At 34.2% G+C, this 144179-nt stretch overlaps 7 protein-coding genes and 2 long non-coding RNA genes across 19 annotated transcripts in view; 7 read left to right on the top strand and 2 right to left on the bottom strand.

Moving 5' to 3' along the window:
- Positions 1–4507, bottom strand: part of LOC135834848 (uncharacterized) — a 9428-nt gene extending 4921 nt beyond the window's left edge. Inside the window, exon 1 of the mRNA XM_065348822.1 lies at positions 3043–4507. The gene's annotated coding sequence lies outside the window, so the exon portion shown is untranslated. The remainder of the gene's footprint in view (positions 1–3042) is intronic.
- A 279-nt stretch (positions 4508–4786) lies between these two features.
- On the top strand, positions 4787–8836 carry LOC135834847 (uncharacterized). Its single transcript, XM_065348821.1, has 5 exons — positions 4787–4925; positions 5022–5142; positions 7878–8055; positions 8142–8328; positions 8473–8836. Exons 1-5 carry the CDS (start codon positions 4828–4830, stop codon positions 8651–8653), a joined length of 765 nt encoding a protein of 254 aa, XP_065204893.1. The 5' UTR covers positions 4787–4827; the 3' UTR covers positions 8654–8836.
- An 8296-nt stretch (positions 8837–17132) lies between these two features.
- Positions 17133–18603, bottom strand: LOC135833649 (carbonic anhydrase-like). Its single transcript, XM_065347418.1, has 6 exons — positions 18416–18603; positions 18184–18345; positions 17960–18101; positions 17763–17871; positions 17429–17671; positions 17133–17344 (listed from the first exon to the last, which is right to left on the bottom strand). The coding sequence occupies exons 1-6, from the start codon at positions 18495–18497 to the stop codon at positions 17219–17221; spliced, it is 864 nt and encodes a 287-aa protein (XP_065203490.1). The 5' UTR covers positions 18498–18603; the 3' UTR covers positions 17133–17218.
- Positions 18604–24644: 6041 nt separating this feature from the next.
- On the top strand, positions 24645–26692 carry LOC135834846 (carbonic anhydrase 3-like). The gene is made up of 6 exons (XM_065348819.1): positions 24645–24919; positions 25011–25151; positions 25588–25732; positions 25818–25926; positions 26055–26315; positions 26407–26692. Exons 1-6 carry the CDS (start codon positions 24805–24807, stop codon positions 26536–26538), a joined length of 903 nt encoding a protein of 300 aa, XP_065204891.1. The 5' UTR covers positions 24645–24804; the 3' UTR covers positions 26539–26692.
- A 7526-nt stretch (positions 26693–34218) lies between these two features.
- On the top strand, positions 34219–54514 carry wupA (wings up A). 9 transcript variants are annotated; one of them, XM_065348810.1, is made up of 13 exons: positions 34219–34366; positions 36502–36547; positions 38231–38248; positions 38426–38554; positions 40913–41036; positions 46866–46966; positions 50404–50447; positions 50549–50690; positions 51456–51494; positions 53325–53529; positions 53676–53834; positions 53927–54223; positions 54300–54514. In XM_065348810.1, the coding sequence occupies exons 2-13, from the start codon at positions 36533–36535 to the stop codon at positions 54308–54310; spliced, it is 1284 nt and encodes a 427-aa protein (XP_065204882.1). In that variant the 5' UTR covers positions 34219–34366; positions 36502–36532; the 3' UTR covers positions 54311–54514. The 9 variants fall into 9 exon arrangements, with proteins under 9 accessions (XP_065204882.1, XP_065204878.1, XP_065204880.1 ...); XM_065348806.1 differs by lacking the exon at positions 46866–46966 and adding an exon at positions 45970–46070 and having other exon boundaries at positions 34220–34366; XM_065348808.1 differs by lacking the exon at positions 46866–46966 and adding an exon at positions 42151–42251 and having other exon boundaries at positions 34220–34366.
- Positions 54515–57390: 2876 nt separating this feature from the next.
- Positions 57391–62149, top strand: LOC135834843 (uncharacterized). Of its 3 annotated transcripts, none has more exons than XR_010556785.1 (4): positions 57391–57937; positions 58026–59577; positions 59704–59923; positions 60003–62149. It is a non-coding gene; the product is annotated as an uncharacterized LOC135834843 (long non-coding RNA). The 3 variants fall into 3 exon arrangements; XR_010556784.1 differs by having other exon boundaries at positions 59704–61579; positions 61665–62149; XR_010556783.1 differs by having other exon boundaries at positions 59704–62149.
- Positions 62150–64199: 2050 nt separating this feature from the next.
- LOC135834842 (uncharacterized) lies at positions 64200–69094 on the top strand. The gene is made up of 3 exons (XM_065348816.1): positions 64200–64716; positions 68016–68268; positions 68354–69094. Exons 1-3 carry the CDS (start codon positions 64462–64464, stop codon positions 68719–68721), a joined length of 876 nt encoding a protein of 291 aa, XP_065204888.1. The 5' UTR covers positions 64200–64461; the 3' UTR covers positions 68722–69094.
- Positions 69095–71316: 2222 nt separating this feature from the next.
- On the top strand, positions 71317–74338 carry LOC135834840 (uncharacterized). Its single transcript, XR_010556782.1, has 6 exons — positions 71317–71495; positions 71575–71736; positions 71819–71962; positions 72059–72167; positions 72239–72481; positions 72568–74338. It is a non-coding gene; the product is annotated as an uncharacterized LOC135834840 (long non-coding RNA).
- Positions 74339–81215: 6877 nt separating this feature from the next.
- Positions 81216–130271, top strand: Msr-110. The gene is made up of 6 exons (XM_065348818.1): positions 81216–81941; positions 101406–101579; positions 112243–112482; positions 113790–113980; positions 119108–119820; positions 129734–130271. The coding sequence occupies exons 1-6, from the start codon at positions 81810–81812 to the stop codon at positions 129826–129828; spliced, it is 1545 nt and encodes a 514-aa protein (XP_065204890.1). The 5' UTR covers positions 81216–81809; the 3' UTR covers positions 129829–130271.
- Positions 130272–144179: the final 13908 nt, after the last annotated feature.

Genomic DNA, 144179 nt, shown 5'->3' with positions numbered 1-144179 from the left:
AATGTGAATAGGGTGCATCAAAGAATGGTCTTTTACAAAAAAAAAACGAGATATTCACATTTGTTCAAAACTCATTCCCCTCCCCTCCCCTCCAGAATTTTTTGAAAAAGTCACTTTTGTTTGGTCCATGGTACAACGGGTCGTGTACCAAGGACCAAAAGGAAATTTACCCTGGAAAATGCCTAAAAGTTGGCCGTGAAGGCATAAAGTTCACGTATGGATCATAGACATTCATTATACATATTTACTTTTTACAATAAGATCATATGAAATTTTGCAGAATTTTTTTTTTTTAATTTCATAAGTTTGTCATGTTGTACCACGGACCATAGATTTTTCCTCAAATGTCCACCAATTTCAAATAAATTTTGAAACGTTTTCAGATGCTACAATGTAAAAACTGTGTAAAGGGCATCCTGGCATCTGAAAAAGTATCAAAATTCGTGAAAATTAGATGAAAAAATTGCGGTCCGTGGTACACGATGAAATTTGGTCCCAGGTACAAGACCTCCCAAAATTTAGAAAAAAATTTCTACAAAATTTCACACAATATTTTTCCAAAAAGTGAATAAGTATGTTGTATACTTACACTTGGATGGTGTAGCTACGTACACGTTGCACTAATTGCTTTGACAAATTTCAAATAAACAACAGGTCAAAATGAGTTCACAAAACATGGCAAAATGTAACTTTTCGTTTTAAAACCTGATAATCGTGTGCAAAATTTTCAAATGAAAACTTTATCGCCTATAGTTCATTTTGTGGCATACCCTATAGTGATGCTTTAAAACGTAGTGGGGTCCGAATTCCGCAAGTGGCGTTAGTGAGAGAAAGGTCCTTGGTACAACAGGTCCGGGGTACAACAATCTCCCCTACAATATAAATTTAGTAAATCAAATTGAAAAAAATTTTAGTGTTGATTTTTGGACCTCTTTTCCCAAATTTGGGATCCTTAAAAATTGAAATTGGCCCATTGAATTCAAAAAATAATTTATACTCAAGGAAGGGGGTCCAAAAATTTTGAAAAGTTCATAAAATATACTTAGTCACTAAATAAGCGCGTATGTGGAATTTTTTCAAAATAATTTTCATATTTAGAGTTTATTTTCGGTTGTTTGGGGGGGGGGGGTTTAAGAAATATCAATTTTATAGAAAAAAAACAGGGAGGGTCATCTCAGCGAAATTTTACAGAAATTTTTTAGTTACACCCTGAGGGATAACATGAGTATATATTTTACGAAAAGATCGAAAATTGGTGCAACATGCACAAAAAATCAAATTCTTGCAAAAAAACAAGCTTTTCCATATTATTTTTCAGGGTTTGGACTTCAAAGTCACCAATTTTTCAGAAAAAATGAAATTTCAAGCAACGTACTCCTGAAAAGACACGAAATCGACAAATTTCCACTTTTGAGCCTCAAAACGAAGGTAAAAACAAATACTCAGATAACAAAATATTGAAAAATTTTTGATCCCTCGCCCACCTACGGGGTTTGGCGAATGTCTCTTGTGCCAGAAAATTTTGTTTTGAGGTCTTTGTGCATCGAGCAAAATATCATGCTTCTACTATCATGAAATACAGTTTACTTTCTGTTTGGCACTGCTCTATTGAGGCTGAAAAATGGAAAATTGTCATTATCTTGCATTTTTAAGTACGCTACGCTGCTTCAAATTTCATTTCCTCAAAAATGTTGACCTTGAAAGTCCGATCGCCGCAAAAAATGACCCAAACGCACGTTTTTGCAAGATTTTGATTTTTTGAGCTTGCTGCACCGATTTTTGAGCTCCACAAAAAATATATTTCAAAGCTTGGGGTGTAACTAAATTATGTACCAATTTCGTAAAGGTGACCCTGTCCGTTTTTTTCTACAAAAATTTCAAAATTTTTGGACCACCCCTTCCGGAGAATGAGAAGTTTAAATTATTGTGAGCTCGTATGTGCACATTTCTCGAGTTGTGGAGGAAGGGGGGGGGGGGGTTCACTCAAAATTTTTTGGGGATTGTTTTACAACAAAACTAACATTTTGGGTGAGTTTTGTCAAAGTTGAAACAAATACCGATTTCACTATCTTATCCCGAAAGGCTCTTTTAAGCATTTTGGGCAATGCGCCTTCAAACGAAATAAACAAGCCAATGTATTTGCTGATTGCAAGATAGTTTTTGCATTTGCTTTCACCATATTGGTTGATGGTTGCATTGGTTGCCAAGTTAACTATTTATCAACTTTTCATTTCTTGGTCTTTTTTATAATTTATCAATTATTTTCATTAAAATGAAGTCGAATAAATCTTTCATAAATTAGAACATTTTGAATTAAATAAAATCATTCGTACATGAATAAAAAAAAAACAGTTGAATTGAACACATACTTATTTAAATTTGAAACCATTTAAAAGAAAATTCAATTTTTATCAAATTTGGGGCAGCTGGGCCCAAAAAACATGATTCTTAATACTATGGTGTAAAAGTCATGACAAGTCATAGCTCCAAGTGCATAAAAAAGTTGCCTTCCTCTGCCCTTTTCAGCACGTAAAATTGTCATTTTTTCTATGAGAACTTGTGTGAGTTTCAAAAAAAATGAGCACCACTGGAAAGAGGATACAAAGTCTCTTATACATATGTAATTTAGGTCCATTAAATAATATGGTCGTCGAGGTAATTCAAAAATTATCAAGTGTCAAAGTAAAAAAGCACCTAAAATTTTGAATGATTCAAATACCCGTATGAAATTAACACCCACTATTGCAGGAATAATTCTCAAAAATAGGCTCAATTTTCTTGATTAACCTTCAAATGTAGTGAAAAACACTGTTTAAATGAATATTCACCCGAATAAAGATAATAATAATGATGGTTCATTACTCAATCATAATCATACTTGAAATGAAACTGAACAGCAGATTTAAACAACTACAAAAATCCACCACTGAAGTACCACTTCACTGAGTAAACGGAGTCTAAAATTGTAGCATTCCACGGTCTCTGTTTTGTAGTCTTTTTAGAGATTGCAGTCATAAGATTCCGACAGACTCTAGCACTGACCTCTCATCGAAATTATTTTCAGTCGTATCTTCGTTATCACAATAAACATAATTTAAGCAAAGCAATATCACAATCACAGACAAGTACAAGTACATTTTGAATTTCAACACCAAAAAAAATCCAAAAAAAATCACAGTTCGCGTAAAAAAATCACAACGAAAACAATTATCAACTAAAGCGAAAAAAACAAACCGTAGTATTCCATTCTCTGAAAAATAACTCACTACAGATGTAATTTTAACTATATTTTTATACGATTGGAAAAAAATAACGCGAATTTCCTCATATTGTTCATTTCCTTTTTTTTCTTGCATTATAATTTTTCTCTTTATTCTTTATTGTTTCGAAGCTGTGTGATTAACACTTGTGGATTTTTTCTGTCGAAAATAAACAATGCGATGCAACGTCACAGTGCATGATTATAGGCGTTTACCAACTTATTCCGAATAAAAAAAATGTCAGTTGATTGATACTCGAGTGGAGAATTTTTTTGTTTTAAAATTTTTAATGATAGGTTGCCATGTTGAAGTGGATTTCTAACAAATTTCTCTCTTTTTCGAAGCGAAATATATTTCGAAGAAATAATGCAGTTGGATTATAATGCAACTGACGAGAACACGTAGTTGTTTGGTTGAGGATTCATTTTTATCATGATTTTTTCCAACTAGGTATCTACCAAGTCGAATATTTTTTTGTAGAATTACAAATGCCTGGGTCAATCCAAATAATATTTTCTGAATTTTTCGTTAAGTGATAAAATTACGAAAATGATTACTAAAACCTGTAGATAGGTATATATGGGTTGAGTTTTTTTTTTTTTTTTTTTTTTTTTTGAAAATCATGTCACGAATAAATTTGGTGCCCTTTTTTTTGCAGAATCACAAATGCCTGGGTCAATCCAAAACGAGTTTTTCGTTTGAATGATGTTGATTGTTAATACTTGTAAAATGTATGGGTTGAGTTGTTGTTGTTTTTTTTTTTTTTTTTTGAAAATCCTGTTACGAATAAAGTTAGTGCTCCTCTTTTTGTCACATAATAAAGAACTGTAAAAATGATCTGGAAAGAAATGATGGACCTAGGTACAAAATAGGTAAGTTCGAGATCTTGAAAACAATACCTAACTCATCGAAAACATTTCCTCTTTGACGCAATATAATGTTCCAAGGTATTTAAATCGTTTTATAACCGTGATACTAGATATATTTTTAAGATGAGCAAGATTTCGTTAAATGCTCAGCAATGCAGAACTCATGCATCCAATAAACAACTCGGCATATATGGAATCTTTATCATACGTACATATAAACAACTGTTTATTTCTCATACTCGTATTACGATGATCATTGAAAAATGCGTGTTAAAATCGCAACATCTTGTCAATGCTTTAGCGCCCTATGAGCGGACAATTAAACTGTTTCATTTTATGACCAAAGACAATATGCAGGAAGAATAGTTTACCGAAAACGAAAGTACTGAATTTTGAACTATACGCGGAAGGATGCGCTGCTTACACTTTTACTATTGTTCGATGTAATCTGTGTTGACAATAATTCTTACGTGAATTCGTTATATTTCGTATTTCATAATTATTATTACATATTTAAATATAAAAACCTGAGATTTCGATGACATTCTTATTATTACTTTGGTGTTCTTGGTGTCAACATCTTAACATATCTGCATAAAGTTTTTAAAATCTCAGTGCTGAATAGTCGTGTTTGTTGTTGTTGTTGTTGTGATATATCAAATATCGAATATCTACTTATTTTTTGCTAGTATTTCAAAATGAATTCGTCTTTTTATAAAGTATCTTTATTGTGCGTGATTTATTTCGCGATTGGTTGTCTGGCAGAAATATCTAATGATATTGAATATCCAAACAGGTATTTTTTTCAATGGTTTATTTTTTTTATTTTCTAAAAATTATCGTGAGTCGTTTTTTGAGTTTTTTGGTTTTAAAAATACGAATATTTTTATAGGAATAATTTACCTAAACCTGTGAATTATTTCAATTACCCTTCGAATGAAGAATCACCGGTTCAGAATTCTGAAAAACATCCTGGTGCCAGGTTCACGTACCCGACTGGTGCCACTTTAGAGGTAATACCTTCTTACATTACTCAATTAATTCAAATAATTCCAAGTATAGGGTTTTTACACGAATCTGTCATTTTTTATGAGATATCGAATACACTTGATGATGAAATTATAAATAATCATAGCGAATCGAATTAAAATCATTCAAGAAAATGACAGGGACGAAACCAAAGGGGGCAGGGGGCAGCAAAGTTTTCATTTTACATTTACATGGTACTTAAACTTATCTAACGAAATTTTTTATTTGAAAAAATCACTACTTCTTTACTACCTACATATCTTTTTTCAACCAAATTTTCAGAAAGCTCAGCGTTCGACCCCCCTTCCCCCTCCCACAATCCAGAAATTGAACGAAATTGAAAGAAAATTTGTACACGAGTACATATTTTTTAATTTCAATAAAAATTATTTTTAAAAGTTGTCGATTATTTCATTTAAAAAAATTTTCTTTTCAATAATTTGAAGGTTTTTACTGCACGTTTGAATTTTTAATTTTTTTTCACTACTTTATTGGCTAAATTCACTACTTTCACTACTTGTTAGATACTCTGTTTTATCAACTTCTGGATAGAGAATAAAAACCAACCAAGTAAATTAACACAATAAATCACTAAAGTCTGATGAAAATGAACTGCAGTTTGAAAATGCCAATCGACAACCTGAGTGAAATTTATCAAAAAAATCGAAAAATTGGCTACAAAAAACAGCTATGTAGGTAATTTTAAAATTTTTACACCCTGGATGAAATTTTTCCAAAAAAAATTGGAACATTGAAAATCAAAATTGGCAAATATTATGATTTTAACGCGTTACTTACCTACCTGAAATTACGGAAAAAAATTGAAAAATTGACTTAAAGTTGATAAATTATACGATTCTGACAAAAATCATAAAAACTGTGCAAAAGCTTTGAAAATAAATCCAAAAAATTGACTTCAAAAAATTTGTCAAATGTTGGAGCAGAAAAATTCATATGAATTTCGAAGTTTTAAAAATTCCAAGGGTGGAAAAATTCACCTTTTTCTCGTTCCGAATTCAAACTAAAAAACTGCAAGTAGATTCAAAAAATATTCAACGCAATTATAAACTTGCATAAGAAGTATCGGTTCTCGTTACTTTTCGATATAGGAATTTTCTAAAGCTGATTGCAAAAGAGTTTTTGCGTTGTCGTTCATCATATTGGTTGATTATTTCACTATATTATTATATTATCACGCACTTCTGATAATTAATTTAAATCTATAATTTTTTTTTGATCAAAAATTGGTCTCAAGTCTTGGTTTATTGTATTCAAAAATTAGCAGACTTTGATAAATTCAGAAAAAACTGAATTTAAAAAAATTGTCATTAATTTCCTTCTTTTTTTTTCGAAAAATTTCAAGAAGTTTTACACATTACCTACCAAAAATTATCCAAAATTTGCTTCAGTCGAGAATTGTCAAAAATTCTAGCTTGTAAAAAATTGAGATTGCCAGAAATAACCGAGAACGTCGTCTTATTTCTAAACTGAAAAATCTATGAAAGTAACTCGCCAAAGTTATATCTCAGATTTCGCTAAATTTTTTTAAAAAATGTTCCTTATGACGTGTAGATGTGCCATCATCATTAAACATTTAAAATTCAAAATTTTTTAGTTCGAGCCCAAAAAATTAAAAATGCATTATTCTATAATTTTTAGCTTTGATTTCTATATAGTTTTTCAACTTGTTAAAATTGGAATTAGGTATATTCAAGTTTCTGCCCTCGCATTCATTTGAGCGAATTTGTTTGTCTTTTCTAAAATGTGGAAACTTAAAATTAGAAATATTTTACCTCGTCTTTGAGCTCATAAATTGGGCAAACCGATGTATTTTTTAGATTTTTTTCTTTTGGGAGGAGGGGGGATTCCAATTGCAAATGTAACAAAATCATTTTACGTTTCAAAAAATAATGTCCTTTCAAATAAGTAAGGTCAACTCCATTTCAAATACTAGTATTTTGCCTTAAAATGTATATTTTCACATAATTCGATTGCTATTTGAACACGTATTATCATCCAAAGGTGTCACATATTTCACAGTTAATCAATATGCACATTCTTAAATAGCCTTTTTTCGAATATTTTGAGAATTCTTGCAAAATTTTGATTCATTTTGTTTTTCAAAACGATTGATGATTTCTGAGATCATAAAATACATTTTTTTTGTGAATAATGTACAAATTTCAGAAAATATAACTCGATGATATAGTAAGTAAGTAAGTTTTGTGTATTGCTGGTCAGGACGAGTAAAACGATCCCATATTGAATTCGCATTTTCAAATATTTTTAGAGTAGGTACTTATTCAGATATTTGGGCAATACTTCATTTCAAATACTCAAATTAAATATTCAATATTTCACCTCAAACAAGAGTATATTTTGGATTGCCCTTCTCATGAAGCAAAAAAAAAAAAAACAAGTAGAATTTTAGTTAGTGAAGTTGAAATGTAGTTACAAGAGTTGACATTTTTAGCGACCCCCCCCCCCCCACCTACCCACTGTTGAGAAACCACTTCGGTTCGTTACTGGAAAATGATTACCATTATCGTATTATAACTTTGTTTTTGACTTCGTTGCTCAAAAACTGTGTAAATAAAATCGATCATCCTATACCAACATGTCTCTAGAGTTGAATTATTCATTCATATGATATAAGTACTTACTTAGTAATTTTTCATTATTATTCTACTGACTGAATTTTTAAATTCGTTGTTTCAAGGGATACGGACCTCACGTCTTAGGCCACGGATTATACCCACTGAAATTCGACATCGGCGGTTTACTTCTAGGAGCCATGTTCGGACTCGGCGCATTGCTCTTCATTCCAAAACTAATACATATTTTAATTCCAGAATTAGCAGCCTACGGTCATTACGCAGCTACACCTTTCGGAAGAAGTTGGCAATTTTTTCGTTCACCTATTCGATGAAATTTCTTGAAAATGACAAAAAAAATTGATCAAACTTGACGTTTTTCATTTCAGACGTCGACGATTTACCTCAAGGTGCAAGCCAAATCGTATCTCAGTTCGATAAAATAATGTCAGATTATAACATTAATTCTTCGGAGTGCATGCAGAAGGCAATCTGTTCTTATATTCAATCATCTCGCAGTCGAAATAGCCGAGCTGAGAATCTCGATAATAATAATGTGGCTGATAATACGATAAGGTGATTTACTCGGTTCTATTGTTACCTATACGAGTAATTACACAGTGAAATTTGTTTCATCAGCATATCGGAGAAAATTTTGCAGCTCCCGTACTTAGACACCATCCCGTTTGATCATGGTGAATTTTTTTATTTTTTTTTCAGTGACAGTTTAATCGGTTTCTTAATCGATGGTTCGAAATTCAAATCAGCTATCGATAATGGTAAACAAGATGTCAGTTGTAGTGCACTGTATCCGAAATGCCCGTTCAATCAGAACAGTATCAGCAATGGAATCAAAGAACTTTTGCTTCACAATAATACATCTGCAGGAAGTCATCGATAGTTGAATGAAAGTGATTCGTTTTCTTTCTTATGAGTTATGTTAGTTTTCAGGCTTGTGTGAATATTCTATTAGGTATTTTATTTATACTGTAATTTTAGATGCTTTTAATGTAACTGCGGAATCATTACGAAAAGTGTACATTTGAAAAGAAATTGCGGTTGTTATACAAACGCAGCATTTAATTTTTTGATACTTTTTTTTTCTAATAAAAATTTTCAATTGTATTACCCATTATTTTTCATTTAGGTAATTAATAAACAGGAAAAAACCAAAGCCCAGACACAAAAAAAGACATAGGCCTAATTATAAATGTAGGGGAACCCATCAGTACTCGCTGATTGCAATAGAGTATTTGCTTACTGTCTTCGCCTACTATTGGTTGCAAAGTCATTTTAGAATAAATTCTGACATTGCTTTTTTTTCGATTTGAAAAAGTTTCGAAAATAAAAGAAAATATTTACCTAAAAATTTATGATTCCAATTACCTATTTGAATTTGAAATGTTTCTGATTTCTTTGAATTCGTTCTCATGAAGTGTACCCCAGGGATTTGGATGAAAAGTGGCCTCAGTGGTAGCCCTTGGCTCAAGTACTTCATCACCACTTACTTAAAAGTTGGCTGCTAGTTTCGAGTTTAGCTTTCTCAGTAAAATTTTGAATTTTCATATTTTCAAAAATCACTATACCCCGATACTCGGAGGTTTATTTCAACGGTGTTGTAGTGGGAAAATTCTGACCCACGGGCTCACACAAGGGATTTTCTTTCATGTTCCCATTCAACTGAATTTTTCATATCAAGTATAATTATCTTTTTAGAGGATTATTCAAATTTTCATCAAAAACAAAAAGTTTAAATAATCTTCGAAAAATATAATACGATAAATTTAGTTGAAAGGGAAAATGAAACATGCCCCTTAGTCAACTGCGTATAATTCAAAATTTTCCCACGACCCCTAACCTCAAAATGAACCCTCATTGGGGAGAGGGGGTGGTAAAAAATCGAATTAAGAAGCAAAATCCGTAAAATTTCGCATAAATGGTGGTTTTTTAGGTCGCAGAAGTCAATTTCAGCATTCATATTCTCACAATGATATTCAGCCTGAAAATAGTACAAAAACAAGCTATCAGCTATTCACTGATTGCAGGATAGTTTTTGCATTTGCCTTCACCATATTGGTTGATTGATGGTTGCATTAGTTGATGTTAGGTTTGCTTTAAATATCAACTTGAAGCATGAAGCTGATTTTCAGGTCTTGACCTTTTTTAGTAGAATGTACCTCAAAATGGGGCAAGTTGGTCAGAAAATTTTTGTGGATGGTTTTTGTGAGCGAGTCTGAAAGAAGGTGGGAAAAACTTGGTTCAATTCAAATAATTGTCTCTCGATTTAGGAGTGAGAATTTGCATGTGAATGGTAGATAAATATGAGCTATGCTTTGCGTTCCGGCCGTGAGTTGAAAAAAACAAAAATTTCGCTCGTACATGCCATACCCAGTATCCCTGCAAGAATGTCATATTTTCAGCTAGTCTATAGCTTGTTTTTTTTTTTTTTTTAATAAGAACTTTTACTTATCTCAAAAATAGCAAGAAAAATGAGTTTCTTTGTAATGAGCCGGGTAGGAACCAAAATATTTTTGAAAAAACTGAATCAACAATTTTTATACTAAAAAATGCCCCTTTTTCGACATAAAGTTTTGAAAAAAAATTAAAATTGACACGTTCTACAGCATTTTGAACTTGGAACTTTTTTTTTGACTAATTTGAGGTACCTCAATAATACAATCATTTCTGTAGGCGAGCAAAATAATGGAAAAGTGCTTAAAATTACAGAAAGGGACGTGGTATATAATGTAGAAAATCTCTACATATTCGTATCCAACTTTTGAAACTTTTATAATCTGAGGATTTTTTCAACTTTGGCCGCTGCTTCTTCGCTGTATAGGAAAAACTTGAGCGTCAGGGTAGTAGAGCGGGCAAATAGCGGTTTTAAAAAGGAAAAAATTGGCACATCAATTTTTTCTTCGGGAATGTGTTCGGATGGACCCTCTGAACCACCAAAAAAAAGCCGACTCTCCTATCCCTGGAGGAAAATTTTTTAGGGGGCTGAAACCGGTTCCGATTCACGTTTTTTGCGTTTTACTCCGTAAATATTAGGTTTTTGAGAAAAACTACCATGACGAAAAATGTTCCCCTTTCAATTCTCGACAATTTGATGCTACGCTCGATATCCATTGCTCAAGGGGGGTGTCCAAAAAAAGGGGTGGAAAGAGTAGGTGTTTCAAAAAAGGTCAGTCCAATAAATTAATCAAAATTACCACTTAAAATCATTCGTTTTGGCTCAAATTTTTTTTACAAAGTCTACTCACCCAACTACTAATCAAACTATCGTTGGTTTGTCTTCAACCCTCCTCGGGGGTTCGTGAGGGTTGCTTGATTTTTCAAGTAACACACTACTGAATCATATATTTGAAAAACAAATCTGGACGTGCGATATATCGAATAGTATGTTTTCGAGGTCGCTGAATACGAATATGAACTCATTTTTTGCATACAACCCCTCAAAGCCCCTCTGTGCCCCAAAATGGGGGTCAAAATTTTGAAAAATCGTGAAAAGTCGAGTGATATATCGAATGGTACGTTTTCGAGGTCGCCGAGTGCGAATATGAACTTATTTTTAGGGTCCCACCCCCCAATGTCCCTCTGTGCCCCAAAATGAGGGTGAAAATTTTGAAAAATCGTGAAAAGTCGAGTAATATATCGAATTGCATGTTTTAAAAGTCGCTGAGCACGAATATGACCTTATTTTTTGGGCCCAACCCCGCACAGCTCCCAACTGCTCCCAAAAAATACCAAAATTTTGAAAAAATGTGAAAAGTCGAGTGACATATTGAATGGTGTGTTTTCGAAATCACTTTTTTCCTGCTCTACTTACGATCCCTCAAAATCCCCTTACGCCCACTAAATAGGATAAAATTTCGAAAAGTCACCAAAACGCCCCCCAAATAGGATAAAATTTCGAAACGTCACCAAAAAACGTGTAATACGTCGAATAGTATGTTTTCAAGATCGCTGAATACGACTACAGACTCATTTTTATTATTTCACTCATTTTACTATTCGAACGTCTTATACTAACGCCACAAAATTATCCTCAATGTCTTTAGTAGGTAAAATGTCAATCTTCTTGTCTATCTCAGTGTTTTCATTTCGATTGTTTTCCTGTAAAGTTTTCGATTTCATTTTTTACAGTAGACTCCCAATTATCCGACTTTCAGGTTATCCGACTCACTTTTCGCATTATCCGACCCACCAAGGTCGGATAATCCAAAAAACATCTAATTTTTGATTTTGGAGTGTAAATAATGATGCAGGATTCAGCATTTTGTATTCTAACAGTGTTATTTTCCTTGAAATCGATCCAACTTATCTCAAAAAATTATAATTTGAGTCAGTATTTCATTGTCTTATGTACAAAAGTACGTTATTTTTGTTTATTAGATATTTTTTCGATTCTTTGTTCCTGTTTTGAGCCAAAACTTGATTTTCTGAATGAAAGCTTGTCGTCACAAGCTTATGCACTTCATTTTTACGCTTAAAACATCAATTTTGGATTATCCGACTTTTTTGATATCCGACCCACCTTACACCCCCGATTAGGTCGGATAATCGGGAGTCTACTGTATTGGCTACCAATCGAAAACAAAATGAAATCATTTTTTTTTTATGTAAGAAAACATCGAAAATTAGTAGTTCGTAGTTCGTGTTTTTTAAAAAAAAACATGCCATTCGATATATCAGTCGACTTTTCACGAGTTATCAAAATTTTGACCTTAATTTTGAGGCACAGAGGGGCTTTGCGGGGCTGTAGGCAAAAAATAAGTTCATATTCGTACTCAGCGATTTCGAAAACATACCATTCAATATGTCACTCGACTTTTCACATTTTTTCAAAATTTTGGTATTTTTTGGGGGCAGTTGGGAGCTGTGCGGGGTTGGGCCCAAAAAATAAGGTCATATTCGTGCTCAGCGACTTTTAAAACATGCAATTCGATATATTACTCGACTTTTCACGATTTTTCAAAATTTTCACCCTCATTTTGGGGCACAGAGGGACATTGGGGGGTGGGACCCTAAAAATAAGTTCATATTCGCACTCGGCGACCTCGAAAACGTACCATTCGATATATCACTCGACTTTTCACGATTTTTCAAAATTTTGACCCCCATTTTGGGGCACAGAGGGGCTTTGAGGGGTTGTATGCAAAAAATGAGTTCATATTCGTATTCAGCGACCTCGAAAACATACTATTCGATATATCGCACGTCCAGATTTGTTTTTCAAATATATGATTCAGTAGTGTGTTACTTGAAAAATCAAGCAACCCTCACGAACCCCCGAGGAGGGTTGAAGACAAACCAACGATAGTTTGATTAGTAGTTGGGTGAGTAGACTTTGTAAAAAAAATTTGAGCCAAAACGAATGATTTTAAGTGGTAATTTTGATTAATTTATTGGACTGACCTTTTTTGAAACACCTACTCTTTCCACCCCTTTTTTTGGACACCCCCCTTGAGCAATGGATATCGAGCGTAGCATCAAATTGTCGAGAATTGAAAGGGGAACATTTTTCGTCATGGTAGTTTTTCTCAAAAACCTAATATTTACGGAGTAAAACGCAAAAAACGTGAATCGGAACCGGTTTCAGCCCCCTAAAAAATTTTCCTCCAGGGATAGGAGAGTCGGCTTTTTTTTGGTGGTTCAGAGGGTCCATCCGAACACATTCCCGAAGAAAAAATTGATGTGCCAATTTTTTCCTTTTTGCCGCTGCTTTTTTACGTTATTTTCCCGCTCTATAGCGATTTTTGAAAATTTCTACCTTCAAAATTTTATTGTTGAGGTTCAACTCACTACTAAAAAAAATTGAAACCCTGCTGTTATGTTTCGAAACCCGAGAAGAAATTGTAGGTAGATATTTACATATATTCAAGGATTATAAAACATCATAAGGAAAATTGAGAAAAATTTGTTGACCATAAGTCGAATATAATTGGTCAATTTCTGGATGCTGCGATAAAACAGCATTTGAATTTGGTTCAATTGGCTCGCTCTTTCCCAGTCGAAGCGTTGCTATCTCAATAGATCTGATAAATTATTAGTTATTTTTGGTGAATTACTGGTAATTTTTGGTAAAATTGGTCTGTCAGGGAAAAGTTGGTTGATTTTTTTATTTTGTTTTGTTCCAGGAGTTCACAATACATGTGTTATATGAAGGCCTACTAGTCAAGTTTGGACTACTAAACGAAGTAAAACCCGAGAAAAAATTGTATGTAGGTAGATATTTATATTCATGGTTAATAAGACATCATAAGGAAAGTGAGAAAAATTTGTTGACCAAAAGTAGAATATAATTGGTCAATTTATGGATTCGAATTTGGTTCATTTGGCTCACTCTTTCCCAGTTGAAGCGTTACTATCTCAATAAATTAAGGGTTGCCAGATGGTTGGGGAAAAAATCCATGCAGACTAAGATTTTTAACGCCAAAAATCCGTTTAAAAAACTTTTTTTTTTGTTAGAAACCAACGGAAAATGCAATGATTTGGGTAAAAATACAAGAAACTTGGCAAAAAATTTGAACATTGAAGTCTTAAACACGTTCAAATTTCATACTTCAAACTTCGAAAAAAAATCAAACATTTGAGTAACAATATTAATTTTTTTAATTGTTGATTTTTTCAGATTTCACAGTACGCATTTGAACTGGATTCATTTGAAAAACCGCCATTTTCAACATTTTCGCCTGGAAAATGGAAGGAAAAACAATTGAAAGAAATGTTTTTTTTGCATTATTTCTGAACATTGGCCGAATTTGATGAACAATCAGCAATCTCAAAATCAAATTTCCACCACCCAATTCAGTGAGGGGTTAAACGGAAAAGGGGGGGGGGGCCTCTGTAAATTTTTTTCTCCTGTTTTTTACAGTTCTCATTAGACTTGAAACTTTTTTCCATGAACAAACATTTTTCAGTTTTTTTTTTTTTTTTTTTCATAAGAAGGTAAATTTTGAATCTATTCAAAATTGAAAAAATCAGGAAAACAAAAGAATTGACAAAGGCCCTTTTTTCAGTCCACCTCTCAATCGAAATGAACCCCTCAATTTCATTCTAAGTTTAACTCGAGGGTTGGGCAGATAAAATTGTATTAGGTATAATGAATTTCTAACATTTTAACCATACAAAGGATTTTTGAGAAATCGCTCCCATTTTACATCCCATGAACAAGCCATTAGCAGTTCGCTGATTGAAAGAGAGTTTTTGCACTGGTTTTCGCCAATTATTGGTTGATTGGTTGCTTTAATTTTTTTGATTTCAAGTTCCACTACTTGATGACAGAAAGATGTCTAATGTTTATAAAATTGAATTCAAAAAATAATAATTCATTGTACGATTTGAAAATTACTTGAGAGTTTTTCATAAATCCCACCACAAAATTTCAAATCATCATTGACGAAAACAACAGCAGGTAAATTTCTCGAATTTGACGCCAAAATATTATTGCTCAGAATTATAAAAATACTACTCATTAAGCAATTACAATAGAGTTTTTCGCGCTAAAATTGCTGACAAAATTTTAGTACATATTTCAAGCGAAAAAACTTGAAATTACGGTATTTCTAGGAAACCGGAGAGAAATCATCTGTTTTTAATTTGAAAAACTTCAAATTTCCGTACAAATACGGATTTTTCCTAACATCTGGCAACCCTGCCAATAATAAGTTGAACTGACGTAATTTGTACATACCTTTGAGAGGACAATCAACAACGGCTGCAACATTTTCTTCTTTGGTTGTTATACTCTTGACTACAAAATAGCATCAGAATATCAGACTGTGTGTGCATGGTTTGGGTGAGTGGGGGGAGGGGTGTTCGATTCATATTGATCCATTTGCATTATAGGGTAGTCCTTATTTTCGAAGTGAGGATTTTCCTCTCTCCCAACCCCCGAGGTGGTGGCCTCTGGTGAGAAAATAATTCCGTATTTTCTATTTTTTTCATCTCAATTTCTGAAAAACTCAGTCGGCGGCGGACCTCTCAATTCTCAAAAATTTTATCAAATACAAACTCACTGCAAAATTTAAAAATTGCAAGTTCTGTTATCTCTAAAAAGTCTCTTTTGAGTAAAATAAACTCTCACGAAAATTTTACTCCCCTTCATCGAAAACTAAGCTGACCATCCTAAAATAGCTGAAATTTAATATAAAATTCGAATTTCAGCTATTCTAGGGGACCGACTTGGTTTTTCAGGGATGGGGTTAATACCCTCATGAGAGTTCATTTTACTCAAAAGAGACTTTTTAAATTAAGTGAATTAAGTGTTAGAACTTAAAATTTTTAAATTTTTAAAATTTTGCTTCGAATTGGATTGTTTTAAATTTTGGGAAATTGAGAGACCGACCGTAGCCCGAGTTTTTCAAAAAATGAAAAAAAAAAACGAAAAATATGGAATTATTTTCTCACCAGAGGTCACCACTTTGAGGGCTGGGAGCAGAAGAAATCGCGATTTTTTTTGTCATGTATTTAAGGACCATTTTGGAGGGAAGTGGGGTGGGGAAGTCTCGAGTCATATTTATCAAATATAATATGCATTCATGATATATTCACCTGATCGTCCAGTATTGATCAGATTATTCGGAGCAGCGAATAATGCTGACAGATGTATCTAGTGGAGCTGATGTGGAGCATAACTCGGTACTTTTTGCATCGACTATGATTATGAACTGAACTGAACGGATTGGTATCGCATATTGAGAAGAATCCCCATTGAAACTCACCAACGTAGGAACCTGAAAAATGTATCCCACTTCGATAATTTTTGGGATTCTGCATTGGCTGAATGCAAAGCAATCTCGAAGAGTGGGCCAAATGAACCAAACCAAACAATTAATCCGAAGGTACGAGTATTTTTTGCAAAAACCATACTCAGGATTTTCTTCAGTGACGAAAACACGGTTTTCCTTCGATATCTATACTTGCTGAGCTGGCTCACTTACGTCAACACCTATCTACTTATAATAAATGTATAATTTTAAATTCTCATTTTAAGGTTTCTGGTGGAATATGTTATCAATATCTTAATTGGTTCGAGTACTGATAAAGTTATATTTCTGAGTAAAGAAATGTGACAATTTATGAAACTTCGTTAATGGCTTTTCCAACCATTTGAATGGAATTTGCCACAAAAAAAATCGACTTCAAGCATCGACAAAACAAAATAGAAGCTCAAAAGACTCCAGCAAAGTTTTCAAATTAGCAAATGAAGTACTTACATTATTGTAAAATGGACGATGGACGATTTACAGACAAAATAAATGCAATCCTGTGACACTGTGGCAATCTGGCGAATGTCTAACAAAAAACTGTCCAGAAGGGGGGGGGTGCACTTACTTCGATTTTCCACTCAATTATAGGTTTTCTTCAATCATGAATAGGGTTTTTGAAGAAATTATATTTCATAAATAGAAATAATATTCACAATTTAATTACTGCTAAATTCGTAAAAGCTGATATTTAATTATCCAATTATTTTTGAAGTGGCACCAGTACATACTGCAGTTTTCACCTCAGTCGAATCATGAGTCAATATATTAGCCAATGGTCTTCCCTTTTTATCAGTCAAATGGCTGAATGTTTGATTAAACTGCATTTGAAAAAAGAAAAAAAATCCCAAATGAAGGAGAGAATTGCCAACAGAGTGTAACATCGGTAGGTAGTTTGAATTTACCTGGTGTTGAGTAATACAAAATTTGGAATCGGGTTTAAAAAGCACAACTGTCGAACTTGGGTATTTCTTGCCCGTCCTGGTATTTTCAAAATTCCCTGTGTATGTGTAATATTGTATTTTAGAGTCCACCAAGTTCACAGCTTCAGCGTGTACACCGAGCGGTACAGGTGTCGTCATCCCAGCTTTTGGTATTTTTTGAAATGCTTGGCTCACTTTGCCGAATGCCTTATTCGTTTCTGAGCACTATATACAATCAAACAGATGTACAAATACATATTTGAAGTTTGAACACTGGAAAACTAAATTATTTGACGCAAAAGACTGTGAAACTCACAATGTTGTAGAGATATACGAGATCAGCGAAGCCATCTTCCTTCAGCAAAGCTTTTTTGAAAGTTTTATATTTCCGATTTATGTAGAATACCCTGACTCCGTAGGGGAAACTGAGAAAATTGTGTATATTAATCGTTGCTGCATACTCAGAACGGGTCAAATTTAAACTCAAGTACGTACTTGAGACTTTTAGCTTACCCTTGTTTATTAATCGTGGTTCCTGTTACTCCAGTCGTAGTGTTACTAGCCCAATAATACGTGAAACTCAGATAATTGTAAATACCTTTGAGGGGACCACCAGTAACGGTTGCAAAATTTTTTCTTTGGTCGTTGGTTTGCACTGCGAAATGCAGCAGTTGGCGTAAAATATGTTTCAAATCTTGCATTCTCATATTTTGTACTCGAATAGATGGTTTATTCACCTGACTCTCCGGTATTTTTTAGAATAGTCCGTGCACTAGAGACTGTTTTCAATCGTAATAGACTCGATCCAGGACATTTTTCCGTATTTTTAGGATCGGCGTTGATGGTAACAGGCTTGTATAGTGTATTGAATTTACGCCCAGTGAAACTCTTTTTAGTGCCTGAAAAATATTGCTCACATCGCAAAAGTATTCTGGAATAAGTAAGGGATTCGTGCGAAATTTTACGTACCTAATTTTCGAGATTCCACGTTACCCCAAAATACACCGATGGTCAGAAAGATGCCCAAAAAACACAACAAGTTGAAGCGCATTTTAGAAGAGATTTCACTCGATGTTTTGTGCAGACAGAAATGAACTCAAAAACTGAATTGTTTCCGGACTTGTTCTCTCGATTAAGTTAACCCTCGCAAAACGAAGTTACGTGGAATAATCGCAGGATTTTTTATTTCGTGGTTCGTGTTTCGGATATTTTTTATCGTTCTTAATGGGTTTCGGTGAGTTTTGATAAAAATGGTTATTATTTCCTAGTAAATTCACAAGGTGAAGGTTTATCGAACTTGTGGTATTCATGTTGTATGTAATTTGGTCGCTGGTACAATGTAAGTACTAAGTATAGATAGGTATAAACTTATCTTTTAATTTTTTATCAGACGTCGAAAAATTAGTCCGTCTTCTTCGATAGGAAGGTATTTTGTTCTTTGAAAAAAAAAAGAACTTGTAAGTGACCACATTTCGTCAGGAATTACAAAGCTTGAATTTCAAAGTTGTACTTTTCAAAAAAAAAAAAAAAAATCAAGATACGTACAAGTTTCTTTAATATCTTAAGGCATGTCTGACGAATACATAGATTAGTTTTTTCATTTTCAGAAAGGTTTGGTTTTTGGGATCCTTTGACCCAAAATTGAAAAGCTCGACTTTTGAGCCAGCCTATTTTATGAAAGTGCATATTCGCAGACTATGCTTTCCAACAGGGGGGTGGCACGAGATTTTTTGAACTGGACGAGCTAGATCGATAGAGCTTGCAAAAATTCATCACCAGATAAAATTTCAAGTGCTAATGGTGCATTTCTTGATTTTTGGTTAATTTTAGAAAAAAAATCAAATTTGAGCCAAAAATGAGTAAAAAAATAAAAATGTTACCAAATTGACCCAGAAAGCAGAAATTTGGCATGTATTCTATTTCCGACGGGCCAAATCGTTTAGAAACGGTATCAAACCGTTTTTAGCAATTGTGGAGCCTCCAGCAGATTTTTGAAACTTGAAATATCCACAAAATGGCATCTAATGAAGTTGGAAATTCTAAATTCAAGCTGCACTCCAACTTGAACACGCTATGAAGTCGATTTCTGGCGAGTTCCAAGTCAAATTAGGAGCCTCCAGCGACCATTTGGAAATTACTGGAGCCCCCAGCAGATTTTTTAATCCTCGAAATGTCCATAAAATTTTACGAAACAGCTAGAGCAGGAAATCTAAAATTCACTACAGGCTCCAATTTTAACACGCTATCAAGTCGACTGAAGCGTAAATTTCGGATTTCTAACTTCATTTGAGGAAATTTTATGGAAATTTCAAGTTTCAAGAATCTGCCGGAGGCTCCAGAACTGCTCAAAACGGCACGAAACCGTTCTCAATCGATGAAAATAGGATATATATGCAAACTTTTAGCTATCCAGATCAATTTGGTAAAATTTTGATTTTTTAAAATCATTTTTGGCTCAAATTCGATTTTCAAAAATTTACAAAAATTCGAAAAATATACTTCAGCATTCAAAATTTTGGCTGGTGATGAATTTTTGCACGCTCTTTCGATCTAGGGTTGTGCAGTTCAAAAAAATTCGTGTGAGTCTTATATTAAAAAGCAAAATCTGCGATTTCGACTGAACTGTCAATCAAAGTGGACGCCATTTTGTTGGTAGAGGTAATTTTTTTTGGGAAGGTTGTTTTGAAATGTTCCTTAGGATGTCCCCTTCAAGAAAAAATTTGTCCCAGAGGATCGGGAATGGGGTACAAATACTCCATTAGACCATAATATGCCGGACTAAATAGCCTCTTCTTTCAAAAAAAAATTCTTAATGAGAAATTTCATCGACGAAAGTCAATTCGACCCGTATTAAGGGGAAATATTAATGCTAAAAGATGTTGTAGTTGGATTTCATTTTTTTTTTTCAAAAATTAGGGCCTCAAACCCTCAATGTTGGGTCACATTAAAGATATGTGCAGTCTAAAAAGTGAAAAGTACTTTTCTTTCAATGAAAATTTCAAGAGAAAAGTTCCTCCTTTTACTTTTTACTTTGAAAAAAAACGAGTGACCTATCAATTTACTCAACAGAAAGCACTGATACGTTGATGAAGTTAAATATCAAGTTTTACTTCACTCTCTTCAGCAGTTCTATTCGTCGTAGTGCCTAATCCAATACGCACTTCACGAAACAATTGAAGTCGACAGCTGATTGCAAGAGAGTTTTTGCAATTTTGCATTAGCTTTTTGCTTATTGGCTGCTCTAATGCTTTAGGTACCCATTATATTCTAAAATAGCAAAATTCTTGTTCAAGCTTACGCATTCCAATACTCCATGAAACAATAGAAATCGATACTGATTGCAAGAGAGTTTTTGCATTATTTTTGCTTATTGGCTGCTCTGCATCAGGTATCGTGAAATAACAAAATTCCTGTTTGAGCTTATTCCAATACTCCATGAAACAATAGAAATCGATCGAAAAGGTCACTAACACTGGAAATCCCAGTTTATGGTGACTGAACTGAATTTTGATGTTTTTCCTGACTTTTTTTTTCAAAACTGAAAAATCCAAAAATCCATTGGAGGCCTAGAAAGGCTCAGAACTACCACAATTACATTAAGTAGGTCACAAAATATGATGATTTTAATTTTTCGTGTGTTTTAGATGGACAAAAAATACCTACATGAATTTAAATACCTAATTGGAAAGATTTCTGCACACTTTTCTCTAGTTTACGTATTTCCAATCTTGTAGAGGTTAGAGGCCTTAAAAAAATATAGGGCGGGGAAAATGAAAAAAAAAGTTCTCCCCACATGTTCATCAACTTTTTCATTCATAATTCATTCTTAGAACAAGTTTTCGAGGTACTCGTATTTATAAAAATTCTTCGAGTGTGAGAATCACGTGGAGTGCTTTGAAAATTTCAAGAATTTGATTTTTGGTGCATTCCTTCAACTGTATATGGGGCCAAATTGATTCAAATTTTGGATTTGAGGCTAAAATACAATGAATTTAGACAAAACACTTTTTAAATTTCAATGTTGATTTTTGAACCGCTTTGAAAATTCCAGAAGTATGGTTTATGGAGCATTTCTCCGATTCTATATGGAGCCAAATTGGTTTCAATTTTGAATTCAAAGTGACAATTTTAAAAACAAAATTCAAAATGAAAAAATATTTTTGATGTTGATTTTTGGACAACTTTTACGCAAATTTGGGATCCTTAAAATAAAAATTGGCCCTTAACTATATTTTTCATTACAAAAAAGGTACCGGATTAGAAGTTTCGTTTCAACAAAACCCAGCTTTCTAGCTTCGATGGGGGCTGAATGAAAATTCGGAGAACTTTTTCGCCTCCACATACCCACCATTTATGAAAGAAAACATTTCTTCAATTTTTTTTCAGCCATTAATTTGAAAATCTTGTAACTTTGTTTATTGATGACACATATACGGGCAAAAGAAACATTTGAACAGAAAGAAAAACCATCAAGATTGTGTTCAAATTCCAAATTCTGGTCATTTCTCTGGCAGTTTTAAAATCTGTTATAAAATCATGGTATTACAATGGGAATTATCAAGTGAAATTCTGAAACCGGGGTATAGGAATGATTTCGGTCCATCGTGTTCGTTAATGGTCCTCCTTGGAAATTTTTCAATGGACTGAACGCGGCTGTAAACTGAATTTCGAAAAGCATTCATCATTCAAGGAGAGCTGATTGGAAATACGATGAATTATGATTAGGGCTAGGATCTTCATTTTCGTTGCGATTCATTACAATCTGAGGCAAATGTTGAAAGTTGATAGTGCTGCTTTTTTCAGATTTATTCGGGTGAAAATGCTCCATTATTGGCCAAAAATGATGAAAAAATGTTACTCATTTTGTACTTCTTCTCGTTTTTGGCGCTTTTTCGAGTAAAAGTTGGCAAAACTGTAGCAATAAGTTCAAAAAATTCCAAAACACATTTTTGAAAAAAAAAACAATTAAAAAAAACAAGGGTGGAAAAACTGAAAAATAAAAGTTTCAGTTTTCAGTTTTTTTTTCAGTTTTCAAGTTTCCGTTTCAGTGTTATTTTCATTATTCAATTTTTTTTTCTAGTTTCAATTTTTTTTTTCTAGTTTCAATTTTTTTTTCTAGTCTCAATTTTTTCCACTTTTCTTCTTTTAGTTCATTTTGGTTCAAGTTGCACATAAAATTGAAGGGAGGTGTCCTTCTGGGTTCGAAAAGACATCTATTTTGATATGAAACACGTTAGGATTTCATATCCCTTTTTTTTGCTTTTTTATACCGCTTAAAAATCCTAACCCTAATAATCATAATGTAATCCAGAGTTTACCTGGTCTTTAGTAAGACAATAATCAGCATCAGGATTCAAAACAATGACTGTCGAACATTGATACGTTCGATTCGTGTATTGGTCGACAAATGCTCCCGAATACGAGTAGTAAGTGGTGATCAAATGCACTTTACTCACAGCTGCTTTGATTTGAGTACCTATCAGTACAAATGTGAAAGTTCCAGCTTTTGATATTTGATTGAATTTCTTACTGAGTATGTTGAACGGTACAAGTTCAGTTGAGCACTGAAATGAGACCAATTACTAAGTATAATGGATGTCAGAATTCTTTTTTGATTCTGAAGATAGATACATCGAGAATCAAGCTTACAATACGATAAAGATAAACCGTCTCAACCAAACCATCGTGATGCTTGACAGCCTCGTCGATTGTTTCATATTTGATATTTCTATAAAGAATCCTGATTTCGTAAGGGAAACTGAAAAAAATTTCATTAAATGCTGAAATAAATTTCAAAATCCACATAGGGTATTTTTAGACAATTTCAAGATTAAAATGTTTCAAATTAGTCAGCCAACTCACCCTTCATGATCAATGGTAGTTCCAGTAACTCCAGTTGTATCTTTAGTCCAATAATAATAACCAGCAACGTATTGGTATTCACTTTCTAGGGGGCCCCCAACGAGACTTGCTACATTAAATATTGCATTGGTATTTTGAACTGCGAATTAAAAAATCTTCATTTAGAAGGTACCTACTTATTGCAGAGGTACACGTAATTTCATACTTGATTGTCCCGTATTGACTAGAATTGCTCGAAACCCTCCAATATTTTTGGTGTATAAAGGAATCTTTTCAGTTCCTAATGTGGCTTTTTTGGTGTCAATGTTGACTGCGATCGGTTTGAACCTCACATTCAGAAAATTTTCTACAAATTGTAAGTAGGTACGTAAGTTTAATTTTTAAATTCAGTATAGAAATTAGAAATGAAAAATAATTTCACTCACCAAATTTTATAGATCCTACTTGACCCGAAAATGAAATAACGATCGCAAAACTGACGCAAAGTACACATGACAATGGCCAATTCATGAACATTTTCGCTTCTTTACTCGATATTTTTTCACAATGAAGAGTACCTATTCCTTCAAATCATTTGTACTTAGTGACACATTCGCTGATTCATGCGAACTCGAAAGTGTCATTTTTAGAATCCTAGTGATTTTCAAGAACATTCAGTTGGTAATATTCCATTTCTTAATGAGTTGAAAAGTTCATAAAAAACGTTGTTTCTCGAGACTTTCATGAAGAAAACGCTTATCCTAAGTCGTTATGATACCAAATTAAAGAAAACATGTAAATTTAACAATAAAAAAAAAAAAAAAATGTTGAAAATGATTATTGTGCTCTGAGCAATAAAAAAAAGAAAGGAGGAATTCCCTGCTACTCGAATTTCATCACCAGAGCCCTCGTCTTTTTGAGGCAATAAGGTGAATTCTTCAGTAAAATATACCAAAAAATCATCATTACCCCCTCCCTTTGTTCTCTTCACCTTGATGAAAAGAAAATTTTGTTATTTTCCATGTGTTTGTAACCCATAAAATTCAAGGTCATCAGTATCGAGCTACACTTTCAAAGTGAAGAAGAACTTTGACCATTTCAAGTAGGTATGTATACCTTACTGTTACCACCTTTCTGAAGATGATGCGAAAAAACGCAATCACCAATCAGTTTACTCCATTTTACACATTTACCTCGCGTCGCAAAATGACTCATTGATTTTTCACCCAATTTATCAATGAAACGTCATCGTCAGCGACATTATACCATACACAATACAAGTATTAAAACTTGGTTACATTTTCTCGAAGAAGGACGTAACCGTGCACGTAATAAGGCACGGTGTTATCACTTCTACAAAAGATAGCACCTACCTACCTAACCCACTGAACACGAAAATTGAAAAATATTACGACATTCAGTAATATTTTCAATCCGGACGAAGAAAGTTTTTCAACTATAAAGTAATACATTTCCCTATAACTGCATAAAAGAATCGAGCGTCCGTAGAAGCAAAAATGTTCATTTTAGGACGCATGTTTTGCGTATTTTTGATCGTATCCGGTCTATGCGTATTCGGTGTATTCGTTATAATATTCCTTACTTCGATTTTTGCCATAACTGAAATCACGAGTGAGTACAATATTTTCCCTTCATATGTATTTAGGTATCATTTTTTCAAATATTTTTATAAAAAAATCATCGAATAATTTCCCCTCTGCAGCCACATACAATCAAAATCTTCGGTACAAACCACTCGCAGTCGACATCATCACTAGTAATATTTCCACAGTCGCCTCAGACCCATTGAATTTCATAGAAGAAGCAATAGCTCAAACAATTTTAATCAATACAGGACAATCAGGTATAGATATTTTATCACTTTACGCAGGAATCCAGAATGGAAATCGCAGAGGGGGTTTATATTTTTATTTCACTGTGGGGGGGGGGGAGTGGGACATAATTTTGTTCAAACTATAGCAATTTTTTTTCTTTTTTAAACATTTTTTTAGACAGAAAAAATCAAAATTTGGGGTAATTTTCCGAAACCCCTTTCTCAATGTATGATTTTCTTTTAATCTAAATAAAGGTAAAAATAATCTCGAGGGAGAAAATTTCTCAAAAAAATTGTTCAAAATACGAAAAAACGACCATTTTTGTACGTTTTATTTTACATTTTCACCCGCAATTTGAGGTGGGGGGAGGGGGGATGTGATTGGAACCCGAAAACCCCTTATCTAAATATGCCACTGACTTCTCGATCGATTAAAGTAGCCTCTATTGATCCCAAATTCTTACAGTTCAAACTAGCATTCAATCAAACAATGTTGCCAACATGACCGGAGGTGTCTTAGGCAACAATACTTTCATATACCAAAGTTTCACGTATTATTGGGCCGACAACAGTACAAATGGAGTAACTGGAACTAAAATTGATGGCGTATGGTAAGTCGTACCAACAAAATCCCCTCCTATTCCCCCCTCCTAAAGCTTCAAAAACTCGATTTCAACGCCCATTTGCAATTTTCAGGGCTCCTGTTGAAGTAAGAGTGCTCTTCATGAACAGTAAATACAATACGATTTCAAAAGCTGTGAATAATCCGGATGGATTGGCCGAAATAGTTTTCCTTCTGAATATTGTAAGTCTATTATCTTCAAATCATCAAATTGCAGGCCTCACCAAAAGGAGCCCCCCCCCCCTAGAACAAAAACCAAATGAAAAATTTGATATTATTACGTTTTTCATCTCAACTTTGTGTGATTTCAGTGCTCAACTTTCAATCAGGCATTCGACCAGCTGAGTCAATCTATTCAGAACTTGACCACAGTCTTATCTTCTACACCGGTATCTCTCGGTACGCAATTTTCAGCTGTCGACATAACATCGACACCTTTTTCGCAGCCTGCTGTTCCATACTACTCGTATCAAGGATCATTTGTCGATACAGTTACGAGTCAGACGCATAGTTGCTCGACAGTCATCGTACCTAAACTTGAAGCTCAAAATTCTTGTATCACTTCAGACCAGGTAAGCTCTCTACCCGAACTCACAATATGTCAAATTTACCTATTCCTCCCCCTTTTTTTTACAAATATGTACGATTGTTTTGAATGTACAGTTCACTGCGACATTTACACCGGTGAAGAATGCTTTTGGACAACCATTCACCAACACGTTAAGCCCGGATTCTTCGACAATACAATTTTCAATGTATCCAAGTGGCTTCATCTCGACGATATATTATTATTAGATATCGAACTAAGTGACTGTATAGCTATACTCAGAATCGACCAGAATTTGCACAAAATCGCATGAAGCTTTTATTTTATCAAAATGTACAACTAAATTAAGGTTATTTTTTTTCAAGTTCACATGTATTCTGAATAAAATTTAGATAAATTTTACGTACTTATAGCTACAAATTTCTGTATTTAAACTCGAATAAGATCATGAGAGAAAGTAGGTACCCTTTTTTTTTCTCAAAAGCAATACACATCTGATTAAAAATTTAATAACTTTCAATGTCAAAGTGATTCTGAACACACTTGTTCGACGCCAACATTTTTTTTTATCGCTTCAGCACAAACGAATGTTGGCACAAAACAGGTAAAATTTTACGTATTCCAAAAAAAAATGAAAATAAAACGTTCGAATGTTTTTTAAGGATAAGCTATCAACAGGTAATACTCTTACTCGTAGGTATACCTTACTGATTAGAAATACAATAATATGATAGCTGAACTCTTTGAAGTTGAAGGTGACGTAAATGTCAATGGCGTATCGGTGTATTTTTTCGCTCATTTGAAAAGTTGATAAATTATCGATGAGGAAATCGTAAAAAAGTAAAAAAAATATACTCGGTGCCATCCTTGATATATCATAACAGTGGTTAAAAACGTAATGAACGCCGTGTCATTGAAATAATTCATTATTTCAGCAATGAAAAAAAAAATACTTGTGTACCTTAAAACACTAAAACAAATGATTTCCTAACGATTTCAAAATACTCTATCAGCTATTCGCTGATTGCAAGAGAGTTTTTGCATTTGATTTCACTATTAGTTGATGGATGCATTGGTTGCTAAGTTAGCTGTTAAATATCAGCTCGAAGCTGATTTCTCATTTCTTCATCTTTTTTATAATTTATGAAGTACCTACATAGAATTTCCTACTACTTTTTTTTTCCAGTTCCACTTCTTGTTGATAGAAAGATGTCTGATTTTTATAAAATTGAATTCAGAAAATAATTTATTACCATTTAAAAATTGGTTGGAAATTTTTTAATGAATCCCACCTCAAAATTTAAAATTATCGTATTGACGAAAACAACTGCAGGTAACTTTTTCGAATTTGGCGCCAAAATATTATTGCTCAGAATTATAAAAATACTACTCGTTAATTGGCTATCTTCAAATACAACTCGGTGATTGGCCAACGTGTTGACAATGATGAAAAAAAAAACAAAGAAGAAAAAAAATCGAAAATAAAATGATTCGAAAATATCACAACTTCTTCTCGTCTTCTCAATCAATTTTAAAAATCGCAAAAAGGCAGACATTCTGAAGAAAGTTTCAAAAATAGCCAAACAGGACGACGAAAAAACCTTTTCTTTGAAAAAAATTCATTATCAAAAAGTGAGTTCAAGCACAAAAGTGAAACTAGGTCAAATTTACTTGATTGTCTATGTTGAAAAAATAATCGTATTAACAAAGCAAAAAATTCAAGATCAAAAACTTTGCTATTTTATATTCAAAAATATTGCTGTAAAATAGGGAAAAGTTAGGTAAAAGATTAAAGTGAACCCAAAATTGAAAAATCGATTACAAACCAATCAAACAAGCTGACGTAGGGATTGGAAAAATTGATCATTTTTTTTTATTATTATTTATTTTCATTTATTTATTATTTATCATCATTTACACAGGATAGTGTCTCGTTTATTCATCAAGAATTAGTCGATAAACGATCGATTATTTATTTATCACCACATGAAAATTATTTATTTGTCTTTATTATGCATTTATTTACTTATGTTTGTTGTCGTAATGATTATTGATAGGTCGAAAATTTTTATTATCATTTTCTTTTTTATTGACAAATGTCAAGTAAGTAATTAATTTATTCATTTCTTTATCATCCATTAAATAATCGCCAGAAAAAATCATCTTACTGTCTAATGAATACGATCGTCAGCATTAGGTAGGTACTCTAACACTTTGAGAAAAAAGAGGCTTCAAAAACTGCCAAAGATAGGGAACAGTGTTCACTATAAATTGCTGTCTGCTAGAATTTTGAGAATTAGAGGGATTTTTTATCCAAAATCAGCAATACAATGAAGAGAATTTTGACCAAACTCTTCATTTTTTGGCAATTTCCAAAAAACCAGCCTAAAAAATCAACCAATAGCTAATACTATAGGTATCAATCTCATTATCAAGTATTTATTTTCACACATTATATTCATGTATTTTTTGCATCCCTTATGCATAATGAATTATCATCGTTTTTAAATCATGCCATGTGCCCATAAGGCGATTGTAACATTTTTTCAAACAACGAAAACCATAAAAAGTCGACGAAGTCCAAAGATATATGATTCAATCGACGATAAATGGTGATTCAATGACGATAAATGGTGATTCAACGACGATAAATGGTGATTCAGCGATGATAAATGGTTATTACGACGACGAGAAATGGTTGATTCGACGACGAGCTTTCGACAAAGATTACTATTTTCGACGACTATTGTAAAAAACAAAAAAATCGGATTTGACTTGTAAATATTGTAAAATTGTCATATTTTTATCACAATTATTGTGAAACGTTTTTTCTACAACCCTATGTAATGAAAAGACGTAAAAAAAATTATGTAGCCTCAATTTAAATTCATATTATGTGATGTTCCTATTTATATTTTTTCTATGTGAATTTTTGATTATTGTTAATTTTTCTACAATGTGCATAACATGTATTTATATTATGTGCTGACAAATTGTTCGAACTTAGCATATTTTTCCGATGTTTCAAAATATGTAATCGCAAATAAGTTACCATTGTCTAATTATTTCGATCCAGTGGGATTCCAAAAACAACAGGAAACTTCATTACATCCAGTAATGGAAAATTTTATGTCAGTGGGCAAAAATTTATAAGGATTTTTTAATTCCTAAGATCAAAAGACCCAAAAACAGAAGGGGCAGGGTAGTAGGAGTGTGGCCTATGTTCCGGTCTATGGCTGTGTCTTGTTCTGTTCTTGTCTCCAGTGCTCTTCGGAGTGCTGGTGACAGGATTAGAAGGGGCATATGTTATAGGCAGGAATATGGCCACACTGCTAGAGTAACTAGCTGTGTTTTCTCCCTCTTTTCCCCTCGGGTGGAAGAACGATGTACTTGTGTACAGAGTTCCTACAATTACTTCATTACTTTATCGTCTTGTGAAGCGTTTACACCGTAACTTGCGACAAGTGATCGTCGGAAAATATGTTAAAGTTTGTTTAATTTGCTTTATATTCGTTCAATTAAATTGGTTTAGCACGTACGCGTAGTGTTTCAATTATTACTTCGGTGAGTCTGGGAATGACGACTTTGGGTAGCTAAATTTACTCTGACCTTAGGTAAATAGCAATGGGTAAGGTCTTTTGATCTTCTAACTTGGTATAATTCGGTATCATATTATCATCTCTTCCCATCCAGTCATTTTACTAACTATTCCCTCCTCTCACAAATTACAATAGTTTTTTTTTGCGCAAAAACTCTAAAAATTATGTTGTAATATTTTTAAAAAAATATTTTCGTATTGGAGAGTGAGTGATTGAAATTGAATCATTTTGATGAAAAAAATGCATTCGTAATATTATGCTGAGTGGAAAAAAAAAGTTGAAAAATCGCAACAAAACTAGCTTTTTCAATTTATCAAAAATTCACCAAACAATTAAAATACGAACATTATTACCACCTAGGTAATAAATTTAGACTGTACCTGGGGTTTATAGGACACTCTATTTCGATACAGTTTACAAGGGAAGTATCCCAACAGACACAAACATTTTGCAACTGGACGGCGAGTCGAAAAAGGACCTCAAAATACACCATCAACCAAAATTTTAAGTGCTCGAATTCATTTTTCAATTTTTGGTAAATTTTAAAAAAATTCAAATTTGGGAAAAAATAAAAAATTTCAGCAACTTGGCCTTGGCCCAGAAAACTGAAATTCGGTTAACCTGTATCCTATTTTCGACACCCCTCCCCCCCAGTCGATTGGTGACGGTTTTCGAACGGTTCTGCAGCCTCTAGTGGATTTTTGGTTTCTCCTGCCCTGCCCCCCTCCCTAAAAAAACGCTGCGAATAAGGTGAAAATGAAATTTCAGCGCCTGCAGACTCGGATCTACTAAATTTTCGACTCTTTCGATCGTTTTAGGCACGTATTATCAAGATCTGTTCGTGGAGTTCAAATCCTACATTTTTTTCAGCGCAAAGATTAAGTATTTTCAAAAAAAAAAAAAATTATCGCGTGTGAACGAAAAAAGCTGAAATTTGATAATACATATTTGAATCTGATCAGAAGGGAATCGAAAAAATACCTCAAAACATACCATCAACCAAAATTTCAAGAGCTGAAATACATTTATAGGTATCGATTTTTTGTGAATTTAAGTAGATAGGTACGTATAAAAATTCAAATTTGGTCAAAAATCAAAATTTCAGAAAATTTGTCACGAAACCTGAAATTCGGTTTACACCCTATTTTCGACCTGCCAAGTCGATTGGTGATGGTTTCAAACGGTTCTGGGGCCTCCATCAAATTCTGATTTTTTTTCATCTCCTCAAAAATTATCGCCGGAGAAAATTTCGGATTTGGAGGCTCCAGAACGGCTCGAAACCGTCACTCATCCACTCAAGAGGTTGGAAATAGAGTATTAAGCCAAATTTCAGCTTTCCAGGTCAATTTGATATGGTGAGATATGGCCCAACTACGTAAGTAGTTATTCGAAGCATAACTATAGGTAGCGTGAACGTAAGTGGTGGGAACGTGTTAACTCCGCAAAGGTCGTGACGTAGGCAACGCATCGAGCAACGCATCGAGCGCGATGCATATATAATGCATCACGAACGCACCAAAATTACTTAGCATAGGTATCTCGAGCTCGCCGGTGCTTCGTCGTAACGCGCATTTCCTCAGATATGAAACTTAGTAGATGTGACAGGCAGGTAAGGTATCCCGTAAGGGTACCTATCCCCTATTTATCCAGGCATTGCCCACTACATATAGTGGTTAAAATGAAATTAAGTCGTGATTCGAATAAGTTAACTATCCGATCGCGATATTATTGGGTATGGAGTAGATCTTCCCGGGCATCACTCCTACTGCTAGTAGAATAGGTACCTCGTGTAATACATTGCTGTCGCCTGGCCTAGTATGAGTGAGCCACCTTGAAAGAGACAGTAGAAGCGGACATTATGTGGACCTTGGTGAGTAACCTCATCATTTATTTAATAAGGTAATTTTTCCCATACTTACGAGTATTGAGAAGTAATCTCTTTCTTCGTAAGTATGTAAAATTAGGGTTTATTATCATCCCTGCTTAATTCATCACCTTCGATTACAATAATACTTTAGCGTATTATAACTTAATTCATTAGCGCGAGACGCATAATATGGACCGGTGTCCATATTAATGATGTAAAATTATGTAAATTCTTTTATATCTTGATTCACCTGACATGATCGAATTATAATAATAAATCAATTAGACACGTTGTATCGTATTGGTGTTATTGTTATTACATCGGATCATAAATGCATATAGTATTTCTGCATGATTTCTGAGCTCTCCGACACCCATAGACTAGCCAGGTATAGGGAAATATTAACTACTTACGTAGTAATATTTAGCCTTCTCCCCTCAGTAATATTTCTAATAATATTCTCTTCCATAGTCATTCACGAATTAACTATATCAAATTTACTAAAATTTCATTTCATTTGTTTTCATTTTGGTCAAAATTTGAATTTTTAAAAATTCGTCAAAAATCGAAAAATGAATTCTAGCACCTGAAATTTTGGCTAGTTGTACATTTTGAGATCCTCTTTCGACTCTCGCCTGTCTAGCTAGTAAATTTTTGCGTCAGTTGATTCACTTCCTTCATTAGTTTCGTTCAAATTGAAGGAGTGACAATTTGAAATATTTCCTCGTCAACTGCAAGGGAGAGGAAATTTAAACTTCAATGATGGTGATTGGGCGAGAACTCGAATTGCACAGAATTAAATGATTCATTCGAAAATTGATAAAACAGCGTTGAACTGCCAGAAATCGATACGAAATCATTACATACACAAATGACTTCAAAACAACGAGAAGAGCACAAGGAATACCGTTTATATTAACAAGCCATCAGCTATTCGCTGATTGCAAAAGGGTTTTTGCTTCTTGTTACATAGTTGCTTTTTACTTGTTATTTTTTTTTTTTTGTAAATTTGATTACAGTCAAAAGCAATTAGCAGGAATAATTATCGATGCAAAAATATCATTAAAATAAATAATAAAAACATGGGCTAATATTATTAATTTAATTCCAAATTATTATAAATCTCTCATCTGGCAATGATAAACACAAATCTCAGATTGGTACATATCTCAAAAATACCGTTCACTGATTGTCTACAAATTGAAAAAAAAACAACTGGTTTTTAGCTGCTAGCAGCAAAAACCCTACAAATCGAAAAGTAGATACCCAAAAAATGATTCGAAAGTGAAAATACAAAAATATATTTGCGAAAAGATTGAAAATCATTGTGTGATGAAGGGGGCGAGAAGGGGCTGCAAAGCTTACAACCCTCAAAATACACATTTGGATACCCCCCCCCCCCCTACACGTGTCAAATTTCAGGCACTGAACAAGTGAAGAAAGTATTCCAAACGTTGGAAATTTTTTTGAACCGGACCGAGGCGAGTCAAAGGAGGATTTTAAAATACAGTTCGAGCAAAAATTTCAGGTGCTGGATTTTTTTTCGATTTTTAAACAAATTTTTAAAATTCAAATCTGGTCTATTTCTCAAGAAAAAAATAAATAAAATTTGACCAGTTCAACTTGGAAGGTTGAAATTTAGTATGCATCTTATTTTCAACCTCTCGAGGCAACTGAAGATGGTTTCGAACTGTTCCGAAGCCTCCAGCTGATTTCCAGATTCTTCTGTTCTTGAAAAAAAAAACCCTCTAGGAAATTCAACACTTGAAAACCTCAAATATACCATTATTATGACCCTTAATCGATCGATTCAGGATGTATGTAGTTTCAAAATCATTTTGTACTGGTTCCAATTTTAAAAAATAATAATAATCGCTGGAGATAATTAGGAATTTGAACTGGTACAAAATAATTGTGCTATAAATCAATAAAGTCACAATTTTGAAAATTTCAACACATACAGAATCAAACAAATCGTATGAAATTTTTTTCAAGACCCATAAAATTATTCAAACCTTGAATTTTTTCTCACTTTGAACTCTTAAGGTCTCTTATGATGCAATTTTTCGAAGCAAGCTAAAAAAATTATATTGTGAAATTGTCAATCTTTGAAATTGAAGGAGCTAGAATAAATTTGAAAACTTGATTGATGTTCACACTGTCTTTAATTTCAAAGAAACTTGATTCATTTTGTAAAAAAAAAAAATTGATCGCTTTGAAAAATTGTGACTGATAAGATTATTCAACCTTGAAAAAAAAATTCTCAAACTCCTCACCACGAAACCAATCCCATCTGTGATAAATAGCCACAGTCACAAAATCCCCACACCGAAATCAGGAACAATTTCGGTGAAAAATAACTCCCAATATAATTCTGTATACTCGAACGCTGCTCCTATAGACGGGGCAAGGAGATCTTCAAAAATAGATCGGTAAGCTCTCAATTTTCTATTTTTATCACGTGATCTTTCTTCGCTAACTATGCTACGGTTAAAGTAACAGTTCGGGATTGTCTTTTCGCCTCAGTCCGTTTCACCGAGTGGAAATAAATAGTGCGTGTGTTACTGTTCGCGCGTATTCGCAAATTGAGTTTAAATTTTATTCTTATAGGTATGTGATTTAATGCATTATAATTTTTTTTTTACGAATTATCGATATTCATGTTCATGTGATGGTGATCGATTTGGATAAAAAAAATCGAGTTTTGATATCGATATTGAATTCTGTGAGCCGGATTTGGATCCTGACGAGATTGGTAATATTTGAGAATTTAACTAGTGTGTCCTTTGAAATAAAAAAAGGTCAGGGATCAAAAGTGAATCATTAGCGATGAAAAATTGTACGTATGAAAAAGTCATTCATCATGTGCTAGTAACATATTTCACGTCAATTATTGGATGATCTAAGTGTGTGAAGAATTTGGACAATATTTTTTCGTATACTGTGCTTTCTTGGCAGCGGATGTCGGTCTCAGTAAATTTCTAGTGTTTATATTTGGTTATTGTTTAACCTACTGTCGAAGAAATTCCAACGAGGAGGGAGGGGGGTGGATTGTGCAATTTTTCAGATATTGGAATTTAATGAAGAGATCTTCAGCGAACTGGATTTTCTAATTTTATCCCTTGCTGTGGTTTTTTTTTTTTTGGAATTTTATCATTGATTGATTACGAAATCACTGGAGTCATCAGACGACATAGATCAGTAGGGCGAGAGTGTCATATTTTATCGAAATCGTATCCACCAAAATTGATGATTTTGAAGATGAATTTAAATTATGTAGAATCACAGTCCTTCGAGGTGGATTTTTTACAAAATTAAAATTCGTAAGGAAGAAATCAGCTGTTATTCCCCTCCCTGGCTCCCTTCTTACATCTCAGAAAGAATCGAATGTCCTAAATACATCAAAGGTTTGCAAAATAATGATCAAGTTGAAATTAACTCGACTCTACGCCAGTAGAGGTTTTGATGTTTGAAAAATTGCCACCCTCAAAAGGTACAAATGTAGAAAAAAAATAGACAATTCTCTCCCTTCATCATTCAAGATCATCTTGAACAGCTGCTTGCGAAAACCTCCGCCCAAAACCAGCTCCCGAGTGAGTCATTCATTCATAAAAATTCGAAACAATATTCCCAACTTTGGAAGTTTACGAAATTAGTCCAATTTACGAGCGTTTACACAGTGTTCTCATTATTTAGACGAATAAAATGTATATACTTGGCATGAATATGGCACTAGTAATTGGATAGGAACACCGTAGTTGGCAGCGTAAGTGATCTTGGTGCTGTGTAGTTTCTCTACAGACGATTGAATCTATTTTAAGACGGCCCCTTTACCTTCTTGTACATACGTATTGTAAAAATTTTAATAACGTCCTGTTTTTATTTTCGATTTTTTCATAGATCGAAAATAGATTTAGAAAAAAAAATATTGATTGATGGTTTGTCACATTAATTGATGTTTTTTTCTTCGAAGGTGGTGTGGGATCAGGTTGGGTGACCTTGGAATTTTTTTCTAGAGGAAAATTCATTTCTCCTCACTTCATCCTTCTGTGTCCTCGACACTGGAAATTTTGGCGACTAATCGATGCCTTTCATGTTAACTTTCTGATCAAGAACTCGATCTCTGATACTTTTACGCTCAATTTGCTTCGTAGAAGTTTCAAATACGTCATCAGTTTTTTTTCCAAAGTTAGGAAAGTAAGTGAATGTTTTCAATTATTGATTTTTCTATGTTTGAAAACTTTCATCAAATTGTATCTTTGAAAATTTCAATTTCCAAAGGATTTTTCTCCCCCCCCCTCCATCTCACTCGAATACATGTATTTTTTTTAAATATCATTTTGTATTGATTTATTAATTGACTTCAGATAAGCTGCTTCTCATAAGGCCAATTTGAGTATCTGGCTTGTTAAATTCTCAAAACCATCTTCTGTGCAATAAAATGACAATTGCATCAATCATCATCTTTTCAAAGGATACAAATACGGCTCAGTATAGTACTCAATACGTGCGAAAATTCGTATTAAACCAAAATAGCTCATTGATATGGCGTTAAACTTCGAACACCACGAACGAGAACGAGCTATATCGCTTCGTTCTGCGAATATCAACTGGCTGTTTTCCAAAATGAAATCAGATTTTATCGCATTATTCATTTCGAAAACCATAATATAGCTTGTAAATCGTTCCATATTGATCTTCTTTTTTCTTTTTTTTTTTTTTGATTTTTTCAAATTTGTTTATAGGTATTTTCGTTCAAAAACTTGAACCATCAAAATGGCAGATGATGAGGTAAGGTGAGTATCGTCCTTTTTTGGGACACCTGTAGCTTAATTTAGAGTCAAAATTTCAGCAAAATTGTAAGTACGTATTTTGAAAATTTCAAAGTCAATTTTAGAATGGTTGTTGAGGTTTTGCTGTTGTTGATGTAATTCTTATATACTGTAGTAACATAAATTGTGGTTTGATTTCTTTTTCATGTTCTTCGAATTGCCCACCTGAATTTTCATTGGATTTGGTTCAACTTACGATTTGAAACTCGATACGATTTGATCGTTTGGCAAAATAGTTGACAGAATGGAATTTATTTTAATTATGAGGTATGTTTGAATTTTGCTTCAGCTTTTGCATGTCTTTGTACATAAATACGATAGAGACAGGTATTGAAGTAGTACATTTGATGTAAATATAATGATTTTAGCGAATTTCTAGATTTAAAAAATTTTAAATGAGGAATCACACATTTTAGGATTTGATGTAAAAATGATTTCATCACAAAATATACACACCACACAAAACACACGTTACCATATATTAAAAGTAGTTAGCTATAGGCCTAACATTGTTTTTTTTTTTCAATTTCACATTTTTTAAAAAATTTTTTCTTTTTTTATCGATTAGCTAATAGTAATAATAATTATGTAAAGGCTAAGAAAAGATTTGAATTCACTAAAAGAAATATTAAGGTTCATGTGAATATTGGCGCTGAACATACGAGGACTTATTGACTGATCCTCGTACACGTAGTACAAAATGTAGTAAGATGTAAATTTTTTAGTAGTATATTCTCAGCTTTGCTAAATCTGTTTTTTAATGTCTTCATACTGCTCGCTTTTTTGAGCTGTGTGACTTACGCTTTGAGCTGGTTGTGTTGAGTAATCATAGTTTTTTCAAAAAAAAAAGAAAAAGAAAAAAGAATTCGAAACAAAAAATATTTTGGTGTGAGTGGATTTTTGTGGAGGGGGGGATCAGAAAATGGAATATGCAAGCAAATCAGAAAAATAAATTCGGAAAATAAATCTTTCAAAAGTTTTCTTTCCTCACAGAAATGAATCAACCATCAAAGTGAAAGAAATCAGGAAGAAATTTAGAGTGTTTTTGAAGAGGACAGGAGAAAATATTTTTCGATTTTTTTTTTTTTTTGATCCAATCAAGAAGTCCAAATGGAAACATTTTGATAGCTTTGAGTTCTTGAAGGCAAAACTTCGCTTTATGCAATTTTTAAAAATGCCCAAACTAACCTAATTTACGTACTTATGTCTGTTCGTGTGAACTTCTCGTACTGTCTTCTGTTTTCTGTTTCTTCTTTTTGTCATCTACTGGTATCAATGAGTCTGTCTCTGTACCAGTGATCTATAAACTCGTACACCATATTTTAAAGACAGACACCATTTTTTACCCTAAATAAACAATCATTTTCATGTTTTAACACACTGTACCAACCTACAATACTCTTATTTTCAAATATCTCTTTTCTACATACTGCATAAATGTCTCTAAAAATCGTATATTAATATCTTCAATGTTCACTATCTATCATTTCATTTAAAATGTCATCTCTATTTTATTTTCAATTTCTATGTTCTTTTTTTCTTAAAAAAATTATCTATGTTTAACCAATCGCTATCTATTAATGTGTAGGTTTTTAAAAATTACTATCACCTAATCGTATTCGTATTCTTTTTTTTTTTACAGAGGAAAAGGATCGAAGAGGCACGTAAGATGGCAAAAAAGTCACTACTTTCTGTTTCTCAATCGGTCAAAAAAATACTCAAGATTAATTTGGAGTTGGATTTTGATACTTGAGAAATTCGATAATCGAATATGAGTCGATATAGGTAAATATTTGGCAAAGAGTGGAGAAATCATGGAGTTTTTGACTGATTTCAGGCAAAGAAGGCCAAACAGGCCGAAATCGACAGGAAGAGGGCCGAAGTCAGGAAACGTATGGAAGAAGCTTCCAAAGCCAAAAAGGCCAAGAAAGGTTTCATGACCCCTGACAGAAAGAAGAAATTACGTGTAAGTGTTGTTACTTCGATGATAATTAATACTGTTGAAATTCAAATTAGGTATTTATTTGTAGAGAGGAGAAAGGGGGGAAATGGTTCAGATGAAACAACCGGAAAAAATATTAATAAAGAGTCGAATAATCGTAAATCTACATTTTTCAACAAAAACTGCCATTTTCCAGTTTAAAAAATCAGAACATTTCTAAATTATGTTTTCCTACCAGAAAAGGTGCAGTTTCCCTTTTCACTTCTACAGGAAAAAATTCCATCGCTTTTTAAAATTTTTCAGCGATATACTTTTATGAGCAATTTTTCCATTGATGGCTGGGTTCGGATCATATTAAACTTGATAATTGTGTATTCAAAATCCAAGTCAACCCTGAAAAACTTTGAATCTGTAGGTACTTCAAATTTTCGCCCTTCAGTCAGATGTCAATAAATTTCTGGTAGATGAGTTTCCCCCTCTCTTTTCTGCCAGATTTTGAAACTGAGTAGGTATCCCAGAACTACCGTTTTGAATTCTGAAAAGTTCAAGGTTGATGGACTGCAATTTTTGAGATCGCATAAAATTTTGGGTACTTCTGAGGAAGGAGAAGAAGATGGAGGGATGGTCACTTTTTCCCGATATTTCTAATCTGAAAAAAAATTTGAAGGTTTGCAAAGTCATAAGAAATCAAAAACGAACAAAATCTATTTCCTTTTTTGGCATTATTTCGCCAAAAATTCATTGAAAGTCCAGTTCTTTGGTAGAAAAAAAACGATAAAATCGCAAAATTAATCCACGACCGGTTCAGATTTAAAATGTGTTGGTATCTGAAAAAAAAAAACGATAAATTACCTAAGTCGATATTTCAGCAATGACCTTTCCTTGCAGATTTTTTTGAACAAGACTCGATTTCCAAAAATATTCTCAAAATTCGAGCACTAAAAACACGAAATTTCGTAATTTTTCCAAAGCAGATAATATTCAAAAAAGTTCTATATGATTCGAGATGGAATAAATAAATTCGCGATTTAATAGAACAATTCTAAAAATCTATTCTTCAATGAATAATGAAAAAAATTCGACGAAAACAAAATATACCTAATGAAAATTGAAAAATAAAATTTCAAGTTGAAAATATCAATTAGGTATAATCAATTAATATTTTTTACCCATTAATTTAAAAAGCCATCAGCTAGGTAGTCACTGATTGCAAGAGAGTTTTTGCATTTGCGTTCACCATATTGGTTGATTCTTTCACTTAAATTCATCAGAAATATGTGGCTATGTTTGTATGTATTGGTCAATAAGAAATATCAAATTATTTTCAATTTCTGATTATTCTGAGTATGTATTTTTCGAAATGATTTATATAATGTCAAAATTACTACTTTTACTGAAATGAAATGAAATCAAACCAATAATAAAGAATTAAAAATTCAGTTCTAAATCAGTCTCGGATTTGGTATTGAAAATACATACTAATCGCTGATTGATCAAAAGTTGACATTTCATGTACATTCGACAGAAATATGTACCTATTTGGCTATACATGTTCATATTCGTCTCCAAAATTTTCCAAATTAATTTTAATTTTTGATTATACATATTTTTTTGGGATCTTATTGATCATTTTTCTAAAGAAGAGTAGGTATACTAATTTTATTAAAATGAAGTTGGATCAATTTCTTATAAAAAACATTCAAATTTATAAAAGCATTACCTAATATACGAACACAAACAATTAAAAATCAAATTTTAAAACAGTCTCGGATTTGACATTGATAAAATGATAAAGACTAATCGCTGATTGGCTTGGCTGAAATACCACTCGCTGGATAAACTCTAAAAAACCTGGGCAATGAAAAATGTAGCCATCGAATAAAAAAGTTCAAAAACCTGTTCATTCGCAAAATGACAGAAAAATATGAGAAAAACTCGTTTTATGGCAAAACAAAAATTTCTCTATCACGAAAAAAATTACTCGAAAGCAAATAACAATGAACTAAAAAAAAATCACACAAGGGCAAGATTAAACATTTTTGATCTGAGTTGAAAATTGAAAGATCAAATTTCTTTACCTATTAATTTCATATATTTCTTCAAAGGAAAACATAGATTGACAATTTCGGCCATAAAAACACTTCAAAATACGATATTGATGAGAAATTTAGCTCGAGACGTGTTCAAAATCGATTCGTTGATGAAAATAATTTGATTCCCTCCCCCCCTCTCATTTTGAAAAGAAATTATGGCACAATTTTTTATTTCAAGACAAATCTGAGCACCACCTTCATCGAAAAGGTTTCCCCTCTCCCTTTATCAGTAAATCTATCGAAACACCTCTAAATGAAATTTCATTCAATTTTATCCAACTTTTTACAGTTACTATTGAGAAAAAAAGCGGCCGAAGAATTGAAAAAAGAACAGGAAAGGAAAGCAGCTGAAAGAAGAAGAATTATCGAAGAACGTTGTGGAACGCCAAAAGATGTCGATAACGCGAGCGAAGGTAGGCTTATTCGATTCTTTTCACAATCAATAACTTGAACAGCTTTTTCAGTCCTCATTTCAAAAAAAAAATCTTTCTCCAATCTCCATACTCTGCATTTTTACACAATTTATTATACTATTTTCATTATTGCGTAAGATGATTGTTCGCCTTTCGAAAAGCAAATCAAAAATCTGCATACCTACTCTTATTGATAATGATTTGTGAATTTACACCAGACCTGATAAAAAGGATTATTAATGACTACTACCAACGGATAAATAAGCTAGAAGAAGATAAATTTGACCTCGAATATGTTGTTAAAAGGAAAGACGCAGAGGTTAGCGCGGTGCTAAATGTTAAATTAACGTGACTGTATGTTTTGCACTTCGCTAAAAATTCAGGAATAAAATAAATATTTATCACTGTGGTGAATCTCGAGAAGAAATCAGCCCAGTGATAGTTTATCGAGGTAAATTCCTCTGTACCCCATAAAGGCTGTGGCTGTTTTCTTCGACGATTTTCATTCAAACGTTAACATTGGTGTCACTTGTTCGTCCGATATAATATCACTATTAAACATGAACTTGTCGAATTGTAATAATAATCGTCCCTATGGTCAGTTTTTAGATACAGAACGCGCTTATACCTCAAAAAGCGAGCTCACATCATTAAAAATTAAGTTGACTATTGAGTTGTTCAAATGTGGACATTTTCCATTAATTTTGAATAAAATTACGAGAACTTTACAATTAAATTATTTTTTGAACACCTTATTCGAGGTATCAGCGCGTTCTATAGGTTTCACAACTGAATTCCACAGCTTTTTAGTGTTTTTTTTTTGTGTTTCACAGTTTGAAATTTTTAAAACTGAAATTTAGCTTACACGTTCACCACGGGTTATGTTATTTACTCTTAAGATTCTTACATCGAGGCTTTATACTTATACACCCCGAAGTGACTACACAATTAGACACAATATGTTTTCAAGGTGTACCTCTGGCTGCCTTAGGTTACCTACTTACTCCCTCCTGCGTTACGTATTATGTACCATAATGTGTAGGTAAAAATATAAGAGGATAATCTTGTCATACCTAATGATTTTACACCGAGAATTTCTAATACTTTTCTATAGAAAAGTTGAAGCAAATCTGCCAAGAATATCACAAACGCATCTCTCAATTGGAAGCGACAAAAATTGATGTCGAGTTCGAGGTTCAAAAAAAGGAATTTGAGGTGCGAAGTGAAAATACATTGACATCTTAAGCTTTTGACGACAAAATGTTGTCGATCCTTATCATTTTGGTATTACGTAGCCTTTACGACTAAACAAAGTTGAACTTTCGCTAACCCAAGCAGAAAAAAAAACCACGAAAATACCAAGTTAAGAACTAACTACTATATTCGCTGTGTTGAAATGTACAAATCCTTTGAACAGCTTTATTAATAATTCGATATACGCATATAAGATTATATAAGTTTTCACGATTTTTAGGATATTATCGATACGTGCAAAAAGGTCCAAATCACTGATTAAACAAAATATACTTATTTACTACACACATACTCGTATAAGCGGTATACTGATAATCAACCACTTTTAACTTAGCTTTAATACTTTTTTTTTCAATTTTATTCACGAGTAGAAAAGGAATATTGATGGTTGGATGCACTGTGGTGTTTTTGTGTACATATTTGGCGATTAATTGTGATTGCTTGAAAGCTTTAGCTGAATAATTCCTTCGGTATAGTGTTCTTTATGGTGAATTTTTTCGTAAAGCGAGAAATATTGGCGATTAGAAATAGATGGGGGTAAGGAGGGCAATTATCTGTAGTAAGTAATTCTTTTCACCAGATTTCTGTTTAGGATTCTTTTTTGCGACATGAAAAACTGCAAAATCATCAGCTATGGGAGTTGAAGGGATACTGCCCTCAAACTTTGTGTGCAACTTTCGCCCCCTTCCCTCCGCACTGTTCAAAAAGTTGAATTTACCTATAAGGAATTCAAGTTTGTCGCCAAGTTGACAAAAATATTGAAATTTCATTCATGTACTTAAGTTAGGAAAAATAGAAATCGATTTTCAATTGTTTCTGATGCTAAATTTTATCCCCCTGCCTCTGAAAAAAATCACTCTACTACAACTCCAGACTCAAAAAAGGTTGCAGACACTTTTTTTCGCTGAAATGTCGAGCTCAAACTATTTGTTTTCAGTACGTGAAAACAGAAAAAATTACAATGAGTAGAAATCAAAAATTTAGAAAAACATTCACATTACGAGAGATCGTTTACATGTTTATGTTTCAATTTACCAGAAAATAATTTCACTATTTTCAAATACATGATGCAAACTTTTCACATAGGTAATAGGAACCAAGCTCCTTAGATTAGAGTTAGGGGAATCAGACTGAAAAACTACGTTGGTATTCGAATTTGGCATCCCAATAATCCCCACAAACGAAACGTTCAAGGTGCCTGTGGTAGAGGTTAGAGGGGTCAGATCAAAAAAATGAGTTCATATTTGGACTTGGCACCCCAAAAACCCAAACAAACGATATGTCACATGGTATCATTTTCTACATATTCAGACCAAATAGAGGTGCCTGTGGTAGGGGTTTCAGGGAACGTCAGATCAAAACCTTTTTTGTTGGGGGTTCCAGGGGTTAAATAAAAAAGCCAAGTAGATATTCGACTTGCCAGCACCCTCAAGACCTAAACAAACCCCGTATCACATGACATAATTTTTCTCATCTTCAGTCACTGTCCTAATTGGAATTCCTATGGGGGGGGGGGGGTAAATCCAAAAACTAAATAGATATTCGGACTTGGCACCCTCAAGACCCAAGTAAACCATATGTCACATGACATAATTTTTTTAATCTTCAGTTTTGAGGTTTCTATGGTGGGGGGGGGGGGCAATGGTCAAATCAAAAAACTAAACAAATATTCGGACTCAGCACCCTCAAAATCCAAACAAACCTTATGTAACATGACATTATTTTTTTTCATTCTCAGTCTCAATTTGGGTTCCTATGATGGGGGGGGGGGGTGCGGGTGGTTATATCATAAAACCGAGTTAACATTCGGACTCGGCACATTCAAGACTCAAACAAACCATATGTCACATGACATCATAATTTTTTTCATCTCCAGTCCAAATTGGGGTTACTACTCGGAGAGGAGGGGTTGCGAAGGGTTAAATCGAGAAACCAAGTTGATATTCGGACTCAGTACCCTCAAGACCCAAACAAACCATATGGCACATGACATCATAACTTTTTTACAATCTTTAGTCCAAATTGGGGTTCCTAATTGGGAGGGGGGTGCGAATGGTTGGATCAAAAAACCCTGTTGATATTTATTTGGACTCAGCACTCTCAAGACCCAAACAAACCATATGTCACATGACATCATAATTTATTTCATCTCGCTAGTCCAAATTGAGGTTACTACTCAGGGAGGAGGGGCTGCGAAGGGTTAAATCGAGAAACCAAGTTGATATTCGGACTCCGCACCCTCAAGACCCAAACAAACCATATGGCACATGACCTTCATAACTTTTTTACAATATTTGGTCCAAATTGTGGTTCCTAATTGGGGGGGGGGGGTGCGAATGGTTGAATCAAAAAACCAACTTGATATTCGGACTCAGCACCCTCAAGACCCAAACAAACCATATGTCACATAACATTATTTTTTTCATTTTCAGTCTCAATTTGGGTTCCTATGATGGGGGGGGGGGGTGCGGGTGGTTATATCATAAAACCGAGTTAACATTCGGACTCGGCACATTCAAGACTCAAACAAACCATATGTCACATGACATCATAATTTTTTTCATCTCCAGTCCAAATTGGGGTTACTACTCGGAGAGGAGGGGTTGCGAAGGGTTAAATCGAGAAACCAAGTTGATATTCGGACTCAGTACCCTCAAGACCCAAACAAACCATATGGCACATGACATCATAACTTTTTTACAATCTTTAGTCCAAATTGGGGTTCCTAATTGGGAGGGGGGTGCGAATGGTTGGATCAAAAAACCCTGTTGATATTTATTTGGACTCAGCACTCTCAAGACCCAAACAAACCATATGTCACATGACATCATAATTTATTTCATCTCGCTAGTCCAAATTGAGGTTACTACTCAGGGAGGAGGGGCTGCGAAGGGTTAAATCGAGAAACCAAGTTGATATTCGGACTCCGCACCCTCAAGACCCAAACAAACCATATGGCACATGACCTTCATAACTTTTTTACAATATTTGGTCCAAATTGTGGTTCCTAATTGGGGGGGGGGTGCGAATGGTTGAATCAAAAAACCAACTTGATATTCGGACTCAGCACCCTCAAGACCCAAACAAACCATATGTCACATAACATCATATTTTTTTTCAATCTTTAGTCCAAATTGTGGTTCCTAATTGGGGGGGGGGGGTGCGAATGGTTGAATCAAAAAATCAAGTTGATATTCGGACTCAGCACCCTCAAGACCCAAACAAACCATATGTCACATGCCATATTTTTTTTCATCTGTAGTCCTAATTGAGGTTCTTATTAAAGGGGAGGGGATGCGAAGGGTTCAATCGCAAAACCAAGTTGATATTCGGGCTTAGCACCCCTAAAACCTCAACAAACGATATGTCACACGGTAGATCTTTTTTTTCATCTTCATAGGAAATTGAGGTGCCTACAATAGGGGTTGAAAGAGTGAGATTGAAAAATTATTCAGATATTCGGGCCCTCAGGACTGCCAAATCCTTGCCTAACACGAGCTATACTTGCTTACTGCTGCTAAATGTACTTTTCCAAGTCTCATCACGCATTCGCTGCGCTGATTTATTAATCCTCTTGTACAGTACAACTCGACTCAGAGAAACTTCATAGCTGAACTGATTTCCAGCAGACATGGCTTCAATTTTACTAACGCTTATGTATTGGCTTTAAATTTTATAGACGACTTGGCGGAAATTGTAACCGAATTATGGAACAAGGTGTTCAAATTAGAAGGAGAGAAATTCGATTTAGAACGTGAATTTCGTATGAAAGCTTATGAGGTAATTGCTTGAAATAAATACACAATCTTTTACCTCAACATTACCCCCACAGTCCTCCTCTCCTTTACCCTTCATACTCAACCCACTACGCTTGAGCTTTTCACTAACTGAAAATACTCGTACATATAAAAATAACCGAAGTATGCTTCTTATTGACTTGACTGATGTTATGATAGAATACTGTACCTACACAGCACACACACCAGGGTGTGGATAAATGGGAGGGGGAGTCAAAGGGGAGGAAAAAAGTATTATATCATGCATTGGTCAACTCAGGATAATATTTCAATACGCGATGTAGATGTTTATAAGAATAATTCGTAGGTGAAAAATTGTGTAATTTTCTCTCCATGATTGAGATTATAATAATTGTAATCTACCTTGTAAAATGCTCGCATGCGGTAGATGATTTGGCAAGTACGAGTAAAATTGCTACCTCCTGAGATCACTCTGTTGTTTGGCGTAGACTATTTCTCCGACATTTTTTCCCTTTTAATACACAATTTACACGTAGAGAACTACATAGAGACACACGAGTATTTTTAATCATGAATTATGACTATTCTTCTTTTTCCCTTTTTTCTTTTGCATGATTTCATTTTCGTCGTAGGTAATCGTAGTTTGAATTACTATTTTAATTACTCGTAGTCTATTTAGTAGTACGTATTGTACCTACATCTTTAATTTCTTTTTTTTGCAAAATGGCTGCGCTAAAATATGTTACAACATAGTGGTTTTTGTGTATTTTGAACACACCGAGAAATTATTAGCATATTGCTATTTGTTCTGTGCTAGAGCAACTCAAGTCAATCATCAAGCAGTATTATGATCGCATGTATAAGTGTGAGAGTCAGAAATGGGACCTGGAATATGAGGTCAAAAATCTTGATAAGGAGGTAAATCACTACTTGCTTTCAAAATTAAGGAATTACATATTTTTGTCTAACGCCGAAGTTGTTTTCTTTTTCTTTATTAATAACAAAAGGCGAATCGTAGTTGTAATTTAATATGGCGTAGATGTGCCCCAGACTATATCGATGGTTTTAATGTTCAAAAAGGACTTATTTGTGCAGGCTAAGAAATTAATTGAACTGGAAAAGTGGGTAGGCATCACAATTGAAAGGTAAATTTTGGGATCATACTATGAAAAAGTTGAAGAGCATCTAAAAAAAAAAACTCTAGGCCACATCTCAATCCCTGAATGTTACGTTTCGATACTTGGCAACTTTTGGAGATTCAAAAATTAAATTCTCATAAGAAAAATCGATATCGGATTGAATTGGGTTAGTAAATTATCATTTTCAGCCTACAAAATCGATTGAGAGTAGTTTCAAGCTGTTTTGGAGTTCCCAACCAATTATTGGATTCTTTAGTGTTGTCAAAAGAAATGCCAAAAAAAGCCCCAAATAAAACTCGGTATCCATAAATTCTAATCAACTGAGCAGGTAACCTGCTTCGATCAATTTGGATGCAAATTTTTCAAAATTGAATTCTGCATAGTAAAATTTTCCTCCGGAAAATATTTTTAAAAAGAAGGCACGACGAATTTATCATTCAAAAGCGAACTATTGAAAAATCTTCAATTCGATCCGAAGTATTGTTTTACATCTCTCAAATCGATTGGGGGAAGATAAATTTAGAGTTTTCAGTGAATTTCAAATTTTTTAGATTTTAAACACACAATGAAAAACTAAGCAAAATTTTTAAAACTCCATAAAAAATAAGTATGGATGAACTCTCAAAAACCTGATTTTGAAAAATCATGCCTAAATCGACAGAAATGACTATAAATGACCATGAAAGAGTTGAGTTCGGATTTGTAGATCATGCATATTTCATTTGGGCACTTTTGATATTAAGACCCAAAACATTTTAAAATCTGCTGAACGCCTCAGAATGGCTGAAAATGATTGTCAATCGATTTGCAAAGTCGAAAGTAGAACATGTATTGGTAAAAAAACAGCTTTCTATCCCAATTTGATCAAATTCGATTGTTCCAAAAAAATTATTAAAATTTGAATCTTCAAAAATTCGATAAAAATAGAAAAATTGAATTCTGTACTCGAAATTCAGTCCGGTGGCTTATTTTTAACCACTCTTCTAATTTTTTCAAACATTTGCTTGCGAAATTAGGATTCCTTCCGTGTTCAGGGCTCAAAGAGCTTACTTTATTTTTCAATAAGAAAAAAAATGGTTACTTATTGGGCGAATTAATGCAATTTCTGATAAGAGATTAATAATTCTGAAGTTCTCAATTTGAATTTGGCTTCCAAAAGAAAAAATAATCATGTCATTCTCAGATTTTTTTTACAAATCAATTCTTTTCTATGAAAATTCTCCAACCTCTGCGGAACATATTTGGACTTTTGAATGGAAAATGTTTCTACAAAACAACTTTCGCATCTTATAAAATGTCTGATTAGATCCCTTTCTCACAGTAAACTTTACAAGTAGCACCTCAAAATCACAATTTTTAAACTATGCATTTTTGAATGGAATGAAACTTTTCCCTGAATTTCATTTTTTTTTATTTTTTATTTTTATACCAAAAACTTCAAATACTTTCGTCAGAATTGAGGTTCAAAATATTTTCAAGTTCTAATTTCGAGCTCATTTGAAACAATTTCTCAAAATTGTCCAAAAACTATAACGAGAATTTGAAAAACTATAAATTCATTCAAACGAACAGCATTTTTACTCGTTTTTCAACCTTCCCTCTCAGTTGGGGAGTTGATGGTGAAATTGGCAAAAATTTCTAGGTTACCCAAACAGATTGTTTTGTTGTAATTTCATGGCAGATTGATTCCAGTGATGAATTACTGAAACGAATGCTCTACTTCAAAACTTTCTGTAGGTACTGATTTCCCAAATTCTTCTCACTCTCCTTCAATTCAAATCTTTGCTCGCAAAAATATTTTCTCTTTTCTTTGCAAAATAGCTTCGATTTCAAGAAGGAATTTTCATTCGTCCTCTGCCCCTCTTTTTGAACGATCCTTTTGAATGGAAATTTTTTCGAATTGTTCATTCGTTTGAATGTTTCAAGGAGTGAATAATTTTGTATTAGTTTACAAAAAATATTACAATTACCAGATTCCAATCTATGATTCTGTAGTTGTATTTCCTTTCCATATGAGTAGGAATCTAAGAGTAAGATGAATTTCAAGTTAGGCGGTTACTTCATTATAAAGCTTCAATAATACGTTTTTTGGTCCTTCTCCTTTTACGCTATAATAGGAATAATTGAAGCTTAAATTACTGTAGATTTAACGCTATACTCATTGTGAACATATCTAGCAAACGAATCGATTAAAAACTGTGATACCAGCAGTCGTACGTTTCGCAAATAACAAACAATTGTACAAAGCTTGAAAAATATCCTGCAACTTTTGCAGCTTTGGTACAAGAAATAAAGCTGCGAAAATGGAATACTTTCATAGTAGTTAGTGACTAGAAGTCCTGCGCTTGTGAACGCTTGGTAGATATTTCGTTAAAAGTGGTTGCATATCTGGTCAGGTTATTTATCTTTGCTCGACATATTCATTTATCATACCAGCAAAAGGAGGCTGTAAAATGGACAGGGGTGGGTGAAAACCTCACTTTTAGGTGCACTGAATATTGTACAGTGTGATAAGTTGTAGGCTACTTAATGATATACAGCTTGGTAGGAATCATGAAGGATTCCAACCTTCGATTCTCTCATTTTCTAATAAAATTTTCAACATGTTGGAAGAGTGAGCTGGTTGGCTCCTCGTATGGAATGGAGGGATCTCTAGCAGAAAATTCACGATGTCGAGTAAAATCGATTTCAAGCACTATATTTTATGAAAACGTGATCGTTTTTCGAAGTAATCTACATATTACTATTTCGTGTATTTAGTACTCGATGTTATTACCTATACTCGTAGATATGAATTAATTACACCTTTTATTTCATTTATAAATAGTAATACTGTCTAAATTGACTGTAGATATACCTTTTTCTGTATCGATCATCGCGTATTACCTTCTCGAATCATATTAATCTAATCGTAAATATTAAAAATCCATTGTGTTATACCTTTCTCCATCAGTGCACCTCTTCAGTCAGTCACTTTGGTTGATAGTCTTTTGAAAAAAATTCTATATTCCAATTTTAAAATTATTCTTCAGTTTATAACATCACCCACTAACTTCTAACATGTTCTTTGTCGCTTCTGCGATCGCATTTCATCCCCACCTGCTTCTAAGCTTTCAGCCATATTCGTCGTTTGAGTTTTTTTTGACAATTTCCTCAGTAAAGCCAAATTGGCCAAATTTCATTTTATGCCCTAATATGTAATTTTTGTTTCAATAGATCGCCGACTTGAACAGCCAAGTTAATGACTTAAGGGGAAAATTGTAAGTATTTCTATTTTGATGAGCTTTGTGAATTCTTCAATCGATAAGCCACATTTCATGTATTTTAATTGGGTTCGATTTTTTTAATTTTTTTTTTACAGCGTAAAACCAACCTTGAAAAAAGTTTCCAAATACGAAAATAAATTCGCAAAGTTACAGAAAAAGGCCGCGGAATTTAATTTCAGAAACCAACTGAAAGTGGTGAAGAAAAAAGAATTCACTCTTGAAGAGGAAGACAAAGAAGTAAATTTCACAACACTATTTTGACTTATGGGCCCGATGTCTGATCAAATTTCAAAACGAAAAAGCAGAAATTATAGCAGGACATTTTTCAAACATTTTACAACTGCAGCTTTATTAGAGGGAGGGGGGGATCAACAATTTACACGTTAATTTTTCTCTTTTTCAATGTCTGTGAATATTTCAAGATTTTTTTTGGATGGAGAGGGGGGAGGGATACAAGAAAAATATCTACTAATCCCATTTTTCATCGACGAGACATTCTGCAAACACTTCACAACTTTTTTGGGGGGAAGGGGGAGGAGGGAGTAAGAGTGAGGTCAAAATTTCCCAGTTACTATTTTACGTTATGAGTGCATTCCAATATTTTTTCAGATGGGGGGGGGGACAAAAGTTGGCAGAATTTTTACCATTTCAATTTTTTCGTTTTTCAACCTTTTCCATCAGCTAAAAACTATTTCCTACACACAATTACTTCATCAGTTTGGTGAGAAGAACCATCTACATTTTTTCGAAGTTCCTCCAGGAAGAGGCAATAAATAAAAAAAACTAAAGTTTGATGTAAAAAAAAGAGAAGACATTTTGACAAAAAAAAAACAAGCCAAATGCAGGATTAGCAAAACATGTCAGCAAATGGCAGGATTGGCAGAATGATCAGAATTTTTAGACACCCTGATAAGTGAATTTATAGGAGTTTGAGGGGGGATATCGTTAATTTCTGGTATATCGAATCAACATGTATTAATTTTTCATTGTGTTATTTTGCAGAAAAAACCAGATTGGTCGAAGAAAGGAGACGAAAAGAAGGTAAAAGAAGAAGTGGAAGTCGATGCATGATCGATTAATTTTATATAACCACAAGTGCATGGGGTTCATTTTGACTCGTGTACGATGTTTTCCTCTCTTTTCATGTACAGAATATTGAAACCATTATTTATGAAATATTTGTCTTATTTTGGTACACCTATGATTCCATTTTTCAATGGGAAAATTTAATATTGTCTCGTATTTATTCCATCATTTATAATTTAAGAACCAGACATTTCACCAAGTAACAGTAAAATATAGGTAAATTAAATCGTAAGTGTGTTATAATAAACATTTTTTTTTCAAAATGTGTGTAAAACAATTCATGTTTGCATGACCTTCATATCTCATCTTGTGTACGTCGATTGATTTTCTTCTTCATTGATGTAATATGGAATGAAACTAGACCTATAACTACACCTACTCACTTTCCTTACCTCACCTTTACTCTGATTTTAATTCTTAGTATCTTGGGTTGTAATTTCTTTGAATTATCATTCTAGAAGCGTTTGATGAATTGAGTTATATGTTGAGCAGATCATTACGTAATCATTGAAATATTCATCAGTTATTATTCAATCAAATTTAATGAAACCTTTTCATTTTTTCAATTTTTTTTTTTTTTTCAAGAAATTACAGAACAAAGAATTGAGTGGTAATCAAAATATAGAGGAATAAACGTACAAACAAACAGATTCAATTTCAAAGACGTTGAACGCAAATAACAGAACAAGAAATAGAAACACTAGAACAATATTTTTCTGTTCCATTTTAAATGAGCGAAAAAGAACATGCATGTGGTCTCTCTGATGATGTTATTCTATTCGTTATGTGAACAAAAGATCAATTTTACTTGGGTACTTCAAATCCAAAATGAAAAAATGCATTCATTACGCGAACGATGAACAAATTATACGATTAATAAAACCTACTTCATGTTCAGCTTAAATTTTGTTCAAAATGTCTTAACAAGGGAACCACTTTGAGATGTTGAGCTACAATTTTAGAAAAAATCAAAATGTCAGATCTAGAAAAGAAATTTTTAACGAAATTGTTCGGCTACTTTTAACCCAAAAAAGTAAGTTGTCTTTTATTTTTCTACAATTGGTAGGTATTGGCCACCCAAAAAGAATTGTCTAGGTTCAAGGCCAGTAAAATTTCTATTCTTTTTCATGAATTTTGAAAACCCTGCTAAAATCTTGACAATAATTTGAATAAAAAGAATTCAGCACTTTTTTGCCCACTTTCAAATCTGTATTATTCACGTTTTCAACTTTTTAAACTCAGTTATTAAATTCCGAAAATAAATAATAACGAGACATTATAGGAATAGCCAGTTGAACCAGTTTCAGTAAGTAATTTTTTTCAAAAGAAATTTGCTTGAAAGTCTCGATTGATTCAAATTGAGTACCTACCTCGAGAAAAGGTAGAAATTAAGACCTCACTGGTTGGCCATAGTCAAGATTAGGAAGGCGAGGGGCATCTATATTACTTCAGAGGGGCAAAACCTTCCATTTTAAAACCTCGTCACACTACAAAAGTGATATTTTTGCCAAACCATGATAATTTGGCACACAAAAACTCGAATCTACCACTCTAAAATCTCTCGTAACTCGATCAGAACTAGTCCTACCCAGATTGTATGTACATAAAATCTCCAAATCCAGTACCCATACCTGATACCTTTCAATCAAGCATGTACCTCGAGTTTGGAACGAAACTATAAAAAACCGGGTAATTCAATCAGCGAATTGGTAAGCTCATTGTTGAAGCACCATATTCAAATATGGGTAAACACGATACTGAATCAGTTTACAAAAAATCACACAGGGCGAAGGAGAAAGCGAAGATGAAAGCTGTGCCACCCACGACGATACAGCCACCATTGGTGATAGTGACCATACTGATCTTGATGGTAAATCCGATGCTGGAATTTCCGAAGGGTCACTATGTGCTACACCTGAACCCATTCTAGAAGAACCTGTTATAGAGGAACCGGAACCTGAGCCAGAACCTCCTTCTCCTGCACCAGAAGGTATACTCAAAAAAATAACAATAATAATGGCAACCCTGATTAATAATTTATGATACCAAATGTCTCATTTCGCGTTGATTTTCACCCTGATTAATAATTTATGATACCAAATGTCTCATTTCGCGTTGATTTTCTCTCCTACGTAGAATTATGGACATATTTGAAAGAAGTTGTCACCCACGATACCGTCTCGTCTGTGGATGACCTCTTGGAGAAACTAGTCACCACTGTTAGTGCTATTCCTGAACCGTATTTGAAATCAGTCGTCAAAGAAAGTATCAAGAAACAAAAATCCATCGAGGAAGGTAATAAAATAACCAACATTCTTTCTACTCTTTTCCTCATCTTTCTACCATCCATCAAGTAAGTAATTTCCTTAATTGTTTATTTGTCGTAGACGATTTTCATATCGAGGGAGCTGAAGGAGCTCCCGCAGAAAACGGCGACCCATCAGCTGCACCTGCAGAAGGAGCCCCCGCTGAAGGCGCTGGAGAAGCACCTGCTGAAGGAGCTGGGGAAGCACCGGCCGAAGGTGCTCCACCAACTGATGCACCTCCAGCTGCAGAAAATGCTCCAGCTGCAGAAGGCGCTGAAAGTGTGCCGGCTGCTGAGCCAGCTCCAGCAGAAAGTACACCGGAGCCAGCTCCAGGAGAACCTGCACCTGCTGTGGAGGCTCAACCTCCGATGGTAGAAGGTTTGTTCACAGAATAACTTGACCTCAATATTCTATGTGTGTTGATCGGTGGTTTTAATTCAATATTATTTTTCAGCTGCTGCTTAAACATGAAGATACTTGCTGAAATCAGTAAAAAAAAAAATCTTAAAAATAGAATCACAGATCAGTCGAAATCATCACGTGTCAAAAAGGTATCACTCGTGACAGCGCAGATTCCAAATCAGCTTCGTCTTCAACCTCCCCCCCCCCCCGTATAAATATAGCATTTTTATTACTGTAAAAATTAAAGTAATTTTTTAAGTTGATCAATGTTCTGGTACTTATTGTTACAAATTCATAGGGTGTGTTTTATGCAAGAAATTAACAGTTTTAGAATCGAGTGTGTCAAGGATAAATAAATAGGCAAGAGTAAATAACAAGTAGGATGAAGAAAGAGAAATGAGACTAGGGGTTAGAAACGACTTGTAGAATAATTTAAGTAGGGTAGGAATCTTGTAACTCAACACAAACTATTTTTATTTCACAATTCATCATCCTAAAAATAAAAATAAAAACATTTTCGAGGGCATCCTCGGGTAAGTAGGTGATTTTGGACGAAACTTACTTGAAATGTTGGTTATGGTGTAAAACCACCTCCAAAAGATTTTCCCCCCTCCCCAAAAGCAAAAAATTCAATATTTTTTATATCGGGAAGAGGTGAACCAATCATCTCGAAATTTTCACAAAAAATTGTCACTATGTAAAAGGCTCATGTGAGAATTTTATCAATTTTTTTCGCGCATATTTTGAGGGGGTTGAGAGGGGGAGAAGATTTAAAAAAATCATGGAAAAAATAGGGAGACCCATTGCTGGAATATTTTTTAAAAATACTATGACGTAAGTTTCACTATCCATTAGAGAGGTGCAAAATAGTCAAAAAAAATCGACAAAAAACGTATATTTTGCTCTATTTGGATGTCCAAAAGTGAACGGTGACCTCTTGAAAATAAATGTCTGAACTCGATAATTCCGGAAGATAATTCTCGATCATAATTTTTAAATCATGGTCTTTTAATTCGGCTTTCAACATCACAAATAAAAGTAATTATTTCTAATTCAAATTACAAAAAAATTATCAAAATACATGTAAAAAATCCAACACTTAATTAGATGAAAAAAATAGAACAGAAGAACGTCTGTTCACCAGGTGAGTAGAAAACGAAGAGAACGAGGAATATTTTCTCACTCGAGAATCGAATATTTTTACGAACATGTTTTTCGAGCATTTTTGAAGAATTTTGAGCCCAAAACTGGGTCATAATTTTTGAGATATTGGAAAAATTGTACTTCGATACATCAAAATGGAGTAAAATTTCGCAAAAACACCAAATATTTCCACAAAAATGTTCTTTGAACATTTAAAAAAAAAATTTTGAGCACGATTATTTTTGAGATTTTTGAAATCAGTGTAATTCGATGAATCAAAATGGAGTGACAATTTCGCGAAAACACCAAATATTTCCACAAAAATGTTTTTTTTCAGTTTTTTAAAAGAATTTTGAGCTCGAAATTGGATCATGAATTTTGCGAATTTTGAAGATGTAATTTGACTTATCAAAATGGGTTGAGAGTTAGTAAGAAAACCAAATATTCATTACTAGAAATACGTTTTTTCATTAGACTCAAAATTTTACAGAAATGTTCAAAAAGGTTTCATAGAAATTGTTGGATGATTCTCAGCTGGAATTAAAAACCATTTTGATAGATCACATGACATCTTTTTCGGAAACCTCCTCCAATTATTATCCAATTTCGGATACAAAATTCTTAAAAAAGCTCGAAAAAACATTTTTGGGGACGTAATTGGAATTTTTGACGAAAATTTGACCGATTTTGAAAAGAAGCAACACACTTTTTCGAAAATCACAAAAATCATGACATAGTTTCGAGCTCCAATTGCTCAAAAATGTTCAAAAAATATTTTCGTGGAGATATTTGGTGTTTTAGTGAAATTTTCATCCCATTTTGATACGTTGAAATGAACTTACTTATTCAAAAATCTCAAACACATTGACCAAGTTTTGGCTCATAGTTTTTCAAAAAATGCTCTAAAAACTTTTTTGTAGAAATACTTGAAATTTTCGTGAAATTTCAACCCAATTTGATAGGTCGCCACATCACTTTTGAATAATTTCAGAACAGTTCATTACTTCTCGAAAATGGGGTGGGGGGACTTGCAAATTCAACTGCTTCGATTTCGGCGAATTTTCAAAAATTCAAATTCGGTTTGGTAATGACAAGATCCAAAAACTTGTTATGAGCATTTGGAACTGTGTTTACCTGTTCAAGTTGACCCATCTGAATGAACTCAGAGTGTCTACTAAATCCAAAAAACAAAATTTCGTACTTTTTTCGTACTTTTATCGTATTTTTTTCGTACAATATATTTTTAATAATCATACTTTGAATCTACATAAAGGGGAGGGGGTGTATCATGTCATTTCGCCCACAAAAATCAAAATTTGAACGTGCTGAGCAGTGTGAACTGGGCCGTCAAGAGCCAATGCGAGACCGAAACGAATATAATTTGCCCATACAGGTCTTTTGAGAAGAGGAGGGGTCTGATTGAAAATTGGTCAACAGAAATAGGGAAAAAAATACCCATTTTGCTGACTGATGTCATAATCATAAGACTTACAAAAATTTTCACTTTCTGTTCTGAATTTTTGGGGGCTCAAATGTGATTTTTTTCCTATTTTAAAAGAAGAAAAAAAATTTGAAAATTTGATTTCAAAAGACTTGAAAACGACACATTGAAAAAAAAAGTAAAGGCCCGAGCGAAGCGAGGGCAAAAACTTTGGAAAATTCGTATTTTGAAAGAGCTAGGTATAAAAAAACAATGTTTTTTAATGCAAAGAGTTCGTTTTTTGGTTTTTAAAATTTTCGAATTGGAAAGATTTTTCTAGGATGTGAATTTAGATTTTTTTTTTTAAAATCAGAGAACAGGCGCCAGTGAAAGTGAAAACTATTGAAAAAATGTATTTCGAGAAGTATATATGTGAGAATTTTATTTTTTCACTTTGAAACCACAATTTTTTGAAACAATATGGTAAGAATTTTGAGGATATATTGGTGATTTTGTCGGCAGGCAAATTAACAATGGAATCCTTTCAAAATTTCGTACAAATTTCGTAAATTTCGTACATTTTTGACGTTTTTTCGTACTTTTTTGGGTCATTTTCAAATTTCGTGCTTTTTTCGTGCTGTAGACACCCTGGAACTCAAGCATATTTCCCTTAATTTACCAAAGCATCAGATGAAAGGCAAGTAAGTACCATTATTGTTGTTTTTTCTTTTATTTTCGGCGATGGAAAAAATTTTCCGCAAATGAAAAAAAGCAGCAAAATACCCAGACGAGGATTATTTACATGACCAATGTTTGGAGCATGGAACAAAACAAAATTTATACACCTCAACACGTTTTAATAATAGTAAACTATGCATATTTACGACTTCCCAGATAATCGCACTTCACAAATTATTATAGACAAGGAACCCACTAAATTTAAATCACGTTGACAGTCGAAAGATTTCAAAATTCCTATTTGTTCACTAGCAAAGAAAGTGTTCGGTAGTAAGTATATTTGCTTATTTTCCCGATAAATATGAGTTCTACAAATAGTTTGCTGAATTCATTTGCTGTATTTTTCACGTCAATTCAGCTCCTTTTAGCTCATTGGGAACCTGACTTGGGTACGTTGGCGAACTTAGTATTTCCTAAACAGAGCTATTGTGCATCGTAAATGTTTTTCAATTATTTTTTCGTAATTTTATTTCGTAGAAAATAGTAACGATTTTTTAGGATATTTCTTGAATTTGAGATATAAGCCAATTTCAGTCAACGCAATTACATACTACCTAGTTAATTATTGTCAATAGGAGTCACCAAATCATGTTGATGGAAAAAAGTAAGTACATAAGTAAAATATTTATGCACCACTTACTTATCTATTTTTTTGAGAGATAGAGAGAGAGATAGATAGCTTCTATTATTCGGTGTCACTTTTGGCTCAAAAAACAGGAATCTGAAAAGCTTGTGGTCACAAAAGTTGCCATTTGGTTTCAAATCAACGTGGTCGACTTCAGGTTAATCCCTACCACAGGTGGTTCAAAATTTCACATTTTTGGGTAATATTCCACTTCGGCGTGAATTTTAAAAATTGAAATAAAATTGTATTTTCCAATGCTTTAATCGCGACAAGTTGTCCTCCTAATAACTTAAAACATTTTCATTCAATTAGAAATCACATAGATAGGTAATCAAGGGTTCCTAAAATATGACAATTTGGATCTAAAATTAGCACATATTCAAGAAATACTGTCTCGTGGTATGAATTTCACATAAGGGGTGTTTGAGGATCAACATTAGACCCCTCTTCAGTAGGTACTCATTTATCTACATACATCGAATTACTCAATTTATGTCATTTTTAGCTGAATGAAATTTAGGTTTCAGGTCATCAAGTGGATAAACTGGTCGTGATTAAAACATCAAAAAGACAATTAGGTATCTCATTTTCAAAAATTTTCAACGAAGTGGTAAAATGGCCGAAAATGAGATGTTTCAAACCATTTGCGGTAAGGATTAACATCGACTTTTTACAGCCCAAATTTTCATTACGTTCATTTAAAAACAAATGGTAATTGTGAGCTTCTTTATTTACCTTGAATTAAATTGTTGGTTTTTGTAATTCCAAAAAAATGTAACGAAAAGTAATTAGCAAAATTCACAAAGAAATCAGTAACTAGCAATTACTAAAAATTCTTACATTCCCCCTCCCTATATCTATAGTTACAGTTGTTGTTGTGTCACTACGAAAGATCTTTTTATCAAAATTTCTAGGTAGTAAGATAATATTGTGTTTTTATGTTCTGTTTTATTATTAGCATATTAAAGTATTTGCATTTGTTTCTTGTTTATTTTGAAGTATTCCTTTTCTTCATCATCTTTGTAATGTGCAATTAACCCTACATGTTTCATATTACTTCCTTGTAGGTAAGTATGTATTTTTTGTATTACACATTACTTCTTTATACACATAGGTATTAATTTAATTTGATTTTATTGATTATAATTCTTCTAATAAGTATTTTACAAAAGTTTATGATTTAGGTATTTGATTCAACAATGTTGATGTTTGCGCAGATGAAGAAGATTCAATCTTCTAGCAGTACAGTCGCTTTTATACATCCTGCACAACTTCTAATTTAGTATAGTAATTCAAGACTAATAATTCGAAATTTTTCATCTATCCTGTATTTTAATTTGTTCACTGGCCAGATCTATCAATGTCCAAGTCTTGATTAAAGCTTCATGAATCATGATTGAAAAAGTGTGTATTACATACAAAATTTAAGTATTCAATAAAGTGAGAAATTTGTGTTTTTTCCTAATTTTCGCACTCCTTTGAAGATATCTACTTTGTATGTACATACATATTTTATTGTTTTTACTTCAGGTTGAAAATGACGTATTTTACACCTCATTTTACCACGGAGACTAAATCAATATAATGACAGGAATTGTGTAAAGGGTGTTGAAAATTAATCTGCTCTGCTGTCAACGGCATTATATCATCACTCCACAATAAGACATGAATTTGAAAATTATCTCACTAAACCAGCCAATTTTCAAAACCTACAATATTGTTGACTCTGAGTGCTGAAAAATATCACCAGGTATACTAGTGAGTATGAAAACTTGATTATTGATTTCATCTTCAAATAAAATCCTAAATCTATTAATTTTGTTTTACAGCCTGCAGCCTGTGAGCTATCAATGAATAGAAGACAAAGACAGACTTTGATGATAAGAGTATCATCATACATGGGAAGATGATTTTTTTTTTTTTGAATTATTGCAAAATACTTAGGTTTTAAAATAATGTCTGTGATTTTTTTTTTATTTAAGAGTTATCTGTTGTTTTTGTAAATGTTGGCCAATCTGAGTTGCAAGCGTTTAATTAATTTTATATTTGTAGGAGGAAACAATCCCGCAGCTGCCTGCAGCTTTTGAAATTCCCGATGAATTATTTGTAATTGACAAACGATGCTTGAATATTACCCCGAAGTTTTAGGTAAGAGCTTTGTAATCATATTGTTTAGCGGATTTATTCTCAAGGTTTTCATTTTGTAAGTTCAAAATAGCAGACAGATCAATACAAAATCTGTAGGCTACAGGCAAACAGACACTGTGCAGTGCGCAGAGTGCATTAATCTGAAATGCAGAGATTCTGTTTTCAACAATTATATTCATGGTTTTGAGAACTCTACTTTTGGTTCACATCCACATCGGGTTATTTTTGACATTTTTCATATTTGTTTGTAAAAAATGTTATATCAGCAGTAAATGTACCAATGATAATGGACCACCTTTTTGTATACCATACAAAGCGTACTTAGGTGAATTCAATATTTCTGAAAACATCAATAAGGCATCCTGTAAAAATACAAAGAGTTATGCAACATATTTGAACAATGAAACATTTTTCTACTTGAAAAAGGAGAAGTACATGTGATATATAAGTTATAGATACAACCCACAAATCACAATCAAATCCATGTAATAAATTGAAATGTTTGTTTTAGAATCATTTGAGTGGCACCATATCAACCACCCACATGACAATTTCTAGGAAGATTGAAGAACTGCATTCCTACTGCTACTGCCCAACTGAGTTTAAATGTCTTAGCCATTGTCTAGCATTTCAAAATGGAAGGCCACTGAATTCAGACATTTTTTGCTGTACTACAGAACAGATGTAATTATACATCTACTCCTTCCACTGCCACGCCCTCTACATAGAAATTGCAAAAGAGCCTCACAAATGGTTAACCAGCATAGAGCATATGTAACCTTTTGTAATCACCATTAAGTAAGTAATCTTTTTCTTTATTATCTTGTAATATATATAAAAGTACCTAATCAAAATTATAGTTCCATATTAACTATGGTACTTCCTTGTTTTTGTATATATTATTATTTTTCAAGTCTACTCTGAAAACATCATATAAGAAGAACACCTTGCCACAATATTCATGTCTCAAAGTAAATATTCTTTTTCTTTATCATCTTGCAATATGCAATCAAAGTTATAGCTTCACATCTCTTCCTTGTTCTTACATTATTAGGTATTTTTTTCAACGATTTTTATTTTTGATTTGTCTACTTCAATTGTATTTGTATTTGTTTGTCAAACTTTTATATTAATTCTGTGTCCATGAAAGCAAAAATTCAAGCTTGTTTGAACAGTACAAATATATTGAAAATTTGTTTAAGCCCTATATGAAGGGCATCAGATAATAAATCTCTCGTCATAATATTCTCCTCTCAAAGTAAGTATGCTTTTTCTTTATTATCTCGCAATATGTAATCTCAAAGTTATAGTTTCATATTACCTCATTGTTTCTGTATTATTAGGTACCTACCAACTATAAAATGAATTATTTTGAGAGAATGATAATATTCCCATTCAGCTGGCAAAGGCATTAATACTCCAAAAGTAATGAATTTGCGGATAAAACATTTGTGATAATGTAGTCAAACACACAATCTTTCTCAATATGGTCTAGAAGAGGAACAACCTAGCTAGGAGACAGTGAAGATGAAGTTGCCTATTTTTTTAAAAATAATGTATAAGGGATGATTAATAAGTAAGTTACACTCACACACCATATCTGCACATTTGAACCTACAAACTCCAATCTTGCTTCAAATAAAACCTGTAGCATCCCTTGTGGTGCAGTGAGTACAATTTATGCAAAGACCACCATGACCGAATCAGTGGTTCCTTTTCACACTATGTTATTATTATAAGTTTGTAGCAGATGTTTCTAACATCTTTATGTAGATGTATAATAATTGCATATACTCTTATATCTGTATTAAACTTTTTGAAATTATTATATGTATAAGATTAAAAGGTATGAGTGTTGGGTTTGCTAACCCTTCAACACAGTGTGGTCGAACCGAGCAATATTGACAATAATATTATGTATCATGTTTTAGTGCGTTAAAGAACATGGAGAATTTTGATCTATAGTAACCAAACATGTGATAGCTATCCAAGAATATGGTGACAGATTCATTTATCAAATGGACATGCTTGTAAAATCGAATCCCGAGGTTGTAAACCCAGAAGTTTTTCATTTGTGAGAAATATTACCTTAAAAATTGAAAAAAAATTAAACCAAGAATTAAAAAACCAAACGATTTCATAAAAAAAGTAGGGTCATATGTCATCAAAATAGTAAACAAAAACATTTTCAACTTATACTTTTGCACCTCTGACCACTGGTTGTGCAAATCATCCATGCCAGCCACCAGCAGTGCGTGAGTGGTCTTTATTAGATACAAACATATATCACTACATCTTGAAGTAAGTATTCTTTTTCTTTATCATCTTGTAATATATAATCAAAATTTTAGTCCCATATTACTTCCTTGTTTTTGAATTAAGAAGTTCGAGAATTTTTAAATTTAGAAATATTAGGTACGATTCATTGCAAATTTTCAGTTTAATATCATTATTTTTTCAACAATTTCTATTCTTGATTCATCTACTTCATTTTTATTTCTATTTGTCAAAATTTTGAATCCACATACCTATTCATAAGGAAACGTTCATCCAGTGTGTGAACCTCAGAGAAGACTCAACCCAATTAATTAGGTAAGTAGGTAACTTTTTTTTTTCAAGAGATCAAACTAATATCAAGTTAATTCTAATACATTTTTTAAGTGCTATTACATCATTATTTTGTAATTACTTCATTTATTTCATTTTTGGAATAAAAACTTAATAAATTTGCATGTTTTTTCTGAAAATTGTAGTAATGCTAAGCTCGTTTTCGATCATAAAACCCTAGATAAAGTGGTAGTCAGATGAGCTGTATCATCCTTCTAATAACCTCAAACACTTTCAAGTACCGATCTGTCAATAATTCAAACTAAACTTGCTAGCTCCTATGGGTTCTGATTTTCAAGATATTCTAATGAAATTTTTTTTTGGTATTTTTTCATCTCCATAAAGGTGCATAAGATTTCAAGAGTCACCCTCTTCTCCACGCCTCCTTTCTCGGCCCATTTCATCATTTTATTCAGAAGAATGAGAGAAATTGTCAAAAAAAAAATACACAATCTCAAACAAGGACAACAAGGTTAGTACAGTTCAAAGCAAAATGTCAAAATTCAAAAACTTCCAGTTTCAACACTTTTAAAAAGTCTCTTTTGAGTAAAATGAACTCTACCTCATGCAGAGTGTCTACTGGAATTTTATCACCAATAATCACTACCTTTTCACTACCTTTCAAGAAAAAATCACTGCGTTCCAAAATATTTCCAACACCCCCCCCCCCCACCCCAAAGAAAAGATTTTTCATTTTTTTTTTGAACTGTGTAATTTTTTACTTTCACTACTTTCACCACCTGCTAGACACCCTGTTATAACTCAAGTTCCGCAAAAAAAAAAAAAAATCAGTGACTGAGCAACTGATGAGAGGTTTTCGCGTTAGAAATCTATAACAAAATATACATTATCAAAGTGGAATCAAGAATCGAATAAGTAAACCAACATACCATAGCACATTACCTACACATCGAGGCTCAAGAATCTACCAATAATCGTAACCTATACTGGAAAAATGTACTCTAGTACGAGCAGACAATTAATCAAGGGCAATCGGCCGAACGATATACTACATTTATGGTAAACGACGCTGCTCGGCGTCTCCTACAGTCCCAGCAGACGAAGGACGAGCTGGCTATACATAAAATAAGCCCATCTAGACATCTTCGATACACCGATCGAAAATAACTATAAATTAATAATTCAAGCACGCCAACTGTCCCAATTCGCGATTACAGGATGTAAGTAGGTAAAACGGTCGTCAGCCAGGAGAGAATTAATGCAAAAGACAGGACCTGCGTGAGGGGATATGCTACTAGAACGCGCGAAACGTGCCGAAATTTACCGACGACCATGACCATGTCCTTCACGTGGTTTCGCTCTCCTTCCGGAGAAATTACACGTACGATCTACAACGTTCGCGTACATGTCAAACAAAAGTTTGAAAGCTGTCCAATAATTGGCCATTCGAGTAGGAGAGACTCTACGTTGATATAAAATTACTTACCATCCTGATATCAGGCATCAATCCATCGTCCATACAGAACCGTGTGCTTTGTCGTCGTCTTCGCGAGGTCATCCTCGATCGCAAATATGTTCGCAAAAATTGGTGTATTGTTGGTGTTGTCGATAGGCGCGATCGCCTTTGCTCAGCCTTTGGCCAGTGAGACGAATTCAGTTGTTGCTGATACCGCTACGAAGGAAACCTCCATTTGGAAAGATACGCCGATGGATACGGTTGTCCAACAATTCAAAGCCGAATGTCTTCAACAGTCTGATAGCGCTGCCTGCATCAAAGTTAAAGTTTTAAATTTATTGGACGATGTGTTACGCAAAGATTCGTACAAAGTAAGTTATCATTTTTTTTATATATATCCTATCAATGTGAGTTTTGTTGTCGCGATTGTCCGACCAGCAACCCATCTGAAAAGGGCATAGCCGGTTTAGTATGGTGATTTGGCATCCGAAACAGGTATTGACCGCTCCTGCCACAAAAGGTCAACCAGGCCACGATGAGAAAAAACTGTGATGAAAATTTTGGACCCCTAGAGAAAGTATTTTGGAGGGGGGAGAAGGGGTTGTACTCAAATTTTTCTAAAAAAAAAGTAACTTTTGTAACCAAAAAAGCCAGAAAAAGTAACCAAAAAAAATGTTAACGTAAAAAAAAAAGTGGCCACCAAAAAACACATCAAAATTCAAATACCGACCATTTTTGAAAAAAAAAAAAAAAAAAAAACTAGCAAAGCTCAAAACAGATAATTTATCAACATTTCAAAAGTAAACAGCATAAAATACAAAAAGAACGCATGAAAAACATATTGAATTACGGAAACATACTTAATCAAAAAATGAGTACTACAGAAAAAATTTCAAAATTGAAAGAAAAGGGGGAAGTCTACCGAAACAGGAAGAAACAAAATTTAATCTCTCATTCAAAATCATTTCAAAAAATCAAACACAAAAATACCAATATTGTAAAATAGCAGAAATATTAACATGAGCGAGAATTTGAAGAAAAAAAATATATTCCGAGTGTTGGGAAATAATAAACAATAATTTGTAAAAACATTTCCATAAATAAGAAGACACATTTTAGAACGAGAAACTCATTACAAAACTGATAGGAAAAGGCAGCGGGGGAGGGAGGGAGGTTGCAATCCAAATTTGGAAAACGTGATTCGTGAAAATCATTTTAAAAATTCGAATACAAAAAAATGTACCTTGCTTCAAAAAGAAATGAAAAATCTTCATCAAAACTGTCAAAAATTGACACAATTCAAAAAACATGGAAAAAATACGACAAAATGATTGAAATTGAGAGAAAATAACCAAAATGGGAAGTAGAGTAAAAATCAAGATCTGCAGAAAAAAACTAGTCAAAAAATAATCTTGAAAAACCTCTTCGTGATCTTTTAATAAATCAAAATCGATAAATTCAAAATGAACTAGAAAACAGAGATTTTGTCACAATTTAAAAAGTTGGAAAAAATCACGAGAATTCCGGAATAATAATTCCTCGATTGGAAGTAGAAAAACTCCACTGAAAAAATTAAGGTAAAAAGGACTCAAATTTACGAAAAAATTATGCAAGAATTGAAAAAAAACTCACGAAATTCAACGATAAAATTGCGAAAACTTTACAAAAATTTGGACACGAATGAAAACACGAAAATTTGGAGAAAATCGTCGAAAAATTGGAAAATAGAATCAGTGAGAATTCAAAAGAATAAAACTTGAAAAAAATCAAGAAATCGTCAAAAAAATTCCAAATTTAATCAGGTCTAAAAAAAACTTTCAAAAACTCAAAAAAATCTGTAAACTTTAGGGGAGTTTCTCAAAAATTTAGGCAGAAAAAATTACTAAAATTTGGGGCTAAATTGGGAGAAAATTTTAGTAAAAATCTCGAAAATTCTAGAAAAAAGGTTTCGCCAAGATTGAGAACAAAAATTTAGGCATAAAAACGAATCAAAAAATTCAAAAACAAAATTATTATGGAAATTATGAAAATGGAAAACTTTTGAAAATTCAGTGCTGCAAAAATCATTAAGAATTCAGACCAGAGAACTCGTGAGAATTAAAATTAGGTACATATAAATACATTAGGAAATGAATCAAAAATTTTTTGAGGAAAATCATCGAAAAATGTCTAACTAAGACTGAGGAGTACTCAACAGAGAAAAATGATTCGAGCTTGCAAAAAAAAATTGTTCAACGAGAGAGAGAGAGAGGGATCAACGAATGAAAGATATCAAGATGCAGAAAGATCCAACACAAAAAGTGAAAATAAAAAACACAACAAAGTCATCAAATCTTGAAAAAGCTTCCCTCCCATTTCAGAAAAAAAAGATCAAAATTTAAAGGAAGTTATGATTTTTGGAAGAACAAAAATCACAATTCCATAAAAATGAGAACAAGAAAAATCACTTGTTTTTTCAAAGCACAAAACTCAAAAAAAACTGTTGCAATAAAAAAAATGCAGTCAAAATTTAGGCAAAAAAATGAACACAATTTAGAACAAAACTACAGAATCGTGAAAATTCCGAGTTGAAAAAGTCTGTCAAGACTGGAGAAACTTCGCCAAAATTTGAAACAAGAAAAAAAATTGAAATTCCGAGAAATTATCGAAAAACTTGAAAAAAGAGAACTCGCGAAAATTCAAAAAAATCATACCCGTCAGAATAGGGAAAAATCTACAAAAATTCAAAAGAAAACTAACCAAATCAGAGAAGAAAAAAAATTCACAAGATTCAAAAAAAGCCATCGAACCGAAATTTGAGCAATAAAATCACACAAGCTCGAGGCAAAATTTTTATGAAAAAATCACGAGAATTCAAGGTGATAAAATTTGGCAAAAATTCATGCGAAAAAAATCATTAAAATTCAGAACAAAATCATGGAAAAATTATTTTGGAAAATAATCACTACTAAAATTCAAGATATATACAAAAATCAATCAAAACAGGAGAAAATCCACTAAAAATCATCAAGAAATTCAAAAATAATGCTTATTGAAATTAGAAAACTCCTTAGTACATTTTCAGAAGAAAATTCATCAAAACTGAAAAAGCAGTGATGCCATTTAAATAAAAGAAATGTTTTTTCCGAAGAATTTTGGATAAAATTTGAAAAAAGAGGAAACTTTTGAATAAAAAACTCGGTTTTTCAAAAGTTACAATTAGTAACTTTAGTAACTTGGTTACTTAAAAAGTAACAGAGTACAATCCCTGGGGGAGGGACTAAAATGTATGTTTTTCCTTACTTTTCTCATTTTTCACCGAATGCCCATAAAAATTTCGAGGTTTTTTTAGATGGGTTCAGAGAGTCCAAAGAACAAAATCAATTTAGGAAAAAAATGTTGGGCAATTTGGAGGGGTGGGGGGTTATGCCTTTTTAAACATTTTGAGACGCCATTTTGTAATAAAGGGTCAAAGTGACAATGGATTTTTTTGTAGTCCAAACACGTGCTATTTATCTGTAAACATACCATAAAAATTTCAAAAATTTTAACCACCCCTTGCTTTATTCACTATAAGTCGCAATATTTATGTAGGGCCCCGACCTCCCAGCGGTCCATGCCTGTTTCAGGGGCCAAATCACCATACTAAACCGGCTATGCCCTTTATCCATTTTTTTTCTTGACTTCCCAGGTTAACGATGGCGTATCCATAGTTCCTAATGAAAACCAAGTCAAAGAAAAAACATCTGCGAGAAATTCCGAAACAGGTTTCCTCGACCAATTGGAAAACTACGTCAAAGGACACGACTTGATCGTGCAAACTCCAGCTGGACTCTTGCAAGGAGCCACTTTTAAACTATCGCCTAGAAATTTAGACGAAAACGAAATCGACATGAGTGTAAAATTACCATCCGAAGACGACAACGAAACGTTCACCGAAAGAGGTAAGTGGTAATCTAACACACCTCATCTCACATTATCAAGTATCTAATTGTAAGAATTAATCCAATTTAATCGATCAATTCGCAGGACGCAAAAGCAAATTGAAGAAAATCTTGGTACCCATCTTGGTGTTCGTGCTATTGAAAGCCATGACCTTAATTCCTCTGGCCATAGGAGTACTCGGTTTGAAGGCTTGGAACGCGTTCCAATTATCTTTCATCTCCTTCTTGGTGTCCATTTCTTTAGCCATTTTTCAATTATGTAAAAAAGTAGCCGCCGAATCGGGATCACCTATCGCAGCTCATATCCCATTCGAAACTAGTCATTCTCATTACGCAGCCGCCAGAAATTTCGTCGTTGATCAACAACGCAACAACGTTGCACAAAACATCGCCGAAATCAACGATCCCCAAAGCATCGCTTACAGAGCTTACGCTCAAGCTCAATCGTCATAAATGAGAGGATTTTTTTTCACCTATACGTGATTTGAAAAAATAACGAGATTTTTGTTCCATTTTTTTGTTAGACTGTTTTTTTTACCTTTTTTTGAGCTTTTTATAAGCTTGTACCGATACTTTCGTAGATGTAGTAAGTATTTTTATTTATTCGCACGAGCTTTATTTCTGTTTTTTTTTTTTTTGCTGTATGAACTTTCAGTTGTTATTTATTTCAAATGTATGTACATTTTTGTATAATAAACGAAGATGAATCGTTGACTTTAGAGGAGAAGGTGCAAATATGGACCCCCTCTAGCTTTTTGGCTTCAAAGGGTGGAAAAAATTATCATATTTTTTTTCAAATATACCATTCGAAAGGCCAAACACTCTAGTATATTGTGTAATTTTTTTTTTCTTTGAGAACTCATGGAGAAATTTGAAAAAGTGACATAAACTGGTACAAATATGGACCCCTCAAAAAATGTCTAAAAATAGCAGAAAATTGTACAAAAATTTATAGATGTTTTTCGATGCTTTGGACTTGTCTTCTTTGTTAATAACACTTTTCTCGGTATTCCAAAAACCATTGAATCAAAATTTAATGAATAAAAAATTTTGAGGTCAATATTTTGTACCCATGCAAATAATTGGTCAAGTTAATGAAAAATGATAAAATCAAGGTCCTATTTTCAACATTTTGGACTTGTCTTCTATGTGAATAACACTTTTCTCGACATTCTAAAAAATATTGAATCAAAATTAGGTAAAAAAATTTAGGGGTCCATATTTTTATACCCATGGAAAAAAATCGGCTCAGTTTATGAAAAATGAAAAAAATTATGAAAATTAGTTGAAATAAAGACAAGTAGAATCCAGAAAAAATCAAACTTTATACAAACATAATAGGTAGTTAAGTACTTAATGATAGACAATAAATGAATGAAAGCAGAAAATTGGATAATGTCAATTTGGGCAAACCATCATATTTTTTTTCAAAAATTATTTTTTCATTTTCATAATTTTTTAAAATTTAAAAACAACTTGCTTTTTTCAGTAAAATTCTCGAAAATTCCTAATTCGTTTTCGACCCCAAATCGACTCTTCAAAGTCAAATTTCATAATTTTCTACTCAATCAAGATGCTCCAACAAAGTTTTGATTTTTTTACGTCATTTCGGATTTCCTCTCGTCAAAGGTGTACCTAGTAAAAATTAATCAAGGCATAAAAATTCCATTTTTTAAGCGAATTTCAGCTATATAAAATCAAATGTCATATCAAATTTTTCATTATAAAAATGATGAAAGTGGCGGATCGTGTCTCTACAAGGTCAAAAAAATCGCTTCCTACATAAGGTGGACCATCCAAAACCAAATTTTGTGATTCTTTTTAGCCAAACTAGAGCTTAGAGCAAGGTTTTGATCGTCTTTATCATTTCCAAATATGTCCCAGAGAACGTGAAAAGATCTGAAAATTGGATTATCCTCTCGTTTTTTAAAATTCTCAACAAGAAAATCTATCGTTTTAGATACGTAATTCCATTCCAATACAGTACAAAACTCAGATTTTTGGCAGATTTCAAATTTCAAAAAATGCAAAAAATTAAAATTTGCTTAATTTTTTTTCAAAATTGGCATTATTAGTCAAAAAATTGGATCGGAAACCTCCTCCAATTATTATCCAACTTTGGGTTCAAAATTCTTCAAAAATGCTCAAAAAATATTTTTTGGATTTTTTGCAAAAATTTGACCAATTTCGAAAGGACGAATCACACTTTTCTTCAAAAATCTAAAAAATCATGACGTAGTTTTGAGCTCAAATTTTTCAAAAATACTCAAAAAGTATTTTCGTGGAGATGTTTGTAGTCTTAATGAAATTTTCATCCCATTTTATTGATACGTTGAAATGCACTTTTTTAAAAATATCAAAAATATTGACCAATTTTTTGAGCTCGAAATTTTAAAAAATTCTCAAAAAAAATTTCAAACCAAACAAAGGGCGAATTGAAAGCAGACTCTAAGATACATCACCAGCGAAAATTTCAGGTCAGTTTTCGATTTTGGTGATTTTTTTAAAATTTCAATTTAGCTAAAAAAAAAAAAATCAAAATTTGATCAAACTGGCATAAAAACTTGAAATTAGGTTTTGTACTCTATTTTCGACCTCTCTGAAGTCGATTGATGTTGGTGTCAAACCGTTCTGGAAGCTTTCTAGCGGATTTACAAAAATTCCAGTTTTTGAAAAAACATTGCAAGTAGATTGAAAATGAAAGTCCGCCGTGAATAATTGGCAAAATTCGCAAGCATCAAGCGAATTTCTCATGTCGAATACAAAATTGAACCTGAACACGAATATGCTAAAACCACTAAAGAAAAATAGCCACTGAAAAAAGTAGCCATTGGTAAGTAACATTATTATTGTTTTTCCACAAACGAAAAAAAAAACAGCAAAATACACGAGGATTATTTACATGACAAATGTTCGAAGAATTGAACAAAACAAAAGTCATACACCTCAACACATTATAATAATAGTAAACTACGCATATTTACGACTTCCCAGTGCGATATCGCACTTCACAAATTATTAGACAAGGCAACCACTAAATATAAATCGTGTTGACAAGCGAAAGATTTCAAAATTCTCATTTGTTCACAAGCAGAGAAAGTGTTCGGTGTAAATTAAACGTCTTATTTTCCTCAAAAATATGAGTTCTAAAAATAATTCGCTGTATTTATTTGCTCTCTTCTTTACATTGATTCAGCTAATATTAGCTCATTGGGAACCTGACTTGGGTACGTTGACGAACTTATTTCTAAACAGATCTAAATCGTGAAATATTTTTCAATATTTTTTCGTAATTTTATCTCGTAGAAAACAGTAAAGATTTTCTAGGATGTTTCTTGAATATGAGATATAAGCCAATTTCAGTCAACATTAACACAAATACCCTTCTAAAGATATCTACGCCCACTCCATTGGAAATAACTGCCACAGAATATGATTCGACGGTACTGGTTAACACAGGACAATCGCGTAAATATAAAAATTACTTCATTAATGTGAGCATAATATGACACATTGCCCACAAACTGAAAGACATTTTTTTCTTCAATAGTTCAAACAACTAACACAATGCATAATATTGGGAACGCGACTGGAGGTCTCTTACCAGGAACGTATATATACGATTAGGATGGACTTATTATTGGACTAAGGACTGCTGGAGTGAAAAAACAGGAACAACAATCAATGGCAAAGGGTAAACCATGAAAATCATTGACCCCTACATACCTCAAAAGTGGGTCTGGGTATTCACTATTCAGGTTCCATATTGTTAAATCATAAAAATTTTCAGTTTCCCACTGGAAGTCAGAGTTCTATGGAGGAATAGCAAATACAGCACATTATCCGAAGCAGTCAAACACCAAGATGGCATAATGGAGCTACTATTCGTTTACAATATGGTAAGCACCACGATTGGGTTTGTCCCTTGCCCCATTCAGGCAATAATAATGAGATAAATATTATTCTCCAGTGTTCAACTGCGAGCAAACCATTCGACAAAGTCATCGACGTGATCAAAAAATTATGTCTAGCTGGGTCATTCAAAGTGGTCCCTGCCAGTTTACATATCGACGCTAGTAATTTCATTTCTCGAGATGGCGAGTACTATTCTTACTTGGGATCATTTCTGGACACTTACACGGGGCTCAAGTATAAATGTTCCAGGGTAATATTCACCAAACCCAATGCTGAATATTGTATTACCCCGAAGCAGGTGAGAATAATCTCTACTTGACCAGGTAGAAAATATTTTTCAATTCGAATTCTATTCGTGTGATTTATTTTTTCCTTAAAATGTAGTTCAAGGAAGCGTTCAGTGATCTGAGAAATTTCTATGGTTTAACTTACACGAACACGTTGCCGCATGATCCCTCTAATGTTCAAGTATCAGCGGTAGGGGGCGGAATAATTCAAAATTTGCTCACGTGCAGTTGAAAGATATTTTGAATTTTTAAAGAAGTCCAAAATTTCGCGAATTTTTAATCCTAACTTGATAATGGGTGCATTATTTTATTGTTACCGAAGTGAAATTACAAATTTATCAATAAGTATCGTCGAATAATAGGTACTAAGATTAGTTATGATCCTGAAAACAACAAAGATTAAGATAAGGTTGAAGACATAGCATCATGTTTTAGTACTTGGTATAGATACCTAAATAAATCTGTAAAAGCCCATGTAACATACATAGAAAATCACTTCCATGGAAAAAAGTAAGTAAGTATAATATTTATATATCACTAATCAATTTTTAAAAATTGCCACTTTTGGCTCAAAAAATGTAATTCTGAAACGCTCACGGTCACAAAAGTTGCCATTTAGTTACTTGGTTGATATCTCAGTCCCCAACTTCAGGTTAATCCCTGCCACAGGTGGTTTGAAATTTCACATTTTTGGTCACTGTAAATTTTGAAAATTAAAACATAATCGTCTTTTCCAATGTTTTAATCGTGACAAGTCGTCCTCCTGACAACTTCACACTTTTCCATTCAGCTAGAAATCGCCAAGATAAGTAATCAAGGGTTCCTTAAATATGCCAATTTGGTTCTCTTACCACATATTCGAGAAATTCTGTCTTGTGGTATGAATTTTACATAAGAGGTGTTTGAGGATACATATTTGACCCCTCCTCAGTCCTTATTTATCTACTTCAAATTAGTCCATTTACGTCATTTTTAGCTCAATGAAATCAAGGTTTCGGGTCATCAGGATGATAAACCAGTAGTGATTGAAACTCAAAAGGACGATTACCTCATTTCCTAAAATTTTTCAACGTAGTGGTAAAATGGCTGAAAATAAGCAATTTTAAACCACTTGTGGTAGGGATTGACATTGACTTGGCACAGCTGAAATTTTCATCATGTTTATTTGAAAACAAATGGTAACAACTGTCTTCAGTTACATCAATGGACCTCTTGACTGAGTACAATGAATACAATGTGTTGAGATTGAGAAAATATTTTCCGAGCATTTGACCTAACGGAATTCAGCGTACCTTTGAACAATTAACCTGGCAACAATTAAATGAGGAATTCGATCAAATTTTCAAATAGGTGCTTAAGATTCAAAGTACCATCAGCTCCGTTTAAACAATATGCCAGCTCAAAACACCAACACTGCAGATTTGAACCCTGAAAACATGTCGATTTGGAAATTCTCCAGCATGAACATTAGTGCAAAATGACATACCTCCTGTAGTGCGATTCGAAGATGAATTAGAATTGAATTATTCACCTATGATGAATACACCACAAGATATTTCATGAATACCTACTGTTTTTTATTAGATTATTCAAGTAAGTATTCTTATTTGTTTCTTTCTTATTTCGGAGTACATATTCCTTTTCTTCATCATCTTGTTACGTGTAATCACAGTTATAGTTTCATATTAAGTACTTTCCTTGTTTTTGTATTATTATTTTTGAAAATTTCTATTTTCAATTCATTAATTATAGGTAAATGATGTCCACATATTAGATATTTGTATTTGTTTGTGATGCCTCAAAGTAAATATTCTCTTCTCTTCTTCCTCGTCTGTTTTTTCATCTCTTATCATCTGGTAATATACATTACCTATAATTTTTTTTTGTTGACAATTTCTATTTCAGATTCATTCATTTTAATTTCATTTGTATTTGTTTGCAAAAATTTTGTATCAAAATTTGTCTTCTAGAATGAAGAGAAATGTATGTGATATTGTAGGTTTTATCATTGATGTACCTATGTAATACCATGATGACTAACATTGCTCTGAAAAAAAAATCACAATTTTTCTAAACACCAGAACAAACCCTCAATCTGTGAAAGAATTTATCAACCTTGTATGTAAAATGCAAACTTCAAGAGCAACCAAGAAACTGAACCATATCTGTGTATGTTTAAATCAAGGCTATTAAAACTTGTGGCGCGTTTCTTCTACTCCTCCATTCTCAAAAACAAAATTATTGTGTATGTAAATAATACAGTCTTCCATGCCCATGAAAGCAAAAATTCAAGCTTGTTTGAACAGTACAAAATCGAAAATGAGTTCAAGTCCCATCTCAAATATAACAGATGATATAGCAACAGCCAGTGAGTCTCTCGTCAGAATACTGCGGTCTCAAAGTAAGTATTCTTTTTCTTTATTATTTCTTGCAATGATATGTAATCTTGAAGTTACAGTTTCACATTACTTCCTTGTTTTTGCATGATTTCAATGACAAAAAATGTTCTCTGTGAACAGCAATTAAAAACCAAGCTGAACACATCAACCTCTTTACGAGGGAGCTCCATAGAAGTCTGAAACTCACTTCTGCACATAGAGAGGCATGGACGACGGGCAGAATTGAATACTGTATTTTATATCAAGCGTGAGAAGGAGGGAACGGAGAGAAAAAATAGGTAGTTGGAAAAAGGTATTGCACATGCTGGTTGTCTTGTTCATTGAATGATGAGTTGATGACCATAATGGACAGCGTTTTGAAGCTGCTTTGACCTTTCTTCAGTGGTATGAGCAAGAAGGTCGACCATTTTTGGAAAAAATCATAACCGAGATGAAACTAGGGTCCATCATTACATCCCCAAAACAACCAGAAGCTAAACAAAATGGAAAGCATTAAGATTTGCCACGAACAAAAAAAGCCAAAACCACAATCATCACGCTTCAAGTCTTGTTGACAATGTGTTTTGATCATAAAGGCGTTGTTCACGCCAAATTTTCACCCTAAGGGTCAACTGTGAATTCCAAATCATACTGCAGAACCCTTAAAAACCTCCAAAACGCCATAAAAGATCGCACACGCGGCGAATTTGACTGAAGAAATACATATTGTTCTCCTTCGAGACAATGCTACACCACACTTCGCCCATGTAACTGGGACCTTGTGGACAAAATTGTAGATCTTGAGGATCAACAAAATATTATCTTATCATCATCTCCATAATGACCTGAAATTTTGTCATTCCAGTATAGCAGTATGCAGCATACTTGGTACAGTAAATCGAATTAGCATGATACAAATTAAGTAGATTTTACGCAACCGTACTTTTTTTCAACTCTTTCCTGAGATCATTCTTCATCTAGCTAGAACTTCACTAATTGCGTTATCCTGCCAGAAGTGACATGGCAGATTTATACTGGACTAGTACCATCTTGTAGCTCTTGTCGAGCCGAACACAGAACACTGCCTACAAGCCCCCCCTATGTATTCATGGCAGGAAACTACTGGCATCTAAAGTGTGCCAAAATGAGCTATTAAGCAAAAAATGACAAATTTGCCAAAATGAAAAATTTGACCTAGGAAACTTGTAGAGCATTTCTTTAAATGAAAATTGCAATTCTTGGGATTGGCCTACCTTCATTTTTGAAGGATCTATACAACTTTGAAGTATTGAAACAGGTAAATTTCTGAAAAATTTCAAAGCAAAAAGTTTCATCAAATTTTACACAAATTGAACTGTTTTAAAACTTCAAAGTTGCATAGATCCTTCAAAAATGAAGATATGGCTAATCCCAAAAATTGTGATTTTTAGCTTAAAAAAAATGCTCTACAAGTTCCCTCAGTCAAATTTTTCATTTTTTGCTTAGTTCCTCATTTGGCACACTTTAGATGCCTGTAGTTTCCTCCCATGAATAGGTAGAGTGACTTGCTGTGTATGCCTCAACGAAAGCTACAAGATGGTACTACTTCAGTTCCCATATAAGATTGCTAGAGCAAGGTTGCCGCAGAATTTTTGACTTCCTTCCAAGATGCCAAATGTGTTCATCTTCCAGAGGCAATATATACATTCCGCTACAATGTTTTCAAATAGCAAACATTGCTGAAAACTGGTATTTTATACTAAATGGTTTTGCGCTTTTTGGAGACGGTATGGCATATTATGGTATCATTAAGGATACGCAGCAAACAATTTTCAATTTCAAAATATCGTGATGAAAAAAATAAATGTGGGAAGGAATACTACGAGTACATACGTTAAAAAATGAACAAATGATACTTATGATCATTTTTTTCCTACTTTAAAATTTGAAACGTTTTTGAACCTCAAAAATTGTAAATTTAATGAAATTTTAGCAAATTGGGAATTGTTGAACTTCAAAACCTTTTAAAATTTTAGAGTAAGAAAACACAATAGTTATAACAGAATTTGTTTTATTTTCTGATAAAGGATTCATTCCCTCATTCATTTTTTTGGTCACAATTTTTACAAAATTAAAAATAATTTGCAACACCTTGAAGTTGCAAGTTAGACAAAACATTATAATAAGCAATCCTACATTATGTATGCTTCAGGAAAATTTTGAGTCTCTAAAATCGAAAAGCTAAACGGAATGGAAAGCATTAAGATTCGCCACAAACAAAAAAAAAACCAAAACCACAATCATCGCGCTTAAAGTCTTGTAGGTAATGTGTTTCGATCATACAGGCGTTGTTCACACCAAATTTTCACCCAAAGGGTCAGCTATGAATTCCACCAGCCTCCCTTGAGTATGTCCAAATAACATGTCACCATATATTTTTTGTACACAAAGGGTAAAAAACATTTCGTTTCTTGGAAAGACATCGAACATGAGCCTACTGTATGAATGGTTCCTTCAAATAGTTGGAGATCATCAACGATTCTAACAGAAAGTCATTGTGTTCTTCATGAATGTAACTTCTAGCCTGAAGAATAATTTATATTTTTATATGGTACGAAATGGTTTCGGCAGAAAAAATAAAAAGATGTAAAGTTTCTACTTGAATATGCAAATTAAGTGGCACTCAACTCGCTTTTGATTGATGATCGGAACCTATTCATGGGGAATCTTGAATGGAGAATTGGTGGGTGGATCTGAACATGTTTTTTAGGCAAGATGTGTATGCTTTTATTTGAAATCCATTTAATACAGTCTCAAACTTCAAGCTATACCTACCTATGTCATTTCCTAACTATAAGTATTTTCTATTTTTATAGTGATGGTGTTCAGAGTATTTGTTTTTTTTTTATATTAATTTATTTTTTTAAGTAGATTTCTGTTTTTGAGTTAATTTTTTTAATGAAAGCAATTATTATGTGTTCGTAGTATTTTGTTTTAAAAAAAATAATTTTCAAGTGTTTTAATTCCTACTGTAAAGTGATTTTTTTTAAATTATCTACTGGAATTCAGATTTTTAAATCATGGCTTATACAGTTTTCATTGGTGATTCCCAGACAAAGTATTTGGTATCAACTGTCTAGGATATTAATCTATCTTGTGAGATCTCAGTGTCTGGTATGAGAATCGATGATATTTGAGAAGAAACTTTTAGTAATGTTCCAGATATGAAAAATGTTGTCATACTTTTAGGTATAAATAATATCCCTCTACATTCTTCACAGCAAATTGTTGTTTTTTATTGCGATTTGTTAGAAAGAATTATTTGTATCAATATGGAGAAGCTTCTCTGAATACGTTGATTGGAATGATAGGTACTGGGTTGAGTTGAATTAGAAAGCTTTTGATACCAACAAATGCTTGATGAATCTCTCATCTCAGTATCCTAATGTCCATGTTATTGACAACTGGGAATCTTTCATGGATGTAGCCGGGTCAGAAACTATCAAGATCATTGGATGGGTGCCCTGATCGCACCAAGCTTTCAAAGGATGGACCTTACCTAAGAAAAAATGGTCAAGCAACACTTATTAAGAACATATCAAATGGAATTCGGCGATGGTATGAAGGTAATTTATCCAAACCTGTTTTACTAACTAATAATTCTGTCTTACCTACTTCCCTACCTAACCAATCCAACAAGGGCATTTTAACGAATTTCAACTCCAACTTATGCTTCACCAAGTAAGTATTCTTTTTCTTCCTCATTTTTAAATATGTAATCAAAGTTATAGTTTCATATTACTTTTTTTGTTTTAGAATTATTATTATTATTATTTTTTGACAATTTCTATTCTTGATTCATCTATTTCATTTTTATTTGGATTTGTTTGTCAAAATTTTAGATCAACATATTCAGAAGAAAACATTGATCAGGTGTGAGAACCTTGTCAAGAAGACTCAACTCAATTAATTGAGTAATATCAATTTCGCGATGTTTTAAGGAGTGTCCTCAATAAATAGGTCAACTCTCAAACTTTGATTAAACTCATTTAATTCAATTTGTGTAAAGTGTTAACTTGTAGTACCTAGGTACTTTTTAATACAAATAAAACGAGATGTTGCGTGTGACCGTAGATGCATTATTTGCAGAGAAAATTGATGCTGTAGTTTTCTAATGACAACACATCAAATTTCAGCAATCGTGATCCGATCGCCGCGAAACTTGGTATACTTACTTGTATTGTGGGCCCCATTAAGTATCAATAGTCGAAATGTGTCCAGCTGTTTGAAATTTTCTTAAATTTAGGGTCGTAGAAATAAACTTTTCAGAATTCGGTGGTGGGTGCGATAATCGCAGCCCCCAAACTACGTAAGGCAAAATTTAAAATACTGTTCTTGGTGAAAATTTCTGTGCTATGGTACGGGAATATTAAGCCGACCCACAGGAAAAACCAATCATATCCGGCCCCACAAAACCAAAATAACCTTTGACCTTGACCCGCAGAAAGAAAAGTCCCAACGACAGCGTTGAAAATGCTGATAATCCCCCCCAATTTCCCTTTCCGATTGAGAAAAACGGTGATGTTATGAGATAAAAATATCTGGTACCGATGTGTCAGTAATTCTAACTCAACTATGATAACTTTTATGAGTTCTGATTTTCAAGATACTCTAATAGAATTTTTTTTGTTGATATTTTTAATTTTTTCTTCATAAAGGTAAGTACATACAATTTAAAGAGTCGCCCATTCATCATTTTATTCAGAAGAATGAGAGAAATTTTTAAAAAGTCTCTTTCGAGTAAAATGAACTCTCATGAGGTTATTAACCCCATCCCTAGAAAACCAAGTCGGTCCTCTAGAATAGCTAAAATTTGTATTCTACATCAAATTTCAGCTATTTTTAGGGGGATCAGCTTCGTTTCCAGTGGAGGGGGCTAAAATCGTCATGAGAATTTATTTTACTCAAAAGAGACTTTTCAGAGATAATAATTGAATTTGAAATTTCGAAATTTCAAAATCTTACAGTTGTAGCGCCAGAAAATAGTATGATTTTATACCACCTGGATGGTAAAAATAAATAGGTTGCAGATTCAAATCCCACACAGTACGTCAAATATTCCATATCATATTCGGTTCGATTAAAATGACATCTAGACTCAGGTAAATTTCCTATCCTGTATAAAGTGTAATAAAAAACTCAGCCAAAAGTAAGGCATTTCTTTTTCTTTTTGTTTTAAAAGCTCTTTATGTTTCTTTGTTTATCCTTAAGGTATTTTATTGTGATATTATACATCGCAATAACGTACCTACCTATTTATTTGGTGCTTTACAAGTAGGAGTACTTCCTGTGTTCTCTATTTCTCTTTGCTTCTGTCCGAAAAGCCAATGACGAGGCGGTCATTCGCCAGACATCGGCGAGTACTTTGGAAAAGTACTAGGTCCTCCCTTCTGTCCATGTCACAGATGGTTGTGGAAGGGTTGTCTTTTAAAAATGAAGGGTGATCGCGTTTGTGTGTCTCAAGTGACTCCGAGGTAAAATCCACCACTTCGCAGTGAATTTATATTTATAATTTTTTTGAAAATTGAGGGACCCATCACTGTCCGAGTTTTTTGAAAATGAAAAAAATAAAATAAAATACTTCAGATTGCGTGTTTTTCAAGTTTCGAGGCGTCACTGTGAGTAGAGGGGGGGGCCAAAATTATTCATACGCTTTACTTGGTAAACTTTCAGCAAATTACATTTCCTAGATCCTAACGTCTTTCAGATACACAACTGAGGGGGCTGCGTTCTACGCGAGGGGAGAGTGGGGGACTATGGTTTCAACGATGAAAATAGAGAGTGCTGATCAACATTCAACAGCAGACACTATAATATTTTATTTCTGATCGAATCTCGATCCACAGGAATTTTTTCAAAATTGTAAGCCTCATCTTCCTTGAAGGAGGAGGGATCTGAAGTGACTCCAGGTCTTAACACTTCATTCAGCCCCAAAAATTCACCACATCAAAATAATCCACGCTTCTTTCATCAATAATGCAGTTTTCTCCTGAAATTCAGCTGATTGCCACTCCAATGTTGTAGGTGATACTCGTACATAATACCGCCGATGAACTGGCGATGAAGAAGAAGAAAACGCAAAAAATAAAAGAAAGAAAGAACAGTACCTCTCTACCATAACGTTGGAGAACCAGCGATAGGAGATGGTGGCATGGAGGTGAAGAAGATAAAGAAAGAAAGAAAAAAACGAGAGAAAAATACACGACGACGACGTCGACGACAACGACGACGGCGGTGGTGGTGGTGGTGATGGCGATGGCCAAAAAAGTGTGCCACGGTTGAAAGTGAACGCGTTTCCAGTTTCCTCCACTTTGCGGCGATGCTGTTAAAGAGAGTGGAGCACCGTTTTACGAGGAATGGAATGGATTGGAATAATGGAAACTGCCAACTGCGACATACTCGTTACTCGTTCGGCTCGCGTACGAGTACACTCCAGCCAAGTTAACTAGTGTACCTATAATACCTATAGCTATTCACTTATTCAGCATTCAGCATCCACCGATCGTTTATCACATCTTGTTTTCGCTTCTTCGGGTTGATTTTTGACCGAATTGTAAATTTTGCCGGGCTGTAGCCTAAGGCGAATGCGAATTTGTTTCTTACGCGATCAGAGTGTCGCGACGTGACACAGCCTATACGTCGATTCGCGTTACGAGTAACGTAACGTTACGTTTCGTTTGGCTATTTGGCTACTTCGTTCGATAGGTACTACCTGTCCTGTAGTAATACGTAATACGTGAGTGAATTTCACTCGATTCGACTCGATCGCGCGGTGTGTTTTGTTGTTGTTGTTGTTGTGCTGGTGTATTTGCTGCGGTTCGGTAATCGTTACCCACCTACACCTATATATAGACCTACCTATTCGGTGACAACAGAAAGCAGCTAAGCAGGTACCCATACACTAGGAAGCGTACCGTACACGATGAGTATGAAATTAGATAAACATCAGGAAGTGGAAAGCGCCGTCGCCGGAGATTCCATATCGTCGGTTGGTGTTCCAGTAAACGTAAAAGATTACACGCCGTCGGAAGTTTTCACCCACGAGCCGCCGCCAGTAAGTCTTAAGTCAATTTTCCTTTACCAAACGCCGCCGCTGATGACGCCGCCGCCGACGTCGTCGACGCCGCGTTAATCCCAATCCCAGTCTCAGTCTCAAATCGCAAATCATGTAGGTTGAAAAGTAACTGTATGTAGTAACACCATCAGCCTCAGCCATCACCAACAACGACTGGTTCGTCTTCGTCTTCGTACATCTACTTACGTCGCTTAAGAGTACCTACCTACCTACCTACCTACCTACCTACCACATAAATGTACTCACTCAGTACCTACACAATATACACATCACATATAACGAAATGTAATGTAGCCTATCGTACTCCTATAAGTATGAGTACTTTCGTGCTTTTTCATTTTCTCAATAAACGAGTAGGTACGATATGGTATATGATTGCGACTTGCGAGGTCATGTCTACAGGTGAGGTGAGGTACTCGCGTACATAAGTACGAGTATATGTAAAGTCTGCGTTATCAGCATCACTAGCATCAGCAATCAACAATCAGTATTAAGTATCTCGCAACTCGCACCGTAGTCTGTGTCCGATCAGCTAGCTTGTTTCCCATGAAAGCATAAAAATGCAATATTTTTCACTTTCACATGTAGCTAGCTATCTATAGGCAGTAATAGTTTGATTGCTGATGTGAGGACCTGTGTGTGATATCAGAGAGGTAGGGGGCAGTGAATTTTGGAATTACGCTTAGGAGTCCCATCTGGGTGCTGATTCTGCAGTACCATAATTTATATTGTGTACCGTGACCGTCGACGAATCACGAGTACCTATACCTACATATAAACATTGCACAGTGAAAGCATCATTTTGGTGTATTTGGCGCATCATGCCACTGGGCGTCGTCGTCGGTGTCCAATGTCCATGCATCAGAGACTACGGCTAAGTGACTACCATTCGGCGATAGGTACCTACTCGTATATGGTGAGCTGAACCTAGCTGACTAGGATAGGTATGTAGAGATCTCACTCCAATAGGGACAATATATTTTATTCGATATGTAATTTTTTTTTCAAACATTGTGCCTCGAACAATCAAGTAAGTAAGTCAATACCGGTTCATCTACAAATTGATTCAGTCGTTCACGAACGAATTTTCATTCTGGAAAACAAAACACTTTTGACTCACGATGAAATTTCACCACAATACTACTCCATCATTTTTTTTTCTTTTTGTGTCACCAGAAAAATACAAGTAGTTAAGGAATCATTCAGCAATGAATCGATTCAGTCGTTCGCGAACGAATTCTTTCTCACAAAAATGAAATTATTGAGATCGATCAGATTCCTCTGCAATATACGCTTCTTGAAATCAAATCACGTCATGCGAAGAATGAGATAAGACAATAAAGATTCACTAATGACTCAATTCAGTCGTTCGCGAACGAATCGTTTCTTACGAAAATGAATTCATTGAGAAAGATCAGATTCCTCTGCAATATACGATTTTTGAAATCAAATGTCACGTCACGTGAACAATCAGATAGACAATAATGATTCACTAATGACTCAATTCAGTCGTTCGCGAACGAATCGTTTCTTACAAAAATGAATTTACTCAGAAAGATCAGATTCCTCTGCAATATACGGTTTTTGAAATCAAATATCACGTCATGCGAACAATCAGCTAGATAAGACAATAACGATTCACTAATGACTCATCAGTCGTTCGCGAACGAATCGTTTCATACGAAAATGAATTTATTGAGATAGGTCAGATTTCTCTGCAATAGGTATACGATCTCTGAAATCAAATATCATGTCATGCGAACAATCATATAAGACAATAACGATTCACTAATGACTCAATTCAGTCGTTCGCGAACGAATCTTTCCATTCTAAAACGAATCTCTCGTACTCGAACAGATTTCGCTGCAACATTGTACGATTTTTTGAATAAAATATTCTGTCACAAACGAAACTGATTCATCAATAATAACTCAATTCCGTCGTTCGCGAACGAATCCTTCTGCCCAAAAACTAATATCTCGCAATCGAACAAATTCCACTGCAACATTATACGATTTTTGAAATACATAAAATGCACAAACAAACAGATATGCATATTAATTCGTTAATGATTCGATTCAGTCTTTCAGTCGTTCGCGAACGAATCTCTCGCAATCGAACAAATTCCACCGCAACATTATACGATTTTTGAATTTTGAAATGAAACATCATGGCAGGAACAAACAGATAGGCGTATTAATTCATTATACATTCGATTCAGTCTTCGAGTCGTTCGCGAACGATTCATTTCAATTGAAAGCAAATATCTCTCGTAATCGAACAGATGCCAGGACAATTCAATTACCTATATACGATTTTTGAAATGAAAAATATCATGCCACCAACAAACAGATGGCCAATACCTTATTATTTATCAATGACTCGATTAAGTCGTTCGTGAATGATCAAAAAAACAACTCATTTTCAAGCGATACGATTTCGTCAAAATATTAGTTTTTTTTGGGTGTGATTTAATACCACGACAAAAAAGGGCGTCAGCACGACAAGCATAGGCACTTTCACGCCAGAAAAATCATTACCACGACTAAATTGGAAATTCCCGACAATAAAAAGCTTACCCCGACATAAAAGGTACTCCAACGACAAAATAATGTATCAAACGATGAATAAAAAAATTCACGACATTTTATTACTTTCAACTGTTATATAAGGCAATGCACGACAAAATTTTTCCATCAAAAACAGGCATTTCACCGACAGAAATAAACTTTAAAAAAATATTAAAATGATGCCAAAAAAACGTTTATAGAAGTAAATGTTTTGTGGACTTTGATGGACGACCCCTCTTCCTCTTTTGACCTCAGGGACGAAGCGAAAGGGGGCTAATGGGCGACAGTTTGCCCCCCACCGGGTTTGCGAAAGTAGGAAAAACTTGAGAAATTGTGAGAAATTCAAGAAAGTTGAGAAAATACAAAAATTCCAACAGTATTTTTTAGTTTCAGTTTTCAAAAATTCAAATTTTTACAATCATGTATATTTAATATCGTCCATTTGCCGACAAAATCACCGATCTATCCTCAAAATTCTCATTTTTTTCCTAAGCTTTTGCCCTCGCTTCGCTTAGGCCAATTTGGTTCTCTTCTACTGAGTTACAATTTCACTCAAATTTTTTTGAAAGAAATCCTCTGTTGATTATTTGTCAAAATTTTTACAAAATACAATTGTAATTGAACTGATAATGTTCTGTCGTGTATGAAATTATTTTGTCGTGAATACTGCTTATCTCGTTATTAAATCGCAGTCGTTCATAAATACTTTATTGTCGGGCGTCATCTGGCGTGGAACTTTATCATTTTTCGTCGTTCATTTATCTTTTATGAACAAAAAAATGCTTGTCGTGATGACGCCCTTTTTCGTCGTGCAAAAAATATTTTCCCGTTTTTTTTTTCTTAGGTAGAGAGAAAACATATACCTACAAGTAGTTTAGGAATTATTCTCCTACGAATCAATTCAGTCATTCGCGAACAAATCTTGTACCTCAAAATCGATCAGTTGATAAATCGACTCTATCGTTCGCGAACGAATTTTTTCACTCTAAAACGAATCATCGCCATCGAAAAGATTGTTTTGCAGCCCGATTCAACTTTTTTTCCATACATCATTCGATCAAAGATGCAAAAAGTCCAGTCTTTAAAAATAGATATCATCGCTCCGTCCAGGAATTCGGATGGAAACTGGTCTCTGAGGTAACCTTTAGCCCAAGTACCAGAAAATTTTAGCCGCCAGTTTCATGCTAAGCTCCTGTACAGTGAAATTTTGAATTCGAAAATTTTCAAAAATCGCTACCCCGATGCTCAGGTTTTTCCCACGGCGGTGTCGTGGGAAAATTTTGACCCACACGCTTGACCAAGAGACATGTTTTATTTTCACTTTCAACAGAATTTTTCATAACATATTTTTCAAAGATTATTCGAGTTCTTAATTTTTGATTAAAATTTAAATAATCCTTGAAAGATGTAATATGAAAAATTTCATTGAAGAGGAAAATGAAAGAGGACTCTAGTACGAGTGCGTGGGTGATAATTTTCCCACGACAATCACCGTGGGAAAAACCAGAGCGTCATCGGAAGAGCGATTTTTGAAAAATTCAAAATTGAAAATCTTACTGTGCGAGCTTAGGGTGGTCCTTATGTTCGAAATTAGTATTTTCCTCCCTCCCAACCCTCAAAGTGGTGACCTCTGATGAGAAAATAATTCCTTATTTTTCATTTTTTGCATTTTCGAAAAACTCGGGCTGCGGTGGGCCTCTTGAATTTTCAAAAATTTTATAAAATACAAATTCACTGTAAAATTTTGAAATCACAAAATTTCAAGTTCTGTTTTCTCTAAAAAGTCTCTTTCGAGTAAAATAAACTCTCATGACGGTTTTAGCCCCCTCCATGGAAAACCAAGCTGACCCACTGAAATAGCTGAAATTTAATGTAAAATACGAATTTCAGCTACTCTAGGGGACTGACTTGGTTTTATAGGGAGGGGGTTAATATGCCGATGAGTTCATTTTACTCAAAAGAGACTTTTTTTAAAAGTATTACAACTTGAAATTTTTGAATTTTGAAAATTTTGCTTTGAAGTTGAATTTTTTCTTTAGACAATTGAGACGCCCACCACAGCCCGAAGTTTTCAAAAATGGAATAAATGAAAAATAGGGCGTTATTTTCTCACCAGAGGTCACCACTTTGAAATCTGGGAGCAAAAAAGATCGCGATTTTTTTTTTTGTCATGTATTTTAGGATCACCCTAATGTAAAATGATAAATTTTAGTCCAATAGGAAAATGAAAGAAGATCATTGTGGAAGCGCGTGGGTCATAATTTTCCCACGACAACACCGTGGGAAAAACCCGAGCGTCGTTGGAAGATCGATTTTTGAAAGTTTGAAAATTCAAAATCTTACTATGGTAGCTAAACTCAAAACTGACAACTAAGATTCTAATGGAGTGGTACTTGGGTCAAAGGATACCAATGAGACAACTATTCATCTAGGTACCGGTTAGGGGGGGGGGCACTTCATCTAGGTACCGAATGTGGGCACCATGGGCAAATTTACATTTTTCACGTTCGAGTTACTATGTAGATAGTTACTGGTACCTATCTATGCATTCGTAGTTACTCGTAATCGTACAAATATAGACACTAAGAACGTAGCATAGGTATCTACAACGACGAGTGACGCGACGCGAAGTCGACGACAACTTTACAACGATTTTGTTGCATAATGACGAAGCGATGCGATGATGATGTAATGCGAAAATGCGATTCGGCAGCGAAAATGTGGCTCGAATCGAAATATGTACTAGACCTATCGGTATAACAAAGTAATAAGAGTAGATAGCTAGTTAGTTACAGCTCGGAGTGGAGAGGTAGAGGTACGGCGGCGCAATGACGGATTAACTAACGTTAGTTATTAGTAGCTTCAAATTCAAAATTTATACACGATATGGAACCGTAGCAAAGACGAAATTGAAGGTTTTGAAGGGGGGGACGGGGTGCGACCGAAAATTTACCGAATGATATGAGAAAAAAATACCAACTTTGCTAAAAGTTAAAAAAAAAATAAAACAAACACGTAAAATAACAAGTTCTGCCAGCTGACTATAGGTAAGTTTTCTTATAGCCCATCATGAGTTATATGAAATTTTCGTTTTCCTTGCCTAATTTATAAAGTCTCCAATATGGAATTTTTCATGTTGTAAAAGACAAACAAATTAGCAGGAGCGGAGCGCAACGAGGGCAAAAGCTTTCAAAAAATCGTATTTTGATAAGTGAAACACAAAATGTCTTACAGTACATATGTGAATACGTAGTTTGATTTTTTTGGTTTCAAAATTTTATACCTACCTTGAATGATGATTTTTTTTTTTTAGAAATTCCAACTTTGAAAAAGAAAAGCAAATAGGCCAGAACGAACTGAGGGCAAAAGCTTTCGAAAGTTCATACTTCTATACTTAGATGAAAAAAACAATGTTTTTCCAAGCGAGGAGTTTGATTTTTTTGGGTTTTGGAATTTTAATTATGCTTTTTTAGAAATTCCAACTTCGAAAGAGAAATTGTACCGGTAGGGGATGCGCCTGCAGCAGCTTTCACTTAGAGGGAAGTTGTGGTTGCTGCTAGTAGTGCACTTTATCGGATCAGTTTTAATGTGCCACCTCCGAGCCTAACAGAGAAGTACCAAACCTTCAGTATAGTATTTTTCACTATTGACTAGCGTTGAGTTGCTTAGTTAGTAGAGCTCAATCAGGATTTATCCTGATGCCTTTTTACTGTAATCTTTTACATCGTATCAGAAATCAATTAAAAAGTTACAATTGCACTCTTTGAGTTTAATGATGTGTGACGTACACACTCTTGCAAATCGATACCTCTTTGTAAGGGTATTCGGGCGAGTACTGGTACCCTGGACTTAACCTCTGTAGCAGAGTAAGGGATCCAAGGAGGTCCCAAACCTCTACAAAATGCAACAGGCTCGAACGAAGTGAGGACAAAAGCTCTCAAAAATCTAGAGTTGCGAAACTAAATTTTAAAAAAGTCTAGTTTTCATGTGAGTTGTTCATTTTTTGATTTAGGGTAAACAAACATTTTTTGAAAATGCAAAAAAACTTCTTCATTGTGTCTAAAAAATTTCAAAATTTGCCAGCAAAATTTAGGAGGAAACGAGTCAAATTCGCCAAAGCACTTAAAACCACCGATTTTGAAAAAATTACTCTTCTAATCCCTCTAGAAAAGGGGGGAAAAAAAGGAAAAAACCAAAACCGAAAATCGATAAAGTCAATGGTAAAAACCGGTTAGCCAAAACCAGGAGTGACTTTTTTCGAAACCGAAATTACGAGCAAGAGTGGAAACTTCTCAAAACCGAAACCGTAACCGATATTCATCCGGTTTCTAAGCCCTGCATGAGCAACAAAATTCCAAAACATCGGAAAGAAACCTGAAAGTAGATGAGATTCCACTTATGTACATATTTTAATTCAAATTTACAATCACTTTTGAAGAAATTAAAGGCCCATGAAGTTGAAGTAAAAAATTGCAACTTGAACATTTTCAAAAAAATGATTAAGTTGATTCTCAAAATAGGAAGGTGCAGAGTAAAAAAATTCTTCTATGTACATACATGAAAATGTGGCTCCAAGGCTTCTGAAATAAGAAAGTTTTTGCAATTAGGCTTCAGCTGATTCGCAATTTCTGGTTTCATCACACGAAAATGTTGAAATATTGTAAAAAAAATTGTTAGGTAGGTACATTTGGTAAATTTTCTTTCTAACTAAAAATTCATTCGAGAAACTGGTTTTAGACTTAAAAGACGCAAAATTTCTTCTTCTTTTCAAAAAAATTTTTGTACGTACTCGCATATTCAATTTTTCTATGATTATTTGAGTATTTGAATTTTATAATTTCAAATTAATTTCTATAGGAATAAGACCGATGATTCTGGTTGGGGTAAGATGTTTTCAGCGTCAAAAGTCGCAGAATTTTACACTTTTTCAGTCGCAATCAATGAGTTAAGTCTGGAACCCCCCCCCCAACGCATGTCTTTCACCAATTGTAATCAAGCTCTAGAGGGACTAAAATAATTGTATCGAACTATTGCAACTCCCTCTCATTGGTTCAAAAATAGAAAAAATGTTCAACTATCACGTGACATATCGTTTGATGTTTTTTTTGGGAGGGGAGGAGAAGGAAGAGCAGGTAATGATGAGTACGAATATCGACATCAATTTTTGATCTTACCCTCTCAGCCCATTCAACAAAGGCATCGTCTTCTGGAGCGTGTGATGGAAGGGGAGGGGAGGGGAGGGGGAAGGGGGGTAGGGGGGTAGTTGGAGATAATTCTGGTTTTTTCCAAAGAGTCAATTGGGTCATTCCACGTCAATTGGACCAAAAAGTGGTAGGTGGGTTCGGCGATTTTTTTGAAATTTTTCCTGTGGAAAGACCTTCCGAAGGGATGACCAATGGCGCAAATCGCAGCCCTCTAGCCCATTTTTAACGGCAGCCAGGGGGTGTCAAAGTTTTCAGTGAACCTAAAGTATCATCCATTTCAGCAGTGGATTGCTCGATAACCGCGATACCTACCGAAATGGAACTTTTCCCAATAGTTAGGGGGTTTGAAAAGCTTTTTGGTGATATCATAAAAATCAGTGTTGCCACTTTTTTTCGTACAAAAAATTAGCTCAAAAAGTTTCAAAACGTAGTTTTCATATCGTTCCGACTCTCAAAAATTCTGAAAAAAATATATTATGGACAACTGTTCATGCTGAACAACATATTAAAAAATTGGGATGGTAACTTGTAACAAAGTCGATTTAAAAAAATTTAAACTTTGCGAAAAAATGCGATTTTTTGATTTAAAAGTGAAACATGAAAAAAAGTTTTTATTGGTAAAGTTGACCCATTTGACCCCTATTTTTACATATCTGATGAAAAAGTTGAAAAAACTCCTTTCACTCAATAAAATAAACTCATCACAAAAAAATCAAAATTCGAAAAAATTCAATTTTCAATTTCAAACATCAAAAAGAGTTTAAATTTATTCAGTTGTCTTATTTTGACCACTTTCTGACGTATTTCATGAAAAAGTTGATAAACATCTCACTCACAGCAAAAAAAAATGAAATTTGTTTTTTTAAAATTTTTTTTAATTTTGATTTTTTTGTGATGAGTTAATTTCACCGAGTGAAGGGGTTTTTCCAACTTTTTCAACAGATACGTAAAAATAGGGGTCAAATGGGTCGACTTCACCTATCAAAACTTTTTTTCATGTTTTAAATCAAAAAATCGCATTGTTTTCGCAAAGTTTAAAATTTTTTAAATCGACTTTGTTACAAGTTACCATCCCAATTTTTTAATATGTTGTTCAGCATGAACTGTTGTCCATAATATATTTTTTTCAGAATTTTTGAGAGTCGGAACGATATGAAAACTACGTTTCGAAACTTTTTGAGCTAATTTTTTGTACGAAAAAATGTGGCAACACTGATTTTTATGATACCACCAAAAAGCTTTTCAAAACCCCTAACTATTGGGAAAAGTTCCATTTCGGTAAGTATCGCGGTTATCGAGCAATCCACTGCTGAAATGGATGATATTTTAGGTTCACTAAAAACTTTGACACCCCCTGGCTGCCGTTAAAAATGGGCTAGAGGGCTGCGATTTGCGCCATTGGTCATCCCTTCGGAAGGGTTTTCCACAGGAAAAATTTTAAAAAAATTTCCGAACCCACCTACCACTTTTTGGTCCAATTGACGTGGAATGATCCAATTGCGACATCCATGCATACATTTTGAAAGATCCCAAGTCCATATTATTTAATATTAGGGGCACTTGAGGAGGATAGGGAGGGGGTTTCTCCACCCCAGATAATCATAGCCAAAAACTAATGCCAGATTCAAATTCAGTGCCTGTAAAAATGTTTAAATGAGGATAGGTACAGTACACTCATATATACCTTTACCTATGTAGGTTTCTAAATCCATGTTATGATTTTACCTTCTCTCCTCTCTCCTCTTTCCTCCACCTGATGAGCATAACCAAAAACTAATCGGATTCGGATTTAGCGCATCGAAAAATGGACACGAAGATAACACAATTGGTTTCTGAACGCATTTGATGATTTTACATCCCCCCTCCTCCTCCTCCACCCACTCGCTAATAATCGTATTCAGAAACCGATATCATATTCTCATTCAGCACTAAAAAATACTTTACGTAAGACATATTACGAGTACATACAAAATTAGTACATTTAAATGGACTTTTTTCTTCCTAAATATTGCTCATATCCCACTGCGAGTAGGTATGTTGTAGATACCGAGTGAGAAGTGACAAGTGCTCATAAATGGAGTCGCGAATCGCGAATATCGCGAGATTGCGTAATACCTACTTACGAGTCGAACATGGAACGCAAACGTAACGACGATAACGAGCTATACGAGCGAGTAGATCCGTACGAAACTGGTTTCATTTGCAGAATAAAAATAGCTAAATGTCTAATAGGTGTCCGATGCTAATGGCGACTGGTAAAACTTCTACTAGCTAATCGTTAATAGCTCTTACTTAGTCGTATCCTATAATACACTCGAGTACCTACATAATTCAGTATGCAAAAAAAAATGACAGAAAAAAAATGAATATCGCAAATGTCACCTTGATAGTTCACGCTTGTTCGTCGTCGTTGTTGGTTTGATGACGTCTTCTGTGCCACTGTTAGTGTTATTGTATGTTGTAGCTGTGCTTGAAAGTATCTTCTTTCATTTATTCGATATCATTTGTGTATTCCATTTACTTATTTGCATCGTTTTTTTCTCCTTCTGCTTTTTTTTTCTGCTGAGAGTGCTGGTACCTCTAACCAGTTTCAAGAAAGCGAAACACGCGTACACGTAATACCATCTCTTACCTACCTATACGAGTATACGACGACTACGTGTTACCAGGTTATCGGATTATCGGATTAACGCCGTTGCCAATTATTAATGCCGCGTTGTTAAAGATGCAACAGTAAAAATTTCTTCAAAGAGTAAAAAAAAAATTGGCAAAAAAAAGAGGAAAAGTACTGACTGAAAATGGAACATCTACCGGAGCTGGGAGCTGGAGACTTAGCCTATAAGAAATAAGATAAGAATACCTATATCTAGTTCCTTGGTCGAAATTTTGAAGCTGTAGCCAGTCAATCGCGTGAGTTGTTTTCTTTTTTTTCTGTTCATCTCCATCGAATGGAAAGATCAAAAAACCACAGAGCCTTCGCCATGTTTCGCTATAGCCCTAGAGACTGGCTTAAAATCGGAAATTTGTAGCTCAATGTCCTTCCACATAATATTATTATGCTGATTCAATCTGTCCGCATACGGTTCATGTACCTACTCGTATAGATCAAAGAACCTTGTAGAGTGCGACGATGTCGATGGCGATGGCGGAAGCTGTATGCCGTTCTCTCACGTTAGGTACTTGTTATTCTTATTAATTTGCGATGATGGAATTACGTCGCGGCGGCGGTGGCGGTGGCAGCGGCAACGATGCGAAAATGAAACGTAACCACCGTTAGCACGATATACCTACACAAGTCCGTCGCTATCTAGGGAAAGCGAGTACACAGAGTCAACCTCACTACCTTAGTTTGCTGCTGTTAAGAACCTCTCCATTCAATACGTATTCCCTGCAGTACCTATTTCTTTTTGAATATAAGAATTGAATTTACAATCATTTTAACAGCTTTAAATGATGACGAGAACAGTTGTCAGTATAGTCAATGTATGGCAGTAGGCGAGTTTAACTCTGAACTGAATCTGTAGGTATATTTTTACTCGGAAATCCATCCCACAGACCGTATATTTTTTTTTTTGTAACAATATAATATCTACAAAATTTCACAGGGTGTCCACTCATTTCTGGAAATTATTTTCCCTGACGTTTTTCCAGATTTTCCAGGCCAATTTCTCCAATTTTACAGATTCTTGAAAAATGAATTACACATGCGATCATGAGGGAGGGAGGGTGTAAAATTTTTTCGAACATCATGAGCTTCAAATATTGTTAATAGATCTACAGTTGTGCCCTTTTTTTCCAAGCATGATTGTGTGCTCAATATGGTGGCCTTTATTTAAAAACTTGGTGGGAATTTTTTTTTTGGGGGGGGGGGGGGGGTAATGGAAAAAACCAAGATTTTAACATGCTGAGCTCAAATTTTTAAAAAGAAAGGCGTTCTGTTAAACGAACAAAAATTGTATTAATGATTCGGATTCCAGCTAAGACACAATGGAAGAACATCATTTTTCAAAAACTTATTAAAATTTTTATTTGAACCCTGAAACATCTCTCATTGGAACATGAAACGAATGATGAACTGGACAGAACACTGAACTAAATGCAGAACTAATAATACAAGTACTGAACTGAATACTGAAATTTTATTCTACAAATTCATGTTTTTATTAATTCATTCTTTCATCCAGTCTTTCCATCTTTCCATCTGTCCGTCCTTTCGTCATTTCGATGTTGAATGGCCCAAGCAAAGCGAGGGCAAAAGCTCTGGAAAATTTACAACTCCAAAAAAATGATGACTTCATAAAGAAATATATTTTTTTTGATGTCAACATTACTCAAATTAAATCAATAGTTTTTTAAAATTCTAGGGCTCGTACATGTTTTTTCGAAAAAAGTGACTTCAGTAACCTAAAACGCTCAAAAAAGTAACCAAAACAGTGACAAAACATAGGGAATAGATTTTTAAAGCAAAAAAAAAATATATATCAAAAAAAACCAGACTTTTCGTTTATATAATTAAAATCTAAAAATGAAACTCGATAGAAACTTGTTTAATTTCAGCAAAAAGCAGAACATTTTGGACTCCTTTCTCCAATTTTTGCCAAAAATATTGAACTACAAAATACTTGGCAATTTTTTGATTGAAAAAAAAGCAATTTTTTTTGGTAATTTTAGACCAAAAATTGAGAATTTTGCGATTTCTGGCAATGAATACGAGACTTTTGACAATTTCAGCAAAAGAAAAGTCTTTTTTCTAGCAATTTCTGGCGAAAAAACGACACATCAGAACTATTATTGGAAAAGAGTGAGAGTTTTCGGATACAAAAAACAACACAATTCTTAGCATCTTTTTCGCCACAAAAAAAAGAACATTCTTGGCAATTGAGGCTAAAAGCGAGACTTTTTTGATATTTTTGACAGAAAACGAGACGTCTACAATAATTTCTATAAAGGGCAGGGCTTCTTGACCATTTTTATTAAAAATGCGAAACATTTCAGCGCTAAACAGCGAAATTTATTAATGATACTCATAACTCGACATAAATTGATAAGATGCAAGACTTCAACAATTTTTGCAAAAAACAATACTTTCTGGGAATTTGGCATTTTATGACAAAATCGATCAGCGACAAATTGCCTGAGCAAAGCGAAGGTGAATTTTTTCATTTAGAGAAATGGAACCTTCCACAAAATTTCCTGACTTTTGAGTAGAAAATGCTGTTAATTTCCAAAATTCCCTGACTTTTCCAGGTTTTCCAGGCTTGTGGACACCCCGTTTCATTATTTTTTTCAATGGTGTGATCATTTTTCAAATCCGCATTAAATATCACTTTCAAAAAAGAGACTTTCCTGATAGGAAAAGACTCTGAAAATTGAGAATTCTTTATATGTACACTCTGTAAAGCAAAAACAGTGAAAATAAATCATCTCGAAGACCTCGCGACGTTTTTAAATCACATTTTACGTAATTCGATTCAACCCTCTGGTCAATGATAGATGACGATGTATTTTTTCAATCTGGGAAAAATATCAGCATAGTTTGAGAATTTTGGCGGGGCAACGACAAAATGTTGCCACCAGAGCATCGTAAACAAAAGGCCAAAAAGTTGTCAGCGGTGTATGTATGACTGGTACGTCCAACAAAATCTGAAAACTAAAAAGAAGGACCATGGAAGGACCTTTTGGAAAGACACATTTTCAGTACTGAATTGAAAATGTACTGATACCCCCCCCCCAATTCATTTTCAAAAAATCGTCAAAAAAAAAAGTTTTTTGAATGGGTGAAAATGAAATCGGATGTAGTAAATTTTCAATTTATCGCTATATACATGAAGCATACGTTTCCAAAACGCACTAAGTCCATTTTCAAAGATTCTGAGGTTGCAAGGCCATGTAGCATAAAGTTGCGGCCCAAAATGGCTGATTTTTTGATATGTTGTGCTCAAGGGTCTTGGCTACAACATATCAAAAAATCAGCCAATTTGGGCCATTCCTTCGTTTCTAAATTGTACTAAGTACCATTAATTTCTTATCAATATTTTTTTGGACTTAGTGCGTTTTGGAAACGTATGCTTCACATACAAGGTGTCCGGTAAATTGATGGCAATACTTCAAATTTGGATATTATAACCAGGTAATAACGAGAAAAAGAGTCGTGTGAAAGTGTGGCCTATTTTCAAAATTGAAGGGACAAAATTCATATATCTATTGTTTGTAATAAATATGACTTCCAGTAAACTCAACTCATAAATAAATTCGCGTCCGAGGCTCCTAAGGATGATTCAGTAAGTAGACCCCTATACGGAATATGTAGTTCTCAGTAGGTACTTTTCCTTCTTCTTTTTTTTTTTAATACTGGACGTGTATAATTGCCAGGATTTTTACGCCCAGTTTCGAGGGGTTAGCCTAGATTTGATTTCACAGGTTGATTTCTTTGATGAATCTAAGAATATTTTCCATCTGTTTGATGTTGAATAGGTACTTCGTATTCGGTCATACAATGATTCAGTTTGTTTTCTTATTTCATTAGACGTTTTCAGAAACTAATTTCCATTACCTATCTTCTTGATGTGTGATGTCGTGATCTTTATTTATGAGTATACCTGTCCTATTTGATATTTAATCACAACGATCTCATTTTGATATGTTTCGAGATAAATTTTCTCTTACGTTGCTATATCTTGTGAAGAAAACTTGATCATTTTTATTAGCTTTACCTTATTTTTATGCATCAGTTCTAGGGTCGTCTAGGTCCTTGTTCTCGAAGTTGGGATTTTTCTCCCTCTCAACCACCGAAATGGTGACCTCTGGTGACAAAATAATTCTCTTTTTTTATTTTTTCCATTTTCAAAAAATTACGGCTGCGGTGGGCGCCTCAATTTTCAAAAAAATTTCAAAATACAAACTCACTGTAAAATTTTAAAATTTCAAAATGTCAAGTTCTGTTATCTCTAAAAAGTCTCGTCCGAGTAAAATAAACTCTCATGACGATTTTAACCCCCACCATTGAAATCCAAGCTGACCCCCTGAAATAGCTGAAATTTAATGTAAAATACGAATTTCAGTTATTCTAGTGGACCGACTTGGTTTTCTAGGGATGGGGTTAATATTCTGATGAGAGTTCATTTTACTCAAAATGAGACTTTCTAAGTGTTTAAACTTGAAATTTTTAAATTTTGAAAATGTTGCTTTGAAGTTGGACTTTTTTTAATTTTTGAAAATTGAGAGGCCGACCGTAGCCAGAGTTTTTCAAAAATGGAAAAAATAAAAAAATAGGGAATTATTTTCTCACCAGAGGTCACCACTTTGAGGATTGAGAGCAGACGAAATCGATTTTTTTTTGTCGTGTATTCAAGGACCACCCTAGTAGGTCTAGGTAGGTAAGGTACCCTATTTTAGTCAAAATCCATCGCGACGACTGTATCATTTTTTTTGCACAAATTTATAAAAAATTCAATCACCATTTTCGATGGTTGTGATCATTTTTCAAATCCGCATTAGATCACTCTCAAAAATTGACTTTCCTGATGAAAAAAGACTCTGAAAATTGAGAATTCTCTGAACACTCATGTAAAGCAACAACAGTGAGAATAGGTAAATCATCTCGAAGACCTCGCGACGTTTGTGAATCACATTTTATGCAATTCGATTCAACCCACTGGCCAATGATAGATGCATTTTTTCAATCTGGGAAAAATATCAGCACGCAAATTGAGAAAATAGTTTGAAAATGTTGCAGGGCAACGGCAAAATATTGCCACCAGAGCAGCGCGGCGTTTCTAGCTCGCTGCCCGGGGAAAACGAAAGGCGAAAAATGTTGTCAACCTGAGATAAGGTAGTCCGCGAGGTTCACTCTGAATTAAATCTGTATTTTAATCGAAATCCGTATGAAAATTATACCATATTGTTGTAAAAGTAACTTCATTTGCAAATTGAGAAGAAAATCCGGGAATACCTCCACTCAAGTTCCGTAATCAAAATTTAGAATATGTAAGTAATTTTTTGGATAGGTAATGACGTGTGGGTATCGACCTTCTAGAAAGGAAAACAAATTCGTTACTAGATCTTCGATAGAAATATATTTATCAAAAAGCCTCGAAATAAGAACGAAATCTGAAGTCATCACCGAGTTCGGGGGGTTCAGTTCATGTCAAAATGACACAATCTTGTACGAGTATGTAGAAGTCGTTCCATTTCAAAAATAGTGGAAACGTCACACATTTGCATTTAGGTGGTTTGGTTTTTATGAAAACTACACCATTACCAATACCATCAGGGATGTGTGCTACATTACCGGACTTCCACCGGGAACATCAAGATTCGTTCACTGACTCATTCAGCGTTCGTCCATTCGTTCTTTCATCATACATTTTTTTTTCAAATTTTCTCATCTCTTATCAACTGCAATTACGAACTAGTTGTGCAACCTACCCTGTGATCACTTATCACACTCGTGCGCTCCCGCTGGATTTTCGGCACCACTCACATATTGTTCAAATTAAGACAATTTTTTCTTCATGGAGGATCAGTAGGCATCTGTAAAAGTCCATTGACGTATTTTTTTCGAAATTAAAAATTTTTTTTACTCCTCGTTGAGCCACTTGAACCTCGGACACGCTATAAAACTCCTATCACATCTTCAAACTCTCATTATAAACGAACTACTGAACGGATCCGAAAAAAATTTTGCAGAGTAGTGCTCAAAGATTGTATCAATATTCCCTGAAAATTTCAAGTTCCTAGGTATCTCCCTTCCTAATTTTCTGAACAAGGGAAACTTACTTGTTGATTGACCTTTGTATAAAACAGTAAAACAGTGTAACCGATCAATGTAATTTTTCTCATGTCAACCGTGTCCATTTCTCAATAATTTGAAGAACAAAAAATTGTTTATTTCTCTTTGAAATTTTACACAACTGATTGTGATTATAAAATTTCGTGTGCTAAAGAAATATCATGGATGAAGCATTGATGACTAATTGGCTAAGGAACAAAATACAGTTCCAGATACCATAGTCAGAGACTCAGAGTTAGCGGGCTCATCTGAAAATTCTGTTTCTATTTCAGAATTTCGTGCATTAATGAGAAGCGCCTGATCAATCTTTTCTTCTTAAAAGAGACTCAGTTGATTTTTTTTTTCAAATTGAATACTTCAATTCTTCTTGTTTCCGATCTTTCAAGATCAAAAAAACGTAAGTGACTAATTTGGTCCTGATTTATGTTTTTTTTCGAGTCAAATCCTCGAATAATTGAATTTAAAAAATAAAATGAAATCACACTTATAAGAATAAGAACATGTTCTGCTTTCTTTATTTCATATTTTCGTACTTATTTGGAAAAAGAGAAAGAGCGAAGGAGAGAAAGAGATGAAACAGCATCGAACTTGATCATGGGTCATTCCACGGCAATTCGACCAAGAAGTGGTAAGGGGGGGTGGCGATTTTATTGAAATTTTTCCTGTGGAAAGACCTTTCGAAAGGATGACCAATGGCGCAAATCGCAGCCCTCTGGCCCTTTTTCAACAGCTGCTAGGGGGTGTCAAAGTTTTCAGTGAACTTGAAATATCATCCATTTCAGCAGTGGATTACTAGATAACCACGATACCCACCAAAATGGAATTTTTTCCAATAGTTGGAGGTTTTAAAAGGCTTTTTGGTGATACATATCATAAAAATCAGTGTTGCCACTTTTTTTTGAACGAAAAATTAGCTCTAAACGTTTCAAAACGTAGTTTTCATATCGTTCCGACCATCAAAAATTCTGAAAAAAATATATTATGGACAACTTTTCATGCTGAACAACATATTAAAAAATTGGCATGGCTTTATTTCGTAAAGTCGATTTAAAAAAATTGAAAGTTTGCGAAAAAATGAGATTTTTTGATTTAAAACATGAAAAGAAGTTTTGAATGGCAAAATTGACCCATTTGACCCCTATTTTTACGTATTCGTTGAAAAAGTTGAAAACCCCCTTTCACTCGATAAAATGAACTTATCACCAAAAAAATCAAAATTCGAAAAAATCCTATTTTAAATTCCAAAAATTGAAATTTTTTTGAATTCATTCAGTTGTATCATTTTAGCTTATTTCTGACGTATTTCATGAAAAAGTTGATAAAAATTACACTCGAAGCAAAAAAATTGAAATTCGTTTATTTTTCGAATTTTGATTTTTTTGCGATGAGTTTATTTCATCGAGTGAAAGGATTTTTTCAACTTTCTCAACGGAAGCTCTTGTGGTCCATTTCACCCTTCTCAAGCTCCTTCATGGCTTTTGACCAAAAATCTCGGGAGAATAATTTGAAAAAATCTTGATGTTTGCTGCTATTTCGCACCAGAAAAAGCTCATTTATTATGAGGATATGAAAATTTTTCACACCATTGGAAATAGGGCAAATTCTCAGTAATACGAGACAAAAAAATGATATGGTTGTCGCGGACGATTTTGAGGGAAAAAATCTGAGTTATTTCACCTTATACACCGCTGGCGACATTTTTTACCTTCATATTCCCCGAGCAGAGGCTCAGAAACGCCACGATGCTCTAGTGGCAATATTTGACCGTTGTACTCGCGAGATTTTCAACGTATTTTCTCAAAATTTTCGGTGAAGTTTTCCACAAATCGAAGAAATTTATCCACCGTTGGAAGGAGGGTAAAATTCTCTAAAACACCATTGAAAAAAAACATGAGACGATCTACGAGGTGATTTTCTAGTATTTACCTTTATATAGTAAGAAATCTTTCAATTTTCAAATCTATCTCCCACCAAAAAAAGTCCTGTATTTGGGAATAATTTCCGATACAGACTCGAGAAAAACTTGCTCCATTGAAAAGAAGAATAATTAACGAGCAAATAAAAATCGTGATCATTTTATTCACATGTTTCAAAGCTGAATAAATTCAAATTCAAAAATTAAAATAAATGAACTGTATAAAGATTAAAGAAGTTCTAACGGCAGCAAACTGGCAACGTCGACTTTGGGTACGGTGAATCAGAAACGAGGTGTAAGCAATGCAGATGCAGACTATAGCGGAATTACCTCCATCACCATACCATAATATTATTTATGTATTACGTTTAGTAGGTATGTGTCGTGCTACGCTGTGCTGGGCCATGCCATGCCATGCCACGACGTGACGTGACGAGTCGAGCAGTGCTTTGTGGTGTTCTATCAGGCCGCCGCCGCGTCTGTATTTCCATTCATACTCGTACTTTCACTCGAGTTTCTTAACCACGATAGCCGTGCCTAATTACACGCTTAATTTAACCGCGAGAGCGGCAGCACCAAACCAATAAAATCGCACAACCGATTCACCTGTTCGAGCTCGAACTATGGTACTGGCACTGGGGCTGGGGCAGGGCTCGAGTTAGGTCCAATTTGCTTCTCTTTCAGCGACAAAATTACTGGAATGAATTTCGCAGTTCAAGCTTTCCAAAAAATATAACTTTGGAAACCCCAATAATTGACTCCCAAAATTTCAGAACTGTAGGAGTAGGTAAACTTTCAATTTTTTCTATACAAAATATTGGGGGGAGGTGCATACGATCAAATAAATACTCGAACCCATTATAGGTAGCCTACCAATACAATTATAAAGTATACTTAGGTAAGAAATAATACAAATATAGAGTAGATTTTTACATCTTCTGTTTTACTTTGTTGTTTTGCAGGCGTACAAGAAACCAAAAGCTACGGCTGTGCAAATCGCCAGAATAGCAGCCTTCACAGTTATTTCGTGTTCACTCATCTTGGGCTTATGCATAATTACTTCCTCGTGGATCGAAGCTACCGCTTCGTGTTCGCAACTCATACACGCCGAAGCTCTTCTGAATCATCAGCAACAGGTTTGAATTTTTAAATTTTCAATTACCTACGTTAGGTACTTTACGCTCAAGCCCAAGGAACTGTCCGATGCCAAAACGGAAAGGACAAGTCATTAGCTATTCGCTGATTGCAAGATAGTTTTTGCATTTGCTTTCACCTTATTGGTTGATCGTTTCATAGGTTGCATAAGCTGGATTTTAAATACAAAATATTTGAAGCTGATTTTTCTTATCTTCAATAATAGATAACAAAATTTAACGAAATGAAAAATTCGATAATTTCTCACAATAATGAAGTCGAAGTAAGTTCCATGAATTTCATAAAAACGTAAGGTAGAGTGGAGTAATTGCAAAATTGTGACCTCATGCACAAAAATATACCACTCGTAAGTAAAGTGAGAGATGTTTTTTAAAAAAAATGCATGTGAAATTGAAAAAACCGTCGATTTATCTGGAATTTTCACGATTTAGGGTCATGAAGGATTAAAGTTTAAGGTAAGATATCGCAATTTGAATTTTTTCTTTATTTCGGCCGTAAATTGTGTTTTTGCAATTACCCCAGAAAAAATCGACTCGGGATAATTGCAAAAACGATTTTTTTTTAAAATTTTTGCACTTACCACAAATATTTTTTTGCCCTAAATAACTTGTAAATGTTTCGAAATTACAAAAAAATAAACTTCCATGGTCACATGATGAGTTACACGTTAGAGAAGTGATTAACAGTTTTACTGAATTTTAAAATTATTGCTCTTTTTTAATGTTTTGCCAATATATTTGACGAAAAATGTATTTCTATGACGAGTTTTTTACACAAAAAACATCAGAAATGATCAATAGTTGATTTTTTGTTCATTTAAGCGAGTTTTTAAAAAAATAATTTTTCAACATTTTTTCACTCCCCTAAAATTTTTTTGGGAAGTGGAAAAGTTATCGAATTTTTAACCGAATCAAGAACACGAATACATCAAAAGTTAGCAAATGACACGTAGAATACAGTGATTGTGTTGAAAATGCAAAAAATAAAAAAAATTCGCTGAAAATCGACTTTTGCATTTACCCCAACATGGGGTAAATGCAAAAGTCGATTTTCAAATTTTCAAATTGCAATTTTCCCCACGATTTGTGGACCAAATTGTACCAAAATTTTACCATTGATAGAGAACCTCTTGATGTATAAGTGGTACAAATTTCAGCTTCATCCGTGCAATAGTCTTCTCACAGCGCCCTCTCAAAGTGTCACTAATCAAATAGTGCTTTGCAATTACCCCACTCTACCTTTACCTATTTTTATTCACATTTTTATAGAAAATGTCAAGTCACAAAAAAAATTACCGGTCACTCAGCGAAATTAACCAGAAAAAATTAATAGCAGAATACGTAAGCAAATTAAATCATTTAAATGGAAAATATTTTGAAATTATTCTGCCATACTCATCTCTTCGAAAAACACATGTGTTCAATTTCTCGGCGAAATTTTGTTTTACGGAATTCAAAACGGTCTTATTGGTTTTGTCATGTGAAAAATATGCCAAGAAACATTTTTTCCAAAATTTAGGGACCCATTTTTTGGAAAGAAATCAAGGTGATCTCGAAACAGGGACCCAACAATTAAAAATCGCATTTTTGACCACTTTTACTAAAACGTCGGCAAATTTCCAAAAAATTGGGGGAGGGGGGATAAATGTTTGGAGAAAACTAGGATAGTTGGTCGTGATTTTGAGCAATTGCCAACTTTTCTAGGTGAATTTGGGGCCGAGCAATTCGAAAAACAAATAAGTGGTCGATCGATAATCGGTCACTTTACACTTATATTCCAACGAGGAGGGGGTACATTAGGTCAGGGCCCAAGGTCCAGATCTGCAGCCTGATAAAAGGGCAGAATCCGCATTAAAGGGACACAAACTTAAATATTTTACTCGAGGTGAGACCAATAAAAATACAAGCTGAGAAAGATGAATTAAAAAACCGAATTGACCCAGTCATTTGAATAAACAGAGGTTGGTACATATCTATTTGTGATCAGAATTAGTTCTCTGGCTCTGGGCACGCATTTTCTGGAAGGCCCAGCAATAGAAAGGCCTGTGATGAAACAAAAACATCGTTTTTTTACTTCTCGAACACAAATTTCTGAACGCTTTTGCCCTCACTTCGCCCGGATCTGTTTTCTTTTTCAAAATTGAATTTTCTAGAATAAAAAATATTCAATTTCTGAATTTTTAAATCCAAAAAATAAACCCTTCACATCAATAACATCGCTTTTATGTCATTCAAAATACAAATTTTCAAACGTTTCTGGTCTTTCTCAATTTTTTTTTTTTTGCAAAATCGACTTCCAAAAAAAAATATCATTCAAATTTAAAAAATTTTAAAAGCTAAAAAATATACTCCTCGCATAAGAAACGTCATTTTTATGCCTACAAATTTTCAGAAGATTTCGTCCTTGTTCCATTCTGATTTCTCGATTTGAAATTAAAAAATTCATATTCTAGAATATCTTATAAACAAACAGTAAAAAACACTTAATTATCGTGTTTTGATCATGTAAATTTTACCAATTTTCTTCCAAGAATTCCAAGATAATATTATCGTCATCCAACATTTAACTCCAATTGACGTCACATTGTCGCAAGAATATTCATCGGAATCAGAATAATTTTCCTCTTCTTGAATTATTTCTGGAACATGTCCAACGTCTTTCTCAGAAATATCGTAATATTATTTTTTCCCACAACATTTCTAGAAACTTATTCAGATTCGGACATACGAGTATTTCTTGCATAAATTCCTACAAGTAATCAATCGGTATTTCGAATTCTGAATCGTTCTCCTCACTGACAAATAATTTGTCTGTTGATACGACTGATCAGCATTTCTTTTGGAGATCGATTATGGAAGATTTATACGGAGTTTCCAATACGACTGATTAGCATTTCAGGAAATTTTTCTTCTGGAGAACGATTATGGAAGATTCATACTGAGCTTCCATAAAAAAAAGCACCTGTGGCCTTCCATACGTTTTGGATGGATTGCAAAATTTTATACTTATCTATGTGGTGTGGGTGCCCCCTCCAAATTCGACTTCTTGATTGAATGATACGTATTCAAAATATTCAGCTAGAGATCCTAAATAACCAATTCTCCTCTGAAAATGTTGGCTACAATTTTCACAAGTTAAAAATGAAGATTAGTTATTACCACAACTATGTCAAGAATGTTAGCTTTGTCCTTTGTTTCGTCCAGGTAAATTTTTTTTCCTTTTTCAAGGTTCACAATTTCCAGAAAAATATTGCTAGAATTTTAAAAAGTTCAAAGGTCAGAAAAATGATTTTCCATCATCTCTATCATCCAAAAAAACAAGTTCTTTGGCTTCTTGAATTGCAAATTGCTAAAATCTTTCGCCCTCTCGCTTCGCTGCTTGGGCCAAGTATTGATTTTCATTTCCACGAATTTCAAATTTCAAGAAAAATAATAGATACCTAGTTAAATCTCGAATTTGAAAAATATCAATATAGGTACTGGAGAATATGATTTTTGACAATGAAAATGACGTTCTTCGGCTTCTCACGTTGGAAAACTGTCGAAGAATAGTCGGAAAAATATAAGTGCAATGCATTGATGATAGCTTCACTTGGTGAAAACTAAAATTCATAATAATGCAATAATTTCCCAATGAGAGCTTGACATTTTTTTCAAATTACTAGTGGTATGATAATTTTTTGGAAATTTAAATTCTGAAAAATAAAATTGACCGAAGCGAAGCGAAGAAGAAGCTTTTGGAAAACGTGGGGTGGGATTCGAGATGTAAAACAAAGAAATCACTTCTCAGTCACGACCATCTTTGATAATCCTGAAAGTCGAGTCAAAAATCTTACTTTCAAATAAGTACTTAGAATAATTTTCCATAAAAAAAAAAAAAAACAGAAATGATGCCCGAGCGAAAGGTTTTTGAAAATTTACCAGTCTATTGTAAAAAAGTCGGTAAAAAGAAAGGGTTTCGACGAATTTAACGTTGAAATTATATATTTTGTAAATTTTCATTACCTTTCAGTCAAAAACCACCACTTTTTCACTTTTAAAAAATCAAGCCATCAGCTATTCGCTGATTACAAGAGAGATTTTGCATTCGCTTTTTACCTATCGGATGCTTCAACTGTTTTAATGCTTTGATTTTTTTTTTGTTTTCGAACAAGAACTCCTTCGATGGCATGGTTAATAAAATAACCGCACACATCAACATCAATTTAAAAATTCATTCATCACGTCTTCTTGATACATAGAAAAATATCAGATTTAATATGAATTTAAAAATTCATTTCAAATTGAAAAAAAAAACAATCGAAGAAAATCAAAATTACTATTAGGTTGAAAACACTTGGCTATGTTTTGAAACATCTTAAAAATTAATTTTGCCATTCAAATGCAATTTTGAATAAAACCACAATTTTGAACAAAACCAAAAAAAAACAGTCAATAATATTTCAATCGGTGATTCCGATTGGCTTCTTCGAAATGCTATTCGCTGATTGGCTATAAGTTGAAAATTTCTCAATTGAAAAATTTCATGAAAAAGTGAAAATCATGAAAAAAAGTTTATTCGCCAATAAGTAAATTATCGATTACTAATATAAACGTTTAAACAATTGCGTTAGGTAAGTAATTTTCAACTTTTTCAATTTTCTTGTTCATTCCCTTCAATTATTTTTTCAAAAATCGGGGGCTCAGAGCAAAAAACAAAGTCGAGTTGGGGGTCAGCAAACACCCATACATGTCCCTGTCTCTTCCATCATCTGTGTATTTGCATCTATGCTGTAGCTGAAAAGTGCACAGTGCACCTACTTATGGTTCCCTCCACCTCTCAGAACCTACGCTAGCCTATATTGTTTAAAATGGCGATGAAAAACAAATTGAGCCGAGCTGTGCGGTGAAAGTACATACGACACTGTGTAGCACGTCTACGTACTCGCGTATCTGCTTACCTGCTCACCTACGAATATGTTACTCGTAATTGTATAGTGGCCGGTATATTATGAGGTGTAGGTAAAGGTATGGTATATACGAGAGTATGTGCATATTATACATTTATATTGTATACACATACATTCGTATAGGTACAGGTAGAGGTAGAGGTAGAGGTATCTTATTGCTTACATTCTACAGTTGTACAGTTACACAGACACACACACACAAATAGCTACACAAATCAGATGTTTTTGTTTTTCCTTGATAGTACCTACATGTAGCTGAACCATTACCTACCTACCTACCTACCTACCAACCTACCTTTTCGTTTATGTGGGTAAAAGTGTTACGTATCCATACGATATACTGCATAGTGCACACTGTAGACTGGGTGTTGGGCAGTGGGGCACTGACTGTGTGTGAGACTGATTCGCAATTCACAATTCACATTCGGCTTTGGCGGTAGGCAGTCCGTACTGTAACTGTACGCGTACTCACTCAGTCGAGTAACTAGCTATAATAACAACTCGTATTAGCTAACTGCTATGGTGCTATGGTCGCGTTTGTTGTCGCTACAAATAGGTCTACAGCAATAATTGAACCAGCAATGAGTAAAGACTTGACAGTATAAATGAGTAGGCATAGAGGTACAACCGATTATGCGAATAACTATAGATACGTAATAACATGTACAGCATGCCCAGAAATATCGAGTACCCCCCTGTACCGTGTGTTTGAGAATAAGGGATTCTGATTTCAACAAAAAATAGAGACAATTTCTTTCTTGAAAATTGGAAAACTTGAATACCTAATCATTAGAAAAATGGGCGTTCGACGAGTGATTGTTTCAATGAAACACGAGAGAATCTGTCATTTCATATTGAAACAACAACCCAAACCCACGCTTTTTCAATTGTTATTCAATTTGGACTGGGGAAATTTCCCCCTCATTTTGGCTCATTAAAACATATCAAAACCCCTTATTCTTCGACAAAAATGGACAAATACACGACAAAAAAAAATCGTCATTTATTCCGCACCCAACCCTCAAAATGGTGACCTCTGGTGAGAAAATAATTCCATATTTTTTAATTTTTCCATTTTTGAAAAACTCGTGCTGCGGGCGATGGGTCTCTCAATTTTCAAAAATTTGAAAAAATCCAACTTGAAAGCAAAATTTTTAAAATTTAAAAATTTCAAGTTGTAACACTTTTAAAAAGTTTTTTTTTTGAGTATAATGAACTTTCATCAGGATATTAACCCCATCCCTAGAAAACCAAGTCGGTCCCCTAGAATAGCTGAAATTCGTATTTTACATTATATTTCAGCTATTTCAGGGGGGGGGGGGTCAGTTGGTTTTCAATAGAGGAGGCTAAAATCATCACGAGAGTTTATTATACTCAAAAGAGTCTTTTTAGAGATAACAGAACTTGAAGTTTTGAAATTTTAAAATTTCACAGTGAATTTTTGCGGGAGGGGGAGGGGGTAGTATAGGTAGAGCCCCGAACATACAGGATGCTTTGTTTTTTCAATTATGTTTTTTCCAGTCAGTTTCAATTTTTATTTGTATTTTTCAAATCGTAATCAATGTGGTGTTTTCAAGACGAGACGTAGTGCCCACAAAACGTTTTGCTTTTTCAATTGATTTTTTAAATCGACAGACGTTTTTTTGGTGATAAGTACCTACTTTAACATTTCTTTATTTCAATTGTGTTTTCAAAATGGTGAGATATTCGTTTATTCTTCCAATTTTTTTTCAAGTCATGCATAACACGCTGTTTTTTTTGCAACATTTCATTATTTCAATTGTGTTTTCAAAGTAGTAAGATATTCGTTCATTCTTCCAATTGTTTTTTAAGTCATACTTTTCATTACCATTATTATTATTCACTGTGATCAACTGAAATACAATTCAACACTGTATTTTTTTGGAGGTATGCTCACTGGGACTGTGGTGGGTCCCTCAGTTTTTAAAAATTTTGTAAAATACAAATTCACTGTAAAATTTTAAAATTTCAAAATTTCGAGTTCTGTTCTTTCTAAAAAATTTCTTTTGAGTAAAATGAACTCTCATGACGATTTTAGCCCCCTCCATTGAAACCGACAAGGTTTTCTAGATAGGGGGTCAATATCGTGATGAGAGTTCATTTTACTCAAAAATGACTTTAAAAGTTTTAGAACTTGAAATTTTTGAAATTTAAAAATTTTGCTTTGAAGTTCGGATTTTTTCAGTTTTTGAAAATTGAGAGGTCCATTGAAGCCAGAGTTTTTCAAAAATGGAAAACATAAAAAATAGGGAATTATTTTCTCACCAGAGGTCACCACTTGGATGGTTGGGAGCAGAAGAAATTCGCACATTTTTTTGTCATGTATTCAAGGCCCACCCCAAGTTCATTATTGTTATTCACTGTGAGCAACTGAAATATTCAACCAAAATTTTGTTGGGGGTGGCCAATATTTTTGTACGCCCTGTACGTGCACAGCAATTCAATAGGTAGGTACCTACGAAAAAATACACTCTCGAAGACAATGTACAGCAATGATGATAATTGGTTGATGGTTTCGACATGGGGTTGTAACGGTTGACAAAATTCCATTAAATTCAGCACTTCGTTTGGGGTGCTTGATATTTCTCAGATTTTGAGCAACCTAATCCTTAAAATTTTCAAACATTTAATGAACGTTAATCGGTGGGTAGTCTCTAAAAGCACAAAAAATATCAGTAAATACCTTGCACTAGGAAAAGAATATACAGTGTTTCTTCAGGACCACAAGGGAGTAAAAATTTATTCAAGAGAATAAGTATATTAACTTACACGCCACAAGTTTCTATGAGAATCTCTATAGAAAACCCAGTGAGTCAGGTTTCCCTCGCACTTGCCACGCGTCTACAGTTGAACCTGAACCAGTTTTCATGGAAGAGGAGGTATATTTTGTTATCAAAATTATCAAAAATAATAAAGCTATGGGAACAGACATGTTATGTAACGAACAAATAAAAAAAGGGGAGATTGAACTGCTCAAAGCCCTAACCACTTTATGCAATTCTATTCTTCTCACAAAAAAAATACCCTCCCTTTGGAAAAAATCTGATATAATTTTAATATTCAAGAAAGGAGACCGCCATAACATAGAAAATTATCGCCCAATTAATATTTCCTCAACCCTGTCAAAAATATTTTCGAAATTATTCGAAAAAAGAATAAAAAATATTTTAAATCTCTAACAACCAGAAGAGCAGGCTGGCTTTCTTAAAGGCTACTCAACAATAGACCACTTACATACTGTCAATAAACTACTTCTCTCTAAATTTAAAGCAGTCAAATTTCACTGCTTAGCAGTCACGACATTTTGCCTTTTTAAAGCAGTAGTTTTTTTTACTGCAGAACAGTGAAAAATTACTGAATTGGTCAGTAAAAAATCATTTTGACTGACCAATTCCGTAATTTTTCACTGTTTTGCAGTAAAAAAAACTACTGCTTTAAAAAGGCAAAATGTCGTGACTGCTAAGCAGTGAAATTTGACTGCTTTAAATTTAGAGAGTTGAAAAAGCAGAGGTGTATCAACTTTACCTCCACCTCGCCTTTGTAGACCTTAGAAAGGCTTTTGACTATTATCTCATCAGTAGGGGGTCCCCATACACTTCATAGATACCATAACAGATATGTACATTGACCTTTTAGCAAGAATTATCACTTTGAAATTGGAAGAGGTGTAAAACAGGGGGACCCCTTATCACCTATTCTTTTCAACGGAGTTTTGGAACAAATGTTTAGGGGAGGTGGACTGGACAAAATTGGGAATATAAATCCTGGGTAAAAAACTAAACAATCTTAGATTTGCAGATGGCACAGTAGAATTGGTGGGTACCCAGTAAAGCCTTGTCAGCAAGGGTACTTTCGACTTTCTACTCAGTCAAGTAAAAATCATAATAAGGTAAAACATGGCAAATCAAAAAATCTAAAAATTAGAAACTTTAAATTCAGAACTTTAAAAGAAGCATAAGCTAAGGTTCAGATCTAGGTAGGTACTTTATTTTAAAAATAGGATGTAGTGAAAGGGGCCTTTCAATCAGTGTTACCGCTCTGAAAATCTAAATCCCGCCAGATTGCTCTCAAAACATAGCTAAAAACCGCCAAATTTCCCATCGGAAAATAGCTAGAGTTTCCACTAGATCAACATTTTTGAAAAGTCCCACATTTTCGATAAAAAAATTCTTGTTTTTGCCAAAAATGCTCAAAAATTGTCGTTGTACCGGGAGGGGATGCGCCCGCAGCTTCCACCTAAAGGGAAGTTGTGCTCCGGAGGAAGTGGTATCACTGCTAATGGAAAGTTCCTATGGAAAGTTCCATAAGGCAGAGACATCTATTGGACCTGGTCCAAGGACCACTTCCGACATTGTAACCTGGGCAGAGCCAACAGTTTTAATATAGCCGTGCTCGCGTATAGTTATTATTAATCTTGTGCTAGGGAACTTGTTTTAGGCCTATGTGCCACGTACGTTATTAGCCTCATTGTTTTAGCAATTAAATTGTACTTTATTCGTAAATACAATTTATTGCAAGTGCGCACCTCCGGTGATTTATTTATTTATTTCGAGTCGCATCGCGATACAATTTCTTTCTGAACTCGTTTGTCAGAGCTAGAATATAGGTCTCCTGTATTCACCTATGTGGATTTGGTCAAAGACTTTTCTACCTCAAAGTAGAAGTCACCCCCAAACACCACATCGTTTTTTGCAAAATAAAAATTCCAAATAACCTAATTTTTCTTCCAAAAATTGCTTTAAAAAAAACTTGTTTTTTCGTAAAAATTATCAAAATGATTCTTCTACGCCAGAGTTTGAAAAAAAAATGTTCAATGTTGAAAATCGATTTTGACGAGATTTTTAACAATGAAAAATAGCCGGAAGACATTTTTTTAAATTTCTGACATGAAAGAAACATTTTGCTAATTTTGAGGAAAATATAAGACTGAAAAGCAATTTTTAGAAGAAAAATGAAGTTTTTAGAAACTGTTTTTACATAAAAAAGACACTTTTTAATGATTTTTGGCCGAAAAATGAAACTTTTCAGCATATTTTTATCAAAAAAGTGGGAATAAAATAGGTTTTTGCGAAAAAAGCTAGAGTTCTCACCAATAGCTAGATTGGAAATATCTGACGAATTTTCCTGAAACAAAATCACTTGGAACTGCTAGAAAAACGCTAAAATGGCAACACTGCTTTCAGTAAAAAATCGTAGAGTGACATTTTTCATAACTTGGTCAATTACACCCCCCCCCCAACACGAAAACGATTTCAAATGTCAAAAAAATTGATAAAATGAAAACTTTCAATCCTAAAAAATCAACTCAAGTCAAATTTGGATGTAATCAAAGTGATAAAAAAGTTGTAATGGAATTGGGCGGTACATTTGGCAAGAAAAAAGTACAAAAACTGGGCAATTAAGTATCCTTTTGGGAAAATAAGAGCGGGAAAGCAACGGTTAAGATGGGGAGATAGTATCTCAAACCAGTTGAGGAATAGTCTCTTTCATGGAGTCGCGCAAGACATAAGGTAAAGGTTTCATTCGTTTATATATAAGGACCCCAAATTACATGTAATACATAGTAGGTAATTTTTTTCCATGTTATGTATTTTACAGAATAAAAGCTATTTGAATTTAATTATGAAGTGAATGTTAATCTGGCTGTATGTTTTCATGTTTAATTTTTCGCGCAGAATGAAGACGTCGGCGATCGACCTTCGTACCAGGCCTTGGTAGATCCGTTGCAGTCGGATGAGAGTTCTGAATCGAAGCAAGAAAGCATAGCGGCAACAGCGTCGCCTCCGCCGCCGCCGCAACAACCAATGCACAGCTTTTCCCATCACGATCATGGGAATCGTAATCCATCTCAGTCGCAAAGTGCGCCCATACAAATAAAGTTACCATTACAGTTGGATTTCGACGAACTCGCCGGCGTAAGAATTATTATTATTGCAAACATTATTATACCTACTTTAATATACTTTACTTCGTACTTTAGCCAAAAGATCCATGCTTGATATGTACCAAATCGACTAATATTACCATCGGCTGGATCTAGAATTATCATCAGAGATCGAGTTTTTTACCCATCTGGTTACTTACTCATTTATTACTTATGCAATTGGAAAATTTGAAAAACTAGTTGAATAAACTCACCTTATGAACTTCTAGAGCTCAATTCAACTGGTTTTTCTAACTTTAAGTAAGCAATCTGATGGGTAAAAAAATCGATTTCTGATCATTTCGGATCCATCCAACGACGGTAGTCGGTAATATTAGTCAATTAGGTATCACTCATAGACCCTTAGGCCAAAATGTCAACCTCCCAAATAAATCAACTGAAAACGTAACGGTTTAATTTAATAAAAGCCAAGCCATCGGCTATTCGCTGATTGAAAGATAGTTTTTGCATTTGCTTTCACCATATTGGTCGATTGCTGTATTGGTTGCCAAGTTATTGCTTTTACGAAAATATCAACTTGAAGCTGATTCCTCATTTCTTGATCTTTTTTATAATTTACAAAGTAGAATGTAAGTAAAGTACCAAGAACTTTTAATAATATGAAGTCGAATGTATTTCTCGTAAATTAGAACATTCAACTGAATAACTTTTGTGGCATAATCAACATGATCTCAAATTAGACATTATTCAACATCAATCACAAATTTTATTTCTCTGATTTTTCAGTTCCACTTCTTGATGATAGAAAGATATTATCTGAGTTTTATAAAATTGAATTCAAAAAATAATTCATTGAACTCAGCATTTAAAAATTTCTCAGCAATTTTTTATTAATCCCGCCCCAGAATTTCAAATTATCATTGACAAAATCAACTGCGGGTAACTTTTTCGAATTAGAATTACATATAAAAATACCACTCGCTGATTGGCTGCCAATGATGGTATGAGTTGATCAGGTATCTAAAAAAGACTGTTTACTACATTGAGTTACATAGATACGCTGGAGAGATGGATATTTGTAAGTAATTTTTTTCTGTTTTCTGAGTAACAAAGCTTCACTTGAGTAGACAAACAAAAAACTTCAAACGTTCGTCAAAAATCGAAAAATTAACTCAAGAAGCTGAATACATGGGGGGGGTATTTAGGAGAGTTATAAAGAGAAAAAAAACCACTTTTAAGTAGGTAGCTGGCTACTCGCAGATAGGTATTATAAGCAATTAAGCATTGTGTACCAAGTACCTACTATATTCGCTGAAATTGTGTACCAATTTATTTCAGACGCTGATGGAAAAAAATCAAAGATCTAGAATGAATTGTGTAGTAGAGAAAAAGAGTGCCGAAGAAGTTACAGATCATCAACCAAAAACAGTTCGTCTTCCTTTCGGCGTAAACATCACCACCGATCCTAGATACGAACACGTTACCGGTGAACGAATGGCCATTTATTGCGAAAGCGGTCACGACCAAAGGTAAATTTGTAGGTAGACCTACCCCATGACATGACCTATCACCTGTTACTGGCACTCTGGTACCGCGTAGTTCATTTCATCAATATTTACAATAGAATGACTTTATCTAACCAAACTATAATAATTTGAGCCAATCGACAATAACTAAAAGACAATACTAAAATGTACTTAAAGGGTGAATTATTTATTTTTATTTTCATTTTTTATGTATTATTCGCGATTTGCGACACTCTCAACGAGAGACAAAATTTACTTCAATCAAGTTAGCCCAACTCGACTCGACCAACGAAAGCATTTTATTAGGTATTTTACCTTGCAATTGTGCGTGTCTTCTTCGACTTTTTTGCTATTTAATGTGGAATTATTTTCCCATCTTTATTAACACGAGAACTCAAAATAGAGCCAAGACTCTTTGCCATCTTGACTTTAAAAGCTCGATTATAATTATTTTGTTTCAACTGAATCTTTAGATTTCTGATCAATTGATCATTTATTACCTACAATATTTTCCCCAAAGCACTATGACGTTGTCTGGTTCTGATTTATTGAAAAAAATTATTCGGTGTCTCCAAAAAACAGAAAGTAAAGAATTTATTGAGTCAGAATTTATTACAATTAATATTGACTTCGAGAAATGGAACATCAACATGAGAGAGCAAAATTAACACAACTGTTGTTCAGAGACTTTGATAGGTTATTTGGATATGAGAACCTTTTTAGTAGATACATAGAACACACAAATTTTTTGTAAATAGTTGATTGTACTAGTATCTTGCTGACCAAGAAGGAGAATTCAATATCAACTCAGCAGGTAACTCTTTTAAAGAAAATGAGTGTGCATGGATAGGCCACTTGGGCGGTTTAGAAGGTCAAAGACAAAAATGATGGACAATATTAACTGTCTGCTCAATAGAACTAGCTACACTTCCTTTCAAAACGGAGCATTCATTAATTGGACAAGGTGACAACAAGTTTTGGTTGTATCCATACTAAGAATCCCTTATATAAATGTACATGTATTTGATGCCAGAACTCATATAGAGATGTGAAATTCCAAGTTACGAAGAAGCAAAGAAAAATGCAAAGATGCAGGTCTTCCTATAAAGACGGAAGAAACTTAGGAATCGTCAAAATTATTTGCTTATGGAAAAGACTTATTTTATAAATCAGTACCTACCTCTTAACATGTCTCAAAAAAGAATTGCAAGGATGTTCCCTATGGCCCAACCAAGATTTTCCAAAACTAGAGAATGAGATATCAACTATATTTTGGAGCTGCTCGGATATTCTTTCCCTAAAAAACCCAAAATATGCGCTTAAATATTCCCTAAAAAATGCCAAAATATGCTCTAAAAAGTAAAAATATTCCCTAACGATATGGGCATTGTTTTACAGGGAAAATCAATTCCTATACGACTTCACTAATATTTTTGTGTAATACCAAGAATTCACAAACAAAAATGCAAAATAGAGTGTTTTAAAATCACGAAAAGGTATTTCTAATTCCATTATTAAAGGAATAAAAAATGAACAAAAAAAAATAAGTAGGAACGAGTGAGCTATTGCCAGTTTCACAAATTTTTTGGGGAAAAAATGAAAAATAGCCAAATACTAATATGATGCAAAAACTTGAAATTGAGCAAAATATTCTCTAAAAACCGCTAAAAACGTAGAATATGCTCTGAAAACTCAAAATATTCCCTAAAAAAATGCCAAAATATGCTTTTATATGCTTTTATAGTGAAATATGCCGAAATATGCTCTAACAAATTAGGCTCATTTTACTTGAAATTTCATGAATTGTGGAGATGATTGAAAAATTCCCTATCCCCTATGCATACAAAAAATATGCTCCAGCATAAAAATCCGAGCTCTGATTATAACCATTATAATACTCTATATTTGTAATAACCTGCTCATATGTAAGTTGGGATCGTCCTGAAAAAATAACTTGGACAGGAAACAATCAAAGGATTACAGTATCTTGCCAAAATACTTCAAGAAATACAGTAGATGAAGCGAATTTCTAATTTATGCATCAGGGTGGTCCTTGAAATGCATGACAAAAAATTGCAATTTCTTTTGCTCCCAGCCCTCAATGTGGTGACCACTAATGAGAAAATAATTCCATATTTTCCAATATTTTCCATTTTTGAAAAACGTGGGCTGCGATGGGCCTCCTCAATTTTCAAAAATTTGAAAAAAAAAATACAACTTCAAAGCAAAATTTTCAAAATTCAAAAATTTCAAGTTCCAACACTTTTCAAAAGTCTCTTTCGAGTAAGATGAACTCTCATCAGGATATTAACCCTCATGCCTAGAAACCAAGTTGGTCCCCTTGAAAAGCTGAAATTTGTATTTCACATTAAATTTCAGCCACTTTAGAGGGTCTGGCTTTCAATGGAGGGGGCTAAAATCGTCATGAGAGTATATTTTGCTCAAAAGAGTCTTTTTAGAGATAACAGAACTTGAAATTTTGAAATTTTAAAATTATACAGTGAAATTGTACTGAGAGGCCCAACGCAGCCCGAATTTTTCGAAAATGGAAAAAAATAAAAAATGGGGAATTATTTTCTCACCGTAGGTCACGACTTCGGGGATTTGGAGGGAGGAAAATCCCAACTTCGAAAATAAGGACCATCCCTAATATGCATAATTCAGACCCAAAATGCTAAGAGGATTTCCAATCCAAAATATATTGAATTTTTCAACGAGACGTTTTCCTCGTCAATTAACAGAATCTCTTTGAATATTGAAACGAATGTACGATTATCTAATACGTACAAGAATAAAATCTATTATCTTAGACGTAGTAAACCCTCAAACGAAAAGTTCTATATTTCCTCTAATGATATCACAAGATCCTGAAAATATTTCAAATCCATGCTGCAAGTTTCTTCTGAATATTACGAGATATTAGCATCTAGAATTTTTTCTCTCGAACCCTATCATGATATTTTTGTGTCAGACATATTAGATGCAGCTTTGCCCGGATACACACAGGATCAGCAATAGGAAAAATCTCTAAAACCACGCTCGGTTGTATTTGGTTACTTGTAAGTTAAACCGTTCCAGTATTTTTTTTACGTTGTTATTGTCGGCCACTTGTGTCTTTCTCTCTAAATTGGCTCAAATTATTGTTTTGGTTAGATAAGTAATTAGTCATTCCACTGTAAATGTTGTTGCAACCAGTTGAACTATTTGAATTTTCTTACAGCAGGTGAATTATATTTTTTTAATTTTTTATGTACATACGACAAGGGGACCCTGTACTAAAATGGAGCATTGCAGACTTCTGGCAATTGGTAACACCTAAAGAAAAACCAGTGGTACATCATCCTAGCGTTTCATATGTTTCCCTCCATCATCTTATTGCTTTCGTTGCACTTTATTTTTGTTCTTTAGACTGAAAATTTGATGGTTTCAATTTTACGCCGAAAGTTTTCTCAAATTTGTATCATTATAAAAACTGACCGAAAGTATCACGTTTGGATCAAAATTGCATCTACTTTTTTCAAAGAAGTACTCGAATTTATAGCGAGTGTCGATGAACTTGATCAATTATTCAATTTTCCAATACATCCCTAACTCGTCCTCAGGGTGACCAAGAGGGGGGCAGAAGGGCAGTTTGCACCAGGCCTGCGCTTTTTGAAGGGCTGGACAAAAAAAAGAACCGTGATGAAAGAAAATGCTTTTTTTTTTTAATTCAACATTTAAAGTTTCAAAGTGAAAAAATAAACTTCTCGCATGAAAAGTATCGTTTTTATGCCTCTCGAAATACTACTTGTAATTTTTTTTCTTTTTCAAAATGAACATCCTCTAAAACAAAATCTTTCGACGAATTTCAAAATTTTAAAAGCCAAAAAATAAACTCCTTACATAAAAAAAACCGTTTTCAGTTCTCCCAAAATGCAAATTTTCAAATGTTTTTGCCCCTGTTTCGCTCGGGGCTGTGCTATTTTTTTTTCAAAATCTTTCCTGAAAAAACATCGTTCATAGCCCTCTTGAAATCAATTTTTCGAAAACTTTCGCCTTTGCTTCACTCGGGCCAGTTTTTTTCTTGTTTTAAATCAAAAAAAAAATCACATTTGGGTCCCTAAAAATCCAATATAAAAAATGAAACTTTTTATAAATCATTCATAAGAAATATAATATACGATATCAGTAGGCAAATTTTCAGTCGAGCTCCCAAGTCCCTAGAAATGGGGCCAATTCATATTTGCCCACCGCATTGGCTCTCGATGGCCCTGCTCGTCCTAAGACATCGAGACAGTAAAAATAGACAATTTTAAAAAGAAAACAAGCCATCAGATCAGCTGAACGCTGATTGCAAAATAGTTTTTGCGTTTGATTTTTTTCTTTTTGGTTTTCATCAATCTGGTACCTACCCGTGGGTTAATTAATTACCGATTCCTCTTCGTTTCTCAGTATTTCAATGCTGTTTTTATGTAGGAAAACAATAAATATTTACAATTTATTTCATTCAAAGTCTAAAAAAATGAACATAAACGACATAAGGTCTCCAAAATCAAGTTGCTAAGTGTATCAATATTTCACTTCGATGTAAGATAATTAAATTTCAATCGTAAAATTCAACAATTCATGATTTGTGTTTTCCGAATACCACACAAGATATTTCTTTATGGGATAATGGCTGATAAATTTTTTGAAGCAGTGTGATATTCTAGTAATTCTCACTCAAATTCAATGAATATAAATGTTAGTAATCACAGTTTCATTGAAAATTGAAGATTGCATCATCTCAAAGACAAGTATACTGACGTCGCATTTGACTTCCTTCACAATTTTTACAATTAGAAAAGAGTTAGTTATTAGCAAATTAGCCAGAACTTTGGCGATAGGTAGTAGATAGTCTGACTGACCTTCCATCAAATTTTTGTCCATTTTGGTCTCACTCATGAGGACTTATCAGCTTTGAAAAAAAAAAATGCGCCGTCTTGGAGTAAAAACTCAAAAAGGCTATAGGTCAATTTGCAAAAATGTGCTCAGCAATTTAACGACGCATCTGCGTCATTTGTTGCTTTGATTGGTTATTGTACTTATTCGCATAATATCACTCAATTTTCACTCATCATATCACTAATCACTTTATATGCATAATTGCAGACACCTGCCAATGGAACAGATGCAACCCCAGCCGCAACATCAAGCACCCATGATCGTCCCGATGCCGATGCCGATGCAAATGCAGATGTCCCAAATGCCGATGAATTTACCACTGATGATGCCCCATCCTTCGCATTCCATGCCCATGCCCCACGGCCACCCTCACCCCCACCCTCATCACAACCACATGCCACCTATCTCCATGGCACCATCCCAAGAAGACAGCTCATCGCTCCAAAAGGAAGAAAGCGAAGGCCCCATCACCATTATCGCCAGAGAAGAACACGTCATCCCAGTCTTCCAACCAGTAGTATCGGACGTACGCCCAATACCAGGCGGTAATTTGGTCGTCGAAGGCAGAGGAATGCCGGAAAAGATTCTCTACCAGTCAGCCTCAGCCGGAGGTCCGGAAGGTCGTGGAATGCCCGAGGGCAGAATGATGCATACTTTTGCAATCAGCGAAAACAGACAACCACCTTTGGCTATTTTTGAAACACGTCCTTCAGGATCGCCGCATAACGGCGTCGGCAGCAATGACGCAGCCGCTATGCCAGCCATTCCTTCGGAAATCGTGAGGCCACCACCGCCTCCAGCTTTCCATAAAATACCCATTCACGTACCTACTGTTCTGCAGCAGATTGAAAACCAACAACAGCAAACGTTGAATGAGAATATCCTGGAGGAAGAAGCCGAAACTGATCCTCGACCTCATTGTAAGTGCACAATATGTACTCGTGTAAGGTGCATCGGGGTAAAATGAAGGACCCGATCTGACATTTGGGAAGTTTACGCACCTGAGAGAGCGATATCTTGTGGTGATTTGAGGGTACTGCCCCTACTCCATATTTCCGTAGGCATGTGTTGCAACTTACCCCATTCAGAACAGACTGGGGGTAAGTTGACGCAGCAATAAAATTGGCAAATCGGGAGTATTCAAAATATTTTGCGCCAGATTCAACTTACCTCAATGAAAAACAGACGGGGTAAGTTGGCGCAGCTATAAAAATTGCCAAATCAGGAATATCCAAAATACCATGCGTCAGATGGGGTAAGTTGGCGCAGGTTTGAAATTGATCAATCAGGAGTATCCAAAACACTTCGCTTCAGATAGTGATGCGTACTAGGGTGTGGTCCTTCCCCCGAAGAGGTGACCACTGGTGAGAAATAATTCTTTATTTTCAATTTTTTTTTTATTTTCAAAAATCTAGGGCTGCGGTGGGCCCCCAATTTTAAATTTTTTTTACAAAATACAAATTCACTGTAAAATTTAAAGTTCTGTTATCTCTAAAAAGACTCTTTTGAGTATAATAAACTCTCGTGAAGATTTTAGCCCCCTCTATTGAAAATCAAGCTGATTCCCTAAAATAACACACATTAAAATGTAAAATACGAATTTCAACTATTTCAGGGGACCAACTTGGTTTTCTATGGATGGGATTGATATCCTCATGAGAGTTCATTTTACTCGAAAGAGACATTTAAAAAGTGTAAGAACTTGAAATTTTCGAATTTTGAACATTTTTCTTTGAAGTTGGATTATTTCAAATTTTTGAAAATTGAGAAGCCCACTGCAGCTCGAATTTTTCAAAAATTGAAAAAATAAAAAAATAGTGAATTTTTTTTCACCAGAGGTGTAATAAACTTAAGAAAGACCATCGAGCATGTAGATTTAGACGCGTCAATAATTTTTATCTTATCATTTTCACGTCATTTTTCACTGTTTTTGAGGGATAAGATGTTTTGTTTTCGGTTACCTTGTGTAGAGTTGATGTTTCGGTAGATGATGCAGTCACTGAGGAGCGTTGCAGTTGAGCGAATTCGAGTAAAGTAGCAGTTTTTACAACATCATTGAACGTAGAGTTTTCATTTGGGTGCTCCGCAAAAATCTTCTCAAGCATGGTGGAATCATTTAAGCCCACTAGAAATTGGTCTCTCAGTCTTTCATCTAAGGTATCACAAAATTTGCATGGAACAGCTTTAGATTGTAAGTCTTCGACAAATTGAGCGATTGTTTGGGTATTTTTTCTAGTGGTCTGGCCGAATTTAACACGCTCAGACAGATAATTGGTAGTAGGACGTAATATGAATCCAGAAATTGCACGATTGAGTTGTAAGTAAGCTCAGTTATTGGCTTCGGATCAAAATGGCCACTTACCATTTGGTAACGATCTGGGCCAATGCTTTTCAACAGTAAGTTGCATTTTGCATCGATTTCGTCATCTAGCCCTTATAGACTGAATTCTAACTCGAATCGTTGCTTGTAGTAGCGCCATTCCTCGGACTGTGGAGAGAATTCTGCAAAGCGAAAATTCGAGATTCATTGCTGTATCATAAAGGTGTTTGTTTGAAAACGTGGTAGAGCAAACCCAGCAAAAGGTGTCTCTTCGTGTGTGCGTGTAGGTGTCTTTGGCTGTTTATTTTTGCGTCTTGGAGCCATTGTCTGGTGGCTGGTGTCTTGTTCGCGAACACAATTTTTTTATATAAAAAATTAATTAAACATTTCCCTTGTCGCCAAATGTAATAAACTTGAGAAAGAACATCGAGCACGTTTCAAAAGTGTAATTCTAACTAACTCTAATACAGTGTTACCCACTTCGTAACCAACATACGCTACAAGAGGTCACTACTTTGAGGATGGGGGCAGAAGAAATCGCGTTTTTTCATTGTCGTGTACTTGGACCACCTTAATTTCTCAATTGGAGTAAGAAGTAGGGGGCTGGGAGGACGTTAACAATAAAATTTGACCATATTACGATGCAATACATCCGGATCAATGGTTTTGAGCCCATAGATTACAACTCTGACGTCATTTTTTCAATTTATCAAGGCACCGCGTTTTCAATAATTTACACAATATCCAACCTTCAACAGGATTTTAGAAAAAAATACCACGTTACTAAAACTGTTAAGTGTTTACTTTCCTGTGGGATTACCTACTGTCGTCAGATTTTCACTCGGACGTACGGTTCGTCCGGTATGTGCGCATAACTAAAAAATAGAAACTCTGCTCATTATTATTTACTTCCGTGGGCTTTTGATAAACGTCAGAATCTTGTTTTTTCCACTGCTTGAAGTGCAATGAGCACACCATGAAAGGGGGGAGGGTTCTAAACACTCTTCACTGTCATACCTATCAGCAGAGATGAGGCCTCAACTAGTACCAGGACCCAAACCCCCCCCCCCCCCCTCCCAAAACGATAATTTCTTTTAAGCCTGAATGTTCAAGCCCCAAAACCTTAAAACTTGAAACCTTTTTCTCTGAAAACCAAGCCCTGTACGTGAGACCCGAAACCCGAATTGTGATTAGGGTTTTTCGGAGGTTTTCAGGGCTCGAATAAATTCATTGTTGTAATAATTATTTGTTACTGTGTCTGGGTTTGGAATAGGCGAAAAATTATTTTAAAAACTTCTACTTCTACATTTTTAGAAATTTATTCATTTTTTTTTTCATTTTCTCTGTTGAAAAAGTCAATACCCCTATATCTAAGGGCAGATTTCGAATACATTTTTGCCTACTCTGAATACTTGACATTTACATTGTGTTTATGGGAATTTTTCAATCCGTTTGTTATCAGAATCTACCGATTGAAATTGGCTCAAATTTGAAATATAAGTTCTTTTCAAGGTGGCCAGAGTAAACTAACGTTTTTTCGATAAATATTTAAATTTAGTAAATCATTGTTTATTAAAAACTAATAATTACGAAAATTTGGTCAATTATTAAAAATTCCAAAAAATGTTAACTCTCATTTCAAGTTTAACCCTTAAAGGCCTGGACCAAACTGTAAGTGATTCAAAAAAATGCTTTCAATTTATTGAATAGGACTGACATGAATATCACTTTAATGTGTTGTATGCCCCCCTCCCCCTCAAAAACATTTCGTAAATGAGGGGTCAATTTTTTCATTTTTTTGTAAATTACGAAAAAGCAAAATACCTAATTGGTCCAAATTTGAGGTAATCTTGTGTAATCTCATTCCACCCACCTAATTATTGAAAGCAAATCCTCGATGAGCCCCTTCCCATTTTTGGTGGGGCATAAATATGAAAAAGTTGAGGTAAAATACGGGCCAATGTCCTCCATTTTCAACTTTATGAATTTGTTAATAATGCTTTCACAAAATATAATCATAAAGGGTATACGCAGTGGGGTACAGAGCGATTTTTTCATTTTTTGATTAACTAGTTTCGTAAAAGTGGCTAAAACATGAGACACGAGCACATCAAGTACCGCATATTATGAGAATACACTTTACTTGAAGTAAAAAGTACGACAATTATAAAATGTGTATACATAGCATGCCTCAGCTTTTTCAGGACTTTTTACTTTTAGTTGCACAAATATCTAAAGCTCATCAGAATAAATCTCACACATCATTCGTAATTTGGGTAAAGTGAAATTTTTGTACGATGATGCAGGTTACTCGACTGGAGTCATGATTATAGTTACGAAAAATGATGACAATATATATGTTACCGTTAAAGTATTTATGCCAGGTAATGTATGAAATAACTAGTTATTTCATACATTAACGAAAAAGTGTGAAATCGAATTTTCTTCTACACTTCACCTAGTTATTTCATACATACACGAGGTGTGTTTAGTTGAAGTGTGAATTCAATGAATGAACTGCGATAAAGTAAGAAATGAAGGTTAATTCAAAGCTACAACATATATGAAGAGTCATTCCACTTCAATTTGACCAAGAAATGGTAAGGGTCGACGATCATTTTTAAATTTTTCCTGTGGAAAGACTTTCCAAAGGAATGACCAGGCAAATCGCAGCCCTCTAGCCCTTTTTTAAAGGCTGCTAGGGGGTGTCAAAGTTTTCAGTGAACTTGAAATATCATCCATTTCAGCAGTGGATTACTCCATAACCGCGATACCTACCAAAATGGAACTTTTTCCCATAGTTAGGGCTTTGAAAGGCTTTTTTGGTGATATCATAAAAAGCAGTGTTGCCCTTTTTTTCCTACGAAAAATCAGCTCGAAAAGTTTCAAAACGTAATTTTCATATCGTTCCAACTCTCAAAAATGCTGAAAAAAATATATTATGGCCAGCTTTTCATGCTAAGCAACATACTAAAAAATTTGGATGCCATTATGTCGTAAAGTCGATTTTAAAAAATTGAAAGTTTGCGAAAAATGTGATTTTTTTTATTAGAACATGAAAAAAAGTGTTGACTGGTGAAGTTGACCCATTTGACTCCCTATTTCTACGTATCCGTTGAAAAAGTTGAAAAAACCCCTTCACTTGATGAAAAACTCACCACAAAAATATTTTCAACAGCTCATTTCATGATTTAACTGATCACACATAGCTATTTCATGGAATAACTAGATTATTCATACATTACCTAGGTAAACTGTGAACAATTTACTAGCATTAAATACTTTTTCGTTAATGTATGAAATAACTAGTTATTTCATACATTACCTGGAGTAAATACTTTAACGGTAACATATACAAGAATGCCTGAGCTTTTTCAGAACTTTCAGCTGTCAGCTTCTCATACCTCTAAAGCACAAATGAATAAATTTCACACAAGATTACCTCAAATTTGGGCCAATTACTTAGGTATTTTGCTTTTTCGTAATTTACAAAAAAATGAAAAAATTGACCCCTCATTTACGAAATGGTTTTGAGGGGGAGGGGGGCATACAACACATTAAAGTGATACAATCATGTCAGTCCTATTCAATAAATTGAAAGCATTTTTTTGAATCACTTACAGTTTGATCCAGGCCTTTAAGGGTTAAAAAAAACTACTGAATTAGAATATTTTGAAAAAAGCTAAAACATAATGCATTACACTAGATTATGTAAACTATCTCGAAGAACTTGTACTTCAAATTTCAGCCAATTTCAGTCAGTAGATTCTGAGAACTAAAACTAGAGCTGATAAGGCAAATCGATAAGAATCCCCATAAAATCACAAATTCTCTGCCAGTCTTTCCGCAAATTAAGCAAAAAAGTATTCAAAAATTCGGAATCTGCACTTGAATTTTTTTTTCCTCAATGAAATCGTTTATCGTTTACGTACGTACATATAATATGTTTCATAAAGGGGGGTCCATTACAGTAAAATCCTGAAAGAAACATTTCAACATAGATTTACACGACTCCACGATCCTCGAAAATGCCAAAGTGAACAAAAAATTTATCCACTCCAATTCAAGTCCAAGACCTGATTTGGCAGACACGTGTAAGAATTAATAAAACCTCAGGGTGTATACAATTTGAGTCCACGTGACCATTTCATAATTGGAGGGAGAAGTAGAGGACTGGGAGGACGTTAACAATAAAATTTGAGCACATTACAGTGCAATACGTCCGAATCAATGTTTTTGAGCCCGTTAATTACAACTCTGGCGCCCTTTTTTCAATTTAATAAGACACTGTTCTCAGAAATTTACACAATATTCAACCTTCAAAGACGTGTACCTAACTCAAAAACAAAACGTTCTAGAAAAAAATAACACATTGCCAAAATTGTACAAAATTCAACTTTTCATTAGATTATCGTTTTCACATTTTCACTAGGACGGACGGTTCGTCCAGTATATGCGAAAAACTAATAGAAAATCTGCTTATTACGAGTACCTTTCTGTGGGCTTTTGGCAAACGTCAGAATTTTGTTTTCCTCGACTAGGTACTTGAAATTCAATGAGCATTAGGAAACTCGGAATCTGCACTTGAAATTTTTTTTTTCCTCAATGAAAGAACGCGAAATATCAAAAATAAATTATTGATAAGTAAGTTGTTACTTTATCCTTCATCAAAATTGCAATTTGCATTTCCCAAAAAGCCCTGGATAGTCGTGAACAATTCATTCGTGCCCCGAACATTGAGCCCTGAAACTCAAACTCAAAATTGATTGTATTTGTACGACGCCGACGTTTTCTTTGACGCATTTTCTCTAATAAGCCTAGATCGATGTATTTCAAAGCATGAAGAAAATATTATAAAGCATCAATATACCTAGGCGTTGTTTTTGCAGGTATTCGCTGATGGCAAGATAATTTTTGCATTTGCTTTCACTATGTTGGTTGATGGTTGCATTCGCATTTAAATATCAACTTGCAGCTGATTTTTCATTTCTTAATATTTTTTATAATTTATAAAGAAGGTATAGGTAGAATATTCCTAGACCTGCTATTTTTATCAAAACTAAGTCAAGTAAATTTCTCATAAATTAGAACATTCGACTAAATAAAATTATTCGTACATGAATAAAAAATCATTAAGAATCAAATTCTAAATCAGTCCCAAATTTGATTTTGATATAAACACTTAAACAGTAAGGTAATTGCTGATAGTCTTTATGTCGAAATACAGTTTGCTGATTGGTTATAAACGGAAAATTCATGAATTTATTGCCATTTAAAAATTGTGTAGAAATTGCTGGAATTTCTAATCAGTAATCAATAATCACCACAGACGCAAACAAATGCTGATTACATCTTTGAATTTTGGCGCCAAAATATTTGCTAACAAGGGAACTACCCAAGGTGTGACACGCCGATCGAAAAAATTTTTTCACAGGCGGATAGAGCATCAAAAAATATATCATGAGCCAAAATTTTAGCTGCTGAGGTTCACAGGGGGGAAACTTATGGGGGTTTGAATATCGAAAAATCGCAAAAATACACAGAAATACACTGAAAAAAATATAAAAATTGAAATCATTCGGCACCCTGTTCGCCTCAGCAGCTAATTTTTTGGCCACGATCTACCATCGATATATGACGCCTTATGGTGGACAAGTCACCGCGATCTGCGTGTAACACCTTGGCGGTGAATTTTTCCCCACCCCCTAATTTTAGGCGAAACCTTCGAAAGAAAATCTGGGGCATGTGATATATCGAATTGTATGTTTTTGGTGACGCTGAATACGAATATGACGTCAGATTTTTGATTGGACCCCATCCACGGCCCCCAGCACCTCGCCAAAGGGGGTAAAAGTTCAAAAAAGTGTTTTGTTCGTGCGACACATGAAATAGTATGTTTTTTGTGACGCTGAATACGAATATGACGTCAAATTTTTGATTGGACCCCATCCACGACCCCCAGCACCTCCTCGAAGGGTTATAAGTTCAAAAAAGTGTTTTGTTCATGCAACACATGAAATAGTACGCGTATACGTACACGTGCCTGATGGAGAGGGGGAGGTAGTTTTCGACGCTGTTTAGCAACGTGTATACTGTCAAAAAACTCATCCCTGCAAACTGCAGCGCTAGCCCTTTGGCACTGGTGCGAGATTGTTGATCAGAAGATGCAAAGATCAAATCGCACCTCGAGCTCAAGTTTTTTTACATTTTTTTTTTTTTTTTTCAATAATTTTTGTTTTTACGAGTTGATTTTAGACAGAAAATTTAATTAATTTTTTTTTTTGCTTTTGAACATGAATAATGAATTTTTGTGCAAACCAAAAATAATTAAAAATGATATCATTTTTTACGAGTAAAAAAATCATCCCTCGGGTGTCACAAGCGAATCTAGGCAACTTGTCCACCCTTGGACATCATTATATCGACGATGGTTCATGATAAAAAAAAATAGCTGCAAAGCAAATAGGATGGCGAGTTATTTTTATTTTTTATGTTTTTATTTTAATAAGTGAAAAATTCATCCCCAAGGTGTTACACACGGATCACAGCGACTTGTCCAATCAAAAATCTGACGACATAAGTATTCGCATTCAGCGTCACAAAAAACATACTATTTCATGTGTCGCACGAACAAAACACTTTTTTGAACTTTTACCCCCTTTGGCGAGGTGCTGGGGGCCGTGGATGGGGTCCAATCAAAAATCTGACGTCATATTCGTATTCAGCGTCACCAAAAACATACAATTCGATATATCACATGCCCCAGATTTTCTTTCGAAGGTTTCGCCTAAAATTAGGGGGTGGGGAAAAATTCACCGCCAAGGTGTTACACGCAGATCGCGGTGACTTGTCCACCATAAGGCGTCATATATCGATGGTAGATCGTGGCCAAAAAATTAGCTGCTGAGGCGAACAGGGTGCCGAATGATTTCAATTTTTATATTTTTTTCAGTGTATTTCTGTGTATTTTTGCGATTTTTCGATATTCAAACCCCCATAAGTTTCCCCCCTGTGAACCTCAGCAGCTAAAATTTTGGCTCATGATATATTTTTTGATGCTCTATCCGCCTGTGAAAAAATTTTTTCGATCGGCGTGTCACACCTTGGGTAGTTCCCTTGTAAGCATAAAACATTTTCCGAACAACTGAAATCTGTACAGTTAATTTATCATCTGATTAGTAAGTATTCATTTATTTTTTCAGCCATTTCAAGCTTCTTTGGTCAGAAATCAGAATCATACTAAACAAGCCATTCAGCTAATCGCTGATTGCAAAATAGTTTTTGCATTTGCTTTCACCATACTGGTTGATGGTTCTAAAACTTTGTTTAAAAAAAATATCACTTTGAAAAAAAAGCGAATTTGAACTACAATTTATTTACCTTTTTCAACTAATTGTAAGTAATAATAAAAAGTCTCGTTTATTCTTCCGGTATTTCCCCAATTCTTTTTACAATATCAGTGACCAAAACTTCATCTATGTAATATTTGGTCAGTCGATTGACGAAAAATCAAGTGATCGCTGATTGGCTATAAGTTGAAACGTTAGTCAATGAAAAAGTCTTTCGACAGTGCTGAATTCGAATATCTGCTGTGCTTACTTCATCTATTCGACCACTTTGAACTCTCCCCCCCCCCCACAAACATGGCCAAATTCGAAATGTGTACCAAAATATTCAATAGGTTTTGGAAGGTGCAGAGTTCGAATATCCACATTATTTTTTGATTAGACTGTTCCCAACTCTCCCCCTCCTCTTCACAATGGTGATAAAAATTTCAAAAAAAAAATTTTCGAAGGTGAGTTCGAATATTTGCTTACTTTTTCGATCCAACTCCTCTGAACGTCCTCTCTTCCCCACCCGAAACCAGGTCAAAATTCAAAAGGACATTTCGTAGTAAAAATTTGAATTTTTATACTTTGAAATATATTTTAGAGAACTTGACGTTAGATAAATTTTCTATTGGAAATTTTTTTTAGAGGAAATGTCATGTACTTAATTTCCACATCCCAATCCAAGCTTCAAGACCTGATGAATTTTCGATTGAAAGCAAAAGCCTCCAAATCCAACACCCCCCCTCCCTCGGCGCATAAAAACCGTTCGGGTCCACATCTCTATCATTTTTTGGGGGGGGGGCTAAGAGCATTCCAGTGATACGCTTAATAAGCTGATTTCAAATTAGTCCCCCAGGTCTGTCCACTTCCCCCAAATCAGAGTTACTTGAGACAATTTACATTTTACTCCACTGGGTGAAAACTGCTTTGACAATTCCGCTCAAAATTTTACCACTGATGAGGAAACCTTCTCGGAACACACAAAAAAAATTTGAGCAATATTGGTTCATTTTGAAGAAAGTAGTAGTTCGTCTAAGTTGAAATTGTGAAAAACCTGTCCCAACATACTCCGATGCATCTTACGTACAATGTAATCATGTACTCCTACATACGAGTTATCATAGGTATATTTTATAACTGGCGTATTATGACGATTAACGTAACCACGCATATTATTTACAGATGTTCAACCCAGATCAGTTCGCAGCGTGGATTCGCAAATGAATCAACAAAGTATAAAGAGAACTCGCAGATACGCCTGTTCTTGCACATGTTGAAATTGAAAATACATGGTATAGTACGTAACGAAAGATTATGCTAAGTAAGCAAAACAATCAGCAATCATCGAGCTGCGAACGTACGTCATTTTTCAAGAAATATATCATCGCCAACGAACACCTAACTATAATTTATAGGTAAACGTTATGGGATCCAATCTTATTTTTCGTGTTGAAAAAATAAATACAGTAAATAAGTTAATTAAAGTCTCATCGAATGCGCATACACGACAAACGTCATCCAATTCAAGTATTCGACGTTACCATTTTTTTTTCGCGCGAAAATTTTAAAAACATAGAGACTACCTAATATTTACGTAGGTGAAATACCATCATCATCTATCATTTATATGTAGTACATAGGTTGATAGTTATTCCCTTTTTATTTGTTTTGTACAGAAATTATGAGTTATGAAAATAAAAAATTTTTTAGTACTTAATAATGTATCATATTCGTTTTAGTATATGTATTACCTGCATGCATCAAACTTGCGAGATGCAGTAGATAAAATTATTTCCATTAAAAAACACCCTGCAGCAGATCGGAGCCGCAGTATACGAATGTTTAAAACGAGAAAAAAAATATTGAATGGAATTTTCTTTGCTGATCAAAATGTTGATATTTAAAATACATTTTATTTCTCATCAATCAAATAAAAATGTATTTTGAATATCAACATTTTGATAAGCGAAGAACAAAACATTCCAAGCTGCGCCAAGTTCTTCCTTTCGTTCGACTCTGGTATTATTTTCTCACCAGAGTGTTGGGTGATGGAAACGATTAAAGATATCTCCTTCAAATTTGATTTCCAAAGCAACGTACGAACTGAAATTGATTGATTTTAACTTTTCAGTGATTTGTGTTTGCATGTCACCCCCTTTGAGGGTTTGGGAGGGAGGAAAATCCCACAACAAAGTTTATCTGGAACGAGGGAATTTGAGTTTTTTCAAAAGATTAATTCACTAAAATGACTTCTATTGGAAAGGTCATTTTTTTGGTGACTCGATCATGTGAAATTGTATTGTAATGAGATATTGATTTCACCAGAGTTTCGCTGATCGCAAGATAGTTTTTGCATTGGCTTTCACAAAATTGGTTGATGGTTGCATAGTTCACAATATCAAATCTATTTTTTCAATTTATCAACACTACTTATAATTAAAATGAAGAACATTCGACTAAATAAAATCATTTGTACCGAGATACACGTGCGTATGAAAAACCATTAAAAATCAAATTTCAAACCAGCCTCGGAATTTGGTTTCGATAAACAGAACTCGATTTGGACAAAACATACTAAAAATGATAGTTGTAGGGTCAAACTACCACAAACAATTTTTTGACTTTCTCCCACCACCCCAACCCTAGTACCACCGTCCCCCCAAAAATCAACAAATGCAATATTTTTCATCTTAGACCGGGGGGGGGGGACCAATAATTTCGAACTTTTTACAAAAAATTGTCACCATGCAGGGGGATATTTTTTCGCGCACAAAATATGCGCGAGAAAAATTCAAAAAATACCAACATGAACTATCAAGTACATAGTGACAATATTTTTTGTGAAATTTTAAAATGATCGATTCACCCTCCCCTGAGATGAAAAATATTGCATTTTCCGCATTTAGGGGTGTGGTATCCTATGTTGGTAAATTCATACCTAATGTGTCAACGGAGCTAGACGTTTTGCGACGTGTGTCCAGATCTGTACCCTTTGAGTGGTCTGGAGAAGCAGTGCAACATTTTCTTCATGTGCGTTCGTTACTTTCCGATGAGAGTCACCTGTACCTGTACGATCCCGATTTGCCAACAATTGTGATGGCTGATGCGACCCCAGTAGGCCTCGGTGCGGTGTTGTTGCAGAAAAAAGGTGAAGAAACGCGAGTGATTTGTTATGTTAGTCGTTCCCTCACAGATGTCAAGCGAAGGTATTCCCAAACCGAGAACGAAACGCTAGCCTTAGTTTATTCTGTCGAGAGGCTAAAGTATTATCTCATTGGTCGAGAGGCTAAAGTATTATCTCATTGGTCGTAAGTTCGAGTTGATAACAGACCATAAGCCGTTGGAAGTAATTTTTGGTTCCAGATCGAAGCCATGTGCGCGAATTGAGAGGTGGGTACTCCGGTTACAGGCGTTTGATTATGTTGTCAAGTACGCGCCAGGCAAAAATAACATTGCCGACCCCCTTTCTCGCTTACTTCAAGTCGAACCTCCAGCGAGCAGTGTTAATCAGACGTATGAGAAGAATCTGATTGGTTTCATTGAGCATCTTGTTCCAAGGGCAGTGACGTTACGTGATATTCGCAAAGCAACGAAGAAAGATACTGAGCTGTCGAGCATTTGCAATGATCTACTGTTGGGTCGAGAGCTGAAGGTCAAACCGTTTTCAGCGATTGCTACAGAGCTCTGTGTTGTAAGTGGAGTTCTTCTACGTGGGAATCGAATCGTTGTCCCCTCTACTATTCGCGAAAAAATTTTGAGTAACGCACATGAGGGTCATCCCCATATTAGCAAGACGAAGGAGCATTTACGAACCAAGGTCTGGTGGCCAGGAATCGATGTGTCGGCAGAAAAATATGTACGGAGTTGTGATTCGTGCCAGAAAGTCGATAAATCAATTACAATCAAGCAGATGGCAAGAAGAAAGATGCCAGATGGGCCATGGCAAAATTTGGCTATCGATTTCAAGTTGTTACCTGCGTCGAAGCAACATCTGTGTGTTGTAGTTGATTATTTTAGCCGTTATGTCGACGCTCGAGTACGTTACCATAACAACTATATTTGATTTTAAGATTGTAGTATTCCCCGTAAACCACGGAGATCACTGGATGGTCATCTGTGTGGATTTGCACCAAGATACTTATCATCAGCCATTATGATCCAAAACAATTTCAAAATGATAAATTCTGTATAGCAATTGCAGTAGAAAGATAGAAAGATTCATGGAGGTGATGTACATGCAAACTTTTCGACGCCCCCGCATGATATCTTTCAAGTACAACACCACAGTAAGTGATTGGCACAGAATGCCCATGTATTTCATTACCTACTTTTTTAAAAATTCAATTTACTAACAAATTTTCTTTTGCAGTTCGAGCCTACACAAGGAGAAACAAACACCACACTGACCACAGAATGCGGTGTATCAGTTCGCCGCGTGGATTCGCAAATGAATCAACAAAGTATAAAGAGAACTCGCAGGTATGCCTGTTCTTGCACATGTTGAAATTGAAAATATGTACATGGTGCAGTACGTAACGAGAGATCATGCTAAGCAAAACAATCAGCAATCATAGAGCTGCGAACGTACGTCATTTTTCAAGAAATCATCGCCACGTCTGTCATCCACAGGTCGCCCGGGTCGTATTTTTCGTGTTGAAAAAATAAATACAGTAAATAAATTAATTTAAGTCTGATCGAATGCGCATACACGACAAACGTCACCCAATTCAAGTATTTGACGTTACCATTTTTTTTTCGCGCGTAAATTTTAAACATATAGAGACTACCTATTTACGCAGGTGAAATATCATCATCATCATCTATCATTTATACGTAGTACATAGGTTGATAGTTATTCCTTTTTTATTTGTTTTGAACAGAAATTATGAGTTATGAAAATAAAAAATTTTGTAGTACCTAGTAATGTATCATATTCATTTTATTAAGTACCTTATTAGGTACTGCTGACTGTCCTAAATTTGGACACTTCTTCAATGCTTTTCAAAAACTACTTCAAAGCAAGCGCAATTCCCCTAAAATATGTAGCTGAAATTTAATGTAAAATACGAAGTTTTATAGGGATGGGGTTAATATCCTGATGAGAGTTCATTTTACTCAAAAAAAGACTTTTCAAAAGTGTTAGAACTTGAAGTTTTTAAATTTTGAAAGTTTTTCTTTGAAGTTGGATTTTTTCAAATTTTTTCAAATTGAATTGGCACAGATACATATAAAAACAAAATCTTGAGCATACTTACATAGCAACAAATCCTGAGGATGACTATCAGTTATTCAATAAACCACCAGCTAATCGCTGATTGCAAGATAGTTTTTGCATTATTACTTTCACCAAATTGGTTGACAATTGCATTGGTTGCCAAGTTCATCACACAGTAAGTATATCAACTTGAAGCTGATTTTTAATTTCTCGATTTATTTTATAATTTATCAAGTAGAATATACACCCACTACTTTTATTAAAATGACTATTTTTTGACATAATTACTTAAGCGATTAACACATTTTGTCACATCTTGACGTAAGTTTTAAAAAACCTACTCCTAAAAATTTGCATCCAACCCCATAAGACACACAATTTTTAATATTGTCATTTTTTCCCTGCTATGTGGTGAATGAGTGCGAATAACCCGTCTAATTCACCAGTAAATCACCCTCTAAATCAGATACAGTGATTTTGAAGATTTTTCTGACCATTTTAGCGCAATTGCACCTGTCAGCCCAAAGAGACAACCTGGTCGCCTTTTTGTCTTTCAACTTTATGGCCCTTTCACGGATCAAAGACCACAACTTATGCACATGTTGAACACTTGTACCCTTACATCCATACCTCTGGGTCAACTGTGGATGAATTTCAGTTGAGGGTTTGCAATCAAATTTCAAAAATTGGGTGATACCGCAAACTACTTTGTTGGACGCAAATTTTTAGGAGGAGATTTTTTAAAACTCACGTCAAGATGTGACAAAATGTGTTAATCGCTCAAGTAATTATGTCAAAAAATAGCTAAAAGAATGTAGTTTGAGAATATTTTTTTACTTTATCTGATTTCTTCATTGAGAAAACAAATGGGGATCTTTACTTTTCTACCACCCCTCGTATCAAGTCTTAATGCCAACGCTAAAAAATGAAAGATCCCAGCTATACTCATCAGATGAAGCAAATTATATTCTCACTTTGTCACTAAAGGTTCGCTGGGTAGTTGAAGCAACGCATGGTATAATTAGACGAAAATATAAATTCCTACCTGAGTATAGGTACTAGGTAGATACGAGTAATAAAATGCTGGAAAACATCGGCACAATTACAAAAGTTGGGTGTTAGGTAACGTTCAAACATCCTCTGCTATTCAACCACCGCCATGTGATTTGCTGGCATCGACTAATTCTTCTTCTCTCGCTTCATCTGCGTCAAAATCGGTTGTTCGAACTAACAATGCACACTACATCACAAATGACAGAAGAATTCACCACAACGTTCATAATTAAATGTCGCTGATTATTCACTCTTCACGGTGAGTTTTTTCCTGTAAGTTGATGTAGGCTGGCACTTTCCAAATTGCATTTCAGAAAAAAATCGCTAAGAACCACCTCGTGGGATCCAAAAGGTATGACTTGAGAGGGGTTTCGTTCAAGTATTACATTTTTCATAAAATAAATAAAATGTTTTTAGAAAATAATTAGAATTACCTACCTACGTGCTTAAATTTCAATTCATGTAATTTTCCTTGACTTCTGGTTCATGAAAAGAAGTTCTTAGGTGACACCCACACAAGGACACATACTCTTAAGGGCAATAACTGATGACAACAAGATCGACGATAAAGCAAAAAAATTGGCCTCAGCTAAAGCGACTATCAAAGAATTTGCGATTCTGAAGAACCAAATTGGAAATATCGGATGTGTTAGTACATACTTAGTAGATAGATAGTTTTATTAGGCATTATTCAGTGTGTCGTACCTAACTTAATTATTTTTTTGTTAATTAATCAATATTGTACGTAGATTATTTCGTCAAAATAATCAATAGAATTTGCTCAACACTAATATGTATTTTGCTGAAGCAGCGAAAAAGCAGTTTTATATTAAATGGAAGAGCTTCATCATTATCACGTTCGTTCGAGCTGACAAGCTCAATAGAGCTTGTAGACGTGTTGATTAGCTTCATCAATCGTTGGAAAATTTGAGCCACCATAAACAACTACAGACAGTCTTACGTTCAAATATGTGAGGGCGCATACGGAAAGGGACCATACGACCAAAAAAAAAAAAAAACGTTCTCTGAAATTTGTTGTAGAAACCCTTTACACAGTTCCTACAACAATTTCAGAGAACTTTTTTTTTTTTTTGGTCGTATGGTCCCTTTTCGTATGCGCCCTCACATATATGAACAGATTAACAGATGGTAAACCAGCGCTGATTGAGTAAGTGATCCACATTTTTTAACAACCCATATTTAATACTGAACATATATTTTTCCAGAACCTTTCAAAATATCTCTAGCGAAAATAAAGTGTGTTTAAAATTTCCCTCGAAAAAGATGCCTTTGAACGAATATGCAATAAAAAAGTTCTAAAAGACATTAAGTTCCTTCTGCGATTCATACTAATCTTGATTTTTTCCAGGTCAACGATAAAACAACGATATTTGATTTTAAGATTGTAGTATTCCCCGTAGACCACGGAGATCACTGGACGGTCATCTGTGTGGATTTGCACCAAGATATCATCAGCCATTATGATCCAAAACAATTTCAAAATGATAAATTCTGTAGCAATTGCAGTAGAAAGATAGAAAGATTCATGGAGGTGATGTACATGCAAACTTTTGGACGCCCCCGCATGATATCTTTCAAGTACAACACCACAGTAAGTGATTAGCACAGAATGCCCATGTATTTCATTACCTAGTTTTTTAAAAATTCAATTTACTAACAATTTTTTTTTGCAGTTCGAGCCTACACAAGGTGAAACAAACACCATACAGAATGCGGTGTATTTGTTATCGAGTACATGGAATTATTAGCTGCCGGCCGTCGTCCCATAGAAATTAACGGTGTAGACATGCCAACTACGAGTATTCGGCAAAGAATACACGCCGAATTAAGAACAAAATATTCCCAACAGCAACAAGGCGTTCCTTTTGTTCGACTCCGCATTCGCTCATCATTCCTATACCCCGTTACCACTCGACAGAGTGACAGAAATTTCGCATCTGTACCATCATTTCGTATTCATTTTATCTACAATACCAAGTATATGTATGCACATGATGAAATTGTCATTTCCAGGAAGCTTCGCTTTACGCGAATTTGAACCAATCAGTCACCAGAGTCGCCAACGTCTGTCCTACTAATTTGCAAAATTATGTCAACGCAATCCGCGATATTACCCAGGACATATTTGGGAAATTATTAAATTATCAGGAACCAGACACATTCGAAATTGATATCCAAGGTTATATAATTTTCGTTATACCTTAGGGTGGTCCTTATCCGCTACAAGATCCGACCATCTCCGGGAATGATGTCGACGATGTCCAATTAGTTGGACTCGAAATGATCGAAAGAATACCGCAGGCAATTCCACCGCATCGTTGTAAGTGAAGGCTCAATTCCCACCTCGGGAGTAATAAGGTGACATCTCAAAAAAAATTGATTTTGATGTTTTTGCATTTTGAATGTTTGTCAGATAGAAATAGTCACAAGAAGAGCATTTTTTATTGGTTTGCACCAAATGGAAAATGTTTTTTAAATTGATCACTTTTAGAAAAATGTATTTTGCATACATATTTAATGAAATTTTAGTTTTTTGAGAATTACTCAAAAACTATAATATAAGCACTCTAGAAAAAAACTAACGACATTATGTGGATTGGAAATTTAATTCTCTACAACTTTGTTAACATAAAATTTTTTTGGACGCTTCCTTTCGCCTCCACATCAACTTTAATGAAAGGTTATAACTCAAAATGTTTTCCAAACATTGAAATATTTCCTCTTTAGGATTTTATTTTTCAAAGTATTCTTATGCTAAGTGAAGGTAAGATACTCAATCTTTAAAATGAGATGCTATTCATTCCTCACAATTAATTATAAGTTGATTAAAATAATGTATCAAGTTATAAAAAAATAGAAAATCACTCTCCTGTAAAATTTCACTTTTTTGAGATGTAACCTTATTATTACTCCCAAGGTGCGAATTTATATCCGATAAGATACAAATACCAGAAGTTGACGGAAAAGGAGTTTTTCCTGTAAGTTGATATAGGCGTGCTAAAAGCGTATTTTAGAAAACAATCGCTAGGAACCACTTTATGGGATCCAAAAGAAATTACTTAGAAGGGTTTATGTTCAAGTTTCACATTTTTCTGGAAACATTTTAAATGTTTTTAGACAATAATTCTAAATGTAAATTTCAACATGCACCTTTTCCAGTCTTCTGGTTCATGAAGAGAAGTTCTTAAAATTTAATTTCATCGTCAACTTGACAGATAATCAACCTCGGAAGCAAAATGAGCCTTGGTTGAAGCGATTGTCAAAGAATTTGCGATTCTGAAGAACCAAATTGGAAATATCGGATGTGTTAGTACTTCATCAAGCATTATTAAATGTGTAGCTGGGGTGGTCCTTATTTTCGAAGTTTAGATTTTCCTCCCTCCCAACCCTCGAAGATGTGACCTCTGTTTAGATATTAATTTTCTATTTTTCATTTCTTCCATTTTCGAAAAACTAAGGCTGCGGTGGGCTCCTTAATTTTCAAAATTTTTATAAAATATACAAATTCACTGTAAAATTATAAAATTTCAAAATTTCAAGTTCTGTTATGTCCAAAAAGTCTCTTTTGAGAAAAATAAACTTTCATGACGATTTTACTCCCCTCCATTGAAAACCAAGCTGACCTTCTAAAAAAGCTGAAACTTGATGTAAAATACGAATTTCAGCTATTCTAGGGGACTGGCTTGCTTTTCTAGGGATTAGATTAATAGTTCATTTTACTCAAAAGAGATTTTTCAAGTGTTAGGTACAACTTGAAGTTTTAGAATTTTAAAAATTTTGCTTTGAAGTTGAATTTTTTCAAATATTTGAAAATTGAGAGGCCCATCTCAGCCCAAGTTTTTCAAAAATGGAAAAAATGAAAAGTAGGGAATTATTTTCTCACCAGAAGTCATTACTTTGAGGGTTGGGAGCAGAAGAAATCGCGATTTTTTTTTGTCGTGTAGATATACAAAGACCACCAAGACGAAGACATCACGAATACGAGTAAACGTAACCGGCTAGAAGATCCAAATTTGATCGCCGATCGATTGAAATGTCATTCAGCTGAGGAGTTATCACGTCTAGAAGTAACGGAACGGGCATGCTTAAACATACAGATAAATAAGGCGAGGATAGACTTCGAACGAGGGGTCACTTTTAGGTAATTCAATGGTTTACATTACGTATAAAATTCGCTTCAAAATTGCGATTAGATATAAACTAATCATAATAATTGAATTACAGAGCCTCGAAGGGAGATTTCACTTTTGGTGATTTGCATTGTCAGACTTTAGAAGAAAAACTTAGTCGAAACTGGGTAGAATTTTACGCTTACTTTAAAAAACTGAAAACTTGCTCGAAATCTGGAAAACCTAAGCGAAAAGTAGCGAGAGCAGACGTAAATTACAAGCTGTTACGTAAGTACTTTTGTCAATACTTTCAATTTTTTAATAATTCGATATTTCAACTAACATAAATGATTGTTTTGTTGAATGTTGTCAGGTGCTGAAGCACAAAAGTCTTGGAGTTGGTTGACTCAAATTCCACGGTCAAATGAGGTGATAATCGTACCACCCTACCACCAATTGTGGCTTCATCGGAAGAAAGGCTCACTAAGATATCCTATATCGAAGGAACATTTGAGAACGCGATAGAAGTCTCGTTTACATATAATTCAAGAACATTCCCCCGCGTCAAAATCCCGGCAAAATATCCGCTAAATATGGCCAGATAACGCGAAAAAACCTTTGACAGCAATTCGAAGTTTTCTGGAGAAGTTTTAAAACTCGCTCAAGGCTGAGAATAATGGCAGGGTTTACGTAGATAAAACCAATTTTGCATTCACACTGTTGACAGACGAAGAACACCACGTACGCTTACTTCGACCTAGACGATTTGGAAAAAGCCTTTTATTGGATGTGTTGAAGGAAATCCTCGGAGGCAATGAAGATCTTGTTTCAGAACTGTTTTATAGAAACAAGAAATTACGAGTGGAACAAACACATTGTTCTAAAATTCGACTTCTCTGGATTTTATTCAGAAAATGAAGGCGATAACGTACTTGAAAAACTGTTCAGAGATCTTCGATCTGAAACAATTATTCAAAACTCTAAGCAGTATTCAATGATTTTTTCAAAAATTCTAGCATCATTCATCATCATCAACGACCGTGTCAAGAGAAGAATATGATATCCTACTTCAACGAGTGATGCAACTTCAAGCTCAGGTGGGTGTAACCGAGGCAGTGACACTGGCAGCGCCGTCGCTGATTTATAAATTGTTCGGTCAACCAATTCCATGGGACGTTGAAGTGAAGTCTACTATTTCTAGTTCCTTTTGGAGGGACCCAAAATTTCACCCCCCCCCCCTCCACCGTTAGGAAGGGTCTAGCGTGAAAAAACCAAATTGGATCTTTGGGAGATTTTTTTTAAATTGTTGAAAAGCTCAACTTTTGAATCGTGGGATTTAAATGGGTTTAATTTTTTTTTCAACTTTAATTTACACTCGCAGCTGACCATATGATTTTTTTCTACGCAAAAAACTCATTCATAGACCCTTAAATTTTTTCATAGTATTGAAAATTGGAAATTTGTTTCCAATAAATCTTAAAATGCACACGATTATCAGGCTTGATGTGTAAAGTAAGTAAATTTTTTCATTCCTGCTTTTCCAAGATATTTCCTAAGAGGGAAGGAGGGGGATGGAATTTTGGTTCCCTCCGAAAAGGTCTAGGAATGAGTACCCATTTTACGATGAAAAAAAATTGAATTGTAAACTATGATTGGAAATTTGACTCGAAAAAAAAATCCCAACAAGAAAAACCATTTTGTAATCATGGGTGACAATGGGTATGTACAAAGAGAGGGGATACATAGGAAAATCAAGTTTGTAATGGATTTCTAAAGTATACATAAGAAGAATAAATCAATCTCCACAAACTTGTTGATAGGTACAAAGCACCTGCAAACCTCTCGCAAAATTGCATGCTACGTTGTCATATCAGTCATCGTGAATTTCAACTGTAATCAAACAGCGTTCGAAAGAGTATACCTAGAATGATGGAGAAGTCTTCAACGTGCTATTTTTTACCAACACTACCATATTATTCAACCGATGCACGAAAATTATAACCGAAGACAAACTTACGAAATATGTACCTCGAATCAATGTTGAGATCGCTGCGTGGCAAAATCATCTTAACCTTGTACGACATTCGTTTGCTGATGAAATTACTGATCCAAAACAATTACACGGTCCTGTCTGGTCATACATCAACATCCGGCATTGGTTTGAAGTGGCCATTAATGATAATTGGAAGAGTTTGAGGTTCTCCTTTAGAAGTAATTTACGACTCAAGACTACCGTATTCCATTGTCTCTTCTCGAGCTGTCAAGTTTTTTGTTTTGGGCACACCCTGGAGTCGCTGAAAAAACACCTTGCAAGGCGAAAAGAGTGATTTACATCCCTTGTAGAGAGCAGTTTCGATTGGAGAGAAAGGAAATTATCAGTTTTCCTGTAATATAAAAATTAAGTATTGATGAGTGTCCCACGTGTGGACGCTTTTCGGCAACAACTATATCAAAAATACTATATTTCTGTCTCCTATCATATTTGTGCGGGTGGTATTTGGATGCAACTTCCGTGAAACAGCTTTCATAAAAATAAATGGAAATTCTTTGGTGCATTCGCTTACCTTTTGCTTGAAATTGTTAGATATCACATATACTTAACAGATAAATTTATGTATTGAATTTGTCTAAAAAATTAACTAAGAATGAGTTTTTTTTTACGACGAAAAAAAATTGTTTATGATCTGCTATGAGTGTAAATTAGACTAGAAAAAAAATTATACCCATTTAGCAATATTTTTCATCTCAGGAGGGGGTCAACTAGGTACACAATTATTCTTGAATTTTCACAAAAAATTGTTACTATGTGGGGGCTCATGTGAGTATTTTTTGATTTTTATTTTCGCGCATATTTCAAGAGTTTGAGGGAGGGAGGGAGGGAGGGAGGTTGAAAATTTGAAAAATTTGTACAGGAAAATTTTAAAAAATGCGTTATATTCCGAAGCATAATATAACATAAGTTCTACTTTATTTTCTACAAATTCTTCAAATTTTCAACCACTCCCCCTAAATTCCTCTCTCAAAATATGAGAGAAAAATTGAAAAAACATTCACATAAACCTCCACATGGTAACAATTTTTTGTGAAAATTTTAAAATATGTAATTAGTTCACCCTCTCCTGAAATGAAAAAAAAATGAATTTTCCTCATTTTGAAGTGTAGTGCTCATGTATTATTGTCATTTTAGTCTAATTCCAACCCCAACGCTGGCACGATTAAAAGAATCGAAAATTATACATATTTTATGGACTCTACACGGATAGATGGAACCTAGTAAGTATTCTCAATTTCTCATCTATCTACTTATTTTAGTCAAGTGAAAAACTTTATTATTCTCATTTAACTCGCTTCCAGTGTGGAGTGCAAATCGAAAATAAAACAATTTATTCAGTTCGATGCCGTTTTTCCATATATCGAGGCTATGTACAAGGGCACAGAGTAAATAAATTAATTCAAGTATGATCGAATACGCATACATGACAAACGTCACCCAATGCAAGTATTTGACCTTACCATTTTTTTTCGCGCGTAAATTTTAAACATATAGAGACTACCTATTTACGCAGGTGAAATATCATCATCATCATCATCTATCATTTATACGTAGTACATAGGTTGATAGTTATTCCTTTTTTATTTGTTTTGTACAGAAAATTTTGTAGTACCTACCTAGTACCTAATGCATCATATTCGTTTCACTACCTTATTAGGTACTGTTGACTGTCCTAAATTCGGACACTTCTTCAATGTTTTTCAGAAACTACTTCAAAGCAAGCATAATTCCTCTAAAATAGCTGAAATGTAAAATACGAATTACAACTATTCTAGGGGACCGACTTGGTTTTCTAGGGGAACAGCAACTGATGGGGTTATTATCCTGATGAGAGTTCATTATTTTACTGAAAAAAGATTTTTCAAAAGACGTGTTTGAACTTAGAGTTTTTAAATTTTGAAAATTTTGCTTTGAAGTTGGATTTTTTAAAATTTTTGAAAAGTGAATTGGTAAACATAATATAAAAACAAAATCTTGAGCATACATAACAACAAAATCCTGAATATAACGACCAGTTATTCAATAAACAACCAGCTAATCGCTGATTGCAAGATAGTTTTTGCATTACTTATCAATCAACAATTGTTATCAAATCGCCAATTGATGCCAAAACTGAAGACTGCGACCGCAAAAACAGAATCGAATTTCTCAATGGCACCTACACACCATTTATTGAAACGCCGTTTTCGCGTTTAATGCCAGAAATTTTCCACGAATATCCTTATTACACAATTTATTGTGCATTATTGTTCAATTCCATTAACAAGATCCAGACAAGATTTGCTGTTTGTTTCCGCACTACACATCTTTATACCTTTCTTGAATGTCGCATGATGTGTGATTAAAAAGCAGGTTACGTTTACAGTGTTACACTGTAGGGTACACAAATTTTGGGAAAAATCAAGGTTTTCGGCATTTTTAACAAGCGGCAATTTTTGGTAGTTTTTGGTCTATAAGTTTGGCAATTACCGAGATTTTCAGTAGGTATTTTCATTTTTTAATGGATTTTTTTCTATAAACTTTCAAAATTTTTAGACCGAACAGAGCAAAGATGACAAACTATTACAACGTACTGAAATAAAAAAGCGATATGTACGAGTAAGCAAGTTTTTTCTTTTTTTGAAGAAACACCAAGATTGAATGAAATAGTTTTTCAGAATAAGATTTAAATGCTAAATTATTAAACACCCTGTTTATTTTCTGAATTTTGCAATTATTGCCAATCAAGTATAACTTATTTATGGATTTACGACGGAGGTGCACACGGAGAACAAATTTAAATGACTGTCTTCCCAAATCGCTGCAGTAATATAATGGCTATTTTGCATCGTGCCAACCATAAAGATGGGAGGGGGGCTGTCAACACAACAATTGCTTTGCAAAATTGAATTCTCAATTATGGTACTGTTCTATTTCGTTCTAGTTCAAGTTGAATTGAATAAAAATAGAGTAATAGGTGTAATTACGCAATTTGCTTCTTTTTTAAAAAAATTCACCGAACGCTAAGCCTAACCAATATAGACACTGGTTTCTGCAGGACCTAACGTGAAGTGAATAAGTACAGATACAGAAATTACTGCACATGCTGAGAATACAGTCATTTAACAAGCCGTCAGAGGTTCGCTGATTGCAAGATAGTTTTTGCATAGGCTTTCACCAAATTGGTTGATAAATGGA

Source organism: Planococcus citri, chromosome 2 (assembly GCF_950023065.1).
Source record: "Planococcus citri chromosome 2, ihPlaCitr1.1, whole genome shotgun sequence".
Lineage (NCBI taxonomy): Eukaryota > Metazoa > Arthropoda > Insecta > Hemiptera > Pseudococcidae > Planococcus > Planococcus citri.
Note: the sequence above shows the minus strand (reverse complement) of the source record. Positions and strands in the feature narration are given on the sequence as shown.

Excerpts from the sequence above, each read along its gene's own strand:
- LOC135834847 (XM_065348821.1), top strand. The coding sequence starts at position 4,828 with ATGAATTCGTCTTTTTATAAAGTATCTTTATTGTGCGTGATTTATTTC. Across the intron at positions 5,143-7,877 it reads CGACTGGTGCCACTTTAGAG|GGATACGGACCTCACGTCTT; the intron begins GTAATACCTTCT and ends CGTTGTTTCAAG. Across the intron at positions 8,056-8,141 it reads AGCTACACCTTTCGGAAGAA|ACGTCGACGATTTACCTCAA; the intron begins GTTGGCAATTTT and ends TTTTCATTTCAG.
- LOC135833649 (XM_065347418.1), bottom strand. The coding sequence starts at position 18,497 with ATGCGCTTCAACTTGTTGTGTTTTTTGGGCATCTTTCTGACCATCGGT. Across the intron at positions 18,346-18,415 it reads CGTGGAATCTCGAAAATTAG|GCACTAAAAAGAGTTTCACT; the intron begins GTACGTAAAATT and ends AATATTTTTCAG. Across the intron at positions 17,345-17,428 it reads TTTGTATTACTCAACACCAG|TTTAATCAAACATTCAGCCA; the intron begins GTAAATTCAAAC and ends TTTCAAATGCAG.
- LOC135834846 (XM_065348819.1), top strand. The coding sequence starts at position 24,805 with ATGTTCATTTTAGGACGCATGTTTTGCGTATTTTTGATCGTATCCGGT. Across the intron at positions 25,927-26,054 it reads TAGTTTTCCTTCTGAATATT|TGCTCAACTTTCAATCAGGC; the intron begins GTAAGTCTATTA and ends GTGTGATTTCAG. Across the intron at positions 26,316-26,406 it reads CTTGTATCACTTCAGACCAG|TTCACTGCGACATTTACACC; the intron begins GTAAGCTCTCTA and ends TTGAATGTACAG.
- wupA (XM_065348810.1), top strand. Across the intron at positions 50,691-51,455 it reads TTGAAGAGGAAGACAAAGAA|AAAAAACCAGATTGGTCGAA; the intron begins GTAAATTTCACA and ends GTTATTTTGCAG. Across the intron at positions 51,495-53,324 it reads AGAAAGGAGACGAAAAGAAG|GGCGAAGGAGAAAGCGAAGA; the intron begins GTAAAAGAAGAA and ends AAAATCACACAG.
- LOC135834842 (XM_065348816.1), top strand. The coding sequence starts at position 64,462 with ATGTTCGCAAAAATTGGTGTATTGTTGGTGTTGTCGATAGGCGCGATC. Across the intron at positions 64,717-68,015 it reads TACGCAAAGATTCGTACAAA|GTTAACGATGGCGTATCCAT; the intron begins GTAAGTTATCAT and ends TTGACTTCCCAG. Across the intron at positions 68,269-68,353 it reads CGAAACGTTCACCGAAAGAG|GACGCAAAAGCAAATTGAAG; the intron begins GTAAGTGGTAAT and ends ATCAATTCGCAG.
- Msr-110 (XM_065348818.1), top strand. The coding sequence starts at position 81,810 with ATGAGTATGAAATTAGATAAACATCAGGAAGTGGAAAGCGCCGTCGCC. Across the intron at positions 101,580-112,242 it reads TTCTGAATCATCAGCAACAG|AATGAAGACGTCGGCGATCG; the intron begins GTTTGAATTTTT and ends TTTTTCGCGCAG. Across the intron at positions 113,981-119,107 it reads GAAAGCGGTCACGACCAAAG|ACACCTGCCAATGGAACAGA; the intron begins GTAAATTTGTAG and ends GCATAATTGCAG.